Here is a 144179-nt window from a genome sequence, read left to right on the forward strand (position 1 = left end):
GCGCTAATGATGACGCGACGGTACTGATCCCCTTGGGGTGTGCATGACGTCATATTCCTTAAATAGCTTCCGTCTAATTCCGGTTGGCCGACTCACTGCTAGTAGCCTTATTAATATTACGAATACAGAAACAGTCATTCGCTTCTCTTTTCAATCGCGTAATCTTCTGTACAAGATATCTTTGCCGCGTGACTTTGTTCATGCGATGCGGGTAATCATTGCAGCATCCTTCATCGATTTCAAACATAGTGGAGTCTACATAATTGATAACTTAACCACTGCTTGAACGGCATCGCTTACGCGTCTACTTAAAATTTGCGAATCAAGTACTACTTCGGAAGTGGTGCGTATCTCTGTTGTGTCGATGGGTATTCTTTGACGGACCTTGCTGATAGAATTTTTCCCCGTACGCATCAACTGCAACTCTTGGCAAATGCTCAAGTTACGCAAGCCTAGGCCCAATCAGCGGTGTCCCAATTGTTTACGTGAGATACACAGAAACAGAGTCAATCTAAATTAGCTGCAAGCTTAGTACACTTCATACGACAAAAAGTTCATCGTACGATCAAAGGTGTACAAAGAGTCCACGCGTCGAATTGTTCCGCGCCTCAGCATCCTAGTCGATGTAATTACGAATCGACGACATTTGATATTTGCCAAGACTTTGATTCGATCGGGGGGTTAAAAATTTGGTTCGTCGGAAATGACAACGCGTGTTTGAGAGTAAAGGAAAGAACAAATTTTGGGGGAAACTAAGATTTTTCATATTAGCATGAAACATGATGAAAGAATTCAGAATACGAAGAGCTTCTGAAGGCCTGAGCATCTCAAAATAGACACAGCGTGAGCTGGACATTCCTCAACACCTCTTGCCCCCGTACCCCTCCCCTCCCCTGCCCCCCTCTGTCTGTCCATCTACTAGGTTTTCCTTCTTCCACAAGTTAAAATTCAAATCTTAATACTTGTGTAATCGAAAATGAAAAATCCTGCCCGTATCATTAGCATAATTTCTCGAAATCGTTATTTACTTGACTCAAGAATCATTCTACTGTGCAGCCATATTATCGCTTAATGATTTCGTCGCCGATTGCTTTTTATTTTCTATGTTCTGGGACAATTTCAGACACTTACCCTCTGACGCAACTCTCTCTCGGACTCCAGGTCATCTTGGAGCAGGCGAATTTTGTCCTGAAATTAAAGAACGGATACATAAAATTAATGTGCGGCATGTGGAACAAATCTGAATTGAAAACAAAACGAGGATGATTTATTATGCCATACGTTGATTTATTTGTTTATTTTGATAGTTCCAGTCTCAAAAGCCACTGCCTTAGCTTACGAAATATTGAGTCTTCGCGCGGAACAGAAGTAGGTACTGTGATTCAATAATTTTTTTATCATCACATGACGAATGAATTTAGAATTGTGGGATGAATAATCGGTAAGATTTTTCGGCGAGTAACCGTTACCGTTGTATTATTTAAAAATAATCCATTACTATTTTCGGACTCAGCTATCCGGTGGCCACCGTGGCCGTATCCATCCACTTTTGGTTTGGTCAGTTGCCATTGAGCGTCTCTTTTGGTCACTGAACTTTAATACACATGATTCGCTCTCACTCTAAAATACGAAACCTCATCATTTTCATTCACTTTTATGGGGCACAGAGTCACGGTAACGACAACCCCGTTTTTATCTTACATTGCATGACGGCGCTTCGATAGTGAGATTTTCAGTGCGATTCATGAAATTTTAATCAAATAGTGAAGATCCCATATAATTATTGCTCACAACCGAACCGGTATTTACGGTAGGCCAGTGAGCGCGGTAGCCTGGTTCCCACTGTTACGTACTCATTCATCCGCCATTTTGGTTAACCAGAATGATGAAATCTACGGCGTGGTCTTGAACAAATATCTTTCCGGTGGTCTTGAAACCACTCTAGGAAGCATCGTATAGTCCCAGTAAAGACGATCCTCGGACGTTCCACTTCCGTTTTGTTCAATCGTAGGATTTCACAATACCTTGATAATCACTCACACAAAAGTTCTCCGCAATTTGGATACACTTTGCTCATCTCAAAAAAAAAAAAAAAAATATGCGCTGTGCAACCGGCAGTCGTGGTGCTGCAGATATCGCTCATTTCCAACTCGGCCAAAAATCCGGTCCTTTCATTTTACGAATTTGTGTTCGCGTATCCACACTTAGCCGATGATCGAAGGCCTAGATCACTTGGGAAGAGAAGTCGAGAGATGTATGAAAAAAATGTGTGAACCTACCTCGAGTCTGGAGAGAGCGCTCAGGTCGGCGCTGTACTCGATGCTAACATCGGCAGAGCCTGCACCACCCGAAGACCGGTACGTGTACTTGGAACTCTTCGCTACCGCTGAGGAAGACATCTTTATTTATGGACTAGTCGATCGCTGCCGTATTATTATGCGTTCACTGAAGAAACGAAGCTTTCCTTTCCTCTTCTCTTCGTCCGCGGTTAGGCTTGTTCAATTGATGGGCGAGGAGTAAGTCTGCACGTCTGTCCCAGCCTTCGTCAGTCGCTCTGTCGTGCGTTGCGTTTCGGAGCCGACCAGCGCCCTACTCGTAGTGCGCGACCCGTCGTTCGTATGACTCGACGGCAACTCCATGGCCCCGTAAAAACTACCAGCGGCGACGCATGCGTCCTGACCGCTCCGCCCCGTTTCCAAAAACATTGCCAACGTGATCGTGGGACTGAATAATTTCATATCTGCATCAAATCTTCCACGAAACCGGACAGACCTACGGCTGTTGCACCCCCGGCTCGCCTCGGCTCCCGTTCTCCTCATCGCCACTTCTTTCCAGATCGGTCTATTTGAATCGCTGCCAGCGCACATCGCATCCCCTGCAACCTGCCTACCGATAACAGAGAAATTCTTCGACCCTGCGGCCTCTGGCTAAACTAAACCTTCATCCTTTTCAACCAATTCCCGGTATATCCATCATCAGGTTTGGTCTCTGCGTATCCAATGGCTGACCAGCCATCCACAAGATTATTCTTACGGGCGTGGGTGAAGCAGCGCCTTTCCATCGAGCTTCCGAGGGCTGCAGTTTGGTATATATACCTGAATGAAATTATGTGGAACATAATCAGGGTATCACCCTATCTTTGATAGTTCAGCCATTCGAAACATGCTAGATTCAAAACGGGGAAAAAAAAAATGGTAAGAGCGTCGTGAACAATAGCATTGGTTAGCTGTTATCTATCAGACCAGCACTGTGTAACCTGCAATTAATCTCTGAGGTGTGAATGTGATCTCAAGTTTTCTCGCAAAATGGAAAAAAACAACGAAAAAACTAGAGTAATGAAATGATGGTTTTCATTTGGATTCTTTAGCCTCCCACCGTGCCCCGCTGCTCGAGTGTCTATAAATGGTTGCTGTGAGCTGTGGCGGGCAAAGACGTGTAGCAGCCGTGCGAGAGCTCCTCTGCGTAATTTGAGATTAGCCCGAAGCCCGCAGACTTCTCGATGGTTCGCCTCTTTGGCGTCACCGCGGCCGTCGCGGACGCTCGCGCACTCTCGGCGCTCTCTCTGGTGAAGAATTCCAGATATTAAGGACCGGCCCAGAATAACCCGGGCACTGACGAAAAGTCTCACCCCTCAAACCATCCTTCTTCCTCCTGCCAACCAACAATACCAATGCCATTCATTTATCTGTCATAATTGACATCTATTCAGGGCATCACGCTCATCTCTAAAGCCTGCCCATACCGGGCGGATGGCCTTGCGCTCGAAGCTTTTCCGGCTTACCTTCTCTTGTTCGCAACGATATAAGAGCTCAGATTTGAATGGTTAAAACGTTGGGTGTTCTCTGGGTCAAACTTGATGCAAGCGTGCCAAGAATACACTAGACTACAGTAGTGGATTATTTCTAACTGGTGAACATTTTCAACGGTGTCGAACGCGTCGCGGCTTTGCACGAAGTTCACGGATCACTTATCGCCGATGATGACCAGACGATTTGCTGATCCAAAGGACACGTAGTCTTATTTTCAAATTAATTGATTCACGAAATTTTCATCTTAACCTCCCAATCTTTCCCATAATGTAATTTGAAATAACTTTCAATCACAGTACCTTTGTGACCTCATTGCACCACAAGTACTTACGGATAGTATGGGCTGCGAGTTGATTATACGGATTCACGAAATACCGGTCATTTTTCAGAATGATTAATGAGATATTAAGAATGACAATAAAATCAGACCAACGGCTGAGCAGCTTATGTTCATTGGATTTCTGCATTATGTATCTTAAACTAATCTGTCTTTCAGATGTCGAAAGTAAACGAGTTCGAACGGAGTTAATTATTTCACGTTCCGCCGAAATACTGAAACTATACAAACGAAAGTTGGCAACGTTAGAAAATGGATTCGCCGTGGTGTACAATCATTCGGATAATCATTTATTGGCGTAGGCTGTTTTCGAAAGTGAAATGACTAACGGATTGTGGATGCTTTATTGAATGACATCCCATGCCCGTTTCACATTGTAAATGGCACGTGGTTCGATAAGAAGACCACTTCCTGCAGCCCTGTCTAATAAAATTGGTGCTGACCGAGACTGGCTGACGCGTAATCGTAACAGGTGGCTTCTCGGCGTGGCTGTTAGGCCTGAGCGGGTTGACTGAATCGATCGATTTAAAATTAGAAGGGTCGAAGTACCTCGAATTCAGAATTCCTAAAATCTAATGATATGCTGCCAGTCGATGGAATAATAAACGATAAGGGCGCACCTCTAGTTGTACGAACGTTTCATCATTAGTCACACTGACTGTTTGCGGATCTGCAGTACCGGCTAATTCGATCCGTGATCGACTGACCATGAAAGTATCTATAAGTTTGGAATGTGATTCAGGGATAGCAGAAGCTTGAAATGATTGAGCAGTGGTCGACGGAGCTAAAAATAGTTAAGGTATTGTAAACAATAGCTGGCCCAGATCCGCACAGTTCTATACTCAAAATAGTTTTATCGCTGTACCGGTTTAGTAGGCTCCGTAGGGCCTAGGTTTAATGGAAATCGAAAAACAGGCTAGATGTGCGTGGCGTTTCGTATGTTATTCACGAGAATAGCACTAGTGGCCTGTCGTTTACTGTGTGCCGGGAAAAAAATATTCAGATTCTTCTGAATGCAACTGATAGTTCAGAAACGTTACCACGTATGCACGTAGGAGTGATCTCTGAGCTTGGAAGATATTTAAAGTCACATGAGCAACATCTGCAATCACATACCAATTTGTGTATCTATTGCGGATGAAAATATAACGCCATTGAGTCAGCGGCCAAAAACGAAAGAAAATACTCAAGCCAAGATTATTTTTTTACCACTGAGAAGGGGAATACGAGTCGTCCTATTTCGTAAAAGCTTATTCTCTAGGATTTTTTCCGATTTTTCTGCGAATATTCGTAACTCGGTGAGCAATAAAAATAGAACAACGTGTCCCGGTGCGCCGGCGCATTGAAATGTGTGTTGTATGAATGTAGACACGGCACTGGTGATCGCTTATCAACAAATGTTGAGCCATTGCAATTTTTGACAGATCAGCCTTGTTAAACCTTATTAAGAAGTAAAGAAAATGCAATACGACTTCTCCAGAAAATCATGACGATGAAAATGAAATGCGTCAGCCAGCGAGTTCAGTTCTGCCCATGAAAGCTTTCGATTTACTTCACAACGCAACTTAATTGTGACAGGAAAATCATAACAAGTGAACAATAGTGTATTTTTCGTCGACACCGATTCAACTGTTACATACACATCTATATAAATAGAATTAATTTTTGCGCCGTCTATCCGAGCATTAATATTCATTTACAGTATACAGTCACACGTATCTTATTCTGTCTCGATCTGACACGCCGTTCTAGGCATATGAACAATACTTGAGCATCGTTTTTTAACAATCTTGAATGTTTTTTCAGCCAATCATTTATTTAAAAAAATATTGAAAGATTTTTCCAGAGGTGATAACTTTGATAGATTTCAAATCATCAAAGATACATGAATCGAGGGTTCATTCCGAAATCTGTTCTATTACCCCGAAGAAATCTTGTCTCACAACGTCAATGAACCTGCAAACACCATTATTTAACCATTGTGAAAATACTTGTGTAAAATGTGAGATATGAAACAGAAATTTACATGGTGATCTTCCTGTACCTTGTATACTGTACTGCACTTAAATTGTCTACCGTGTTAAGATTTACAGAAATAAAATTGAAGATGAAATTCGAGTTCATATTGCAGTTTGGTTTCGTTCAACTTCCTCCATGAGGAATGGAAAAAAAAATATGCGTAAATCTCCAAGAAGCGAATTTGAATCCATAAACTGAGTAATGACAAATGAGAATGATAAATTCAATGATTAATTTATTCCAATAGTAGGTAGAATAAAATTCATATTGACCGCGCGGCACTTGTTAGTTAGAATAGTAATTTAAGTTATCGTCACTGGGTTACAGCGGCGCTACCACCGAGACCATTCAGTGGCGCCGTATTACAGAGTATTAGCGAACTTCAAAGTCTCATCCAAATAATTCTTGAGTCAGACAAAACGAAATACTGGCCTCTGCACTGTGGGCTGCATGCAATAAGGCTGAGTACTTTAGTATTCATGTGAACGCCCGATTTCGTATAACAACCGTCACGGTTTATTTCAATGGACCTCTACAGAGATCAGTACTTAAGCTAAATGACAAAAAAAAGTTTAGAATATCCAGATTAATCAATCCTGCTCCATTTTCAGCTTGTGTCACGCCGTTGCCTTTATCTTTCGGAGATAAAAATACTAAAAGCTTGAACTCGAATGAGCCAGAAGTGTTAACAGCTGAAATTAAACATAAGCTATCAAATTACGATGTATCCTTTTTAAAAAATAAATCTGACGTTAGATAGGAACAATTGTTTCAATTGTCGATGTAACGCATGTAACAAATTGTCTACAGTAGACCGAACGGTTGTCCAACGCCGGTGATGTAGAGTACCTCCATTAAATGATTTCTGTGATAATACCACCAGAGCTCATCGAACTTACCATATGAGTTGAGTTGGGTTATACTTCAGACGATTTGTAAGTAGAATTTACCACACTGCATGCGTAACTGCGAATGTGAAAGTTGAAATTGAAATCAGTCAACATCCAAAGACGTTGCTAATGGTTATGGATTTTTGTACTCAAATCTAGTCGAATCGTCGTACAAGTACACGAGTTGACTAAATTTTCATCATGGAAGATAGTAGAATAAACTGGGATAGATAAAAAATTCAACGAGAAATGTTTTCAGCATGACAAATGTTTCGTTTTATTGCAGCTTCGAAGATCAATATTCTTATCAGTAATGAGTAAACATGAATTGAAAGGTATTATTCAAATAACCATAATCATGTTCTCTTCGCCTTGAGTGCTCTACTTTGGTCCGACCATCCGTATATGTATACACGTAACAATCTATTCTTCTGATATGACTAGTAAGAATAGTGAAGAAAAACAATCAACTTGAAATTGATTATACATTTGCATAGTAACAGGTAATCTATTCGTACAACATGACTATTATAGATGATATAATGAATGAATGATGAAATCTGCCCCGACGAATCTACCCAGAGTGATATTAATCGTTGCGGTCTACTCCACAGTAGGATTTGGTGAGAATCCTTTGGTACTCACAAAATTTGATCCTAAAAGTATAATAAAAGTATTGAATAGGAAAGTTTAGAGACTTGCCGAGTCAACTTGGGAACGGTAATGATTTTTCATCCCCTATGAGAAAGAGGTCTTAATCACAAATCAGCTTATGACGTAAATGCTAATTTTGTCAGAGCAGTGTATAAATTTCAATTATCTGCCCACCCGGCGCTAACTAATCATATTACAATCCCAGCATGTCAATACTTGAGTGCGCACTTTAATGTGTTACAGTAATTCATTCGCAGACTATAGAGGATTGGATTATCTGTAGGTACTAGCGTGTACTTACGCCTTTTTGAAATCAATCTTCGCAGAGTGCACAGGTAATTCAAATCTAAACCATTACTGAGCGCCATGTTCTGCAAGGCTCTTTTGATTCTTATGTCAGCGCTCGCATTGAAGTGAAATTCATATAACCAATGGACATTTTTTTTTACTTTAGTTTTGCGCCTCTAGGAATCACTGAATTCAATTTCAATTTTTCAGCTTTGAGCCTTCTGTTGGAATAGTACGAATATCACACACGGTGACCAGGGTGACGTACTATCCTGAGTTACCGGCGTCTTTGGTTTTAGATTAACAGCCGGCCGGGCATAGTGGATGGCAGGCGGTAGCTCCTGGTACCCAAAATCCCCCCTGTTAGTCCTCGAGTACAGCTGATCAAAATATCGGATATATCCGCGAGGCCTCGTTTACACTGATTGTGAGAGCAGGTACCAGTATTCTGTGGGGGCGTACAAATCTGCTATTTCACACCAGATACGAAAAGTGAATATATAATACGTACGATATGCTGTCACGATGGATCTGAATCAAACACGGTAACCGATGAACACCTTCGGAATCCGCAGTCAAAGGTCTAATTTTAACAGCTTACGTTCGTACGGCGGATAGACTTTATACTTTGGAGAAGTTTTGCCAGACTCGGCGTCAAACTGACAGTGAATTTACTTATCAATTCACAGATCCCAGCTGACCGGCGGTGATTGAGGCAACGACCGGCCGGTGTGAGGTTCGCCTGAGCCAGAGGCGCAGAGAAGAAGAAGAAGAAGAAGAAGAAGAAGAAGAAGAAAGAGATTATAGCCAGTCTTAAAATAGGGCTGGCGTGAAGAGTGCGGAGTTGAGCGGTGCAGAGGGCCGGGCACAAGCTCGGACACAGCAGGGAAGTCGTGTACGTCTCTGCTCGCGAGTCTGCATCGTCGAGGCACTAACGTTTAGCTCGCGCTTGTCTCGCGGGCGACTAGCGCACGAATCGCGCGAGGAGTCGCCGACTCCTGGGATCCGTGCGCAGCGAGTTAAACTACTTGAGAACCGACAGCGGCGCGAAGCTGCGTGCTGGTCCCGTGTAACGAGTTTTAAATCTTTTATCGAGCGGCGTGGAGTTGGGATCTTAGCTGACAAGCGAACTGATCCAATCACGCATTTCGCGTCAGTGTGTGTTCGCGTCAAAGAGTTAACAAGTGTTGGTTCCGGGTCAAGTTTTACTTGCCTGCAATTAATTTCCGACCGCGAGGATCAGCTCGAGGATTCCTGTGCCTAAGGATCCGGACCGGAAATGTCCTCTTACAAGAGTTACGTAAGTTTTCTGTTGCAGTTGCGAGGTAGAAGCGTGAGCATGAATGAATTTTGAATTTCGCCTTCTATCCGAAACCCTATGTCGGTCAGCCTTCGTTGTTCCACTGAATACGAAATATATGCATATCCCGTATCTCGCTCCTGCTGTAATGTATGATAAACTTAATCAGTAGTGCCTTCGCTAAGTTGTTTCGCTGAGCATGCACTAGTCAACACAGAAGACGGTGTTGCCGGTTTGGTGTAGTCTCTACCGGATGTCAAGGTGGCGACAGGATTTTACCTCCTCACTATCGACGCGACCACGTGAAATTTCGTGAATTTTTACCAGCCAATTTGTGAAAATAAAGAACGAGTCGAATCGGTATACTGAAAAAGTGAGGTCGGCGAGTGAGAAATATTCATCAGCGAGAAGAGGTCCGAAGTCGTCAACGCCGTTACGCGCGTCATCTCCATGCTTCAAATAACTAAGTCGTTCGACAAATATCGTTTACACGCTAATTCCGTGTTTGCTGGTATGTGTATAGTGCCGGTCGATAAACTTAATGGAGTCAATTTGCATTGCATAATTGCACAAGCTCCGATCAGCCTCGCATTCGCTGGGGACCGGCGCGATGGCAAATGCCACGTGCCGGACGAAAAACAAACCTCTGCAACACCCTGGGCCTCCGGTGTCGCGTTCCGATCCCCCCGCAGACACCCGTAACTATAGAAATTGTCGTCGTCGCGCGAATTCGGTCCCGGAGTCAATTGCATTTTGTTTATAATTATTGTGGAGAGAGATTATATTTTATTCTATTAAATTGGAACTAAAGACACTTCATCGTGGTATTAATTATTGGTAAGCGCACGTTGGGAACCTGACCATGGAAAGCTGCGTATCCTCGCGGACGACTGACGCAACACAAACTCGATAGGCTGATGCCCATAACGAGCATATACTCTGGGCACGAAAATTTCAAATGATCGCGATATCGAATATGCAGGATCTGAATCATCGCCGATGACGGAAAGTTTTTGCTTTCCATGAACCGTTCCGATTTTACCACCAATAGATTCCGGGTGCGCGTGAAGGCGCGAATGTATTCGAGTAAACGCCAGGTTTGCATGCGTCTGACAAAATTAACCGGGGTTTTCCGCAGTCGTAATGCGGAACGATCTTGGAACGATTCGCAAGCAGCGAGCCATCAAAATTCATAAACGCTTCGAAATATTATCATATCTAGCATCGAACAAGGGTAGCCTATTCAGGGAATAATCTCTGTTTAATCAACGGGCGTCCAGCCTCCTACCCTTACACGTTTTCTGTATCGAACCTCTCGACGTGAGGCACAAAAAAAGGAAATACTTGAACAAGGAAATAAAAATTTTTCAGTAAGTGTGTCGCTGCAGAATTAAGCTGCTCTCGCGCATATACGTGCAAAGAAGGAAGTTGAATGGACACGTGCGCCGGCCGGACACTTCGGACACGCAAACCTCTCTATACGGAATACGGATACAGTTACGCGTCATTTCTTGAGGCTCGTGTGTACGATGGCTGGAATAATAAATTGGTGTACGAACCGAGCCGAGCTCTCGAATACAACCGTGGTTATACTCGGTCTACTCTTACGCGCCGGAAGTGGCAAGTAGGTGTTATTCTCGATTTTCTGTCATCGGCTCCACCTCGTTTTCTCATAGTAGAGACCCCCATCTCTGTCACTCTCGAACGAGACGAAGGGTCTTCCTCGATTTTTCGGGAGGGCGGCGTCACGGTGTCTGTTTAAATATAGCCCGTGGCTGCCTAACTCCCGCCGGCGTATCTACTATACGCACTCGAGTCCGCCTGCCCAGCGAATGACCCGAGACTTTCAGAAAGCATCCCTAGACGCCTGAAAACCATTGAAAAAATACTCGAGGAATGTCAAAGTTATTGCTTCTTCTTTTTTATTCATCCGCATTTTTATTTTTCTCCTATCGTTTATTTTTCTTTACCTTTTTTATGCAAACGGTTGCAAGAGCACCTCGTACTTGCGAAAACAGTTCCGCGTAGCACTTTTATATCTCATCGCTGCGTATTAAATATTCGGTCTGTATCCTGCTCATCCATCCACCCTTTCGCCCATATCATCGATACTTATACAAGAAAAGTGTTTGTTCTTTGACTCGGTAATATCCAAAGATGACACTGTTCGCTCAGTCGACGGCAGAATTTGAAATAGATAAGGCTCAAAGTACGCGCTCGCCGCATTTCATGATTAAAGTGATGATAAATTCAGTTCAAAGAACTGTTGAATTCCGACTCAAATTTCCTCGAGGGAACTTTGAACGCTGTCTTCTGTTACTTTCTTTGAAATCTGAGACGACCACCCCACGTAGTGCAGTCGTTATCGATTGCTCTACTAAAGATCTACCAGCTATTGCTGTTGCCTTGACGTCGTTTCTTGCTTACCGTTTTAATTATTGTATCAGGTTCTCGTCAAGTGTGCGCTGCAGCTTGCGTTTCCGGTGCCTTTACCAAGCCGAGCATTTTTTTTCTATCCCGCGTAGGCTATATGCTCGTACCCCAACTACGCTGAGGCGAGTATAAAGAGGAGCATACATGTAATCGTTACTGACCGCATTTTACGTGATTCTATTTCATTTCTCTCTTTCGATCTCTGCATGACTCTATGATCACAAACTGAAGCGTAATGTAACGCGTGTATACGAAGGAATCATCATGACCTCAGAATTTATATGTAAAACGAAATCGAGGAAATGTAGGTCTTGATGGAAAGAGAGACGTCATTTTAGTCAACGTTTCGACCCTTGGTGTTGGCCCTCCTCAGGCATGTATTTATTTATAGTCTACACAGCAAGAAGCAAGAAATTTCAACGAATAAATAAATAAATATATGTCCTGAGGAGGTCCGACGCCAAGGGTCAAAAAGTTGACATAAATGATGTCAGTTTTTTTTTTTTTTATCAAGACTTACATTTCCTAGATTTCCTCCTACATATATACCTATGCAGTATGTATTTAATGAGAGCAGCTGTGGCCCTTTGTCGATAGCTTGGGTTGTTTTATCTTTAAATACTCTGGCGATGCCGCAAAGAAGGAATTCTCTGTATTTCTGTGTGGAAGTAACAGTGGATTCTCTTTTCCAATGCCTTGCGGTTTGATCGAGTACATCCGGCCCGCTGGAAAACAGAATTCCCCGCTCTTGCGTAATTTTGCGAGATACCTCTTCGCGATACTCGAATCTATTAATATATCATCATGACGTATTGTTCGGTAGGTAGCGGTTGTCTGTGTTGACAAGTGTTCGTCAGGTGGTATCCCTCGTGCCGATAATAGAGGATAAAAGAGAGCAGATAGCGTCTTGCAGGCAGGAGGAGATAGTGCGGTCCAATTGGTTCGAATTAAACTCAATCTGACAGGGCTGCGAGATCTCAGTCCATCGCGTCGGTGAACCAAGCCAATAATTGATATACCGATGGTCAAACATTCGTCACTCGGTGTTGTACGTCACAACTCCACGGCACCAACATTTTAATTATTCGAACTGCAAGGAACATGCAGCAATGGGTTATGACGATATGAGGAATTCGAAATAGGTAGGCGAACGCGATTTTTCACGATCAGCGATCTTTGCTAGCGTTGCCAACTTTTTTCCTATCAATGTTTCTTGCCCGATAAATCTTTCGTCGATTCCTGCGTTCATTTGATGTGAAATATTTGGATACTTCAGACCTCACCTAGTCTTTTTCATTGGTTCTAGCGTAATAATTCTTTTGTCCCACGCGTCGGACGACCGGATTAGTGACAGAGAAGGTCTTGTAAGTGACGTAGTTATAGCGGCCTACAGGTACACAGTATGAGAGAAATCACGTACAGGAAACTATTTAAAACTAACTATAAATTAGTATCTGGAACGGTCGTGTAGGGGTTTCGAACAGAACAGTCCGAATGCCGGTGATGATCTATTTTATTTATAACAAGAAATCGCATTGTCGGATTTATAGAACGGTGAAACGTTGATTCGATCTGACGGTTTGCCAAACTCTTGGATTCAGCCTATGTGGTTGCAATTTAATGCCGTTTATTATGTTTCTGATGAATATTAATATTTCACTGGCGAAACGGCGAATCGTCAATTTTTTCATCCGTGATATAATAATAGTCAGCCTCTCGACCCTGTACTTGTACCTTTTTTAACTAATAGCATGCCATGAACAAAGGTATCACCCCGAGTCCTCTTCTATTTCTCAGTGAGCTGAAAATATGTTCGATTCTATTCCATCGTCTTAACGTCGCGCCACCGCGGCTTCTTACGCGTGTCATTTTGCAAATGTATATGGATGTGACGTGACTTGGTGCGAAATGTTTATTAGATGCTGTGGAAAGGCACGAGGGAATTCAATTTGTTTATCTTATATGCTCCTCAGAGGCAGATTTGACGAGGCATATTTATTTTATATTTTTAATTTCGTTTCTACTGAATATAGTGGTACTCGTATCTTACATGTTTCTTTCTCTGTATTGTACTCGATGTTTATTCGGTATTACCTGCTTTTATTACTATTAATTTGCCTGAAGGCCTGATAGGACCAAGGCATAATAAAATCCGTCATCTATATATCTGTCTCTCCCTCTCATCGCGTCTCTCCATCCCCTATGACACAAGCGTGGCCTCGAGCGAGATCTACAGTGCGTTTACAACTATTTGTAAGGATCCATCGTGGTTTTCCAATTTTCGAAAAAGCTGAGGTTGTTCAGCCAACGGCGAGCATCCGTCTCAGAAATCAAATAGACGATGGAAGTCAATCATTGATATGGGATCGAAGTCTGCCTACCGTGGCATCAATCCCACGCATAAATATCATCGTTGGCAATAAGGCTTTCTATTCCTGGTCACTCTCACAGCATACGGCAATATATAGCTGACGATGAGAACTGCAGGGGTTCTCGGCCCACCGCGCATGTTGAACCGCGTTGGCCGCTGGCGCAGCTCCAATACGTAAAACGTAGAATAACACCGGTCAACTTCGTCTCCGAAATAATAAACGGAAATAAATTTGATTACGCTTTTCCACGTTTCATGTCTTTCTTCGTTAGAGGTTTTCTTGCCTTATTGAAATCTGACTTTTTGTTCTTCCGTGTCGAGACACGCTATGATAACGCCGCACTTGCATCTTGCAAACAGCGGCCAGGATACTGCATTGTGGAGCTCGTGCATCCTGGCTACACTTCAGGGGTCAGTGATAGGTGCGTGAAGGTGATTGTTTGATTGCGTAAATAAAGTGCAAGCATAATAATGTCAGGGATGTCTTTTTAGGTAATTAGTCATCATACTCGATGCAATGTCCGTCCACCAGGCGGCTGCACCGCGGTCATTCGAGATAAATTTTAATGACGTAGTTCATCCGCATGGTGTAAGGCTAAACATGGTTGTCACTCTTCAATTATACGCCTCTTGGTTCTCGTCGTGTCAAAAGAGAGACGCGCGGTAGCATCTCGCCTACATCCTCATCACAGAATTGGTCCCCTGTGTGTGCGAGGACTCAGATTTAATCTCGCCTTATAATCTCTCGACGGAACGCACTGGAGGCAAACTCATCGCATTTTGGATCTCCATCGCCCAAATCTTGTTATTATTTACAGTAGTTAAAAAAAATCTGAATCACATTCTTGCCTGGTTCAAACTCTTTTGTTATCCAGTTTTAGATGAATTGTGCTTTACTTGCCTGACGGATGATCTCTTATTGCCAGTTGAAGTTATAGTAAAGTTTTCTTTCAATTTTTCTAAAGGCTTCTTCACCATAAATCCATAAATCATTGGCTTGATTTTGTCTTTGCAATATTGTGAACTATACAAAAATAAAAATGCTCCACGTATCAGCAAACAAAAAATATTCTGTCGAAGATCGCCGATGAAGTCATTAAACTTCATCTCAGTTAGAATCTATGAACAGTTTTGATTACTGCAGCAGTTGTGTACTTACCTACTACACGTCGGAACGTCAAACGTGATTTTTATTATAGAGTCCAATGAGTAAGAATGTTTTTCGCTGGGTAGATATTTCAAATGCAAGCAAAGTTGCCAACGATACTCTTATGAATTTCAATCGACTTATGAACACGACGAGAGTACCAGGAATCCTTACACCGTTGAGTCGGCACACAATTACTAGCACTTCCTGTTTATAATATGAACTTTGACCCAACGCTGACCACTACATCTTTCGCGCGTGATGCCTACAACGATTTTCCTAAATTACAACCTAAACTTGGAAGATTCTAATCACTTTCAGACTTTATAATCTTATGTGTGCGAAAGGTGATTTGAAACTTTGCCAGTTTTTTATTTAACAGTGTCGAGCAGCTATTTTTATGGTTGGCATTATAGCAATATTAAAAGCCTCGCAGGATCGGTAACTTTCAATGTCTATCATAGTTATACATGCATATATGATGCGGACCGGAGAATTGTCAGGTATAATATACTGCCAGGCGGTGCGCAATACCAAATGGCGGTGTGAAAGATTTGGTCCGGTCATACCGCGGCTGATAAATCTCGCCTCTTTGTGATTTTATCGCCAGTTAATATTTCCATTAATTGCTATAGCCAATCGTGTTCCCTTATTCGTTTCAATTCCCTCTAAATGGTTGTGGCAGGAATCGAATGGCGAGTAGTTGTGCGACGAACGATTTTTACCCGATTTTTTACAACCCTGTCACATTTTTCGAAAATATAAAACGTATCCAATTGTTGATATTCTCTAAGTTGACGGAGAAAGTAGGTAGTAGTCAATTTTGGAAGCCACAGAGGTAAAACATACCGCGTTACGAGAATTTCCAAAACTAAGAAACGACGAAGCTATCTAATTTCGTGGATGTACATGCATTCGTATTTAAAAAGCTTCCGCGCGCCAAGAAGTCACTTTTCCAAAACAACCAAGCAGCAATTCCATCCGCTCGTTGAAGCCTTGCCTTGTGCTACACAGGCGGCAGCTGGGATTGATAGGGAACCAGTGCGCGGAGAGTCATTTGTATACCCGGTGGCTCGGTAAGCTCTAAATGCAGCGGAAGCCGTTGGCTCCGACACAAATACGATTTCGTTCGAATGCGATGCCGGGTGTCAAGATGCCAAGATACCCGTGGCTACCGGGCTTATACTTTACTTCCTAGTCGACGGCTCGTCGGGGAATCATTTATGCTACGCCTGTATAGTTATAGGGTCAGCGATGGCTACGGGGAAATTGCGAAGCATGAATACACGCCGAGTACCGAGTGTATGGAATAATCTTGAAAACTGTCATCCTGATCCTTAAACTTTGGGACTTTGTCGAGAGTTTGCCAGAATGAAACGTAACTCCGAGAAGGGATGCATTGTTCAACGTCTCCATCCACGAAGGCCTTTCTCCCCTGTTCTTTAGGTACCTACCTATACAAGTGCCGTGTTAACTGACACCGATTTACGTGGCGATAAATTGTTCATTGAGTTGAACGCGTGTTAACTTACTTATTATCAGCCTGCTCGTGGGCGAACGCAAGCGCAAGACTTGATTGACGGTGGACTATACTTGTCTTTAGTAGGTTAGCTGGGTATTTAGGGAACCAGCGTTTCCGAACTCGCAATAGAAATTGAGGAGGTAAGAACTCGAGTCGTTGTCCTGGCTGTCGCGAGGGTTGGCCGCTGTCGAACGCCACGCCGGCGAGATCCAATCCTCGCCGACGACGCGACTCGCTACACGGAGTGAAACGAATTCCGAGACAGTAATAGCGGTGACTCGATTCAAGTTATCACTTCCGGTCTCTTCTTCAACTTCCGGGAGGGGAACCACCTTGGTGGTCTCGTTGCTCCAGCCCTGCCAGCTCGAGATATCTGTTGAATTTAATTGAATTTTAATATTGCGGACACGTCCCCGGTAGGTACTCAAGACGGGGCTGGAATAGCTCCTGCGAACACTCCAGCTGCTGATAAATTATAGTTTCAATATCTCCTCTGGCCAAATATATGATGGCAAAACCACGTACGGAAAGTTTCGAAACTATCGGTGCAATAAGTACACGCGGAGAGTATCATAAAATGCTCTCTCAATTAACCTCTATGTAGTAGGTATAGTTCTTCGGTGAATATTTTCAAGTAACATAATAATATCAAAGTATGCGAAGAAAGTTTAGGCATTAAAAATTAATAAAGATGTATGTTGATTTTCACAGGAAGACATTATAATGTCTCGCAAGTAACACAGAAGAATTGACTGATTCATTTTCATGATAATAATCGGCATTATATGGACAGCCAGTAATTATTGAATGACGACGGATACCAACTCGATCGAATCACCCGCTAGAAGCGAAGAGAAACCGAAAGGTTGTTACACTCAGCCAGGTCGAGGCACTATTTCAAGCGGCGGGCAATTTGCCAAACTTATGTTAATTAAAAGAATCATAATTTCTTTTCCCATACTCCGTGGATATGCATATAGGCTATCTGATTTTTATTACCTCGACCGTGACGCGGTCCCTGCTCCCTCCCCCTGTATCGATGTACATTCGTATGTTTCATTTAAATACTTAATCGAGATGCAGCATACACTGGAATGCCTTTTAATGTTAAGCCAAGCCATTAACTCTTTATTTCAATATAATTCAATTAACCACTATTTGCATTAATTGTGTATCGAATATTTTGATGGATTTTGGGGTGATCAATCACGGGGAAATATGCTTACCAGTATTAAGAGTTCGAAATTCGTATGTGACTGACTTTTTTATTCGATGACTCTAGGTGCCGTGGAGCAAGCGTGAGCGAGAGAATTCATACAGTTCAACGAAATCCGATTCGTCAACGCAACAGGTTCGTTTTCCAAGCCAGGCAACAAAAACAATTTATTTCGAACAATTTTTATTCAATGTTCATATGATTAACCCTAACGGGGTGCGCTTAGCAGAATGATGCGAGCGGCTACAAGTCGAGGACTAATTCAGCTTTGGGTGCAAACACTTTCGGCCGTGGTACTTCGACAGCGAGTCAACTACCGAGCTATAGAACGTCCTATTCAACCGTCAGTCCAGCAAATTCTAATCGAGCAACGTCCAAAGAACGTACCTTTCCAAGCTACGGGTCGAGCTACACGAAAAGGGAGAAAGACAAGCAGGAGGAGAGACCGACCTACAAATATGCTGGTTAGTCAACTATGATAACCAAATTTGAGGACATGGGTAATGCTCACTACCAATCGTTACCGTCCAACTACCGCGTGTTTTTTATTTACCTACTTATTTTCTTTTTGTTCACCACTTTCAAGGTCGATGGTCTTGTTACGGCATTTCAATCAATATTGATCTCACCCAGATCGCAGAGCTACTCTACATTCTGATTGTTTTTTTCAGCCGGCCCTAAGGACTCGGACAAGAACCGTCTACACGCTGAACGAGCCGCCGTAAAGGAGGAGGCGAGATCGAAGAGCCCACTGTCCGGGAGCAGGAGTTCCCTTCTGGAAAAGTACTCAAACCTCCGTGAACCCAGCGTCAAGTCTTCAGACAGGCCGACCTCGGTTCTAGATAAATACACGCGCGGTGCTTCCAGGGAAAGAAGTCGGGAGCCCGACGCTATTCCACGTTTCGTCTCCAGCACCTACCCTGGTACAATGGGGGGTAAAACTTACACCGGTGATCATCGCCCCGCCGATAAAAAAGAGCGTGCTGAACACCCTCCGATATCGTACAGAGGAATCCGAGCCCCTTCGGGAAGATCGTCCCGCGAACCGAGTCCTGAGATCGCGGGGAGCAAGGGGAGCTGCTACTCCAGAGTTTACTCGAGGGCACCTTCTTACGGCAGGACTGTTTCCGGGTCCCTGCGTGAGTTTTGGAATCAACGAAATTTTGTTTTAGTGAAAATGTTACAGCTCAGCAAATTAATTTTTCCGTCTTTCCAGACGCCTCAGAATCTGTGTCGAATCCGGCTACCTCATCCAGGTACAGCGCGGCGGGCACTCGGTTTGGTTTGACGCCTCGAAGCAGTTCGGATCACGTTCCAACAGCCATCAGCTACTCCGGTTCGGACAGATTCCGAGCTTCAAGTAGTAAACGGTCAATGACTCCACTGAAGGATGACGTAGTTTCATGTGTACCAACGTCGCGTGGAGAAGGGCCTGTGCGGAACGATGTTTCTTCGCGAAAGACCGAGGCCAACCTGAAGACGTGCGAGAAATCTGACACTGCCAACAGTCAGTCTTATAACGATCGAGCGGGTGATGAGGAGGAGGCGCAGGAAGAGGAGGAGGAGGAGGAGGAGGAGGAGGAGGAGGACGAAGAGGAAGAGGAAGAAGAGGAGGAGGAGGAAGAGACAGAGGCGGAGGAAGTTGAAACTGTGACGGTTGTAACACGAGGAACGTCGCCTTCGTCATCAGCCGCATCGTCTTACGTTCGAACTCGAAGAGCTGACACTGCCAAAATGATAGAGAAAGAGATAACCAGGCCGAAGCGGCGGCCCGAGATGAAGGACGAAGAGATGCAGTCCGACCGGATGGACGATACGGCGAGATTTTCACGGTATGGAGGGGGCAGAGTTACGGTGACCCCGTGGACCTCGTACCTGGGGAAGTATTCGCCAAATTCGTCAAACTCCTCCGGCTACACGTCACGAAGTTACGGCACCGGGAGTGCGTCGTCTTCTCTACCCTCCAGGATCGGTGGATTCGGATTTTCGAGGTCAGCCGACGGTCGAGTCGCGTCGCCAAGTGTCGGCCAAGAGGCTCAAAAAGTGCCAAATGATTCTAGTGCCAAAGTACAAAGTAGCGAACAGCGCCCTAGCAGTATTACCAAGCCCTCGTCTCCGCACGGGCCTAGTCACTTTAATTCTACAACAAACGTTGCGAGGACCACCGTGTCCGTTCCCAGTTGCGAAGAATCCTCCGCAAAGGCGGACGGGCTTAGCTCTGGTTTGCAGAGTGGTCAAAAACCCGACTCACTCTACGAAGACGAGAGCTGTTCGGTATCAAAGAGTTCCATACCAAAAATCGAAGCAACAAACCAAAGAACAAGTTCGCCGCCAAAGATTGAGACTCTTTCCGGGTCGAAAACAGAATGTAAATTGGACAAGTCGTCGTCGAGTTGTGATTTTTCACCATTAAAGGGTGAGAACGCAAATAACCGGCACAGATCGACCCCAAAATTGGACAGCGTCCGTTCTGGCTACGACGAGTCACTCCAAAGGCGTGAAGGTACGCCGGGAAAGAAAGAAAGTTCCCAGTCTCGCAGAGACTCGCTATCAAAATCAGAAAGCGGTTCTTCACACAGCGGTAGACAGTTATCGGGGAACAGTTCCGGAAAAAATGTTTCTCGACAAATATCCCGGACCGATTCCTCCGACAGTGCTGCCAACGTGCTAAACGGAAGATCCAAATCTTCGTCGGCTAGTTCAATGACGAGCCTGAGTGCGAAAATAAGAACGACACCCCCGCCGCCTTCGGGGAAGTCTAGCTCGGGAAGTACGCGTCAGAGTACTCCGGTGGACGGAGGAGCTCGGGGAAAACCACCGGTCCCGAAAAGCGACAGCGGGGGAACTGCGAAGACGTCCGCAAAGTATATCAACAAAGATTTCCGTAAATCAGCGTTGAACATGGAAAGTGGAGAAATGTCACGTTCCAAACTCGAACGCAAACGTCTGAAAAAACGTCGAAGTGCGTCGATAAGTTCTCAGGACTCGCAGTCCGAGCCGAATTCAGAGTCGATACATCAGGTCGCCTCATCGGGCTCCTCAACATCGGTTAAATCGAACCAGTCCGGTTCCAAACTGAAGCTACCGTCGACCGTGTCGAAGGGGTTGATTCCGAGAGTTGGTACCCCACCGCAACGTGGCAGCCCCGTAACTTCCAGTCACGAAGTAAAGAGCAACAGAAGCTTTTCGAAGTCACCATCGAACAGAAGGAAGAATCAGTCACGAAGCGCAACTTCCAGCTCGGAAAGTATCACCTCCTCCAGCTCGTCAAGCAGCGAAGAGGAAGACGCGGAGCAGCGCTCCAATTCCCGGCGAAGACGGAGAAGAGCCTCAAGCTCTCCCGTCGATAAGCGATGCAGAAGCAGCGTAGGTTCGTCGCGAACTAGCATGCTGGCGTCTTCGGCCGACGAGCTATCCTTGACCACAGACAGACCGCCACGTCCGCCGGCGAGTCCAAAGTCCCGCAGCGAGGTTTCGGTGAAGACGGAAGAGGCGAAGTCGTTTCTGATGAGGGCACTTGCCCCTGTAACTAATTTGTTCAAGGTGAAGCACTCCGATTCCGGGGAGCTGAAGGCAGGCTGGCCGGCCAATTCGACCTCGGATGTTAACGAAGCATCGAAAAAGATCGGAAGTCACGGTATATCCCTTTCCAAGTCCATCACTCAGTCGTTGTCAAAGAGTCTCAGCTTCACGAACTCGGAGAAGACCGAGAAGAAGCGGAAGGCCCACAAACTAACGCATCAGGTTTCCGGGGAAAAGGCATGGTGGATGGAACCTAGTTCGGACAACGTGCCCGAGGGTATTGAAAAGATGAGCGTTCACAGTGATGATATTAGCCAAGACACAACTGCCAGCAACGTACTTTCCGACGACGGTAAGTCAGTCGTTTATTCGAAGGAAATCATTTCATTTACGTCACGTCTCGTTTTATTCTGCACCCGACAGGTAACTTCAAACTGAAGATCTGGCGGCAAGATTCGAGTGACAAAGCGTGCTGGCTGGACGCGAACGAAAATATCCCGGATGACCTTGGAAAAGAGTCGTCGCCAAACTCTCGAGGTAGCACCAAATCCGAGCGGCGTAATCGAATAAAACACCAACAGTCGGGGGAGCGTGCATGGTGGATGAACGAGGACCCGGAGAGTGTTCCCGAGGGTGTCGAGGTGATACTCCCGGCCCGTCGAACGCCGCCGCCGCGGAGCAACGAGAATTCGAATAATTTCAACCAGAAAGAGACGAGCAAAATAAGACACATCGACTCCGGGGAAAGAGCCTGGTGGATGGACAGCTCGGTGAATGTGCCAGAGGGAGTTGAAACGATACGCGTAGATACTTCGATCAGCGCTTCTGACTCCTCGGAATCCCTCGAAAACGTCGAGGTTGGCCCCGTGCCACCACCGGAAGTGCAACTTAAGAGAAGTCTGTCTAGGTTTCCAATTGAATTTCCACCGCCTCCACCCGACGAACCACTCGGGGATCGCGCCAGCCCCGAAGGGGTGAGTTCCTCGCCATTTAAATTACCCGCCTCGTTTCGCACATTATATCGGTATACTCGAGCCTCGAGGACTTTGTAGTTTGAGTGAGAAGTTGGTACTTTCTCAGGCATAAATTATTTCACGATCTGGCGCGTAATATCGATTTCATCTATTATATTCAGAGGACGTGGGGGTAAATGACACACGCGAGTTGGATTATTGGGTATTTTAATTATTTGAAGGCCTATACATACATAGTTTATATTCTTAATTATTATATCTTTGGATTTACAACATATTTGTGAAACATTTATAAACTATTATACATTTATACAGATAGACGAAAATCATTCTCACGTCACAGGTTTGTCCACGCGTAGGCGATTAAAGAAATAGACGTGATCGTCCGAAGACGAGACGATTTAATTATCAAAATCAATTATCACACTCCCAATCAGTTCTAATTCCGCTTGCAGGTCGAAAATCCTCCAGATCCGCCGGACAGTTACGGTGGGCGGAATTCTCCGTACGACAACGTGAAACCTGGGGTTGAATCGCCCATCAGGAGATCGCCGCCCAGAAAGCGGCCGTCAACACTGCCGCTGTTCATCGGCAACCACACCAACATCGACGACCTACTCGGTGTCACCGGAATTCCTCGACATAGCCCGTTGACCTCCCGGATCCACATGAAGGAGTGCACCCAAGGTGGGATTATTGCTCGACGATTGCTGCCAGAAAGTACCAGCCAACAAGATTGGCCTTTGATATTCTTCGTATTGTAATTACATTGCTAACTAAAATAAATCAATGGCCGTCTTGCCACGATGATGATGGGGGTGCTGCAACGGCCACCAATAGCGCCGACAACGAAATGCTCACGATCAGTTGGGACATTCGTTCTGTGTTTAGTGTTTGGAGGTTGCGTTCGAAAGGGGGCAGGAATGGCGTGAAGTCATTGCTCAGATTTTTTTGAGAGACAAAGCCTGATACTAACAGTTTAAATTTCCGATCCGAGAAAATTACTGCGATTACGGTTGTACACGATAGGTGGATTCCTGCCCACTGAATTGCTTCCAGGCCCCGAATGTTATTTACGAAGTCATTGCCCTCCAGCCACGAATGATCCAAATTTGAAACCCTAAAGTAAAGATTGATGACCTGAAACTGTTACATGGTTTCAGAATCTTCCGAGGAGAGCTCCGAGTGTGAGGAAATAGACGCGGATCAGGTCATTATTCACGATAGCACTCCGCAGATCCCGGTCATACGTCGAAGAAATAGGTAAGCTTTTCGCATTTCTGTGCTACTTCTCATTTTCAATATGCTTTTGAAGTCTTTTGCTTCAATACTTATAATATTATTGTTTTTTCAGGGACTTGGACAGACCTCAACCGGATGGCTACATTCCGGTGAGTATTTGACAAATTTTATGCGCATATTTGTTAATTGGTCGCTTTATTATGCTCCGCTTACGTGCCTTAACTGCGAAGCTTATCGAGTACGTATTGTTTATCACTACGCCATCTTGGGCCACCTTTGTATTACATAATGTTTCAGTTGTTTCTAGTACTATAAACCTATTCAAGTATTGAATCTTTCACTAAAACATCCCCTGCATATTATATTAAACGGAGCTCTTTCATAATCAATTGTTTAGAAAACAATGTTAACAGTGATCAAAACTGGTTTAACGATTTGGTACTATTTGTAGCGCCGCTCTCATTTACATGCAATTGTTATTAGCCACGAATGGATCAAAGGGTGGCCAGAGACGGTACTAAGGTGTGAAAAAAAACCGTGCATTCATCCTGTAATGAAGAATTATTTGCTGTCGGAAAATTCGTTGATTTGCTAGCCCGATATTATTGTACGTCGATATGGATAACTTTTTTGCATCTACTTGAAAGCAAGTAAATTTATGGACAAAATTAAAGGTTGAAAATTTGACAACGACTAAATATCATGGTGGGATCAGCCGTCCCAAGGTATATAAGGGGTGTGAACACAACTACGCGAGGTGCAGTAACGAAATCTCATGGGAATACGTGACTCTGGCGTGGCAGGGGTGCCGCATTCCGTCTCTCCTTTCGTAATTGTGTGGTAAAAACGTAATCAGTCGACTCGGCACGTATTTTCGTAATACGTAACTACACAATTACGAGGCACGTGCATCTACGTTGTGCTGACGATGAGGGTAGAACGCGCAATACGTTGCCACGATACGCCTGAGTACTAGGTTGCCTGCTTTACAGTTACGTAAGGTTATAGGTATACCTGGGTATGCCAACCCATCTACCACTGCACGAATTGTAAGTGCACTGGGGACACATTCAACCCCCGATGTATGCCCGGCGTCCTTGGCGTTGGTGACGTTAGCTTGAAATTGCGTGATATTCGTACTCTGAAATATTTTTCAGCTCGGCGTCCGAATTGTAGACACCCTCCACTTAACGTGGTACGCTGCTTTCATCCCAGGAAAAAATTAATTTCACCCTAGTATCTGGAATAATGGATTTATGACAATCGCGATTGTCGCCCTGCGACTAGGTACATACAACTTATTAATAAATGAGTATTCGTATTTTCTCATCATCCGTTTACCTCCAAATTCGTTTTTCACAGATTCATTTCTTCACTTTGAGATTGAATTTTAGCTTGGATTGAAAAGGCAATTTGTTTCACTACGTAGATAAAACTATCATTCTCAAGAATAACATCCAGGCGAGAATTTTCATACGCGCATGTCTATTTTTGGAAAAAAATTTATGACCTACATGCTAAGTTTATTTTACAAATTGCAGAGGTTCTTTAAAATCACGATATTACTCCGGTTTCCTTTCAAGTTTCTGGTGAGAATCTATGATATATTTACGGTTGGTATAAATCTGTGTAACTGACACTTGAAACATCATAGATAGACTAGACTGGTGATATCGCACAAATTTACCTGAATAGCCCATCCGTCCACACTTCTTTATTCGCATCGTTACTTCAGTATCTAATTAACCGAGATAAAAACCTCTAAGTATGTACGCCCGGCGAGAGAAATCATGTCAGGTTCAGCGAGAACGTATACGTTTCATGGCCTCCGAGGAAAATAATTTTGTTAGCAAGTTTAAGTTGAGGTCGAGAAGGCCGGAGAGGTTTGAGAAATCACGAGGTTTTGATTAGTTATAATAAAACCGTTTCATAAATCGTCCCGTTTCGGAATCAGTAATGGTTATTTTCTCTTCGCGGAACGCCACGGTTAAAAGGTGAAAGGTGAAACTGTACGACGCCGAGCGATATTCCTTCATCACGCGGCTTAACGCGATTAGTTGATTGTACAAGCTCTTGGATGACGGTAGAAAGTCACGTATCAAAAAGTAAGGCACCGTGTGCAACAAAGTCCGCAAAAATTTGCAACTCGGTATCGCCGGGTCTGTAGTTTTCGATTTTGAAAGCGACGTCCGCGCGGGCGGCAAGACTCGTTAGTCGACGGCGCCTCCGTCTGGCGGCGCAGCACGAGGCGTCGACAGGTGTCCAAAGTGTGGCTCAGTGTCGCGGCGGCCGCGCGCGAGGACCGAAGTAGGCATGCCGCAAGCCGCTTGTTGCTCCATACGTCGTCGCGTGTTTTCATCCTTGCTTACCGTCCTCGTCGACGAGGGCGACGAGAGCCAAGCAGTAAGCCGGGATTCAAAGTCCTTGTTCTCGTTGTGGGAACCGGAGTGTCAGGCTCGTGGAAATATCGCTTTCATATCTGAATAGCGGAATCGATCTTGTAGATATCGGGTAAACATTGCTAATAATTCCAAATACAAACTCCCATGTTTGACAATTTATCGCGGATGTTGTTCCATCTCGATCGGTGGTCACTGATGACGCGTATCAGCCGGTGAACAACGATTGTTACATTCGCTAGACCGGCTGGTTTGCGTATCGGTGGGCGTTGCGGGATCCCGATCAACGCTGCGATAGATTGTCGTATTTCTTGAGTTATTTCCGATTTTTTCTTCAATCAGCGCAAACGACCAACGTTTAAGTCTATTTTTGAATCACGTGCGGTATTTACATTGTGTCCGATCAGTTTGGTCTCGAGATGAAACGTTCCAACACATGTGAAAGATTTGCCGCAGGTTTTTAAGTCGTTTTTATTTGTTTACCCTGCTGATTCGCGGCAGCTTCACAGCTCCGCTACGTGATTAACCATCGTGAGATCGATTCTATCTCATCCGCGAACTCGACGTTAGGGAGTGTTGTGTTTGAAATCACTCCAGACTGATCTCTCCCGTCCATACAACACAGATTCCAAACCGTATGAGAGGGCAATTCGGCTAAGCTTCGCGCGACAATTACAACCCGGAGGACGCGTTGCTCAACTACTCGGCGCTTCAATTAAGAAAGAAACGTTACGCCGAGCCGGTTTCGAGGATAAAAGGACTTAGACTTGTGTAGAAGAAGAAACGACAAAAACAAAGAAAAAAAACAAAAGAAGAAGGAGAGATGTCATAGAAATAATAGACACTGTGTGAGGTGAAGCGGTTGTTTCTCGTTGCGTTTTCGCCCCAGCACAATTGCTCACGCTCGCGCTCTCAGCCGAGATCAACAAGTGAGATCGACCGTAGGGGTGCCGTTCGATCAAGGGCTCGTCGGTCGAGGCGGTGGTCGCATGATTTTCCTGATAGAGACTGCGTCGAACAACAGGAGGAGGTGAAAAATGCTCTCGCTGACGTGCCGGGTCCAGTACCTGAACGACGTCGACCCGTTCGCCTACGCCAGTTCCTACCCCGAGCCCCCCCGACCCCCGGTCCACACTTTCAGCGCGACCTTGCCTCTCATCAACCAGCTAGCCGCGGTCCATCGTCTCCTTCGGGCCCCGCACAGGGTAAGTTTGCCCCTCTCTGCCCCTTGCCCCACCAACCACCGCCAAATCTGACTGCGAAATCTCGTAGGAAACTTGCCAACGTGTCGATGAAAAAGAAAAAGAAACTCCTAAACGAGGAGTGATCTCATTCTCACAGTAGTGCCGGTGTTTTCTGTCTTTGTCATATATTTTATTGCACCACGCCGCAACCCTGATGGTTGTTATTTCCCTCGTACGATCAGCTTTCAGCTCGGTCGACCGCACAGTATAATTCGATGTTACGAGGGTCGGGGTCAGGCTCAAGGTCAAAGTCAGGGACAAGGCTGAGCACTTGCAGGTGTTCCTTATCGCGATCGAAGGTGGCGAGCAGAGCTCGAGCCAAGCCGAGAGATCGAAGGGAATAAAGAGAGATTCGGGATCCTGCCCACGGATCGAAGTATGCTCCCGGATCTGGCGAGATGAAAGAGCCAGGTTCGGGATGTGGAATGTGACGTAGTATGTATTTCGTTCGTTACCGACGACCCATACTTGTACCTTCACCGTGCTGGAGTTAGTAACGTTATCGTAACGATTTATGCTGAGGATACACCGTTACTTGGCGATTTTAGAATTATTTGGTATTCAGTAAACCGTAATAAAACGAAAGATATATTCATACTTTGGAATCTTCGTTCCTTCGAAGTCGTTGTAAAAATAAGAAAGTAGCAATTTTTTCCCAACTTTTCGTTTCTGTAACAACGTTACTATATTTATAACTTTAATCTCGTGTACCTTCGCCGTCGCTGTGATCCACGAATCGTTGCAAAAATGTTCACGTTTCTTATAGAATATATTTGGGGTAAGAAACAAAAATCCGAATTGTCACATGGACGTGATACGCAGTATAATTGGATACCTATAATACAGATTTATACGCACGCGATTCAATAATGAGTCGTAGCCGAGAAACAAATGTTCTACAGAAACGTGTGATGTGAAAAAAATACGGTATTTGGTGAAACGTAGAATTGACACAAAAAACGTTTACTACAAAGAGTTGTATGCTCTTTGTTACCGAATAATAGACTCCAGAGTCCGCCGTCTCCCCCAGATATCATGTAATTCGTACATTCCTAAACATTTTCATCAACGTCACGCCTCCGATGCGCAATTACATGACCTAAGTAACATCCAATACTAATTATAACAATACGTATTTCACCTCGGCGTCTGCGTTTTCGAGGCAATTCCGTATTCCGTGTAATTATTTAATATTTCATTCCACCTGACTTCTATCTACCGTGCATTTCACTGTAACTCGCATGCACACTTGTACATACACGTACGTATACACTATACCATACCTGTAATGCGGCAGAGATTCGCAGCAAAACGTGCCTAAGGTACACAGACCCCGAGCTTAAACTCTCGAAAATTATGCTTTCGGCTGGGCTGGAGACCTGATCGTTGCAGCTTGACCCAATTTTGCATTTCCACCCAGTATAGGTATGTACGTGCCGTGCGAATAGCGACGGGCGTTTAGCCGAACGTTTTCACGCTCGTAGCTCTGAGTTGCCGAGCCGGAAGGTCAATTTGCGTTCAATTTGAAACTGCGCTGTGTGCACGCGGTCGAGTGAAGTTACGAGTTCGAGTTACAAGCGGTGTGTAGGAACCAAGGACGGAGCGTGTGAGTGCATCGGGGACCTTCTCGAAACACGTCTCTCGTCGAGAGGAGGAACGGCTATAATATTCTCCGAGAGCTTTATTTCGTTCGATAATAGCACGTCGTGGACGATCAGCGATCGAATGGTATCATTAGCCGGCACTCATTTGAGCGAAATCAGCAGGCTACCAGCTTCTCGCGAGATGTTCATACCGTGGGTAATAAATTTTCTTGAATTATCAACGGTCGAACCGAATCACTGTCAGAGAACTGTTATTAGCCTGATGATGCTATATATGTCGTAAAAATACAGGGTATTTGCGTACATATCTATACAACGTCCAGACGTGAACTTTTATAATCGCTGTAAATGCGAGACATGCCCCCACCCCTTGCATGATTAATTAAAGTTTAAGTTTTATCCCGCCCTCCATAACCATTTCAGGACGAAGCCTCGTCGTCTCTCGAGCGTCCGTCTGTCGCTCCGTATCTCGTGTCTAAATGCCGAAGCGAAAATCATCACCGCATTTGAATATTTATAATCATATAACGCATTGATGCGTAAAGTGTGCTTTAACGTCAGGCCCTAACACGGGAATCCGTGGACGTCACCGGGAGGTTTAGAATATGTCTGAAAATCCCGGTATCGGTTTAACGTACAAAAATTTTCTATTTTTCGGTGAAATTTACGAGGCAGGTGAATGTCGAATATTAATGGAATAATTTCAAAGGCTGCTCGATCCAGGCGAGAGCACAGCCGGACTTTGAACGCTAGTCGTTCCGGCAAAATTGATTACGTTTAGATAGTACGGCAAACATCCCGCCCCTTGCGCATATAATCGACGACTGTAGAATGTTCTCAACGCGTAGTAACTACGGTAGAACGATTGGTGTCTACCCACCGGCAGCCCATCGCTAAAACGCTGTTCGCCGTTCCAATCATTTCACTCGAAGAAGATAATCCTGAAGGACATATGTGACTCTCATTGCAGCGACCCGTTATTTTTTATGTGTTGTAGCATGCATAGTTGAGAAACTCTCCGGGACTCTGTAGAGATTAATAAGAAACAAAGTGACACGTCGACACAGCCTGAACATTTTCTGACTGTCTCGAGTCTTTGACCACAAAGTTTGATTCTTAACAATAATACCTCTATTGCTTCTCACAGTAAATGAAAGTAGGCAGCATAGGCAACACGCGTGGCTTGCGCCAAGTCTTCTTCAACGCGGTTTGGTCAAGTCAGCTGATGTTCAGGTCAGCAAAGATGCTCGCCACGCTCTTACGACGGATATTTTTTGTGTACACATATTCAATGTGTTAGCACCCTGTGTCTGCGGTCGGAGTTGGGACACCATGGCGTCGGTAGAATTGCGTAGAAATAACTCGTTTTAGTTAGTCTTTTGCGGCCTCTTTGGAGGAATGGTGGCCTGCGGTGAGTAGTCAGTTTTCTTGGTCCTTTTGTTCCTTACAATCAGTGATTTATTGTGTTCGCGAGGTAAACTCGTAACGAATTACTTGCAACACCGTCTCAAGTGGGTATCTGTTAAACTTCAACCTTGCGGAGAGAAAATTTTTGCGCAGACTGGTGCGCATGTGCATGATTTCCTATTTTTTTCACTCCACTCTGCTGCGATTATCTACGATAAAACTGCAACTTCACGTCAATCTCGGCAAGGTTTTAATTTTTTCTCTATTTCTTGTTGCTAATAGCCACCGATTTTCCTCCCTGCTTTCTCGCTCAGCCATTTTCACCGGCCATGAACGGCTTCACTCTTTCGTACGGCTCCTCGCCCTCCACCGGGTGGCTGGTTCTTTGTCCGTGGAGAGGCCGGAGTCAACTTGCTCAGGATGAAAACCCACCTTCGCGGCACGGCCGCTACGCGTCGCCTTCCCTTCTCCTCTTCCTCCTCTTCCTCCTCCACCTCTGGTCGACCCTTCGCCAGAGCCGGTACAAGTCGCTTTGTTGCATTCCGCCTCGAATGCAACGTCGACCCGGCGGCTCGGCTACAATCGCGTAGGAAGGTTGTTCGTTGGCTGGTAGGTGGGTATAGGTTATAGGTATAGCTATAGCTATAAGGGTATGGGAATAAGGTAGGCGGGTTCGCTCAGGCTTCGGCGAGTGCTCAGCTGGCTGTCTGCTCGTTGCAGCCGTCAGACCACGACAAACAATTCATAATTACCGGATGCCTATAGTGCGAGCGTGCAGTCCTGATTTTCAGAAGATCTGAAGCCAAATTTTTCTATACCACACGACCGGGTAACACGATGTTCTTTGCCATTTTCCACTGCGTGAAGATCTTTCTCTCGTTTATATACCTGCAGGTTCCTACAGTTCCTAATCTGAAACGTTTTTATTTCAACGAGTATTGCTATGTGTACTCGCGTTTTATGATACCTAGCCGGACGTATTTTTTCACTATAAATGAGGAGAAATTTAATCCGAACGTTGTTTGAACCCACTATTACAAAAATAGACACTCAGGGTATGCGTGTACATTGTACGCATATGACATATCAATACGATACGTACCTGCGTTATTGCATGTATGAAGGTCTAATACATACGATAATGCACGCCTACGTTGAGCAGCGCGAGACCAAGCCGATAAAGATGGACCACGATTAGTTTTTTCAATCAACGAGATATTCGTCGTCGACGGACGTCTATCAGAACTGGTTTATTAGTTTTCGCTTTCTTTACAACAGCTCTGACGCCAGTTAAGTTCGGTCTTCGTGATGCAGCTGATAATTGAGACGAGGAGAGGAGGAATAAGATGAGGGTAAAGCTCGCTTCTCCGGTCGATCGTGAACATGCGCACGTCCATAGGACTCATCGATTATATATCCTGAAGTTTTATGTATCCAAATTCTTAGCTCGTGATTATAATTTTCGAATTCTTGCGTCTACTTTTCAGACCCATTCGAGTTCATACGGTAATTTTGTCCGTGCGCCATTAGCAACTTGAGCGTGAAATTTCCCCACGATACCGCGCGACGGTTGTTGTTTGTCTCTCAAATTCAGTGGGTCATGTGACAAAATTTCCAAGCAAAATAAGAATCTATCCTCGTAAATACAACACATCCGTTTACCGACAAGTCTGTGCACGGATTGATTATATTGTAACTAAAAAAAAATCAGGTATACGGTACATTCGATTGAAATTTATATAAAATACATTCAAAAAAATCATTTTGAAGAACGACTCTTGCATAGATTTTATTGGACAGACTATAATGGTATTTTAAATTTGTAGCGAAGGTGTTAAAAATCGATAGCTCGATATTTTGGTCATCTGATGAATAACTTTATGCAAAGATCGAAACAGGTTCGGGGCGCCTGCACCGTTCGAATATTGCAAATTATAGCACCGGGTACGTTCAGCTGGGGGCCTGGGGCCGCGTTAATATTCATGATCTTTGGTGAACGAGCATACAACGTACATGTAGGTATACATATACGTAAACATATACCTATGCGTACGTACTTATTGATGTATAGGTGTACAAGAAAGGCTGGCAGGTTCAACGGCCCCGTCCCACGGTCACGGACAAAGTTCATTTCCGGTAGCATCATCTCGAACGATCCGACATGGAGCTGTTCCAGCGTAATCGGGATGGACCCCGCGATTATCGATACGGTGCTGCGAACGCCGCGAACTAAGAAGTTGTGTTCAAGACGCGCCGAAATATAAACGGGACTCAATACTGACGACGAGTCTCATCACCAAGCTTGTGTTTACTGCATTGATTATTGCGATGCTGATTCAGCGGCTTGACGTACCGTCACAACATTTTACTTCAACCTTCCATGATAAAATCTAAGTATCATTCATATCTTTTTTTTATGAGCTTCGAAACGGTGGTGTAAATTTCTCTGGTCTGACGACGACGTCTCGCAACAACAATCAGCATTATCTTTTACTCTTTCGTATCGTCGTTAAATCGTATAGAAATGAAGAGTAGAACGTGTTCGCCTACGTTGGTTACGTACAACGTACTTTATACCTATATATACCCGGGCATGTACAATATATACCATTTCTAATACAAAAACTCTAGCGAACACTTGGCTTAGAAATTCTGGAAATACTTTTTCCCCCAACTTTGATCCTGAGAAAAAAGTTTCGTCAAAATTTGGGGGAACAGTTTCAGTTTCTCCGTGCGCGTCTCCATCTGTCTACGATTCTTGACACTTGAATTGAGTCGGTCACATCATTATGTGGTGGAAATAACATGTAATATTTTCAAATCGATTTCATCGTTGCAGAATAAGCAATCGAACGTTCAAAAATAAGAAGTTTGCACCTGTGCAGAAAGTTATCGTAGCTAACGGCCGTTAGTTTATCTATTCATCTGCTAATACCCTCGTCTAACAAGCACTTGGAAATGAAAGCAAAGAATCAAAGTGGCATGTTGAATCACATATCCGACGACTTGTGTGGAGATTCATTATGTTCCAAGGGTTACAGGTGTAGACGTATGCATATTTGTCGAGTTTGGCGTCCGTCGGTTCCTAAAAAAAGTCAATAACATTTTGGCTGCCACACGATGATGACTGACGTCATGTGTTCACAATAGAGTCTCGACGATGCTTCGGATTCGTATCTGGCTCTGCGAAATCGACGATTGCGACTCGTAAATTTACCGCGACTTGACCTCGCTTGATCAGGCGATCTAGACCTGCTGTGAGGAGGAGGAGAAGGAGGAGAAGAAGAAAAAAAGCTGATTGGCAATAAAAAGAAAAAAAAAAAACCAAGACGAGAAGAAAATGGTAAAGCCCCGGTTATGTTACTGTTTTTGCTCGTCTTGCGGAAGTTCTCTTGGCGGCGATTTGATATAACAACCTAATCAATAGTTGACATAAATCACTTACGATACAATTGTAGAGGAGTTGTTTCAACGTCGAAACTTCCTTCATAATGCGCTCTGCACCGGTTATGCGTATCGAATAAGAGCGAATTTGGTTTAATAGCGAACTCGATTGTGTAGGATCTACTCTATATAGGTATATGTTGTATGTGTGAATAGAAACGAGCAAGCACGAAAATTGTCCACCTGCAAATACTGAGGGTATATTATACATGTATATTGTACGTTTTCAACTTTTGATAGCATTGTCGCAGTAAATCATTACCACATGTTTGCGAAGAGCTATTCATAGTCGACAATGGAAGGTGTAAATTTAGAGACCCGATTCTCACTGACAAGGAAGATATCCTAGGTCGATTTCTCCGATTTCATTTCTTTTGTAATGTGTTATAGTAGATAAAAAACTAATCGATAGTATTTTTTTCATCTGCCATTGAACACTTTAGGGGGTGAACCCACACTTGAAAGTGGTAGTTTCACCCATAAGAACATAATATTTTTTAACCAATACAACTAGAAAATTTTTCTCATAATGAGAAATAAAAAATGTAATTTTGTCAATATAAGAATAAAAAAACTGCCAAATCGTCCCTAGACATTCGTCCCCTAGACTGCCTTACTTTGGAGAGTGATTTAAACCTCTTAAAGTGTTTAATGGCAGATAAAAAAAACACGCGTCACTTAGTTTCTAGTCTACTATAATATATTACAAAAGAAATCAAAACGAAGAGATCGACCTGGTATACCTTCTTTGTGTGAGGTCCGGAGTAAATTGGTAGCAGACGCCGTGGTGTGGTGAAATAATAGCTTTTAAATAAAATCCCATAAACACTCGCGCACCCATCCTGAACGACATACGTCTTGCGGAAGAAACCTTGTACAAGGAAGTTTCGCCCCTGCTGTACAACGGGGGGCGGGGGGTTAACGGAACCGTATTGTATGTATATGTAACATCACAACATCGCCTCGCACCTCTTCTTCGAGTTTCTCATATATTTGAACGGATATCATCCTCGGGTCGGAGCCCAGATATACAAGGAATCGGCGAGAGGGAAGTTGGATGTCATCACCTGTAATGGCTCTGGACTTTGGTGGGTGTCGATAGTCGGCAACAATATCACACGTCGTGGCCTCAGTCAGATAGAAAGCTATATCCTTTCGTGATATCGGGGAGAAAAGGGATCGCTCGCGTATCCGGCCGAGATTCTGGAAGCGTTACTTGAATCCACCGTGAACATTTGTTGTTAAATATATATGGATCCCTCATCACTCTCTCTACCTTTTCAATGCCAGAGCTGGGGATCCAGAGTTCGCATGTAAGCGTGTTGATCGATACTCTTTTCTTCTTCGCCGATCCTCTCACGATCGGTAGTAAAACCTGATACGATGCAAGTTTATAATGTAGTTGTTGAAATTGTTGCAGAGAGTGTTCGGGTGATTGGAACGTGGCAATCGGTAGTTTATTGATGTACTTACATACATATGTTACAAGTGGGATTGAAAAGGCATTGATTACAAATAATTTTTTTCAGTCGCTTCAATGCCGAATTCTTCACAGATACATTTTAAACAAATGTAACGGCACGCGCATATATATTCTATGTCTACACGCAAAGCGGAGCACTTGAAAGCTACTTTTCAAATACGAAAACACGTGGTCGCTTATGATTGTTTTTTTTTTGTAAAAGAGCTTTTTATGCAGCACTGTGCGTCGTGGTCGTTGGGTGAATAGACGCGGAAGTCTTTGACAACAATTTTGGACGATGTTGATGCATCGAGGACAACGTGTCCACTGTGCTCTGTGTTGCAACGCTTTGGGCGGATGGGCGTATCTGCGGCGGGTGTCCGTTCATGTTCAAAAATGTTTTCTTTTTACAGTCGTTAATTTTTCACATCATTCATGCTTTTGCCTTCTGGTTGTTGACTGCTTCGCGATATGAACGCGGTATATAATGCATATGATATTCGTCAACTCGCGCTGCGTAAGCGAGCAGCAGATCGTAACTGAGCATGTACTACGAGTGGAATTTCACATGGGAACGTTAAAAACTTCACCTGGAATGGCTCTTAGAGTAATCCGACTTCAAAATGTTAGGAGAATAAAAAATATTCAAAGACCCCGAAAGGAGCTTGTGTCGCAATACTTGTAACCAGACTTGTTTCATGCCGTAGTATTTCACGATACGCTCGTGCCTTCTGCGTGTACATTGATGTTCAGAGAGTCGCAAAATCGCGGGTGGAGTCATTCGTATTGGTCCAGGGCTAATCGTGAAATGTTAAATGGCCGCAGCGACAGCTTTGGCAGGGCGGTTAGCCGGACTTGTATATACCTACGGGATGCTGCGAGTTAATCCGCGTGGTTCATTTCATTCCAACTAATTGACCGCGATAGAGATCTCGGCTAGGGGGAAGTACGAACATCCGTTTCTCTTTTACTCCGATTGTTTCTTTTCTGACTTGGCTTGTATTCCCTGAGTTACTTTTTGCAGCTCAGTTTAGGTGCCTACCTGTTATGGTCTGTTCTCTATCATTCAGAAACATGTGCGGTTGCATAACCAATGTAGAATTAAACAAAAAAGGTTACAGGCTCGACAGATTCCATGAGGCTAAAATTGGTAACGCTAACGTGAAGAAAGATCAGGTGATAAAGTCATAAATATGCAATTTTAGAATGACTTTCAAGGATTTGGTTTTTCAAAATAAGAGTATGTTTTGCTTATCATGGTTTACTAAATTTCATAAATTCCTAAAGGTGCAGAGTAAGGATTTTTCTTGAACATGCATCGTTACAATAACGTTCTCAACTTTATTCTCATTAGATTCCAACAGTTACAGTCAAGATGTTATCGTGATAATAATAATAATTACCTATCTGATTCGCATACGACTAATCGTGAATGATTATCTCTGCGAATTCTATGTATGACTCTACACGGGCTAGTGATTCCAAGTCATTCCGTATTCCAAGGAAACCTCCAAGGTATTGCGATGAAAGGAATGAGTGACTCCCACGATGTTGTAAGATTTGTACTATGAAATTTCAATCGCTGCGCTTAAGAATTTATTGAAGTATCAGAATCTATGTATATACATATGGATGTGTGTGCGTACTTAATTGCCCAAGGTTAATTGCTTCTCATAAGATATCATACTCGTTGGAAGCAAGAATTAATAATATGTAAATTATGCAACGGCGAGGTGCGATTAGTTCGGGGAAGAGGTGTAAGGCGTTTAGCCGAATAACCGCTCCCATCGAAAAAGTGAACGAAAATTTTGAGTATCCCGATATTACCTGTGAGTTTCGCTTTCTACCACATGATTAGATACCTGGACGTTAAGGAAACACCTATGAACAAACCCGTGAAATGGCAGTTGCGGGTGGCGCTGGATATTCACAGAAAGTAACGCGCACTCTTCTCTCTATTGTGTAAAGTTTAGGTATGAATACGTAAAACGCGAAATGCGGTTCACTCATTAAACTTGTGTTTGAATATTTTTCAACCAAGAGCCAGACGACGCGTTGCCACATGCTATATAGCGTAGTGCTCGAGAATTTCTGGATATCCGGTATATGTAACTTTATCGGGAAGATTTTTTGGTTGAAAATGTGTAACATTACTTAATTGCAGGTGGACGCTGGTGGATCAGAGTATTGAACAGTTCTGCGATTTCTTTCTATCGAATACCGTCGAAAAGCACAATTCGATCATTATTCATGGTCCGTGCGACACCGTTTCATGCTTGATTAAAATTATCTTCCAAAAAATGTACCGTGTGGAATATATATTTTCTACAATCTTACGATTAGTATGTACAGAGTATTGTAGGTATGTTGTTTGCTAATGGCCTAACTACAAAAAAAAAGAGAAATCTAAAAAAAAAAATAACAATGCACAGATTCTAACATGTAAAATCTTTGCAGACGTTATCCAAACCGACTTCTATGTGACGAATTTTTACACCTCGGTGCGAAAAATGGTGTAATCAGCACCTCTGTTGTGAATATTTTAAGAAATGAACTCCGTTCGTGGTAATTTTCGGTGAATGATAAAATTTGAAAGTTTCTCCTCGCAATTTTATCAGTAGCTGGCTGCTAAAATAGATATCTTGTATCTAATCAAGGTATATCGTATTGTATACTTTGATCGCGTAAGTCACATGATTATTCAGCAATCTTTAACAAAATTTCGCACATCTATACCCGCGTTGTATATTTTTGGGAAGCGTTGTTCGTACTGAAACTAAGACTTTATAATTGGCGTTCTGTATAACGTACGTACTGTAGGACGTGGAAACAGGTTTGAGGCGCTGGGCGCGATGAGGTTAGACTGTTCATATAATACCAAGATATGCACGGATTACGAAAGTGAACGATTTAACTCTCACTATAATAATTGTGTATATCTCGACAGGAGAAAAAGTCCCCTTAGAAAATAGACGTACTGTCGATTGCAGCAGCTTAAGCTGATCAGCATATATCGCCGCCTTCCCTAGGCAGGTATACCTGTATCGTCTCGTCGCGACTCGTGCTGCGTATTTAAAAGTTTCAAATCTGCGTAACTGAACCTAACATATCGTTGCAGTATGTAGCTACAGAAGTGAACTCCGCCATTAATTTTTTCTCCATAGGCATACGTGTACACGATATACATGTAGGTATGTGAAGCTAATATCCTTGTCGACAGGCTTGTACAAAGTAATAAGGAAATGCTCGTATCTGTGCCGAAGCTGTTTGTGATAGCTACAAACATAGTTCGCATGCAATCGGACGGAGAACTTCCAACCATAGCAAAATTATTCATTTAATGTGCGTTGATGGTAATTCTCCTTTGCCAGCCGTAAGTTTGATGATAAATGTAACTGGTTTTTAGTAAGTAGTATCGTCCCGTATTGGCCACGGGTCTGTATCTCATTATCTCTTCGGGCCTTCGAAAGAAACGGTCCATCCAGTCTTTTTATATTTTACAGGTGAGCGAGCAGGTTGTAAAGTAAGCTGTATAAAGTTTAGCTCTTTTCTATGGTTGGAAAATATTTCAGTGTGATCCTTGAAATCCCATCACGTATCCAATTTTCCGGGGATCAGGCAAGATTCAACCTTTGAAATCACGAAATTGAAACAGAAGCACTATTCGCTGGGAGAGAGATCGAACTTGTGCTTCTTCTTCACAGCCCAAAGAATCCCAAACAAGAAACGAGAATTCCCCGGCCAAAGTATCGTCGCGGGACGGCGTCTTTTCTCTCGAGTTTTCGGTAGCTATGGGGATACCGATCGACGAAACTCGTAGACCTCTAGCGACTAAACAATTTACACGAAAGTGTCAAGTTCCAGCGTTTTGCGTCGCAGATACAGGATTGTGCCTCAATTTCTTACCTCCTCAACCACCCCCGCCAACAAGCCGCGATCCTCCTCTGCGAATTCTTTAAATTTCGTGAACCGGCGCGAATGGGATTACAGCATATCGATAGACCGACAGAAGCTGCAGACTATCCCGCGATGTTTGTGCCAGATTTTTTGTCCACAGCGCGTATATTTGCTCCCGTACGATAATACGTTACGTCACCCCGACGTTTGTGGTTATTGTTAGTTTCTGCATATCGGCAATCATCCATTGCGCAAGCAGGATTGTAAAATCAGACTTCATCTGCCGTTACCAGTAGACGCCACTATTTTTAAAATCGCTAACATATCTACGGGCATCGATAGTTTTTCTCTTCCGTGTTTGCTACAACCTTGATCGAGCGTGTTTTTCGGATCTGAGGAAATGGTAGCGCTAACAATCCAAGCGCTAGACACAATGCACGCTGATCATCGGGGTGCTGAAGACTTCTGTCGCGGGATCTTCGCGGTATTTGACTCCCTCCCATATCAGCTTCCCTTTGTTCTCCATGCATCCACTTTTATCGATTTCTATCTACCACACTCGACGATATTTGCACTGATGACAACCGTGTCTCTACAACGGCGGGAGAATAGACCCAACGTATACGTAGAAACATCCTCAAAGCAAAGCGACCATAGTTGAGGTAATCGAGAATCTATAGCGTTGCATTCATCACGGTTCTCTCTTTCGTTTCGATTTATCTTTTATGTGGTCTTCCTCCCTTTTACGTAGCGAGGTCCGCCGGCCACGGTGTAATGTAAGGCATAACGGGGCAATTGGGTGCGAAGGAGGATAAGAGTCCCACAGATGCAAGTTCGAAGCGGCCGGGAAGATTTGGGTCAGCCTGTTCTAGTTCACGGCTTTCTCATCGAATATAGAGCGAGCGAGCGAGCAAGAGAGCTGCCGTAGGGTGCGAGAGCGGGTCAATTTATTTGCCAACAAAGAGATGCAAACTGCGGTTCATCGCTTTTGAAACAGCATTGACTTTCTGTGATCCTTCGCGGGTTCGAGTATAAAATAATTAAAAACTGAATGTCGCGGTTGGAGTTGCATATTAGTAATTTTAACAATACTTATATATTTACAATAAGGAAAAAACATAAACGGTTAGTTCTAACGAGCTCACAAACAAGTTCTTTCAAATAACGGCAGAACTCTTGTAACGTGCGGCAGGATCAGATAATGCGATTCGGTTGATAATTCACTTATATCATGAACGACACTTTAATGGGAAATGAACCGTTATAACGACGTAAACCGAGCATCCCAAACATCCATCCGATGTTCCCAAGATCGTTCGAAACGGTCATCTGTTTCGAGTAGAAGCTGCAGCATGGTGCGTGCACGTGTAAAATTTCTAACGGCCCTGGCTGTATGAGCCCTTATAATCGCAACGTTGACAAACTGTGACCCCCATAGTTCATGCAACATCGAGGGGCTGCATAATCCTCCACCGTACGCACAGTTGGGTCAAATTGCATTTGATCGACTACTGCATCGGGGAGATTAGGTTGAATCGGCTAAGGTTACGTGATGTTCAATACGCAGCTTTACTTAACTGTTTATGCAGGCACACGAGCCTACCACAGTTCACTCCTCGCTCTCAGTTCTTTGTTTTTCGTTCTTTACACTCCTTATGGTTATCTTCTTATACGTATTTGTTTCATTCTTACCGACATGATGCGCACGAACGGCGTGTCGCCCGGGGATCTACCATTTCCGTAGATATCGACTTGTACATACTACCACGAGACTGTAATCGCCTTAGTTTGTAACACGATATAATACGTACAATGTAAAAGTACATACGCACTTTGATAATCCCGCGACTGTGGGAAAGCTTTCTTACATCGCTCCAATTTTCGGGTGTTCTGTGACATATCAACGTCGCCTTGTTTTTGCATTTTTATCAAGTACAGGATTTCGAAATATTTATCGAGGGTGACCAACCAAAAGGTTGTTCCATTCTTATCAATGATTTTATTGCGAAGAAACGCTCTTGGCCAAGAATCATATCCTTGAAATAAACATATCAAGAGGAGAAGTATTTATATTTTTACAGAAAATAAGCGCTACATGATAAGTATGAAAACCTTAAACCTATATGCTTACATACACACAAGTTTTTTGTGTGATAAATGTTTCTATTTGCAAAGGCTGAGACCCGTTACCCTGACGATATGAGTAATATGGATATGTTGTAAAAGTAATACCTTTGGTTGTATCGGTTTTTATTGAATAGCATTAGTGGGACTCAGGCAACCCTCGTTCACGTGCACGTGCAGGTGTGGTGCAGGGGGTAACTGTTATGCACACTGCGAAAGCATATACGAGTAACAAATAACAGGGGCTTCGGTGTCACTCTGTCAATCTGACCTTCCGAAGCCGAGGGGTGATATCTGTCCGGCGATTCCGCAACGAATTGATGGGGTTTTTTCTTGTGAAATATTTAAATTCCACGTGTCTGTCTTAATGTCTATTTTTTTAGGCAAACGTCCGAATATTCGATTGCCTTGGAAAAAATATTCTATTCAGACAGAGTTGTGAAAAAAGAGTGATGCATCGATTTAATATCGGATAGATCGTTTAATTTTTCGATTGAAATGTGCCAGCTGGAAACATAAATTGCATAATATAGCAGGATATACATATACATTCAGCGTCACGAGCAATCACACTTGGATTGGGTTTCTATCCGAATTCTGGAAAGCCTGTTATTGTTTAGTAAGACAATTTATTCAAGCAGACTACTATAACTGCCGGAAGCGATAATTATTCCTTCGCGAATGGGTATCTGTTTAGAATCGTTCAGCTCCTACGTAGGCAGATGCATTCACGCCGAGCAAGTGTTATTCGATTCTTCGCCAATCCCGAGGCTATACTTATTATAGGCTTGTAGCGATAGCGGTGAGTGCGTAGGCGAGTGTCGAGAACGAGGCTTAGAGGATCGCTTTATATCGTACTTCCGTGCTGGGAATGTGGCTGAAATGCATGCCAAGGCACGTACATGGGTATCTACCTGCAGCGCGAACCCCAGGCTGACAAGAAACCATACGAGCGAGGAACGATACGCTCCAAGCCAAACCTCGGGGCTAACCCTGACCCGCGGCAATTCGACCTAGCATCCATGTAAACCCAGCGATCGCTCAACGAGGAACTTACGAGGAATGAGCAGTGACCAACGATGTACCACCGTCCGTCTTTGCAGGTTCAACGACTGACTCTCACCACTTTGCACATCCCGTGGTTCACGTTCTCTGGTGAATTCATGCTCTACCGTTCCGCGAACGGCCCACCTATACCCCGAGGTATGCACGCATCGTGACGGTCTGGACAAGTTGTCTTTCGATAACTTGCAGCATGGCACCACCGCGTACGTGATGCCTGTTTACACTCTGCGCAACAGATAGAGCCGCCGACGTAGAAGTGAAATATGAAAATAATTTGAAACCGGTTTGCGTGATTCCTTGTATTATGTGTGGCTCTACTTTGGACGCCGCATCTATAAGCATGACAGGTGCCGTTTGACGAATTCTCACGAACACGTATGGTTATAAGTCGTTGAAACACTGTAGACGAATGCTGCGGTAAATCACCTGCCGTTTTTCAAAGCCACGTTACTTTTTGCATCAGCTAACAACGCTGCAAACGAAGTCCAAGTGTCGATTTCTTTTGGCCAAAGTCGATACCCTGAGAGTTTGAGGCTTGATGTCAGGCGTGTGAACTCTGACATTCGCCGCCCGTAATCGGGAGGATTGAAACTGGTTATTGTCAATTGTGGATAGATAGTGCACGAGTGGACTGACTCTTGATGCCGCGGCCGCGATACGCGGTGTGCCTATATAACTGGTCCGTCGCGAGGAGGCAGCGTAATATCTACCGTGAGAGATCGGAGGGAACGGAGTATGGTCTATCCGACGATCTGTGCATACGTTGAACGAAGCCATTGTTTAGCCCAAAGGTAAGGCAACGCTTCCCCCTCCGTCAGGATCGACTTCGGCTCGACTTACCTGGCTAAAGTCGAAGGTACGGGGAACCGTGCATGCGGCGGCTACACGCCTACCCATACCGTTCGCTCTACTCGCGTTATTATACACCGTCACCTCTGCACCGTATCGTTGGTGTGCCATACACCTACGGGCACTGGTTGCATTTGAGCAATGGCTCCGAGGCTTGCAGCCAAAGTGAATAGCGTGTCGAAGTGGAGAGCTGGCACGTGGTACTTATGACACAGAAGTTTTGACGCTGGGCGTTGATGATGATTATGTTTTTGACGACTGTTGGAACCGATCGTGGGACGTTCGCAGTCCGTTTGAATTATGAACTTATGCCGTTAATATTCTACACCTCGTCCTCTGCCGCGGATGCCGGCTTCGACTTCGACTGCGACGAAGAAACGGACATTACGTAAGTCTGGACCGCGGTGAGCCGGCTCCATAATACCCAGGCTACCCACACCTAGCCGTACACGTCGGCCGCACTCTCCTCCTCGACGGGCGGTTCTTCCGTTCCAGCTGACTGCCGCCTACGCAGAAAGAAAAAGCGACGCGAGTGACTTATTCAAGACAATGGATACGATATCCTCCCAAGACGACGGGGTGAAGGCAGTTTGAAGGAGCGAACTGATATTTTACCGACTTTCGCTTTGGTTTTATTGAATAGTCCAGTATGCGTAGCTGAAAAAACTATGCGCTCGTACGGGATCTGTGAAAATAATTGCCACCGGTAGTCGTTCTAGTAATGGGGAGTAAATTTTGTGTCAAGAATATCGATCTGGATCGACGATAGGCGATGTGGTTAATCCTAAGTACCATGTTATAATGCTTTCGACACGAGGTCTACGATCGTAATTGTCAAGGGAAATACAAGGTAAAGCTGTTGAACTGGTCTAGACCGAATAGATGAAACGGACTTGTAGAGAAAGAACCGAGAACGGAGAACGGACTAACGACTCTGGCCTCCTTTACTACCGCGTCTGCCGCACTCGCGGCGATGACTCACCTGCGAGAAGTCGAGGAGGAACCGTTTTTACTTACTCCGTTCCCCTGCGTCGTCGTCGTCAGTCTCGACGCCATCCGATGTAATCTTTCGAACCTATCCGACTTGTCGAGCGAAGCGAGTGAAAGTTGAATATGTACAAGAGGCGACTATAGTCCACGTCCAGGGGTGAACATTTTCCAAACGGGTCAAACTCCACGCGATTGTTTTTCTGCGACGACGGACGTGTCGCGTCGTTGTGAAACGTGCAGCCCATCCGACGATCGTGAGGAAACGATTTGGTATCAAAGGTCTTGGCAATTCTTTCGGTTCACTGCTGCCAATCGTCGAGCCATTCACGGTTTCGGCATGTTACTCCGCGTAGACCTACCGACGCCATACCTACATATTGGTGCATTTGTCGTCAGTGGCAGGTACCGCCATTGCCCTGCTGCAGAAACCCTGATCACCGTTCAGTTAACTTGATTGGCTGGATAATGCTCACAGTTGTACATAAAATGAGGCTGAATTTTATCGTTTCTTCGCACGTTTGCCTGCGCAATTTCTTTGCAGACATACATACACGGTACACACGCCATGCCGGAAACCGTGTTCTGCGATTAACATAGATAGTCACTTTCTTCATGTAGTCGTGCATATTTTCAGATGAACCTTAATTCAACCGGTTTGTCTCGCCTGTTTTCCGGCTGCTTGAATATTAGTTATCTTCATGCGTTATACCTCAAAGTAAAAATTTCTGTACCTGATACTAACAATTTGGAAATACGCGCCTAGTTCCGGCTATTACTTGTCTTGATTCGGGTCACCAAGTGATTTTGCAAGTTAAGATTCTACGTAAGTACTGAAATTCTCGTAATATGAAGAGCAAGCAGTGGTGGTGGCACGTTATCTAATTCTGAGCGTGGATTCTATTCGTTATCTTATCAATTGAGACTTTGAAGCCGCTTTTAAAATTCGCGTTGTAATTGGAATTCATTCTCTATTTCTGCAGTGATAAAGTCGAATTGATTGAATCGTAAAGATTTAATGCGTTGTATATGGGACGATTTTCCCCTGTGCATATTTATGATTCTTCATCATGATTTTCTATTTTTCGATAGAGCATCCGTCGCATTCACCGCGAGTGAGAAACTGAGTAAAAACTGGTCGAAATTTAACAGTTTTCAAAGAAAGTTGTCAGTCCAGCTCTCCGGCCGCTATGCAAGGCCATTTCTACACATGTTATGTTTGTTTTTATAACCCCGCGACATGCATGTGTAGTTTTCAGCAGAGTTTCGCTTCTTCGGTTGGGCGGTCGACAGCGTAGAGAGTCTTTCCTGCTATAGTTGGGTTTTAGATGTTTTCCGTTAATTCTCCTGTCTGTAGCAATGCCAAAATCGAAGCGCTGCTGATTAGAATCGATATTTTATCAGTCGAGATAACTAGAATTTCCTTTTTCAAGACTTGCGCGTGTCTCTCTGCCATAGATACGAGCCGTTGGGGTTATTAAAAAAGACGGAGCTAAATAGGAAATGAAAAAGTTTTTTCCATTCCACTTGCTTTGCGTTTAACGTCCTGGGTATAACGGAACAAATAAGGTGAGCCAACACTGCGTTTGTTTAAGGGCGAAGATTGCCGACGACGATAAAATATTTTCGCACTCGGCGGCGAGAGCGAACCTCAAAGCTTTCTGGCAAACACGTTCTGCATTTATTCACCGCTTGGATTGTGGCGGCCACATCGATTCTGTGTTACGAGGGTGAATCAAATACAAACGAGATATTTTTTATTTGTTTGTTCAAAGAAATTACGGTGCAGAACTCCGGGATTGGTGGTACGAAGTTGGGCATACGTTCGGCAACGAAGATGCGTATTAGCTCCATCGTACCTGCCTTGCAGCACTACGAAGAACCTAAAAAAATTCTAACCTTCGCAGATGTAAAGAAACGTTAATTTTCTCTTTCCTGTTATCCTCATAAACGCGGCTGGGTTCCGGGTAATACCTTCGAGGTCGTATACGAACAGCCCTCCAGGGACAAACACTTCACCAAAGGATGCCCCTAACAAGCCGAGAGCTCGCACGAAGGCGAACCTTTCAAGTGTACCCACCGCCAGGTTTCCTGGTGTTTGAAACCTTTTTCTGCATCACCTCAGTTTCAGCTCATTCTCCTCTTTGTACATGCCTATACCGATACCACCCACGCTTTTCGAAACCAAATTTCGGTGTTCACCGCGAGGCAGGCCTGAAAGGGCCATCAGAGTGTTCGCGTCTTGATGTACCCAATAGTGTGCCGGATGGATTCTTCTCCTCGCATCACATTACCGGACTCGGTCCACTGTACCTCGTCCGTTAGTTCCGTGAACCCACGAGGTTTGACGCGGGGCACAGCTGTGGAGTTGCATCTTTCAGTGGTTGGCAGGTGTTCAACTGCAGCAACGGGAAACCCTCGAAGGAGGCAAAGAAGCCTTAGAGAGATATTCAGCAACTCGTAGAGGGGATGTAGTCGGATACCTTACGTCCTTACCCCTATACAGCCTCGTCGCCGTGCGAATCGTCCCTCTTACCTTTTACCTCTCTCTTCCCCTTCGCCTCTTTCACCTCTCTCGTTTTTGACCTCTCATAGACTGCGCAATTCTCGCGCAACAATACCCGTAGACATGGCGCACGTATTATGCATAGGCATATATATAGTCTGGGCATCTGACTGCCAGGAATACATATACGTGCGAGCTGTAAAATGGGTTTATTTATCGGGTGAAATTCTCTTGCTCGTGAGTGTCAGCCCTCCAGGGTCGTATATTTTATAGCTTCACCCAACTTGGTGTTACTTTTCGCACTCACCGTCCTTTCCCCCGTATTGTTATGTTTTTTTTTTCTTCTTTTTCCCATAACAAAGGAAGTTAGAGATTACACTAGAATCTACTTGTGTTTCTGCTTGGAACATGACTGTTAGATTATGTCGATTTTGATCTGAAAAATTATTGCCTTCCACGTTAAACAAGACTATGATGTCAGGTTCGAAAAATGGGAATAAAAATTTTCTTTATCAGGGGTGAGTAGCGAAAAAATTTTACCTAGAAAAATAAGAGTGAGTGTCGATTCCCCCATTTTCCGTGTGGCTGGTAGCGAGATACGTAATAATAGGATGAAACGGTTGAATCTGTGAGAGAATCTTGCAGGTCGGTCGGTTAGGGTGGCGCGCATGCGCGGCAGCGTGCGCTAAACTATTTTGAACCACGAATTTTTCGAAATATGGGTCACCACTGGTGTTTGCGCTCGTGCTGGATCGGCTTACTCACTTACCTCTTTGCTTACGTTTTCGTCCATCTCTATTCGTTCGTTCATTTCCCCGTTCTTTTTTCGTTTTGTTTGATCGAATACATCACGTCCTCGGCCGCGGTCCCTGCAGCTCGTCTGCTCCGTTATAACGTCTTAGCCATTTCCGTCTGAGCATTTACCACACCGAGCTATATTATCGTTGCGTATTAATGCTACGGTACATTCTACCTTCATTCATAATCAAGTATTTTTGTTTCATATATTGCGAGAGTAGGTACAGAAAACATTGTGCCTCGTGCTGGAAGTCGCTTGAATTGAAGTCGCGCAAATTGAATGTATATTTCTAACGGGTGGACAGGTATTCTCTTGAACGGTAACTTGATACCACACGAACTGCGCGGCGGGGCACGTTCCGTTGAAGTAACGATTTAATACGAAATTTGATAACTAATGTGATTGATGTATTGAAGAGAATGGGAGAAAATGGTTTGCGAAACCATTAGAAGAGGAAAACAGCTGAAAGCTGTTCAAAATCAATTGAAGAAGCCTATCTATCTGATTATAAGTGAATTACGCATAAGGCAGCCATTTTAACCGTAGCCTCTTCAAAGCATTCATGTTTCATGGAAATTTCATGAAAATCCTCATCGATTCTGTTCTAGAATTAACCTACTCAAACAAAATTTGTGTATTTGGCCGCAGATTGTATAATGCAGACAATGTATTTATAGATATATTGAAATTCGGTGCATAGGTACAAGCCTAAGTGAATACTACGTATTAATTTGGAGTTTTGACAGCCAATACGAATATGTATTTGAGGGTTTTCCAAATTTCAAATTTCTGAAACGAAATTCTCAATACAACAGGTACTGCGAGTCCCGATCGTGGTCGTCTTTCTTCATAACATCGAGCTTTCAACTGATTCGTCTCAATTATTTTTGGTATCTTCTCATTCTCCCGTTTCCCATTCACGTGAATCTTTCACCCGAGAATAGACATAGCAATGATCAGTGCTCTCTCTTTTTCCTGTTATAGCTTGACGATACGGCTCTCCAGTTATACAAGGACGGTGACTACGGTGCCTACCTGGACCTGGAAGCTTCCATCACCGAGCAGCAAGAGGAATTCGAAGGTTTTCAGACCAAGTGAGTATCGGCAAGCTCCTCTTTTTCCCTCCCTCGAATCTATCGGTTTCGTTTCTCGTCCATCTCTTTTCTTTTTCCCCCCACATCTCCCTGACATGTACTTTTTATTTTATTTGAAAATCACCTTCAGTACTGCCGTGGCAACATCTTCCTTGACTTTTACGTGCATTTCGAGGGTCTACTCTCATCCAGCCTATTTTCGTAATCCAGCGTTGGCAAATTTAGATAGAACGTGAAACTTTACCCACTTCGGTAACACGCCCCTCGGCGCTAGCGTGATACATATGCTTGTGTCACGTGAAACCCAAACCATGTAAACTAGGCCAGTGGCAACTTTCTTGCCTTTTTGTCTCCTCCGTTTCTTTTGTCGAACGTTCCATATAGCTGGAGGTTGAAGGTTGCGGATTCATTTTGGTTGCGGATTTGCACGAGTACATTTGTCTATGCACAAGATTTTTTTCACGGCAGAAGCAGATTGTATAAAATCGTCGACGTCAGAATCTGAGCTCATGCCAGACGATGCATATGCATCAGCATGTACTGACAGCACACCAATTTGGGAAGAATGGCTTGTTACGCCGGTGCAATATCCATTGGAAACAACTTGTAGACCAAGGAGGGATATATAGATAACGTTTATTTGTGTACACTTTGTTTATCTGTGTACATTAAGAATAAATTGAAGCGAGAGAAAGAGAAAGAGAGAGGGAGAGAGAGAGAACGGAATAATATTGACCGATATTGACCGCTCTTTCTAAAACAATAACTCGGCGCGCCAAGAACGATGTAACGCTCTCGGGGGTTCAACAACCAGGCACAATAAGTTAAACTCACAACGTAAAAGTCCGTAAAGTATAAATATAATACATACATGCCAGGTATACATGTAATACTTTTGGAAATTATGGCAGGATCGGTGATCAGCTTTCCGTGTCTCGTGACATTGCATCGCACAGATCAGAGTACCTGAAACTGAAAATGTATTACACATTTCAGACATTAATCCTGGAAAGCATTATAGCTATGCTGGTATATACATATTTGCCGTGCTGTTGTGCGAATTCCTAGGATTTACGATTAAATTATACAGTTGTAGTAGTAGGGAGATGTGTGGAAATGCATTTCCTGCACGTAAATCGCATTTCTTGTCTTAAGATATTTGAAAAATTAGAAGAAGAGAGTAAAAGACATAAGGGGTGTAGAAAGACTTCGTAGGTGTATGTAAGGGGAGAGCAGAAAATGGGGCAAGAATTACGGTGCTGGGTGAATTCCCGGGCGGCGAGTGGTGCAATTTTCCAAGTATATTTTTAACGTCAGCTTTGTGTCTTCTATAGCGTTGGTTTACTCGTGGTATTACTCTGTTATTCTTGGCAAAGTGTCGAAAGCCTGCACTATCCTCGTATTCATTTCCCAAAACAAGGATCGCGGACATGCAAGCATCGACGGATACCGAGGTAACGGCACATTTTCTCTATACCTCTCCGTAGTAGCTACAGCTATGCCTGCGACGATACGATACACCTATGCATATCGTAGATGTTTTCATTCAGAGTCGCACCGAACGCGGAAGTAGCTGGGAGATTTTCATCCGGATGTGTTGTGAAGTTTTTGACACATTGAATGTGTAGCTAGTTCGCCGACTCTTTATCGTGACTCGCACGCAGTTTATCATCGGGAATTCGGGTTTTTTTTCTAATAGGTTTTCTGAGATTCATTTTCAGGAGAACTGCAACCCATGCAGGTGGCGAACAGGGTGTGTCGTAAATAAAAGCCAGATTCATCAATGCGTATCACGCTTAGAAATGACTCAGACCTGAAATCAATGCTCTCCAAAGATACAAAGTTTCGTAGGTACTTTTTCTTTCTTCGCCACGTTATTGAGGTAGCGAAGTCGACAACGAAAAATGCAGTCAACAATTAGTCGTTCTGTCACGTCCGAATTACTCACGTCCAGGTGGTGTCATAAGGGGGGAGGGGGGGGGGGGGGGGCTTCAGTATGCGCCGCAGATTTACTTGCATAGTTGAATGCATCTACTCTGCATAGGTACACTCATTTTAAATAACAATCAACAACGACGTTGAAGACAGGCAGTGGACAACGTCGGCGGAGACGCGTTGCGGATGAGAAAGTCGCCGAGCTGACTCAGAAGCGTGAATGGCGATGGAGGAAGGATATATTTACAATATACCGTGTGCCAGCAGACTCCCTGGTGACACGGAAATAGATTTCGTAACCTGGTTTCCCCGCATTATTCTAAGAAATTCAGTCAATAAGGACTTTTAAACTTTTATCTTGCCATTTCGATCCTAATTATGCACTTAACACAAGCACAGATTCTCAGCGCCATCCGCTGAGACATCTGATCCGCATGTGGTGTTGTAATTAATATGACTGATCGTAATAGATGTATAAATTACACATATTATATGTATACGTACATTCGATGCGCTGCATTCTGACTCTACCGGTCCTCTAATTAGTACATATTTCACTTGTCTGTTATGCCCGACATTTCGTCAGAGTGTATATCAGCAGACGGAAGAGTAATCGCAAAATACGGAAATTATCATTTGACCTAAAATTGGCAATCGGTTTTCCAAAATTCCGATCAAAAATCCAATCTCAATGACTGTTGGTTAATCAGCAAAGTGATGGGCAGCGTCCCTGAATCTACAATAACTTGGCGAGTAAGCTTTGCACGAATGAGGTAATGTTTATCGTCATTGCCCATTCAATTAAAACGTGTAAGTCGTACGACGGTGAAAGAAGAGTTGGAAAATGACAATCGACGTAAGAAAGAGTAGTCGCGCATTGCTTCTGTTAGGAGCCGATAGAATGGCACACTTAATGAGAACTCGCTTGAAACTATCAACTTAAATAAGCCAATGTGGAGAAGGGAATGAAATAAGTAGGAGAGAAAAGTTGTTGAAACTTTTGGTCTGCTCTCCAAACTCTCGGCTTGTTGTTGGAGCCTCCTTCTGAGCCTTTCCAGTTGTGTCAACGACGAATGCGCGTTTCTCCGCTCTGTCCTCTTCAACCGTTTTCCTCCCTTTAAGTGTTACACAAGTTTTGTGACCCGTTTCATAGTGTCTCACTTATTCTATGTTACCTCTTCTACTTTCTTTCCGTACGGGTTTCCTTTCTCTGCATATTCTGATCCTTTTTACAAAATTTCATTACCGTACGGTCACTACTCGAGTAGCCAACGATGCTCCAATAAAAATTGCCCCTCTGAGCTCCCGCTATTTCCCGTCCCTCCTCACCGCCCTGCCTTATTCTTCAGCTTAAATCGTTTTTTCGTTCGCTTTTACATGCCTCGGTCTGTACTCATACCGTAATAATACTCGTCTGCGCTCATGACACGCGTAACGACATGCGTGACCGATCGATCGAGTAGCTGGCATAATCCATAATCATTATAGTCGGATATCATATACGTGATGCGTACGACGATTTTTTTTTTTTTTTTTTTTTTATACGAAAATAAATCTACGAGATAACCATGGTACCCGAATCGGGTTAAAGTTTTGCCAGTAGCAGATATGTATTAATTTCGGGAATAAAATATGGCATTAGTTTAAAAATATTTGCATCATGCCACGTAGTTTGAGACGTTGCCATAGCAACAAGGAACCAACTTAGTAGCATAATAAATGCCGCGGAGAAATCAGAACGTATTCAAAAACAAACCTGAATTAATTCAACGCACAGTTGTTATCATACTTATGTTGAAGAGAGAATTAAAAAATTTCAATCCAGCTTGAATACCTGTCCTGTTCATTCCTGGAATTGAAGGTACTGTTACAGCCTGTCTCTATCCACGAGAAATGTTATTATGGGTGAGCCCCGGTCGATTTCGACGTTGTCATATATATTTTGAATTATCCAAGTCCACGTATCTAAATCTTGTATCAAAAAATCCATAAGAACTTCTCCAAGCACCTAGTTTTAATCTTGTACCAGTGTCGTTACCGGGATGTTCATCCCTATACCGGTCCAGTGCTGCTGCAGGCGGCTTGTAGTCACATCGTACATCGGAAAATGGTAAATTCAACGGACTTAGGACCGACTGACCTACATTATCTATTCGACGACGTCGGGTACCCCACGCTCTGCAAATTGTTGTACAACAAATTCTACTTAGGTGGAATATGCCGCGTATGAGGGGGGTGGCCACGAAGGCTTATTGTTAGGCTTGTATTACAATAAGGAGATATCTTTGCGAAGCTCGGATGCCCCTGAAAATTTAATTATACTAGGTAGTTATTTCCTTCGCCCATGTACTTTCTCCCCTTACTATTAGTTTCCGTGTGTAAGTAAGCAAGTAAGTAAGCACTAACGAACGATCCGCGGAACGCTGCTGGAGCCGAGAGAATGGAGAGCCGATTCACCGTTAAATAGGTTATCCTCGCGGTGAATCCTGAATCCGCGCAACTCGAGGCCTTATAATCACGGTAGATCCCCTTTATATTTATGCACTGGGTGTCCCATAATTTATCGTCGACTTCTTCCGCGCTAAACGGGCGGCTCTCTCGCAGGCGAGACACGGCTGCGGGGGAGTCGCGGTGCTTGATGAACCGGTTCGCTCGGTCGCATGTGCCCGCCGCTATCAGTATGCGACGAGTACCTTCCGCGGGTACTGTATAATTCCTTGCCAAAACTCTCGTCGTTGTATGGGTGGAAAAGAGGACAATGTTTGCCAGGGTGGTCACAGGTCTGGAAAATCTGGAAAAAACCTGGAATTGTCAGGGGATTTTTAATTTGGTTATGGAAAAAACTGAAAATATCAGTTTTTTATCATAGGAATTGGAAATAATTTGTTGAGATAACAAGTTTACTTTTTTTCGTCGAGAAAACAAATTTGCTTAAACTGAATTTTTGTACATTATATTTTTTTTTCAATTTTCATAGAATTCTAACCGAATATAAAGTTATCCTGCTGAACGATTGAGGTTTTGGTAACTTACTGAAACTGGGAAAAGGTCAAGGAAAACTTGGCTTTAGGTCCTCGAACACTTGGAAATGTCATGGAATTTTTCTCCCATAAATTTGTGGCCACCCTGCCCTGGTCTGCAAACCTTTTGTTTTTATTCTTTATGGCAGAATCTTTGCTGTCCATTATTACTTGATAGAAAATAGTAGGTGCCATTTATCCACGTATGCATGAAACGAATATCAAACTATTTTCGCACCTTCTCGAAACCGTTCAACTTTTTACCGAAGTATCCTAATCGGTAATGTAAGTCGGGACACTCTGTATAGGGTTTTCGGGTGATCGTGACGTTTCTCAATATTGACAGAAGATTCGGCCGTGGCATACCGTGTATTCAGAATTTTTATACTACTTGTATGCAAAAAGTTCCAACAACTTTTTCCGCTCAGTAATACATAATGCTGTTCTTACCGTGAACCGTAAGGTTACCTTGGAGAGAGGAAAGATTCGCTACCTTGGATGATTTCGCGGAGCGATGAGTTCATCGTGTATATTAGTGCATGTTAGTTTAGCGCGTAAACATCTCTGCAAACTGTAACCACAGCGGCACACGTGTTTGCACAGACCGTGTTTTTAGAGTAAAACAATCGACAAAACGACTTTCTGTGTATTCTGAAAAATTTCCGCCATTTTACTATCCAAGTTTCTAGTCCATTCTTGAAAATTATTGCGATTCGTTGTTGTAGTCGTAGAACTGGCCGTTGCTTATAATATTTTCAGGAATACTTATAATTATTTGAACGAAGGATTATCATTCTCAGCTTGACGCACGCGACTATCAGACCTTGAGTTTATTCATCATTACGGTGATTCTCAATTTATTCGAATCTGGAACTTTCCGAAACGATAGGCTTTCGCAGCAGTTCTGAAGGCTGACCAAAAAAATTGCGCTTCTTTTCTCATATGACGTAAACGTACACAAGTACGTTTACCGGATACTTGTCGTAGAAACAATTCTGGAGAACATCAGACTTCGACATTTAACAATAAGTAACAATTGCTCGAGTTTGCCTGCAGCAAGGATCGGATCAAAAGCTTTTTTTGAAATTTTTTTCTAGCCTTATCCCAATGTACCTATCTGTTAAAAAATTGCATTAATCAGCGTTTCAACAATTTTAATTACTGGCTCCGGAAGCAGGGGTAGTTCAGCCTCCGACAATTTCCAAAACTTTATTTTAGAGTTACAAATAATGCTGGCGAACGCGTCGATAAGTGAACTGGCGTCAGCTTTAAAGCTGTACAGACACTCTCCAGAATCCAGATCAGTGCCTATTTATCACAAATCCACATTATACGGTATGTCTACACCTATTTTAAAGTCCTCGATTTCCCGTATACTGTACAACATTTATTTTCTCAGTTCCTAACACGTTGGGTTAATAATGAAATCAAAAAATCAAATCCAATTAGTAAATACAAATGGTTTGCTACCGCACATCGCTCTTCTGGCCAGGCGCAGTTATTTTACTGTGATAAATTCGTCACATGTTTAGTAGCCTTACGATCATCCTTAAAATTTTGTAGTTACTCAATACTACTGTTAGAAATATCCTAGAACTTTGGAATCAACACGCAAATTTATACAAGTTCGATGGAGTTAGGAAACGTTTATAAATGCTTGTAACGGATAAATACTGACTAAATATAATATTTCGTATTGTGAATTATATTGATCGTTATTTCACTTGGTCAAGCATTCGGAAAAGTGGATATGGCGCAGAAACCACAAGTGAAAAACGGAGATGATCGGGCATACATATACAGGTGCACTTCGGCGATATCTGTGCTTCTTACAACCGGTTCGATCCACATGCGCGGTGTGGATTCCCCTTTTCTCCCTCCACATCTCTGTCTCCGGCAGCGCCCCTTCCTTAACCCCCTCCTCCTCTTCTCCCTCGCGGCTTGATCGTTTGCCGCTTCTTCTCTGCTTCCTCCTCCAGCTCTTCTTACACTTCTTCTCTCTCGCTGGCCTCTGCAGAGCGTGTATTATACGAGGAATACCTGTATTCTTCTCTTATGCGTATCATCCTCTAGTCGCCATTTAATATCCTTTTCGACGTCGGACAGAAAAGTCAGATCAAATTGTGAGAATATATGTTGGAATCCCCAATAATACGTTGTATCGCCCTCGATGTTGTTTAACAAGATTTTCAACGTACCGTGTTGTTATTGACACGCTGTCTTTGACAAATAAGGCCATCAGTTTCCCGCAACCGGTAAAAAATTTATTTAGTTGAAAATAATAAGATTTGAAGAGCGGAAAAATATGGCTCTGAGAAGCTTTCAGTTCCGAATTATTATTTGAGTACGGTTGCAGTCCACAGCTCATCGTTGAACAGTTTTCATTGCATGGGGAGAATCGATAATCCGAAATGCAACTGACGAAGAACGAGTGAAGAAGGAAACCCTGGGAAGTGGCCACCCGATGACGCAGCTTCTTCATTAGCCTTTTATGAACGTTACCGTTTCACCTACCGACCTCAGCCTATCGGCCCGCAGCAATATCGGAAACTGTGATCAAGAGACGAAGGATAAACAGCCATCTGCAGTGTAAAATTTAAAAGACACGTTTGTATAACATCGTGACGCACCGCTTGCCTGAGTTAGGCCTTTCGATTTCGTTGGAATGTTTTCATGTTCTCACACTGATGGAAGCAAGCTTTGATGAATTGTTTGACCAAAAAGGTCAACGGCCGTGAAGAACGTGCTCTGGCGGAACTGAGCGTGAAGGTGTCTTTATATTTGTTTCTTCATCTCCGCAGGCCACGTCACTCTAGCATCCTCAGCTGTTCTGTCAAACGTCATGGCCGAAGAGGAGCAGCTTTAAGATTTCCCATATAACACGATTATCCGCATATCGTCCGATACATTTTGAGTATCGTATGAGGTTTCCCAATAGTTTGTACATGTAACGCGGTGAAAAGCTGCGGCCTCTTCAACACCGACCGCTAGCCGATGGAACCGCGTCTTTTACGGTCCGTGACCAAGACAATTCCAGTACGCGTTCCCACGACACCACGACTAACCCGCCTTCTCTTTGATTACAATACCAACTTCCTCGCACAGTTACCACCGTAGAAATATTGTAGTCAGATAGAGCGATTCGTCCTCCGGCGTCTCTTTGCAGCAGCGTTCGAGGAGTTTTGATTCCAGACTTGAGGATGGACGCTAGACTTTGCCTCGAGACGCGCCCCGTGTTGTCGAACCCGTAATCGATCGCATACACGGCCGTACGTACCCTAGTAATAGGAGGAGCGAACCCCTCGATACCTGTTCCTTTTCTTTACTCGGGGTCACATCAGACAAATGGTAGCCTTTTTTTAATAACGATTTATCGATAGCTGTAGCTCATCTTGCATGCAGTTATGGCAAAATACCACTTGCAAAAAGGACGACGTATAAGAAATGATACAATTTGAAAAAGTTGGTGTTTTCTAGGTTCGTCGAACAGACGAGTTAAAACATGGATTTTATATACTTTTTCACCTGTTTCTGTTCGATATTCTTTTCAAACTTACGTAATTTCCTTGGGGTAAATCAGCGTCGGGCGGGAAATTGAGACGATTTACCCCAATATATACTCTCAAGTAAGTTTCACGAAAACGAGGAAGGAAGAAATGCAACGTCTGAATTCGCTTTGTCGGTATACATTTTTCGCAATTCAACTCTGCAGCCGTAGGGAGGCAAGAAGCGGTCGAGCTGGTTACAGTGGCTTCGTTGGTATAATTGGCCTTCCATTTTGCCAGTCACTGAGATCGTTTCAACCCGATCCACCTGAACAGGATAAAAGAAGTTAGATGAGCAAACAGACAGCAGCGGTATTTCATTACCTGAATATTCGTCCAGGCCCGCTATCCGAGACCATGCAGCAAATAAAGGTGGTCCCGTGTTATCGCTCATCTCTCTTCTCCGCGTTTACGCGTTTCAGATCCGTCAGTAGGATACGGTTCGCGGACTTTCTCTATTCAAACATACCAAAATTTTTGCACGCTGTTTGTCGTAGAGTGAGACGGTTAGATTGCGCTAGTGGATCTGTCCATCCATCCAGCATAGCCATCAACGTGCAGATCTGGCTTGTGTTATATGCACCTGCAAACTGCAGAATTTACTCCGTGTGTGTCAGATGGTTGACTGCAAGAGGGAGAAAAAAAGTGGAAGTGGGACACCGACGGCCTGAATACTGGGGGCAATCGTGTAGTAGACCCTGGCTCTTGGCTTTCGACGACTCGGGAATCGTCAAGCTTCGCAGTAGGTAGTCACACGATTCGCGTGCGCCGGTGATGCGTCAAATGGAAGAAACGATGCGCACCAGTCTGTAAATTGAGCCATAAGTTTGATAAAAATCGGAATATAATGGTGCCAGATCGTTTCGCGTGATACCTGCTGAGTATTTTTTGGTCACTGTACACTCTACCGCCATGCACCAGGAAGCTGTGAGGCATAAGTAGTGCAATAGGTGTCACGATTGTTAGTGCAAAAAAGAAAAGAAGAAAAAAATAACTATTCTCGCAAATCTTTTACCTTGGAGTGATGACAATTATGATCTGTAGTAGGCAAATTGCTTGGACGAGACCTTTGATGCGGAAATGCGTCGGAGAGGTATGCTACGTCTGCAGGTAACTAAAATCCAGGCTGTATAAAATTTTTTTAGTCCTGACCTGTGTCTTTATTTGTAACGTATTGCTACAGTCTACAGTTCGGGTTTGCATTCATGTATAATTTCTCCATGTGATAATTGCGTGCCAATTCTCGGAGCGTACTGGCGAGCCATCAGAAACGTGATTCTGTGGATCTTCCCATTTGTGTTTTGATGTGTTCCATAGTCCGAAGTTGAATTGCATTTTTCTGAAGACAGAAAATTTCACGATCGTCAGATTATATGAGGCTCAAAATGATGTACGGGTTCGTAAATTCCAAGGGTTCAGTGAACACGAGAAGAGAAAAAAAATTGGATTTATTGGATAATTGAACTTGCGTAGAGAGGCTGTCTCTGCATGGAAATTACAAGGTTCGCTCGGCACCATGAATTACGATGTCAACGAAATGACGTTACTCTCGTTACTTGATCACTTGTTCATTTATATCCGAAGGACATAGTTTCTGCTCGTCGCATCAAATTCTGACACCTGGAGCCGGTGTTTGTAATAAATAGTTGCCGTGTGTTGTTGTACGGTTTGACCGATGAAGAAAGGCTAAGCGAAGAAGGACAGGCTGCTCGTTGTCTGCATGGCTACCGTGCACGTATCCTGTGATCTTAGGATATCAATCATTTGCTTTCTAATGCTGTATCGCCGGGTAATACTGCCGGATAAACTGTTTGGACATTGGCCTGCGTGGTGTAAACGATACAGTGGCACGGCATTAGGTGAGATTCCGTAAAGAGGCTTAGGCGTGAGGCATGTAATGTCACGACCAGTGCGCAGTGTCAGTAAATATTGCAGAATTTCGGAATCATGCAGCTACGACTTAAAAAGTAATAGCAGGCTCGAAAGAAGGTTGGAACACCCGACAACTGTCCTCCCGGGGGAGTTCTTCGTGCCATTTTAAGTGTAAACGTGCAGGTAAAATTTGGCGGTATGCAGGGAAACATCCCGAAATTCCTGGCTTGAACAACTGGGAATGAATAAACTGCAGCTTGTATCTTATTCCAGGGATCGCGTGGTGGTACCGAATAAAATAAAAGGCAACACGAAGCATGCTGAGGCAAGGACTGTAGGAAGGGAAAGGAGAGGGAAAAAGCAGTCGAGCTCGTCTCGGCCCGAGATATAGAAGAACACGGAATACGAGACAGAGATATAGAGATCGAGCTGAAATAAGTCTGGCTACGCGCTTGAACTGCAAATTCGGCGTGGCGTATAGAGTATTTTAGTTATTCCTCCCTTCACAAACTCGTATCCGAGGGTCTGACGGCCTTCGGCATCCCAGATTCTCGGGGGACTCCTCCTAGGCATTTCGTGTCACAAAACTGTGAAATTTTCGTTCTTGTTATCGCTCAATTTATAACAGGAGCGCAAGACACTGCATTGATGGTGTATGTATGCAATAGTATCCATGTCTACAACCATGGGTACCTGGGTATCGGCATTTGGATGCTCGGTTTGCGGTAGTCCACCTGCCTCGTTGGCGATGTAGTTTGGACTGGAATTTTCGTTGTGTTTCTAATGAGCAAGGTCGGGAGGAAAGTGAGCGAGTTATTTGATAATTTGAAAATATCAGCCTAAAAGGCAACAGAAGTTAATGAGGTGTGACTGTTTGACACATATCTACTTCGGATACCACAAATACACTGTGGATCGGTGCAGGGGGTAAATATTTAGATAATTCGCCGTAAGAGTCATACAGAATCAAGAGAATACCGCAGCTTCCGTTTTCTAACGATCGCTCACGTATCATTTCAATATCACTGGCGTCAGTTTTTTAATCTACTCGTGCACTCAAAAAATTCACGTATTAATGAATTGTGTAGTTTTTCTCTCGTCCATCTCTCGGCCAATTTCGAAACGGTGCGTCAGATTCAGAATACTACGTGAAATTGGACGGTTTTTTTTTTATTTCCGGTTAAAAAAGTATAGGCCTGGTTTAAGAAAAGTTAATCAAGTCGGGCAATAGGCCAAGTTATTAGGATTTCACAGTATTCCGAGAAGATGAAGCTCGGTGCTTATCAATTAGATTTATAGGTACCATAGGCTGAAAATGTTTGCCGTGCAAATAAAGTATACACATACCGCATACCTGTAGCGTGTTAGAGTGGATGCGGTCGTGATAGATCGGAGAAATGAATGAACCAGTGAATAGACAACGTATGAATGGATGGATAACTCAGCTTGCAGCAAGGGTGCGAGCGTGCATCTTCATTTCTGCGGATTGTCAGACTTCACATCGTGTGGCGAAATTATTCTGCATGATTCGTGACCTCTGCAGTTTTAATTCCTTGCTCGACTAAATCTTAGTGGATATACAATATACAATATCCGTAAACTGGTAGATGTGACGCGTGGCAAAGCCTGCTATTTTAGATTGATTGTTCAAATGGCAAGCCAAGCCGCCTGACCATTATAATTGAGTACGTGAGGCAATGGAGTTGAACGAAGTAAAATGTTACAAATTGTATCTCTTCATTTATGATTCTTTGGAAAAGGCACGCTATTCCGAAACTGGGTCAACTCTAGACGCGAATTACTTCAGCTTTATGAAAGAAAGATACACGTTCGTCTTGATATATCCAGTTTCCACTGGTATTAATAGCAGGAAAAATAAGTGTGTAAAATGAGTTTCCTCACGTTTCAGAAATTAAAAAAGATCTACCTAATTCTAGACAGCTTTTGGTCCAGCTTCCTGATCGATCAACTCTTCGTGCTTTGATTGAATACAATAGTAAGAGTTCAGGATCTGTGAAGCCTACCTTATATGAGATTATACTTGAAAGGCCGTAAAAGCCCCTTCCTGCATAAAATTGCGACTTGGTGCGTGGTAAAATTTACTTTACGAAAAGATTACAACTAACAATGAGATCCAGGATTCAGGCAGATATATCTGCGAAAAAGGCAAAAAGTCGGAAGTTAATTTGGCATACTATCTTATTTCCTTTTGGATTACGTGTGATGCTCCGAATAGCATCATCATAGTACGGTGTAGAGGTTTTTGTCGGTTCCTAAAATAAAATAAATTGGATAAAGTCCAGAATGAATCATCAACTATAATTTGTTTCCACAGGGTGAGTTGAGTTTATCTCAAGATCAATATTCCTTGGTAACTATTTCATACTAGCCGGTTTGTGGGCCGTGACCTGTCTTTCGAGGTTGCAGTTAGTAACATTATCGTAACGAAATATTGTAGAGAAAATTATTATTTTCTTAATTTCACAATGATTCTTAAGGAACTAAGATTTCGAAATATGAGTGTGTTTTGTTTTATCACGGTTTACTGAATTTCAGACAAATCCAAAATCGCGAACTCTCGGTATTTGCTTAGCATGCATCATTACAATAACCTCACTAACTTCAATATGATTCTATCTTCATATTACAGCCATGAGATACTTCAACACAGTGGCACATCGTGTAACACCACTCGTTCGTTTCTTTCGCTTCTTTCTTCATCTTTCTCAATTAATTTATTCCACGATAAGCGTGGCAATCCACTCTCACGCAACGAATTGACCACACCGATCATTCTTTTCTACTATATATACCTGAATAGTCCTTCCGCCGCCCTCTTGAGGTATTATTTCACTCGCTGGTCAGGTTCCCATCCTGCAACTGTTTGTTTTTCGCCTATTCGCCAGTAGTGGTAGGCAAAACGGAAAATCTCTCTGGGCATTTTCTAGGTATAGTACGTTTGCATACGAGGTTAAATCAGGTTCAGGACCTCCTCGCTTCCCCCATTCAACTGAACTTAACTTGAACTAATTAACGTGGCGTAACCTGGCCGGATGTACTTGATGCTAGTTCAGAGGAGGACGATACGCTTCTTGACCGTGTAAAAAGATGCACATCGATAGATAGTTGGCCAGGCGACAGCTGTGGCATTAGGAGTTGTACGTATTCAATCCTATGAACCACGTTTATCCATTGATCTCATTTCGAGCATGGAGAGCTTGAAAGTGAACAAGTCACGAGGTTCATAATCAGCGTGTACCAGAATACCTCAGGTTCCCATAACTGCTTCAGGTTCACCATAGGCCGAGTGGTCCGATAGCGAATGAACGTAGGTGAAACTGTAATCGGTTATTGGAACGACAAATAGCTCTTCGCTGCACACTGTAAAAATAACTTGGTAAGTTTCTCTTTCGTAATCAGTGTAATTATGGAATATTTTCAGAAGCGTCTACCCTTAGGCTTGGCAAATCAAAATAGTGTGCGGACTGTTTCACAACCTCGAGCTATATTGTGTCACGTGATTTCGTATAAAAACTCAAATTAAAAATTGGATTGACCAGTGGTATCGAGGGCATCGTTGGTTAGTACAAGGCCACGCGTAAACCCAAGTGATTCTTAAACGGTTTTAATTCTTAATAAATTTACTCCGCTAGTCGGTATCGCTGAGAAGCCGGACGAAACTGCGCGTTTGAATTAACGGAGTGTCAAGGGATTCGCGTGTAGCCATGGCTACTGATTCTACCATAGAAACGACATGCTTAACACTGCGTGGTCGTAGCTGTCGCGAGTAGAGTGTGTGTATAGTCTCTCTTAGAATGCAGTGAGCGTACCCGGAGCTTTGATCTCCCACCATTTCTATTGTGGCGATCGCCGCGGCTCGCGAGTTGCTTCGAAAGAAGAAGCTCTCGACCGAGCCAAACGCGATATACTCTGCAGTTGGCGTTTAGTTCTCGGACGTAGTGGGTGGTAATGACACGATTAGTGTATCGGAATCTTTCCTTTTTTTCGTCCTTTTTCTCCGTACGACGATCGGTATTCGAATGGTTGACATTGTATTCGGCTTTCTCGGTGAACTTTACGTGACTCGGTTCTTTCGCCAGGATACGTACGGAATATTTTTCATACAGTGAAAGTGCTATGAGACTGGATCGTACCATGCCACCATATTGGTAATTTTATTCTATTCATGTTTTTTGGAATGACAATATGTTCGTAAAATTTTAAACACTTTTGATCAATGATTGAAATCCCGTTTGCGTAATACAAAATATCAGATTACGTAAACTATTCATATATTTAAGTGTTAGAAGGTCTCCTGTAGTAAAACTTTTCCATCACCCCTCAAAAAACAAGGTATCGGCAGGCTATACTTTTTCAACTCTGTTTCGGAAGAGTAAATTTTACTTATAGTTGTATTTTATTCTTCAACCGAAGAAGGATACTCATATGTTACGTTTTATGCTCTTATTGCTGATGAATCACACACTGAGAGGCTGACTTGGCCCGAGAAAAACACAGAATTTGACAAGAACGAGATAGAAATAGAGATACAAGTGAGTTGCACACCGCTACCGATTTACCTGCTTTGCCCCCGCAATTGCGTCAAGCTAGCTGAGCTGAGATCCCAACTTACAACTTGGCTCGTGTCCTGGTCGTAGAAGATCATCAAATATCTTGGTCTTACTTATTTCATATAGTTGTCGTAATACCATCCTTGGCCTTCGACGCCAAACTAGATGGATGCACGGATGTCTTAATACCACCGTAGACTAAGGATTTAATTTCTTTCATTACAGTAAAATTGGAGTTGTACTAATTAATATTGAGAGAATGGAAAAAATCTTTTCTTTTTAAAAATGAGTGAGTAAAAATGCCGTTTCCAGTCCATTGACAAGGTTCATTTCAGACGCTGGACCGTGCTCTGGGATACACTTGATATGAGTGTGCGGTCGCTCAATTTAGACCAGAATCTAGTATCTGACATAGCAAGACACCACAAGGCTCTTGGCGTTAACACGATGCACAATTAGAGAGGTTAATTCTTAAGTGATTTATGACTCGAGGGAAATGTACTTAATAACTATTGTTCGCTTCTCCCGTATGTTGTGCGATCATTCTTATTTATACAAATATCATTTGTTTCCCAACACTTGCTAGGGAATTTCAATCTTCAAACCCTGTGGAGGGTGCGTAAAGTGCGTCATTTATGAACAGTACGGTAAAACGATGTTGGCAAGTTATCTAACCCTAATTTTACGCGCTGTTTGTGGTACACAGAAATGTGTGGTGTACAGAAATGTCGCATATATTTCGGTGGAAGGTGATAAGAGAATGCGTTCGTTTTTTCCTATTTTAAACGGGACAGTCTACGTCGCGTATTTGTAGGTGTAGGTACTTACAACAAGCGCGTTGAATTCCGATCAATTCCATAATGAGAAACAGTCCACTGCAAGCTATTGGTGAAACAAGGATAAGTTGAAATATTTGTTGTGAGCACGAAATTTTTGTTCTCTTTCAACGCAGCTTGTTTTTGGTCCAGGTTACGGTTCACCGCTGGAAGAAAGAGAATGATGAATTCGCAAAAGTAGCGAAACGGCCTCGTTTTCTAGAATCTTCCAGCTATTGGGTTACCTGCAATTTTGACAACATGGTACGTCCACACTCGCGATTTATTCCGAGATTAAGTGTGTCGCCGAAAAATCACAAGTACCATGTCACTTTTTATCTACCAGTTCAAGTACCTGAGGGAAGATTTTACAATGCCACTCATTCATTCCCGATCCCCTGATACCGTTTTCAATGAACATTATCGTAATTCGTAGACGTTTGAAGGCGGCAAATAAAATTTGAAATAATGTCTCGTTATTTCAGCTGCGCGGAATAAGTCGTGACGATGTGATTTCTCGACTGGCACATCGAGTCGCGTAATGATTTCGTCGAGGCACCTCTACCTATCCGATTACCTCTGGCAGTCTCGGCAATTACGGTGGTATCCTTGACGATGTTCACGGAAGCGTACACCCTCGGCGAACGCCGATCACTCACGCGTAGCCTTCTCTCCTCGTCGTTAATTTACCCCCAGGGTTGGGTGCGAAATAATAGCGCACCACGTCTAGACTCGAAAGACAGACGTAGCGAAGGTGCAGGTTCACCCATACACGGCTTCTTCTCGCGTCTACTGCAACCCCGCGAGCCAACGCCAACCATGTTCATTTAAACTTGCTAATTATCGTAGCCAGTAACGTTCGAGTCTTGAGTCTATGATACCTACGTCTTACCTGTTTTTGTCTGCCTATAATTTCTCGGGACGAATCGATTGTTGTAACGCAGCCAGCTTAACTGATTCTTTATCGCTGAACCGAGGTGGCAGCTCGGATGATCAAGTGCCTTTCCTCCGAACCACCGTATAGCGATAGGTTCCGTTCGCTAACGATAAAAGTAGTCATGTTGTCAATCGTCGTACTGAGAAGGATTGTGAAATTTCACATCGTGCGCTGTCTTGAATGTGAAAGAAATCAGGCTGGCAACGACTTTGCTGCAATGTTAGAATCTGCCCCTAACAGACAACACTTTCGCAATCCATCACACGAGTAGCGTAAGATCTCATCGAAGTTGGTAGAAAAATTTGTCTCAGCAACTTTTTGCATCATTCTTTACCGACATTTTCTTGTTTTTTTACTCACTCGGTTGTTTGCCTAGCTTGGCTTCGCTCTACCCCGATTTTAATGTAATTGCATGGCCGTTCTTCGCTCGCTCGCCAATTAGTAGACAGGAATGAACTGCTGGAATTATCATCTTTCATCCAGGAAGATGAAAAATCGGTCCTATTCGTGTTTAACGAAAAACTTCCCCCGAAGATCATGCCCCATATATAATCTACGATGTAGTAGACAAATTAAAGTAACGCGAAACGAAAACCGACGAGCTACAAGTAGGTGGAGAGGAGTTGTCGTTTTTCAAATTTTCCCCCTCATAATTCACGAACCATTAAGCGAGAGCAGTATTTTGCTGGATCGTAAATTCCCCCGGAAACATCTAAGAAATGTATTTCCCTGGTCAGGCAGTCATACAAACGTTTTTGGTCGAGGTGTACTCGTATGACTTTTCATTTGCGAAACAACAATTGCAACGAAGATGGTAAACTTGGATGCGTATCAGTGTAACGGATGTGCTTTCTCGGTAGTAATAACACCGAATAACACCGCTACATAAGTAACCATGAATTCAGTGAAGGAGCACGATGATAGTAGACGTGTATAATGAGTACACAATAGGGAACACCGATACGTAAATTCGATAGAAAAAATCAAAAAAGAAGGAGATATTATTATAATAACATATTTTATAAAATGTTCTCTCAATCAGATCGCGATTTACTTCATGACCATCGATCCGATCATGTGTAACGCTACGTGAGTTTAACAAAAAATCATGGTTATTCTGATAGGGCGTGGACTCACCACCAAATTACAAGACAAAGCGATTATTATTTACGGGTTCAAGCCAGTTCACGTATTTCATACTTGGACGTGAATATCAGACAGTAAGAAAGTAGTACGTTGGTAGATGAATGACATGCACCCCTCCCCGGTAACAACAGGAAGCTACTCATCACACGTGGCTCATCTATTTTCCCACTTTTACGTCGGTTTTGTTCTTTTTTTTTTAACCCTTTGTCTTTCGGCGTAAGTTTCTCACAGAGTTCGTGAGAACGTTCACATCAGACTTGAACTTGAACCACTCTGTAACTCTCTAACCCGGTATCATCAAGTCCGTTCTAGACCGCAGTTGTGCGATTCAAATCAATAAGTATAGCACAATTAGGTGACAGTGATTACTCAGTCGCTGGGTGAAATTGTTTCCACGTGTTTGTTCAACAAATAAATTTAGATTTCAATCGGCAACTATATTTGCTCAGAGTATGACATTGAATACAGAATTTACAGCGGTAAAGTAGAGTAAACGATTTCAGTAACCTCACGAAAAAAACCTCACCTCGGATAGAATGTCCGACCCCCTAACATTTTTCTCATGGGAATTTACCATTGTCTATGAGTTTGGGTTTTTACCGTGAGTGTAGCAGTGCTCATAATCTGTTCATATTTTTTCTAATCGTTTTTATCCCATTTTTTTGTTTCAGTCGCAAGAATTCTATCGTTCTGAGGACACAGCTGTCCGTACGAGTACACACGATAATTGGTAAGTTTTCCACCATTCTCATATCGTAAATGGGGTGAGTGACTGCTGCGTAATTGATATACCTGTACTTACGCATGTATGATCTTGAAAACTGTATGCTTCCATTAACGACAACGACCTGATCGCTGCATGGACGCAGCCAGTCAGCCATGCCTTTTATCAAATAATTATGAAATATCTCGATGAAACTGTACCCTCTGCAATCTCGGTGAACCGGGGAGATGATTTATTCGATTCGCCAGTCGTTTGCTTCTGGGCGATGAAAAATATCTGTCCATCAATTGCGTACCCACGGCGAGGCGGCGAGGCGGCGTTCGTCTTGATTCTTGGGCTTCGTGTCAGGGCGACAGAGCCACGGTGCCGTCGTTTGACTGAGATATTGCTGGTGAATTGAATCGACTTTTAGATCAGCCAGAGAACTTGCTGGCAGTCACTCCGATGGAGACGAGGGAAGGGGATACAGATCCGCATCTTCGATCCACGATTCGCCGACCGCTCTCACGCCCGTATCCTCGACGACCTTATCCCTCTGCAAATCTCGCGTCGGCGCCCTCTTATTTCATATTTCCCGATCAACGACGTCGATGTTGACATTGACGTTAATTCAGTTTACCGACCCTTTCAAAATCGTCATACGTACACTCGCCTCCCTCCTTTCTAACAAATATCTTACTCGTACACTCGTATAGAAGAGCTTTTTGTCCTTTGAAGGCACCGAATCAAACTGACTTATATATATTTGTGAGAGTTATTTAGTTGAATACGTTTTATTGAATCAGCGAATCGGTAAGGTGAGTGTGTATCCGCACTCTTCCACTGGATGGTACGAATAAGTGAAGTTACTCCTACAGATATGGGTGTCGGAAATGAGAATTTGTTTTAGTTTCCATTTAATGTTGAACATTTCATCATCCGTTGTCCGACTACGCGCAACGAATTTGATCATTGCAGAGCAATCTTACCTTTGGGTGTTTCAATGAAATATCTACAATAGCCAGGGTAACGGGACCTTGATAGCGCATCTAGATGTACGCATTTGCGTGGGATTCACTTATACCAAGCCTGAACCGTTGCCATTGACCGTTTCGCAGCTTCGTTTGTTCATGAGTTTCAATTCACCTATTTTCATACTTTAGCATCGTGCAGTTCATGATGAGGATGATTAAGTCGCTAATTGACGGATTTTACTGGGTGTAAAAAGAGCATAGCGGGAAAGAAAAAAACAGAGTCGCGGCTAAAAGGGCAGCCTGTAACTGCATAATGTGAGAAACGAAAAATGGTACGGCACACAAATCCGAATGGCGTTCTCGACGAGATGCATCGCACTACCGCACCATATACTGTACGGGACTCGGCCGATCCGAAGGAGGTTTCGGTGACGTGGAACACGATCCACCTGCCTCAACGGCTTCGTTCGTTGACCCTGCGCCTGCAGGTCTGGTGCGTAGGTACTAAAGTTCGGTGAGAGAAGAGGGTCCAAGAGAGATGGAAGGGGAGCGAAAGAGAGGGTGGCGAAGGGGCATGACGGAAAAAAGTTTAGTACAACTCGAAGTCTGGGGCATTTTATTACGTTCTTCAACGGTTCGAAGCCCGTCGCCGCCGCATCGTTCACCCCGTTACAGCCCTCCGTCGATTGATCGATGCACCTTATACCGGTCTTTCTCATTACATTCGGACGTGCCTCATTCATTTCTCCAGAATGGCCATCCATAGTATTCCATAGTTATCGAATTTCGGGTGACATCACGGTGTTAACTCTCTTATATGTACAGGATCGTCTGCGTACCACGTATGGTTGAAAATTCGTCGTTATACTTGTTCCGTACGGAGGCAGACGCGCCGCTGTAACGGGATAAACGAAGAATCTTATAATTTGGTTAATTCCAACATCGGTTTCGTCCTCATAAAACTGCGCCGTATTCCTTCGACCGATGAAACGAAGGAGGATAGGCGTGTTGGTACCCGCGTAGAGCGTGGCCGACGTGTGAAATGTGAGGAAACAAGTATTTCTTCTGAAAATGAAAGGTGGATTGATAGGGAGCAGCAATAGAGTGTAGCTGAACTTCAAAGTCACCGTGTACACGCACCTTGACTCCTGTGAGACCCGGGCACTTGATGAACTCGCGAGCTCCCGCGTGGGAGGAGGCTTGCATGGGGGGGGGGGGGGGGGGTGTAACCGGTCTCATGCGGAGGATCCGCTATTCTTAGAATCGGGCCCTCAAGCCGGACCCTAATTACCTCTACCTGGAACCCTATGCACCAACATGTATTATGCATTCGAAGATTGCGTGATATTCCCCGATTATGCTGTGGTGGGAAATTTTTCGCACGGTTCTCTTTTGCTGAAACAAGAACAAGTCAGACTCCGTTTTGAACAACTAATGACGATATAAGTGCCTGCCAAATCACTCGTTTACACAGGATTAAGCTCGTACAACGCGTTGAAACCAACCAACTCAGATGGGTATAAGTTTCAGTGTCATGAAAAATTTCTGGTATCTTATCTTGAAACAATCTCATCAGCTGTCGATAAAAAGTAATGAATTTTATTACATTTATACGGACCTTGCCAAAGGTGAAGACGTATTCGATACTTTGAAAGCGGAGACGCGGTTTCCGAATAGAATCGAAGGTATCCACTACCGCGGGGACCGGTTGTTTTCGGGTGAACGACTTTGACGCTTGAACTCTCTGTCTGATTCGAACAAAACTGGCTTTTCAACTCACGCGTCGCCAAAACTTATTTTCATGACTGTACTTACTGCAGCCGGCAAAGAAACGAAAATCTCAGAGAAGAGAAGATCGTCGTTACCGGAAGGGGTTATTTCATATCGCCGTAAAATGGCACATCCTCTATCCCCAAGGTCATAGTCAAATTACTTTAGGCATAACGACTTTCTAATTCTGCATCCGTCGCATCGTCATAGCTATATTTTAGATTATCGAGCAAACCATTTGCATCTTTATGAGCTACGATTTGTGGAACAGTAACTTCCAAAAATGAGGATATAGTGAAAGGTAGAAAGGTTATTGCAAGGTGACCGCTGGATTGCGTCGACCGTTGTTTAGATTATCAATGTTATAATTCTTTATTAATTAGATGAAAGGATTTTTTTTTAACACTTGCTTGGAAGTGTGTAAATGTGACAGGTTGGATACGGCGTTGATAATTGGGGGGCCTTGTAACATCAGCCTCAGAATTTGCCAAGTTTAATTGGGCTGTACGTTACATACAGACTCTACTCGTGCGTTAATTAATAATTGACGAAAAATGAGAAATTGAAAATGGAACGTGAATCGAATAAAATTATGGATACTTGTACTATATAAATATTTTATTATGTATAATGTATGCATGTACACATTAAGGTCCAAAGAAAATCTTACCGAGATCTCTAGCAAGTTTGAGCAATGGAGGACAACCCGGTCAAGGTTTTTCTCAGTAATCGGATGAAAGTACCAGAGAGGAGGGCTGCTTGAAGACTATTCCCATGTAACTCAACTACAAAAGGTCCACCCCAATTACCTCCGAATGTAACGTGTTCTCGTGCACCCCGTTAACTCTTCGCCCGGACCGTTAACTTAGTTATTTTAATTGGGGGCTGCAATGCAAACTGTTACAACGATAAGAATTCTAAAGAATTTATGCATTTAATACCGGTAGCGATACAGCAAATCGTATACGTATGTATTTCCGTTAACGTTTGGGTAAAAAAGTGCCGACGCAAGGTTTTGAAAGAATGATGCAAAGGTACAACCGAAGGAGGTGGGAAGGAGCAAGTTTGCTCAAAAACATCATTCCTGGACTGTAACAAATTTTTCGTTGTCAATGTTAACCAAGAGTGTCCAATTAATAAAATCTTCAGACAAACCGCAGTGTCTTGTGATCTTTGTAACGCTGTTATGTAGTTTGGTGAATTTCGATGAACTGTGGCCTCTTTTGTCCCGATGACAGCGCAATGCACTCGAAAAAATTCGCCATTCTGTGAAAGAAAAACCACTGACGGTCGGATGTTCTCTGGTTGTTTCAGAAAAATTGCTCAACAGCGAAGGCAGAGAGCTAAGGCGGGCCTTGTTCTCTCTAAAGCAGATCTTCCAGGTAAGCTCAACCTCTCCACCTGAATTCTAGTTAATTATATTATCATATATCCAGTTTTGCATAACTTCAGAGCTGGGCTTTACGTCAAGTAGTGATAATGTCTGCCTTCCGTAACAATCAGTACAATTCAGTTTGATATACCGTTACAGGAAGACAAAGATCTTGTACACGAGTTTGTACAAAATGACGGACTGGCCTGCCTCATCAAGGTCGGAAATGAAGCTGACCAAAACTACCAGAATTACATACTTCGCGGTAAGTGTATTCTCATGCTGAATTTTCTAGTATTTATGCACATGCAATAATTTCATTCAATCGGCATTACGTCAATACCGACATCATTATACTGTGGAAGACTCCTTCAAACCTGATAACTAAGGCGCGCAAGAGTCGGACATGAATGATGCTGATCGTGGTCGTGTGCAAGTAGCTCGAGCCTCTGTGTAAAATCCAAAGCATCTCGTGTATGAATTCACGAAAGCGTAATGTAACAACGACTCCGTGCTCATTGCACCACCAATGATTCAAGTAATTTTTTTCATGCGCTCTTTATTCATTTTCTTGCTCTTCTTTCCTTTCTTTCATTTCACAGTAACTATCTTATTTTTCATTCTGAATGTAGTTATTGACTTCCACGTCTCGTATCTTTGCTGGCAACAAATTATGATATGGGATGCGTCGTTGCATCCGGGAATGATGCGAAGTAGGTCAAGGCAGCTAATGTAGGGCTTAGTTTAATGTTAAGAGTGTAACGAGGGTTTATGTGAAATTTTTGGAAACAGTTCATCTATCACAGCTACCAAAACATAATAGTTGCAACAACAACAATAATAGTAATCATAAGTACAAATCTTTGCGCAATACCGTGTAGCGAGTACTTCCCGTGAAGTGATGTCTTTCCAAATTCTGAGCACGATATTATTTTTTGTCTCTCCGAACGGTAGAAATAATATCGTTTGTATAGGTTCAACGTGAAAACGTGAAATACCTCCAGTTGACTGACAATGAAAGAAGATCATCTCTTGGGGGAGGGAGTGAAAAGACAGTTGGTTAGATGAGGTAGGGTAGAGGTTTGTGAAGAAATCGTTTTCACTCGTTCGAGTGGTTGTGGGTAAATCCGCGGAAAACTGGAATTGGGCAGGTTGAATTATCTCGAGTGGTTCGCTGCTCATCGTCCCTTACTGCACAGCAATCCGTGAACGACTGCCCAAAGAAATTCCATTCCGTTTTACCAGAAAGTGGGCAAGGTCAGGAACTTAACGTTCCATGAAATTCGTTTACAGTTCGGTAGGTTGTATCTGTAATTGTCCGAAATTATTCGTTGCGGAAGCAAATGTTCCGAGGCCTGGCTCTCGGGTAGAACTGCACCGTTTAATAAGATCAGACCCGCGCCCCAATGTCTTCAACAAAATGTGAAAAAACGAGTAAGGGAAAAAGGCTTGCACCCGTTCTCCCTTTATCTCTTAAAAAGCATATATCCTCCCTCGCTCTGCAACAACATCGTGCTTGTTTGAAAGTCATACCTTGGTAATTGCAGAAGATCAAGTCGATCGCCGTAGCACTGTTCCGATGATTTGCATTTGAAAACCGACCGACCGGATCCGCTAGGGTCGCCCTTGGAATACGGGCAAAGGCTTGAACTGGTATAATTAATTGGAATTCGATAGTCCGTATCTAATTCAATAGCGGCGTTAGCTTTTGTCATTACGAAAACCGTCCGTCACTACTCGCATTATAATAGGCATATACCACTAATTGGCTTCGAAGAGATAAGCACCAAATGACACGACATCGGTGCTTCAATATTGATTTCATAACGTGTCTGCCGAGCCGCGACGACCTCTGAAGCATGGACCTCTTCAATCTATGCATCATAAACGAAACGTCCGAATATTTTTATTGCTTTGGGTCTCCGCATTATGTCTGAGAATACATTTTCCTTTTATGTTTTATCGTGTATCCCGTACGCGAGCAGCCCTCGGTCAGGTGATGCTGTACGTCGACGGAATGAACGGAGTTATGGAACACGGACAGACGGTCCAGTGGCTTTACACGCTTATCGCGAGTCGTTTCCGCCTGGTGGTGAAAACAGCTCTGAAACTTCTCCTGGTATTCGTGGAATACGTCGAGACGAACAGTCTTCTCTTGGTAAGGGCGGTGAGATCTGTCGATACATCCAGGGGCATGATACCGTGGACGAACATCATGAAGCTCCTCAAGGATTACGACGCCGCCGATACCGAGCTACTGATATACGCGACATCCCTCGTCAACAAGTGTCTGAACGGAATACCCGACCAGGACACCTACTACGATCAGGTCGATTGTTTCGAGGAGCAGGGGATCGAGGGCATCATTCAGAGGTACATGTCCAAACAGGGCACCGACCTAGATCTCCTCAGGCAGTTTCAGATATACGAGGCTGTACTGCATCACGAGGACGGCGATGACAGGGGCACGCCCATACGTCAGCTCGACGACAATATCAGGTCAGATATCGCTTCTTCTTATACGCAATATACACGCGGCTATAAAACACACGATATAGGCGCGATGGGGAATTCGTTTCGTGACTCGTGAAACCATTAGTTGCTGCTCGTCGTTTGATTGCCAGTTATTAATTTCTTGTCGTATGATTTCAGGAAAACTCTTCGAAACCGGAAGTCACTCGTGGATTCGCACGAACGACGAAAGTCACGGAGGCACTCGACCGGCACTTCCCCACTCTCGATGTCCTTGAATGCTCGCCTAAGTCCGCGGCTTAATCACACTTTAGGTCTCAGCTCCCTCAGCAGCACCCTAAATTCAACTTTGCCGGATGACGGCGACGAGTCGAGTAGCTCGCAGAGTTCTCAAGGCCTAGGAGACGTTCAGCTGAACGGCAGCTACAAGGAAAACAAGGGTAAGGGAGCACGTCGTCCCATGCCCTGCAGCCCCCAACAATATTCCTCTGACGCTAATTCAATTTCACCTGCCCCCCATACACTCATACCTTATATGTGTGTGTATATTATGTGGCTATACTGTACCTATACATAGGTACGTACACTTGGCTTTGATTATTTTGTTTTCTTCGCAGAATGCGAGGGTAGCAAATATTAATTGTGCATTTTTAGCCGTTCATTGGAGCAATGTCGTTTTGGAGGTGTGAGAAAATTTCACTCTGAACAATACCTGTCGATGCCTCTCGGTCTCAATATGATTTGTAGTTTTAACACTTACATTTTCGACTTTTTCAGTGTTTTTCTGATCAATTTGTGCGAATAAGCTCTATCTTTTTATTCTCATATGATCCAATTTATTGCTAATGGTTGAAACATTTCTCTTACCAATTTCTGGTATGTGATAACAGTGCCATAAATTCACCATTGCGCGAATCGTTGCGTGAATGAATTTGAACTTCACCGCCCACTGCCATTAGAATTTCCGCTACGTAGCTTCGAAATCAGAATTATACACTCCAGTCTCATCTTGCTATGCAGACGAAACTCAAGTATCGCGCTTATCTGAACTTAAACCTAACACATACCGTACAATTTTGTCGTGGCTACGTTTGTTTCTTCATTGCCTTCCTTGGAACAATTTGTGAAACAATTAACGTAGATGGGAGAAATTTCATGAGGGTTTGGGGAGGTAAGTCCTTAAGAGGGTGTACAGCCAGTCTTTACCGAGCGCGTTAAATGTCAGTTATTTTTACCATTATCGAAGCCTACGCAGCATTGACGTAAAAACGCCGCAATTAGCGCAACTCTACGTGCAATGTTGAATAAAGGCATCCAAATACTTATTTGTTCCAAACAAGGATAAGACCAGGAAATGTATACCAACAGTAAGTGTAATTCAATTACAAGTACATATTTCTTGACATTATTGTTGCCTGAAATTCATCATTTTTTGGATGGTTGTACTCGGTGTTGTATGTAGAATCACACTCATTACGGCATCCTCACAGCAGTGATGTGTATAGGCTTTGATAATAATGAAAATAACTAACATTTAACGTGGCCGCTAAAGACTGACTATAGCATCGTCTAAAGCCACTCAAGGAAACTTTGTGCTATGATTAACGTGCAGAGCCCTCTTCACCAAATCCTCTTGGTACAAAGCTTCAGATAAAAATAAAACCTTATAATTCCCAGTATTAAATATCAAAACTAAAATTCGTCGTCCGCGCTGGGAGTAATTTTCAAAAAGCTTTTGTTTGAGTGTATTTGACCTTACAGTCGACGTCGGTGTTACTCCGGCACTGCGACGACGTCGAGAGCGTGCGGAGAGGCAACGCAGCTTCATCAGAGAACAGCAGGAGGCGACTGCAAACATGAGGGCGTCCATCGGCCACTCGGATGATCAGGAGAGTAAGTCTCAACGATTCTTAGATCAGATTATGCGATAAAGGCGCGCAGCAACGTAGCAGTGCCTTTTAATCACTACATTGTATTTACTGACGCACTTCAAAAAAGATTTGTACCCGATAACTGAGGAGACACTAGTTACGCTGGTTCCCAGCTTTGATTGAGCCGATATTCCGGGAAAATTAAAAAAATATTTATAGGCATTTTGCGAAACTATGCGAAGATAAGAAAGTTGTTGAAGCGACTAATATTTCGCTGAGCCAAACGTAACAATAATTCATGAAGGAATGAAGATTTTTCAATTGTAAAAAGTTTCACTTTATGGAGAAATAAACGACATGAAGGAATTCAATATTTTTTGTTGTCGATCAGTAAAATGCGTTTTTTGAGACGAAACATGTTCGGTATATTCAAAAAGTCCTTCGTCTGAGTATAGTGCTACGAATTCATCAGGAAGGTTAGTCGTATTTTTTGCAATGAAAATACATTGATGTACAGTTTTTCCAATTGCACACTACAGACTGATCCATTATCATGCGAAAAAATTGGACGATTACCCTACACCAACAGCTAGTATTTTCCGAATTGATTATTGTTCGGTTTCACGTTAAAAGGTTCTTTTCCAACCAACGGTCATCGCTACGCGAATGGATCGCCATACGACGGAAATACCGATTCGTCATCGAACAAACTATCTCGTGGCGGCAGTAGAAAAGACTTGACTCCCCTGATGAACGCGGCCAATAAGCTTGATTCCGAAGAGAAAAAACCGTGGTACGGTAAGAGCCCGGACGAAGGCGTCGAGTGCGACGAGGGAAATCACACTGATGACGACGAGGACCGGGATCGGCGAGTAGTTCTGCAGGTCAAAAGAGAAGGAACGGTCAAAGACCTTACCCAGAAGTTGGCTGCCCAAAACCTCATTCCAACTAGCCCGGTCGAGGACAAAGTCTCGAGGTAACTGGATCGTTTTACAGAGGTTTCTTCGCCCACCGTTTGGTCGAATCCGATTCGGTTGCACCTCACCGTCACCTGCTATTGCATTTTCAGGATAGGCGACATGAGCGGCTTAATATCGAAGGCCAAGGAGGGCTTAGCGAAATCAAAGTCCAAAGCTGACGTGCTGAAATCACCCACCGGAGATAATATTCCAAAGATCACCGAGATCAAAAAGTCCGAGAACGAGTTGCATTGGGAAGAACTGGCAAGCAAGCTGTCTCGACCTTTAGCCTTGTGCGATCTTGATTTCACCGATCTCAACTCCGAGGACGAGGTTGACGTTCTGAGCCCCGTTAGCGTGGTCAATGGCGTTCCGCCCCCGCCGCCTCCCATGGCTCCTTCTTCTATGCCGGGACGAGCTCCACCTCCGCCACCTCCTGGCGTCCGACTACCGCCTCCACCCCTCCCCAACACGTCGCTTCCTCTATTCGGGGTGAATTTAAAGTCCCAGAGGTCATCTCCGAACGGGGACTCGGCTGGCTCGCCGAGAAGTCCGGTCCTCGCTAATAAGAAAAGCAAGAAAACGGTCAAACTGTTTTGGAAGGAAGTTAGGGACGATCCAATCATACTTTCGAGGTTGGATAAGAATAAAATGATATGGGATGAGCTTTCTCCCGTACTCGTCGACACTCAGAAGCTGGAGCATCTCTTCGAAAGCCGGGCAAAGGACTTGATCACAAAGGTGGGGATAATCATGATACATTTTTTTAATGTTAATTAGTTACGTAATAACCGTGTACGAGAGCCAAGACTGACAATTACTGTAGTATTACATCGTCGAAAATTTTAGTGACCTCGTAGCGGGCGAAGCAGGTACCATGTGTACTATTCGGTCGAAGGCATGGAATGCACGGAAGTGAGTGGTTGGATCGTACCTTTTTTTATTTATAACAAGGTTTTTTAACTTCAGTTATGACGTTCGCGGTAGGCGTAAAAAGCCGAGCCCTTACCTGCATGGTTCAAGCTCTCCAACATGCGCTGAAAGGAGTTTCATTGAAATCTTTTCTAAAAAAAAATCGCTGATTTATATGCTTGAAAACTTGATATTTGTGTGTTAGTTAAATCGTTCGAAAGGTTCATTCAGAACTAAGAACAAATCACATTGAAAACTTATTACGGTATAAAATTTTTTTGTTCGAATTTGCACGCTGTCGTTTCACTCAATCAAAAAGAATAATTCATACCAAATTGCCCGAGTATTACCATATTAGAAACTGGAATTCAGAATTTGGGGTTTGATGCGACGCCACGTTGTTAAGTTTGCAGCATTCCTCCGTTGAAGGAAAAAATGTAACCTCAACGTACAGTAACCAAGTAGTCGAGTGTATCCTGAGTATCAATGGACTTAGCTTCAATATGGTTCATACCTATACTCGTAGAGTCACGACATTTCATTTCGTAAATTGCAACTTTGGAAACGCGAGGCAGGTATGCAATACATGAACTAGAACGCTTCAATTCCACTCTGAACTACCTATGAGCCAAATCCTACTGCAGCGAACTCACGACTGTATAATGTAGTTCCATTTGCTTTGCAAATCGCTCTAATCTTGCTATTTCCGAAACATTTTGACCACGCGTCCCTGTCGCGTACCTTGGTACTCTCGCGGTATTCGCTGTTGCAGGCTTTTATAGGAATTAGGCGGAATTTGAATATGTACAAGTCCCCGGGTCACGCTGCTCACGTCAGACCTTGATACTGCGAGAGAAGCAAATAACGAAATCGTCTGTTCATACATATAGGTATTGTCTTTGTCCGGACGCATGTTAGTATTGCTAATTATGACCCGTTTGTCATTTATCGTGTTACTGCATTTTATAGAATTTCAACTTAATCATGAACTGTGCAGAAATTCGGGATTGTTTTTTCGTTTATGGGGGTCACAGATAATCAAAAACCAGGGCTAATATCGATGAGGAATTTACTGTATGAATAACTGCGTCCATGTTCAACCACAACACTTCGTAACAAGTATTCAGGATTATTACAATTAAAAATTGGAAACTGATCGTATCAGAAAGTTATTACCAGTACGAGAATGATGCTAATGGTAGTCTTGAATGGTAACATTGACGATGACGACAAGTAGGTACGGATGAATGTGATTATAATGATGATGTAGATGATGATGGTGGAGGAGATGGTGATGGTGATGGTGGTAGTGGTGGTGGTGGTGGTGATGGTAGTGGTGGTTTACTACGAACCAAAACCCACGCAAAAATAATGAAAAAATTAAACAATATATATGAAAATAAACTAACTAATCTTGTTCTTGTATTCTTTGCAATCTTGTTGGTGCGCGCACGATACAAATTGGCATGCTGGAATTTGACAGGAGGTGAGTCCTAATTCCTTAACTTGACTTTCAAACTTCTTTTAACTACGATGCTTTTTAACACGCAATACCGTTGTCGTCGTGCATCGATTTCATTAGAAGCTATCAGCGATTCAATCAAATGTAGAAATAATTTTATAATTTACATTCGAGTTTTGTTCATTCCGATTAAATTTTAAAATTTAATGAAATGGGAGCTAAGATACTTGGAAGAAAAATTGAAAGAAAATTCAATTTCTGGAAATAAATGTCACAGTCACAACAATGATCTTTACTATATGCAAATATTTAATTCAGAGTAACTTTGAAAATATTTGGCTCATCTTTGTTCGTGGCCAGTATTTTGCGTTTACTGATCTCTTACGGGCTAGAAATGCAGTTCAATTATCCTGCGTTACGTTCTTATGCTATCGGCTATTGAGAAAAATGATTCGTTTCTAATAAAATCGCCCACACGAACGACTGGACCCGAGGATTTGGCTGACATGTTTTATGGTTATTTGGGGCTTCACGGTGTATACTTATGCCTACTAAATCATCAGTCGCAGATTACTCACTTACATAGTTGTCTCTTCTTAGCAGTTCTGCAATCTCATACTTTTTCGTTTTGCCTAATGTGGTTACCTGAAACGCAGTCGTGCGGTTTCATTGCTAAGATAATATAGTAACGAAGGGGTACAGTCTAAGTGTTACATGGGTAAATTGACAGTATAGTATGTGAAAATAACTACCTTCAACTGTAGTATCTCAACAATAAGCAGCCCGTATAACTGAAAGGTGTAAGGTTGTAAAGTTGTACTAAAATTATGCCAATTTTCGCATCACGTAACAATTTAGGTGAATTTTGAATCGACATGAAAACATTTTTCAGCGTTTCACATTAATGTAAGGTTTTCTCTTACTCCTGTAATTGTTTATACGTATGTAGCTATAAAAAATTTTCCAATGTTAGCTATGGTTTCTTTGCGCGTTTTCATTTGTTGAATTGAGAATGTTAACAAGATTGGATTGTCCATTTCGTTTTTGGGACTATACGTGCGTTTGGATGTCAAGATAGTACAGTAAGTTGGCGTCACACACTGACATGTGTGACATTTTGACACTCGTGAGCAGGAACAAACAATGTCTATCAATGCATAAATGCAGTGAAATTATGATCAATTCACGTTTATTATTAAACACTAGACATTCATTGTCATTACTTCTGAACGCAACTCGAGATCGAATTACCTTCGCTTAGATGAAATATAACATAGGTTTTTGCAATATTAACTGTCGCATAGGCCTATAAACAGTGCATCATGTTGCACTTGTACAGGAATTTTCCAAGATTTTCGTAATATTTGGCAAAGCTATAGCCAGAGATATCCCTGACACCCGCACATCCGGTTTCCTATTGTGATCCCACTTATGCGGCCCAGTTTACACATATTTTTTTTCGTTCTACTGCTAGGACATTTTAGTTGCACAGAAAGAATTCTTGACTAGAAGATTATTAGTATTTGGAGTTGTAACAATAAATCCTCTTGGAGTAAAAATTTGTCATCGGAAAGGAGTCCATCCAACGATAACTGGAATCATTGTTCTGTTTCAAATTTTCGCAGATTTGAACCACCTTACTCATATCCTAGCCGGTATTCAAGTGCGCGCGCGAGATTCGTATAGTATTCTTTCTTACTTACATCCGAAATTTTTGATCATCAATTTTTATCGTCCTTAGCCCCCCCCCCCACCCTCCTGCGCGCCCATCCCCTTCCTCCAAAGCCAGCCGAGGTAGATTTATAATTTAGCCACTGTTTTTATCGAGTAATGAACGAATGAGAAGTCTCACAGGAGAGAGTGGAAAATGAGGAAGAAAAAGAGATAGAGGCATCTCAGCTTTCAATTAAAAACAGACACGTGGGTGCTTTGCTTCTTCTGACCGAAACACTTTCTCAGCAGTGTTTGTTACTAACGTTAGTGTAATCCAACGAACAGAAACAGCAAGAAATGAACAAGAACAAGGAAATCATCGTTCTGGACCACAAACGATCCAATGCAATAAATATCGGAATGACGAAGCTGCCACCGCCGAGATCCATCAAGACCGCAATTTTGAAGATGGACGCTACAATCATGAACAGGGAGGGAATTGAGGTGAGGGGAATGAAATTAGACATCGTATCACAAGGGCACTATATTTTCACATCGAGATGGTAAAAAGTTACGAAATACCCGACAATTTTTATTTCCTTTATGTTTATCTTCGTAGAAACTATTGACAATGTTGCCAACCGAGGAAGAAAGATCGAGGATTCAAGAAGCCCAAGCTGCGAATCCAGACCTCCCTCTGGGCTCTGCCGAACAATTCCTTTTGACACTGGCCTCTATCTCCGAACTTCCGGCGCGATTGAAATTGTGGGCTTTCAAACTCGATTTCGAAAACTCCGAGAAGGTGGGTAAAATGGCGAAACACAATTTTCTCGATCGCGTGTGCACGGATTCTTCAACGATGTCCCTACGCGGTCCTCTGTTATGGGTAGACGCGGTCGTGACTGTTGAAATTCCTATATCGATCGATCTTTAATTGAATGATGGCAAGATAACTGAATTATATACCCGATGCATCGCGTGCGCCTTTTCATACGTCGTAGGCACGTCAATGTTGAGATGAATGTTAGTCGTAGGTTCGTGGTTACAGGAAATAGCGGATCCCTTGATGGACCTGAAGCAAGGAATGGAGACCTTGAAAGTGAACAAGACATTTCGTGGAATACTGAGCACGCTTCTCTCGATCGGGATATTCCTAAATGGAAACGAGGTACATGTATTGAAAGATTGCAAAATAATGTCTGGTTAATTCCTCAGCTGTGACGGTAACCACATGGAGCATTTCTCCTACTCTACTTGATAATCTTTTGTGGATCACAGAAAGCCTTTGATCTGATTTTCGGGTAATCCCATTTCAGGTAAAAGGATTTCAACTCGAGTACCTGGCCAAAGTACCTGAAGTCAAAGACACTGTACACAAACACTCTTTGCTACATCATCTCTGTCACATGGTAATGGAAAAGTTTCCTGATTCGACCGACTTGTACTCCGAGGTAAAATACTTGCACATTGGCCCTTATTTTTGTATCTCAAGATTGGCAGCCAATCTAACGCGTCTCTCATTCTCCTTCATCGAAACCACTATATCACGATAGATCGGTGCCGTGACGAGAGCATCGAAAATAGACTTCGACGAACTCTCCAGTAACATAGGAAAGTTGGAAAACGAGTGCAAAGCATCCTGGGATCACCTAAAACTGATTGCCAAACACGATGGTTCGACCATGATGAAAGTGAAGTGAGTACCATGAACTTGCCTGTCATTTTTCACCCTTTACTTTTCTGTCAGTTAGAAGTGTTCTTTCGACGTCGATTATTCCTACGTTCTGCAAACGGATACGTGATAGTGCCTCATTAAATATTTTGTGGCAGGTCTATTTCTGATAGAGTTTGCAGGACTTTATATCCACAAATAAGAAATTACAGAAAAACGGCATTCCTGTAGGAAGATTTACCAATAAGTCTGAAAGCTTTTCTCTGTGAAAGTTAGTTCTTGATCAACCAATTTGCCATTCATTACTCTGGCCGTATCTCCCCAAGTGCTTTGATGTCCTTTACTATAATATTTATTATTTATGTAACGTCTTTAAGGCTTCCGCGGTTTGATTCCGAATACGACTTGGCTTCCAGTATGGAGGCGCGTTTGAATACGGTAAACATGGTAGTTTACGAAACGTCGGCAACAAATCGGTTCCGAACGCGGCTCTATTCCGGGAGTCAAGTTTTATTATTTGTAAATATGTATTATGCATACTCGTATGCATCATACGGCTCAGGAAACTCCCCAAGATGATCCAGTAAATATCGTAGTACAGGAGAGATCAAGTTTTATTTCGTTCGCCACCGCATTTCAACCGCTGCAGTATTATTTTCATTCATTCCAGGATGTCTGACTTCCTGTCTGATTGTGCCGAGCGTATAATCGTTCTCGGCATCGTACACAGGCGAATAATAAATCGATTTCACAAGTTCATACTTTGGCTGGGTATACCTCTCCACCGTCTCCAAGACACGAAGCCAAACGAGTTTTGTAGAATAATATCCGAATTTGCCCTCGAATTTCGAACTACGAGGGAGAGGGTAATACAGCAGCTGGAGAAGAAGGCCAATCACCGGGAGAGAAATAAAACGAGAGGAAAGATGATAACAGAGGTAAGGCAAGGGACAATAGATAGGGAGCGTGCCTGTTGGTCACAGATCAAAGTGTTGGGTCACCCAAAACTCATTTCTCTTCTTTGAGTCAAGCGCATGATCTGAACTGGTAAGCAAAGCCTCGCCTGCGGGGGTTATCTGCTTTGTTTCAGGTTGGCAAATTTCGAACAAAAGAAGACAGGGAAGACGCGGAGCTAAGACAGGTCCTGGGATGCGATATCTCAAATGTCGAAACAATTCACGGAACTCTGCCGTGGAGGAGACAGCGGAAGGAAGGTACGTTTACGTAGGATCAAATGATAAATTAAAGGAGTCGTCGAGGTGAATACACAGCCGTTTATACACACGGAACACACCCCGCACTGCTTTAACGATTGATCCGAACCGGGGTTTGAGAAGTACCTACTTGGCGTAAAAACGAGTTACGCTGCTAACTTCGCTTCGTGATCCTCGAGCCCGAGGCAGGAAATGATCTTTTCCAGGCATTATTGCCAAGCGGAGTGTCTAGTAGACTTAACGATGCGAAAATTGGCACTTAGAAAATTTTGTTTTAGTCGAGAATGCGTTGCGTGACTTGAACAATTCTTTTGAGTGTTTGCATTTTATAAAGGAGGAACGTAAAGAATTCCGCCCTTGATAAAAAAGACATGCTTCGTGAAAGAAAAAATAATCTAAAGTCAATTTTTAAATTTCCAACAAACTAAATAAAGCTATTGGCAACTGTAAACACGATCATATAGCCTTGCACGAGGTAGAGCATCACCTAATGAAACAGTAATAGAATTCTTCGTTCTACTCCATACACACTCGTCGTCGCTTACACTTATGTAAGCTGAAACTTATTGTCCAACCACCTGTGCCAACGGATTGACACTTGTTACACACAGGTAAATTCCCTGAATCAACGAAAAATGTCCCCGTGCAACAGTAAATGAATCGTTCCCATCTATGCGTTCGATGACTCAATCACAACGATTCTTAATCGAGGGATAACGGATTTTTCGTCAAAGCAAAGATATACGTATGTATATATACCCTGAAAATTGCTTATTCGATTTGATGAACCCGACAATGAAATAAGTCGGTATCCACTATTCTTTAGAGATGTAGCCATATTGATAAGCAACCCTTCTCAGCCGGCAGAAGCGCGTGACTGTCTAAGCACTTTGGAGGATGAGCTGTTGATTTTTTGAAAAGCGTTCGAATGACTTTGAATATTTTTGGACTTAAAACGAATGCTGACTATGTACTTACACGTGTGGCACTAGATAAATCCCACTGGCTGAAATAAATGTCTGCGGCCTGTTTTCCAAAACGACAAACGCGACCGTAACGCAAGATTTAAGGTACCTTCCCCTCTGGTATACGGGAGTATCATTTCTTTTGTGATGCCCACGACGATATCGTAAACGAACGCAAAATATGAAATACAGAGGGACCTCCGCTGGTTTATAACGTGCGACGTATCAGGCTGTAACGGTCGGGCCATTTCCGGAGGTATGGAGCTTCTATCCCAGAGCTTTCCAGGAACGCACGGAAAATGAGGAATAACAGGGGGGTGAGCTTAGTTGTAAAGCTGCCGTGGCCTCCAGGCTTGAGAAAACTCCCGTATTTCACGGATAGCGTCGAAGTATATCGAAATGCACCATCGGCGTGTAGTAAGAAATTTTACCCTGGAATGTGACGCCTCGACTGGCTATTTAATGATTCAAACCACGCCTTGGGTTGAATTCTGGTTTTTCAGGTCGCACAGTCCTGGGTCCCCTCCTGAGGGACGAATCCACGAATGGCAATCTGACCGACGGAGACGACGAACTTCTCGAGTCCCTCGTCAAAACTGCAACAAAGTCTCCGGCCACGAGGACAACACCGCGAGAACGAAAGCGGACACGCCACGCCGATCGTAAGTCCCGTAAGTGTGATCCTCGCACCCCGCATCTGCACATTACAATCCGCAACACCCTGCATCCCGCGCACGAGTTCTTCCATTCACCGATCTTAGGTCAGATTTTTATTAAGGACACATCGATAGAAATACCATTTTTTTCCCCATCTGATGAAGAAAACCGTGATGGAAAATAATTTGACACACTGTCATTGGGTATTACTCTGCTGTCTAATTTACCGCATGTTTGCCTTATGCTCTGAGTTTCCCATTACAACTTATTCCAGTAGCTTGAGTCGTGACGTCAATTATTTCGCCATAATTGTACACAATACGTGACATTAGAATCATCGGGATCTGAGTCGACGGGTTATCGGAAACCGATACGTCTTTATTGTCAGTCCTGACTCCTTTTCTGATCCGAAGTCATATCGTATTCCGCAGTAGTGCCTCTGAACTGATCAGACAAATCGTATAAACGCCATTTGTACGCTTCTCGGGGTTCGCTTCTCGCAGGAGCGCATTAAGTGCACACACACGACCTATCAACAAGGAAACTACCAAATTCACCGATAGTTCGGGCTGCAGATACAGGTATTTGCTGCCTTTAGCCCTTGACGACACGCGAATTTTCTTCACTTCCAATTTCAGTTGCATTTTTTTACTACTGTCCTCGAGGAGTTTTGAGATGTCCACGTTTCTAGGTGTTTCCAAATTTTGATTGCTTTTCAGCAGTACTTTGAGAGATTTTACGACGTGTATTTTTGGCAGTATGTGCAGACTTACGCGTAATCAAGGACCCTCTGGTTGATATCATCTCAGACTATTCGTGTGTTGCAACAGAATCGGTGGCGAAAAATTTACTCCCGCAACAGTACCTTTTTCTCCGTTAGCTCTCGTACCTACACGATACTCGTTGAGAGATTTTGGTCTTCTGGCCTGTTTACTTTTCAAACATCAATGGACTCACCTTCAACAGACTGAGCATACGACAGTTGTTTTATAAACACCAGCTAGAACAGTACATACAAAATTAAGTAGGGACTGGGAAATTCTTCCGTGTTATCAACAGGTACAAAGTTATCAACCTCTGACAGACGAGAATCAAATCATCAATCCTATAGGGAGTCTTGATGACAAAATTTTGTGCAATGAATCATAGCCACAACAGGAAAAAAAAATGTTAAATCCTTGAATGTGAAGCCCTCATGCTATCGAACGTAGAATGTATGTACACGGTTACAGACACTTGGATTGATTCTGATTTCTTCGATATTGCTAGTAATTTTACGACCCATAGCTTTGGATGAGCATCGCTGGTACTGCCAGCTGCGCGCCTGAGGCCAAACAGCGAACGGAAAAAACCTGAGGTGCGCGGCCGGCAGTGCCAGCGATGCTCATCCAAAACCGTGGTACGTAAAATATCGGGATATCCAAGGGGTCAGAGTCAATCTAACGATAAGTGTCTGTACGCCACGGTTATAATTTGCAACATGCTCACTGAGCTGCTGGGGTCTTGACCAATTCGAAGGTAGGTGGAGATTGCAGTTTGAAGTTGGATGACGCTGACAACGACTAGAGGTATTGGAAACAAGTGCTGTGCAGGCAGCTACGATATTTGGAAGAGCTGATCCCTGCTGCCCCGGGTGGACCACAGTAGCGCATGTCCCTGCGGCTGCTTCAATTAACCGAGCTAACATCCTCCAAAACATTTACTAACGTATTTTAATATTCCAGTAGTGTGAACGTGAACCCTTGTTGACCCTACTAGGTATACCGTTTTAGCAAGAATTTATTGCAATTTTATTCAAGCGATCACGTGTATTTAGGTTATGATTACCGTTTTGAAGTTACTAATATTTCTTAGGGTAAATGAAGTAGAATTCATTGTACCTGGTCGGAAGAGTTGAGAATTGAGTTGACTATTTTTTTTAAATTTTGTGCTGAGCTTTATGTTGATACGCAGCTTCTAAAGTCTACAGTTTTCAACAGTACCGATCGGATGCCTATTTCTAATTTTCTGTAGTGTGTAAAAATTATCTGTAATTGGTGCGTAAGCTGCATGGCTAGAGTAAATCTCATCTTGGATCTGGAGGAATAAAGGACTCCGATAAATCTATTCCTGCAGCGATGCTCTCACTATTGAGGGTAGACTGTACACAGGGGGCGCTGGGATGGCCCGATGATGCCCAGGAGACCCAACATACTATACTATCCATATACTGTGCCGTTGTGGGTGAAAGGCGTATGTGTATAATAGGCACCGATCGATATAGTAATGCTGCAGGTGGTGGTTTAAGGTTCTCAAGGGCTTCATTTCTCTTTTGTCCTAACAGTGAAGCGATCTCGAACCCGGGAGAACAACACAACGCCGGAAGGTTATCAGCCGTGAAGAACTATTCATGTCGTCTGCCACAAGGTCTATAGGTTTACGATCCTTAGCATGATGTTTTCTCCCCGTTTCATAACATTGTGTGTCTTTGCTTGATGCGATTGTCACTTCGCTGAATACCACCCAGATATATTATAATCTGCCATCTAAATCGCTGAAATGAAAAAATGCTGCACGTGAGCTGCATTAGGAAAAGCCGTGCCAAGAGAGACCGTCACAATTGACATGTTTGTTCTTTTCTACTGGGGTCACGTGTGCGCTATAAAAGCACTGCACAATTACGACAAAATGTAACTCCGACATATCTGTCTGCATTAAATATCACTAAATATATTTTCCCTTCATGCCAGTAGTGACAGTCTCTCTCGGCACTTATTTTCTTACAGTAGAACATAATCCAGTAATATTATAGTTCAGTGGTCTTAATTCGCCTGCAAGCTTTTGCTTACTTTTTGGGACTATATTCAAGCAACTTCTTTCCGATCTGGAGAGGCATGCTGCATTAATAAATAATGAATTTTCATACGGTGTATGCGTTAGGAACTAATCATAAAGCTCTATTGGAGATACGAAAGTTCAAGAGCTAAACCATAACCGCTGAGAGTAAAATAATTTTTCTTGTATTATTGATGACGCTTGCGAGCTGAGTCGAGGACAACCCCACAGATGCCCGTGTTTTTTCAGACTTCGTCTAATTATTCAAAACTGCTTGATTAACCAAGCAACCTCTATGTTGCAACAGAACTGAAAATACCACACCTTGAATAATTAATCAGCGATACTTGGTTTAGAAAATGTCTGCATTCTACAATATTCACGGATTCATTATGCGCTGATTGAGTAGGTTTTAGTTTTGACAGAGGAGTGCATACCCTCATTAAAAATAGTTACGGGAAAAGATTTTCCAACTGTTTTTATTTATAGCTACTTGCCACCGGGAAAACTGTATCTACGAGTACGCGTTCGCAACGGAGGAAACTGGAATGCTAATTAGGGGCGATAATTGCGGCAACAGATTTTGATTGGCCAGATGAATCTAATTAATTACAATTATAAGGAAATCATCTCGTGGGCCTAGTTAGCCGAATGGCAATACCTTCCAAGCAAATTAAAAAGTCCGACGACATTCGCGCTGCGAATGCAAATGAAGAAGTCTAAGTCGGGTGAAAAATTAATATGCACACGAGGGAATCTTCTGTTTCCTATCTTCATGCCTTTTAATTACTACAGTCCGTTTTGGGATTGTCCAATCTACTGGACTTCGTATGGAAAAAAAAAATCGTTACACCGTTGACATCATCTTGAAATATCAGCAATAGTTACTATGTGGGATTGCACTAATGAAGTTAAATCGATTGATTCACCTGTCACTAGCAACATGGTCTTGCATGCGCATGTCTGCATATGTGCATTACATTTGGATATTTAGAAACTTGACAATTTTTCTTCTAGTTTTTCATACGCTTAAAACAGCCCCTAAAATCCATTTTTTTAACATCGTCCTTCATATCTAAAAGTGTCTTTTGTTTTGAATGTATTTTAATAATGTAGGAATACTCACCTTCAGAATATTTCGATTTTTTGTTTTGTGATTTGTGTTGACTTGATTCTGACCAATGATACATTTGCATAATATTCTTATAGTAAAAAGAATGATCAGGACGTTTGGCAAGGGTTTTGCATAACAATTTCGTAAAATAAACCGGAATTATATCGTATGAATTACACGACTCAGGTACTACTTCTAACGCAGGCTGAATCTCTTCCACACAATTAGCGTAATCGCGGCGTTGAACCTGCTCTGCATCATCTATGGGTAATCCAATGGCCCCTTGATCGTATTTTTTATACTTTACCAGTATTCCGCAAAATTCTTTTTAACAGCAATCCCATAAGGGTGAATTTAAAAACAACGTATTCGACTCAATTTCCCTCTGGGTGTGCTAGCTCTGTATTAGAAATCACATCAGGTTTGGAAAGAGGCACGGTTGCCACATCAACGAGAGAGAATCGTCTACCGTTTGGGTACCGATGATGCACCCTGGGTTTTAATTGTTCTTTATTCTTCGTTTTCCTATTAGTGGGTGGGTATCTCAACGAGTGCGTGACTATTTCTGAGAAGGCACTGCAGTTGAATGCTTGCTACACAAAGCTTGCGGTATGAGCCCGTGTGCAGAATAAAGCAGCTGGTATGCCGACGTTTCGTGGATCGTACGTTTCACACGAAAAATCGATCGACTCAATCCTTGCACAAGGAATATCTGCCTTTAATATGTGTAAAAATTTTTATGGCAATGTTTATATGGAAGTCCGGCATCTGTTACAGTGCGTAGAACATTGAAGAATGGTCTCTCCGAAGAAGAGAAGAAGCACATCGCCGCATACATCAAGGGCTATTGACTGTGATACATGGGAATCGCGCGAGCCGAAGAAATCTCGGAGTTTTTGACGGAAGTTGGAAGAAGACTGCGCCATACTGTCTGTACTGGCGAGGGCTTGAGCAACTTCTGCGTTTTTAATCGACGCGCGTTTTTGAGATTTATGTTAGTCTTATCTCGTAAACTCCTTCTACTTTTTTTTAGGATTATAATGGATCCTAAACCTTCCTATTATGAATATCTTGCCAAACTTGCGACAGTCAAATATTGGCTGAAGCATTATTAAGTAAATTTATTACATACAAAGACGAAACTTGATGATTTCGGTCCAAAGTATATATGCATTATACGTTACGAGTAAAGTCGTAGTATGATAGAAATTTTGGGTACTTTGCTCGCCTTAAGAAATTATTACATTGTGTATCTAAGGCAGAAAAAGGGCGATTTCGAGTATGATATTTGCCTTCCGAACGAAGCGAGGGTGGTGATCACAAGAGTGGAATCGTCTTCCGCCCATCATGTGCATAATTTTTTTTATCGTAATCCCTTTGAAAATTCGCCTTTTCGCGCATAATAACCGGGTGCAAGAAATTGCTATTCTCATGTACATTTTTCAAGCCAGCCGACATGAAAACTTGCACCCATTAGGAGTGTGCATGAAAAAGGGAATTTTGTGCCGGGTTCACGTACCCAAAAATGCGGTTTCTCAAAGGGGTTGTACAAGAAAGTAATTCACGTAGGTATCTATCTATCTACCTATTTACCTACCTGCCTACCTGTCCAGCTATCTATCTATCCCTCTATCCCTCTATCCGTCTATTTGTCTACCTACCTACCTACCTACCTATCTATCTATTTGTCCAACTATGCATCGACATATCTATCAATCTCGATCAGTCTTGATCCATTTGTATACTTGCCTATATTCGTATGGAATTTGGGCAGGTACAATTCTCACATTGAAAATACGTGCAGTGTACTGCAAGTTGCGGCTGCTAGTCACGCCGAAACCCTGTCAGCGTTCCCTCACATCCAATGCTCACGAACAGATTTTGGAAAAAAATTACTACCGCATCGACTACTTTGGGGATTGGCGCATGTTTGTTATTTGTTACTACAAATTTTGTGACTGAAAGTCTTCTTCGTGAAAAACAGAATTTTCGATCTAGTAACTGGTATTACTGCAATAATTTCAGCAGAAAACTACGTCATCTTTCATTTTTCCAGAGTTTTCGTAAATCCAACAGTAATATTCTTCCGTATGTGTATACCCGTCATATTTTATTCATTATCATCATCATCCGCTGGTCCAGAGTGAACTGAAAGAGACGATGAATTCCTGTCAGTTGATACTACGAATCAACGAGCGATATGCCATTGTTGAAGTCTGTGTGTTATCCCCGTGCTTCTATCTTACAAGAATCAGAACCGAGGTATTGCAGATCAGGTTTTTCCCACCCGAGAAAGCAACTACACAGATTTCTTACGGTCCAAGTTAGAAAATAGTTTAGTCAAGTACGTATCCTTATATTTTCAGCGTACAACGTAACTCACAATCAGCTAATTTGAAGTAAAGATAAGCAACGTTGCATTATTGTCTGGTTGGATAATTGTGTATACAATCGTATTGTACTCTAGTACAACACGAAACGTTGTAGTCATCCTTTCAATTTCTATTTTGAACGGCGAACTTGGACGTGTTTAAACATGCTTCGATGCGAAAATTCGGCTAACCGGCAAATACAATGATTGTAATTAATTTCTTTACCCGCTGTATCAGTCCACTTGGAATTCTCCACGACGCAGCAAGCTTCCTCTGGCATTATATCATGAGTTACGTAGAATACAAAAATCTGTCAATAATTATATTATAAAGGCGGGGGTTTTGGTTTAGAGTTGTAAAGAAAACGTGGTGATAAGATTAGCTTGTGATTCGCGAATTGTGCCTCTCTTATTTGTGATCTGGATGTAACCATGCCAGATATATATTTATAATGCCGAACTCTTTCCATAATCTGAACATTAAATGTAATCACAACGAATGGAGTTTTCTATTAAAATATAAAAACTGCTAGAAGTTCGCTAAATTGGGATTGGAAAGCAACGTAGGTAGTCAAATTTTTTTTCTATACCATATTTACAATACTATACACTATATTATATATGTAATAAACGAATATAATTTAATGTTCAAGTGTCATTTAATCGCGCGTGAAAACCCAATTGCATGTGGAATTTTCTTCGATGTTACAAAATCGATGATGTAGATCTGCCCCCTCGATGAAAAGTATCCTCCCCCCTCGTATTCCCTCATTAAATTGGGAGGAAAGAATAAAAGTCTAAACATCCATTTAACAAAGTGTGTTTGTGACACAGTTTATTAATATTAACCTTCCTCCATCTTTAACAACGTACAATATTCAATAATGAAAACATTGCTTAATAATAATAATAATAATGAAAATAATAGCAATGACGATAAAAATTAATAGTCATAACATTAATAAGAAATGATAGTAACAATGATACACATTCGTGCGATATATTTTGGGAAGCTTGAGAATTGGGGGCAGCAAGACGTTGGATCTTTTTTTTTTTTTTTTGCAACATCAATAAGGTGGAGGTAAGTACATAATGTCACACACGATCGTAGAAATAAGAACTATTATTATGTAAAAAACTCCCTTCCGAATTATTATACTCCTCATCTGTACACATCAAATAATTGCATATCTATCGATCGCCGAACCGCGTTATCGCAACGCAAGTAGGATATGTTCTAGGCATACTAAATATTGAATATCGGCACGGGTATAAATTGTCTTGCGTAGTAAAAACTGCCGTTTCATTTATTTTACAATTTTCCTTTCCTCTCGCTCTCTGTAATTCTCATTGGAATGTTGGGACGTACCTACACTGTTCCGTATTTGTCCACCATTGTGACATAGATGTAATTGTGAAATTGTTGAACCTTCGCATCAGCGAGTTTTATTACGAATGTGCGAAAAAATGTAGATGGCATTAGGGTGGAGTTTTTTTTTTCCCCATCGTATTCACATCCAGCTTGACAAATATTCGTCAAGACAAGTGAATTGCCACTAAACGTGGTAACGAGAGCTTTGCTACGTCCCGGCGCTGTAAGAATTTTGTCGTACTTTGAGCGAGAATATGTACATAATAGGTATTATTATAGCGTCTTGTGACCGCGTTTGGTGTTAGGAGCCATGCTCGTGTCCGTTCCGTTGTCGGGAGTAAGTTTCGGGATGACGCCAAGTGGAAAGACGAGCTGCAGAAGCTTCGCATTACTCCGGTGGTCAGTGTGACGTGATTAATTTTGTTAATTACGGGCTTCAAAGCTCGTCGTGCTTCGGACCGCTGAATTCGTCGTGGGAGATGAAACCGTTCTTGTCGCTATCCTCGTGCTGGAATATCTCCTCGACGAGTTTGTCGTGGTCGGCGAGCATTTTCGTTACTTCATCGCTCTCGCTGGCGCTGCCTTGCTCCGCCTCAATCATTTGCTTCCTCAGATACTCGCTGACCTGAAAGAATAGTATCGCAAAGGCATAGTCAGATATGTACTCATCGACTATAATAAAGAATCGTTTAAGCTAACATTGAGAACATGACCGACTTGGTGACCAGTGGACCCTAAACAACCGGGGTGAAAAATGTTACGTAATGCAACTCCGTTCAGGTGTACGATCACGTGTACATACAAATTTTGATTAGGCTGCTCGTCAAACCTAAGTTTTTGTAAGTCAAACTCTCCTCATGCATACAAAAAGTATAATTTTGAAACTCAGGCAGAAACTGTCTGATAAAAGTTATACAAATCCACCTGAGTAGTAAGGGTTGATATGGAAACATGTGCGGCATAAAAGTTGGTACCGTTAATGAGCCTTAGTTTTTCTTTAATTTCAGCTTATTACTTACCACACATGACTGTAACAAATTTTTGAACTTGAAAAATACTCAAGGAAGTGTTCAGGTTCACGAATAAGAAATGGAAATGAACCTGGATTGAATTTTATCTTTCTGATATGAATGTAATAACGGTAGGATTTGGTACTGTAATTTTCGGCGGTTGTGCAGACGCGCTTTAGTTGGTCCTAAGCAACATTATCCAAGTCGAGTGATACTGTCGTTCGAAAAAAGTGAAGTTTCTCCGCCATCAGGTTAAAAAATTTCATATAAATACAGCAGCCAACACCGGAGTCCCCAAAATAATGGGAAATGATCTTGCCATTGTTCTCACCTCCTCGCGGGACAGTTGGTTGTCTTTGTTGGCATCGATTTCTTTGAAGACGTTAGTCGTTGGCGGTGAATCGCTGATGTCGATAAGCTCAACGTCAAATAATAGCACTGCACCTGGAGTGAGAGAAAAACAAAATAATGATATCAGATACACCGTTCGATTCACCAAGTTATTCCAATAAGTTTTTACACCGATCATGCATCATCTTTGATCCTTGGTACCAGTCAATTAATTATGTATAGACGTTTGCAGAATTCCAACCCAGTGGTAAATAGGAATTCGGTTAGCGCGGAGTTACTTTCGCTCCAAAGTTATGATATACGATCGTTTTGGATAACTGCCGAAAATTGTAGTCTCGCGTGTATCAAATAGATGCCAAACAATTAAATCCCTAAGCTATACATGTCAAAGAACAAATCGCACGAAGATATCGTTAATAATGTTCATGAGTTCCGCTCACGTTGACAAACGCCGGTGAATTATGATCGTTAGTTATTGCCCATAGTAATAAACATCATTCATAATTTGGGAAGCTACACAAAGATATACCTATCCTGATAATGCAGTCTATAAATCGAAATCGATCACCGCGTCTTTTGGGCTGCTTGCGTCGATGGCACCATATCATCACCGATGTAGCCATCAAGAATCAGCACCGTACGAAATTCACTGTCCCAGACAGGTAATCGCCGGCGTACCAAAAGTGTATGCGCTGGCATTTTCAATATTTATTCGAAACTTGAATTATTTAGCTGAATTATGGACACGAGTTTATCAGGTCCGTCTAGTGCGTTTTATGGCGTGTTACATGACACAGGGTCAAAAGCCTGGACCATGCTGAGAAGATTCGGAGAAGGCTCACCTCCAGGGATAACGTTCCCAGCTCCTCGGTCACCGTATCCCATCTCTGGCGGGATCGTCAGCTTCCTCTTTTCGCCGACGCACATATTCTCGAGTCCTTGATCCCAGCCTTTGATCACCTGGCCAACCCCCAGCTGGAAGGTGAAGGGTTGATCTCTGTCCAAGCTAAAACAAGTAAGGAAAACGCCTAGAGTTAGAAAAATAGTTCAAGTTCGTCAAAAAATTTTCATTCAAATATCTATCCGCGTAACGACAGGCATGACCGGTATAAAAATTTATTGACCTAAAATATTTTACGTATTCTTGAGTGGCTGGATTCCGACGAGCTGTCAAATGTACGCAAAATATTGCAGCTAGACAATTTTGCCGTTATGCCGACTGAAAACGTTACTGTCGAGCTCAGAACACATTTCATGCCGACTGAAATTCCGACTGACAAATTAAATCCTTGCCTGCAGACCACGAGGCTCTCTAAATATCAGCGTTACGTTAATTCAGGCCTGGAACTCTGACGACGTTCAAGCGTCAGATACTCGAATTAGCCGTTTGCAAGCTTCGTCGATTCGTCGTCGGCTCAGAGCTCTCGGCGTCGAGAGCAATCCTTGGCGCGTCGGATGTGACCTCATTCAGTATCGTTTGACGGTCGGAGTCTCAGGCGGCGCAGGCTCGAGACGAACGGCTACTTTACGTATACACTATGCGTGCGTGCCTACATATAACGACGTTTGAAACGGATGTATGTACTCGGAAGTATTTCACTTCAGCAGCATCGAATTTAAAATTTTTGCAAAACTCCAGGTCGCGATGCTTTGCTAAATGCCTTCTGTTGAGACATGCATGCTGAAAGAAAATTAGACGCGCAGAATATTACGAGAAGAAAATTGTCTCCGAGCGAATCATTTTTAACTGAATTGAAGATGGGCAAAAGTATTTACTAGCTCTATCCTCAAAATTCTCCGAATTTGTGATAATATTTTATTTATTTTCTAAGTGTGACTTAAGAGATTACGATAAAAATTAAAAATGCATTTTCCGTGCTGAATATGCGGGAAGTAGGAATAAACATTCGTTTAGATATCTGGTTAAGATTGAAAGTAGCTGCAAGACTGTAAAGTCTGAAAATCTGGAATTTCGAGTGAGCGAATTGGTGGAGCTATGGCTGCAGGGTCCGCGCGCCCTTTAATCATGTCACGTATTCTTGTCCTGTCTGTATACAATTCCTATGGCCCTCTAGCAAGCCTTGAAAGCAAAGTATACAGGCGTCATCCCTTTTTACGAGGAGGAAAGTCAATATCGGGAACGAGGAGCGGGATCGCGATGTGGACAGCTAAGTCTCTTATGCTTTGTTTCTTGGCGACAAGTCGCGGGACACGTGTCTCCTAGGTTTCACAAATGTAACGGACGAATCGCGTGTGTATACTGACACATAGTGATGGATAAAGGATTCGTTACGGCGAAGATTATGACTAAACAAGTCGTAATATTTTACTGCAAATATATCATTCGATGCAGAAAATTACCGGAACAATAATAGGTAATTTTGCTCGTTCGGGAAAAGCTTCGCCTATTTGGAATAGGTGAAAAGCACACAAAGAAAATAATTCTCAAATAGCCTTGGATCTACGATATAACTCGGCTCCTTCGGCGAAGATATTCGACATCGACTATTGCGTATTAATGCCACTTGTTGTAATACAAGTGAAAGGATAAAGCGAAAGCAGTAAACCTTTCCAGAGCCCTCGATGGTAAACTAACTCTCGAGTTCACGTGTGTGTACGAAGTAGCGGTTCGGGCACTCTTCGTTCGCCTGCTATGGCAGTATCAATTAAGATGCGATACTGTGGTACGGTAAGGCTATTCAATTATTCAATCAACGGGGTGTTTTATGGCTGCCCGGGGGTTCTTAAGTTGGGCCTCTCCAGCTATTGGTCCGGAGTTCATGTTTACTTAAAGCACTCCATCGTCCGAATTTCGAAAACAGCGGCAGAACTGCAGGCGAAGGCCTTCGTAAATCGTACAGCGATGGTCTTGTATCGTTTGTAGGTAATATTTGCGAGCCAGCGTGTACCGTTTTAACCAACGACGACCGGAAATTATTTCGCGGCTCTATCGAGTGGCAGAACGCGTTTTAAGGTTTTATCCCTGCCTTCTTTCCCAGGAGGCAAAGACAATTGCTGCGGGACAAGTCTCGCGAGGGCGTAAAAAATTAAAAAACTGACTCCACTGGAGTAGAATCTACAGGGGTAGGAACCGGTATAGGTATCCGTATATTTTGCATGTATATTCATGTACTCGGGTGTCGGCCTGACTCCGTACTTATGTACGTGCCTTTATATACACATACAATATACATAAATATACACGGGGAAAGGCTGCGCCGGACTCCCTGGAATGGGATTTAGGGCAGGCGGGGGATACGGCAATGGTGGAGGAGACGCTGGTTCCTACAAAGACGGTAGGAGTGGGCGGGTGAAACTTTTGTGTCATAGGGAGATTTTAAATATTCAAGAGATACCGGTGGGAGAGAAGGTTGAATATAGGCGGGCGCTGATGTGGGTCCTGGACTTGTATTTGTCCCACGGGAATACGGTGGTAGGCTGTCTTGCAATAGTTACAAGAACTTTCATACTTTCGCGATTCTAGCATATAAGCAGATGAAACTCTCCTTCGATCTTCAATCCCTGTCGCAAGAACGAACTTTTCGCTCGCTTCCCCTTGCCGCGCCTTCCAGATGATTTCGCAAAAGGTTGTGTACGCGAGACTTCCGCTTTATCGTGGTCCTAGGCAGGTCTCGTTATATTCAATATAATGTTTTTTCTCAATGCCAAATATATAGTCGACCTAAATTTCCAATCTTGTTCGGCCCGAGTTGAAACAGATCCTTGTGGAATTTCGTTAATAATCGTACAACAACAAGAAGCAACATTGACTTTGAACGTTTCATCGCATCGCACGTTCTCATATACGGTCTAGAGACAAACGTGTTACGTCGTAATTCCTCGTTCAAAAATTTTGAACCAATCGGTCTTCGCCACGAGCTTGGCGCGACGAACGAACTTATCTCTTGGGACCAAGTCAATAGTGTTTCGGTGAACCTGGAGCGGGAGAGTGAGGTTTGTGAAGTGTTATCGCGGTGATAACGAGTTTCCTCACTTCAGTCGTATGAATTGGCAATTACAAATTGAACAACCTTCTTGATACCGGTGCCTTTTATTCTTCGAAACGTTTGAGAGGGTCGGATTTTTCACGTGCTTCTGTGCAGGACCTTGGAGTTTTGTTTGAGCGAATTTCGAAGGGGTGTGCAGTGATAATAAGACAGTTGGTGGTACAACCTTGTTATACCTATCGATAGTCAAAGGTGTGCTCTGAAATTTTGTTCATAAAGACTTTGACCATCAAGAATCACTTGAGCCTACGCTGCGGTTTGGATTCGTCCTCGATAGCCACCAAGGTATGCGGAACATTTCTCAAATTTATCTTCAAATTTATAATAAACTTTCCTATTAGACAATTCGGTTTTCACGTACATACCGGTCTTGTTCCATTCGAGCTTACTTCCCTGGATGATCGACAATGCATATCTATTTTCTCAAGAAAAGTGATACGCATAGTAATTTGTATAAATTGATAAGAGATAGATGGGATTAGGATAGAAAGCCTTTCTCCTAGGAATGTCTCAATCCGTCCCCTGCCGAACACAGAAAATATTAACATTTCAAAGAACTCCGCGTTATTTAAATTTATTCCTGGAAATACTCCGTACCCTGTGCGCACTTTTCGGCTACCTAACCTCTTTACATAACTGTATCCGAATCCACGTAAAGATACTGACATATATATAATGTATATGTAAATGTATCAATATCCGCATAATATGAAATTTTTGTATAAGCACGCCACACGTGCACCGAGCAAGCGACTGATCATTTCCCAGTGACTGAAATTTTGTATTTTTGTGGCACAGAATATTTTCTCAGTGCTCTTTCGCAAAATATTGAAAGTGGAAAATGGGCTTGAACATTTCTATCAAAACTTTCTCAACCTTAAAAATCCTTCAGGCAATAATATCTGGGCATAGCTTGATATTTGATTGCTGGTTAATACAACAAGAGTTGGCTGATATTGGTTGTAATGCGCGACGCGGCTCAGCTGAAACTATAGCGACATCGATATGGAATGGTTGTAGGTATAAACCGCATTAGTGGTCCTACCTGAAGTTCGCATTTTGCTCGCGTTTATTTCGCCTATGAGCAACTGACACAAATTGAACCATGTCAAAGAGAAAATTCACCGTGCCAGTAGCGGTACAGGCCATAGAGGATCATGTAATGGTTACCGTTGGTCATTTGATGGTACGGCTCAGCCGTTTACGTCCCGTCCGCTAATTCATGTGTGGATTAGGTAATATGGCGAGTTAAAGAGGGTACCGACAGTCCTCAGGGGGTGAGGGAGACGAGCGGCCAGGCGAAAAGTATCACAGGAAAGTACTTGACCGGCCTCAACATGACCGTTCCTGCAATTGGAGTACGTACCTGCGCGGTGTCAAACATTCTGTTTAAATAAAACATGGAGTCCCCGTATCGGGGGGCAAGTGTACATTTCCGTGCCTGGGAGAGCTGTTACCCAGATCCCAGTGGAGTAATATCTTCCAGGTAATTCATATAAAAAACATGCGCCTCTTTCCAACCTATTCCGCGGATCGCCACCCTTTTCATTGCGATACCGGAGCCCAGCAGTACCTTTCAGCTTTGTGTACGGCCTTCTCCACCCCGCACAACTATAGCGCGTGAAATAGGGCAAAGGGTAGGCTCACTGCCTTTTCACAGCGTCTTTGATACGCGCCCGTACAATACCGAGGATCCTGACGGTAAACAGTCGTGTACGTGGTCTAGTTTTCTCTCCTCCCGTTTTCGACAAGGGATCCAACGTCCAAGTTTCACGCGAGAGGGCCGTTCAACGTGCCTCAATCTTATTGCGCACTTGGCTAAGAACCCGTCCGTGGAACACTGGATAGCGCATGGTATAGGGTACACGGCTCTTAGACTTACAGACTTAGACTAATTAATTTATGGACTCCGTCCTTATCTTCTGCGGGAGGAGTTTCTCCCGGCATGCATGCACATATATACCTGCCGCTGCTTTCTCACTTGAACCGGCACTACGAACCTCGAAATGGATGCTGCCTTCGTCTACGGTATACGTGCAACCATGCAGAAACGTATACACACCTATGCAGGGGTATATACAGTGAATTGCGAACGAACCTTTGGCCATTTAGATTTTCTTCTTTTTTTTTCACAATTTGTGACTTACGCAACTTTTCGCACAGCATACGATACGCTCATCCTAATATCAGGGAGCGAGATGGGGCGCTGATTGAGGGAGAAATAGGAGATTCGCAATACATAAACCAGACTAACAGGAGTTGTTGTGCTACATTTTTATTAGATAATTAGTAATCAATCAGAGTATAAGTCGAGATTGAATGCCAAATGACAATCCACTTTTGTAAAATTCTGGAGTGCATCGTGGTAGTCTACAGAATAGTCCCTATCCCCTCATTTATAGTGAAGTTTTCTTGAATCACGTCATAAGATATGAGGAGCATTTTATAACGGCAGCTTCGCAGTTTGCGTCTTCTGAACCCGTGAATCTGTTGGATTCATTTTCAACAGCATATCTCATAAGCTATAGTTTTGTACTAATCGCGAGTCACGAGATACTGACCTTCTATATGTAGAATAGATACCGACCTTACACCGTGTGTGCGGACCAGCTTCAAACTAGAATGAGTGAATACAGGCAAAGAAAATTTACCGGGGTGATTCTCGTTTTCCTTTGACATTGCTACCTATTGTTGGTAAAAAGTCAAAAAACACTATAATGAAACTGCTTAAAGGAGGTTTTACAGGTGGGAGAAGGTGACGCTCCGGCCAGAACTTGGGGCACCATACCGCCTCGCCCGGATTTCCCAAGTGAGGCGTATGTTACGCTACAAGCCAGCATGAAATATGCAACGCTATCTGGTCGGAACGCCGGTGCTCAGAACCCCTTTCCCTCCTCGGATCTGCCCGTACAACCTGCACCGCCTCTGTAGCCTGTGTAGATTATTTCATAAGGTATATTTGTACGGCAAGCAAATGCACGAAAGCCACTTCTCGGGATCACGAGAGCGATTTTCAAATTTCTACCACCCGCAAATCTCATTGCTTCGATTCCGTAACAGAACTGACGCAAGCTGACTCGAGAGGACGACCATCGGAGTGTCGACTTGTTTTGAAAGAAATCACCCCCCCCCCCCCCCCCCCCCCCATAAAATTTTGGAAGCTGAAGAGAATCTCACATCCAGATTTTGAGCTATAAATTTCAGTACCATATAATTACTGCAAGCCGGAAAGATGGAAATGGCAATTGCAATAGACGGTGTACGAGTAAAAGATGAAGGTAGGACGGTGAAACCTTTGAATAATTATGAACAACGAGATGAGTTCTATTTTACTTCCGGTTTCCCTATTTCCTTGTTCAGTCTATTACGGATACTTGTATAATGGAAGAGCAGAGAGACCGCCATTAGTATGATTACATATTGAGGTGCGGTTGCTGGGAGAATTAACGTCGACCCAAGCCGTTATTTTTACTAACCATTATGCCGATTATGCGCTGTCTTCCATTCATGATCTAATTCAGTTAGTTGCCCACCGAGTTACTAGCTTTCCACATCTGCAGCAGTGCATGAAAGCTGAACGTTGAACAGAGAGTGAGAAAATTCGATCCAGCAGAGGTTGCGGCTCTTACACTATAACAAGTATGCGTTTTGTACGTTGTCTGAAGCGAATATACAGAATGTAATCTTCTACCGAATACGGACATTGACTCAAACTAGTACTAAAATCTCAATAACTAGTATCGAGACGCGTGAGGCAGAAGTGAAATTCGCAAGAAGCTATAACGAGAACTTAGTTGACTGTATATGTATATTATCCTGACGAGCAACAAGTTACGACGTCAACAGCTACGGAAGCTTCAATATCTGGTCAGTCAGCAGCTCTCTTGCAAAAATCGCGAGGCCTGCGTCAGCTGTAAGTATGAGAAACATGATTCAAAGATCCGTTAAATTCCAAGCACGTTTCTCTCTAACGGGAGTGTGAATACAGTTGAATACGCAAAAATGTTGAAATACCCATGTACCTCGGAAAATTAGAAATTATTTTCTACAAGTATTGATCGATGTGATTCTAAAAGAATTCTAAAAATTTTAATCTCGGTTGATGTTTTGACCTGGTTACAATTCTCTACAAAAACATGTATTTTCCATTATTGTTAGTATATTCGTCAATGACTTACAAAATTTCAAGGAGGAAAAAAGTTTTTCCCATGCTATTCTGGTAAGATACCTCGATAACAAAGTGGACTATCTTAGAGTTGATATAGAAAACTCAAATTACCAGATAATTTTTTTTTATCAACTTGAAAGCGCTTAAGCCCCTCGGAGCATAAAAGTTCAAAAACAACCGTATTAAGCACCACGCTAATATACATACAAGATCTTGAGATAGTAGACAGTGCATGAAATATACAGCTAATATATTTTGAGGCGCGACACAGGCAAGTGGGAAGATTTGAGGTAGAGACTGACAGGTAAACACTACACGCAAGTGTCAGTACGTATGCGAGGACGACTCTAAATAGCAAGGGAAATAAGACGGCAATAACGTAGGAGACAATACTTCATTGAACACGACTTTGCTACTTTACCGAAATAGTGTCTCTTACATTAGTTTTTGATACACTATACTACAAATATATGAACTAGATCGAAATCGGATGAGTTAACTTTCATAGGGTTCCTTAGGAATGAAAGTAAGGCGTGGCCTTACATTCGAATAGGTAGAAATGCCTTTAAGCGTGAAGATCATTCGTTTTACAGGATTTCTGAGTGCTTACCGCAAGTTTTAGAAAGATGAGGCAGTAGCGGTATAATTATCCGGACTAAGGAATGCTGAGCGAAAGCAAGAGGTTTGTTGGTGACGTGCTGTCTGAGTTAGAAGGGTGCCCTTGATTTAATTCAATTTCTGTACGCGAGCCTGATATAAATGACTTTCGATCGACGAGGATGATCTGCATTTCAGAAAATCGTTGTAGATTTAATAACAAGAAAGAACGTTTCATGATGGCAGTCGGATCACTTAACAGGACTGTGGAAAGACATACAAAGACTCGTGATTTTCATAACCCTCAGATTAATGTCGCAGCCTTCGGCAAAATGCTAAGGAAAACCTCAAGTTTTGACATTCTGTACATAACAACGCTGACTATCAGATTGTTACAACCGTCAACAACCCTCACTTCTAAATGAATGATTTTATCTGCTTGCCTTAAGTTTCACGTGAGTTCTAACTTTATCTCTCACGATGGTTTCCGGATTGTCATTTCATTTTTCAACCGGGAATATTTTTAATAATGGTATAGACGACAAGATTTCTGCAACTCTATGAAAAATGCGGAAGCTTCTTGCCCATTCACTTTGAATGAGAAGAGTTAGTCAACTGAGGCTTAGCCTTCGGTTTCAAGAATCCCAAAACCCCAATTTCGGCGTGAATTTGTACCTTCAACTTTTTTCTTACGGGGATTTAGCGTTATGTATGAGTCAGGGATACGAATTTACCCATGCGGGTATACTCATAGACGTATCAAGCGACTTGTTATTGCATCCTTCGAAAACTCGCACTTTTTTTTATTGGCTTTCACGGAATAGCTTCGAGCTGTTGTTATTTGGTATCATGTTGAACAGGCAGCTGACGATGAATTATGATGGTTTCCGTGATCGATGGTCTGGGTACCACGGTATTTTCAATGTCTCCTTTTCTCTGTCCACTTCCCGCCCTCTTCTCCGTGCGACACGCACCCCAACTGGAAGTACGAGCCATCTTCTAAATTTTTGGAGACGACCATCTGTTAGTTGCTGTATTTATGCCGTCATGTTTGCATGGAAAAGTAGAGTGGGTACAGTAATCTTCAACCCAGCCATCAGCTGCTTCTTCTTTTCATAAAGGTTAGACAAAACGTTGCCACGACTACTTGATGACAGTTTCCACCTCAGCTACAGGTAACTAAGCACTGGGAGTATTAGACGAAACTGAAAAGATCGTTTCGATTAGCTCACTCACCGAATTATAAATGAAACTCGAATGCGTAGCCCTCGAAGTATAGTTCTTGCCGTGTACATATTACGTCATCGCCGTTCAACCATTGGATCAATCCAGCAAAGTCAATCCCTTTGTGGGTGCCTGCTACGTTTAAAGACCTTTTCTTTTCTCAGAAATCATGTTTCATTAGAATTTTCCCCCCTCAGCATTTTGCATCTGCCGCGGGGTATCAATCGGAAGAAAGCCATCAAATCGTTCATGAGTCGATTTATCGATAGGTCCGGACCGGTATTTTATTTTGGTACCATGGTAGCGAGTGCCCGCCCTAGCAAAGTAGATCGATGAACTTCTACCCATATTTATTCTCTAACAGAGAGTTAACCATCTGACGACAATGCTCATCAAGTTTTGGGTTAATTTCCAATTGTACTGTACCGACATCCGTTCTGTAAACATGGTGCAGATTGCAATAAAATGGAATGCAATTGTTTGATGGTTTCTCAAATAATTACGTGTCCTGAATTACGCTGCTCTACAGGCTTGCTTTCAGGCCAGGACACGAATCGGGCCACAAAACGACAGTTGTTTTCTTTTAATTAAAGCTACAGCCCAAAAACGACGACGGTTCAGCGTACATCTCAAACCACGATTATCCTGACCACACGAAGTATTGAAGCGTGTCAACGTCAACCTCTTCGGAGGTTCAGGATTGTATATCGGAAAGAATGAGTCATGGTCGTTGAAAATGATTCGGTATTTGCAGTGCATAACTTGACATCGCAGGAATACTTGCACGTGGCCGTCGGTAATACTTCCGCGTGTTACTCGGCTATCGTTGCTTATTGGAATACAGATGAAGTGGACCAAGCCCACCCAAACCAAGGAAACGTGTAAGGTGAAAGCTGTAGGAATGCGGATGCAGGGGGGAACAGCCTAGTTTTGCCGTTGGAAGCGGTATACGACCTACATGCTTCGAGACTACGGAAGGCCCCAATTCTGCAGTCTCAGATCCCAGCTAATTACGAAATTTGCGCATGCCCACCCATTTAATCTCTAGATAATCAGTAAGTACAAAAAATCAACTCTTAGGTGAGAAAATTTGCTCGTTTCATTAGTTGATTCACCACTGATTGAAATATTGAAATAACCTTGAACAGACGTAATATTGTATAGCGATGATGAGGAAGGTTTGAAAATAAAGGCACGATACCGGCGACTTAAATCCTGGCTCCATGTCACCAACTGCTAGGTAAAGGACATTTCATATTAACACAGGAATGAACCTAGCTAATTTCGTCACGCTAGCGAACTTGACTCAGTATTATTATCATCTGCGCAAATAATATTCTGAATACCATACGGAGAAGAAATAGATGGAACAAGTGAACTCTGCTACTACACCCAAAGTTCCTTCCAAGACATCGACGACTCACTTTGAATTATCAAATCGAGGGCTTATATCGATAGCATACTCTAAGGGAAAGTCCTGGAGTCCTGTTGAGTCCGCTCTCGCGGGATACTCTTACTGAAGCAGTGTTTGCGATGTGGTGAATAAACAGAGTCTCGCCTACGTCCGAGCTTATTTTATATAAGAAGCATCAACTTCTACACATCAAATCAAAGAAAACATTTTCTCGAATACATTTGATGGGATTTATACGAGAAGGAAGGGAATAAATGGTGGATGCTGGTATAATGTGGATCATTATTCTATCATCACTTTGATCCGTAAGCACTGAGCGATTACATCAATTTACAAATGTATTTAATGCCTCCGGAAATGACATAATCTAAGTTTTGATGCGTGCGTGGTATAGTTGAATGAACATTTGAAAACACCACTCAAATAAAGTTCATCAAAAGGTAGTGTATTGAATTCGAAGTAAGCGTCACCAACGTATATCCATAAATTAGACGACGGTCAGCATTATAATTGAATGTTTCTTTGTGGTCTGGCAACTTATTTTGAAATGTATATCTTTGTAAGAGGTAGTTGGTGTTACCGAAATAGAACATGTACGGTTATGGATAAATAAGTTGGAGCGATCTGTTTTCAGTTATCGAATACTTATTTGTACTGTAACACATGAGTAGGAACGGCTGCGAGTGCTTCTCATTAAGAGTATCCTTGTAGGCAGGCAGGAAACACAGTCAGTAGAGTAACCCATTTTTGTCCCGCGGGAAAAACAACATCTACCATTCATCTCTGTAAACATGGATTCCCCCAGCGGTTGCCTCCGACGTGCAGCCACGAACATCTCGAATGGCATTCCGCTTCACTAGTGCTAATGAAATCCAGTCGCATTGCTCGGCAAAGGTTCACTAACTGAAACCGTTCTACTACTCTTTCACTTTTCAAAGGCGAAACTCTCTTTTCTGTTCAATACATATAATGAGTTGGTATCACTAACACACGTTCTACTGGGACACTGGAATTATAGCACCCATAATTATAGTGAATAGCGCAGTAGCAAACTGAGCAGCGATAAACTGAAGTTTAGCAATCTGTAAATATGGTGCACAAAACTTATACCCATGCGAACTACCTAACAGAGTACAACGTTTTTGGAGTGTGTACCAATTTAATCATAACCGATATTATACTACCCATGCTATACGTTGTATGTTATATTCCATGGAGGAATTAATCTTTCGTTTCTCTTCTGTGTATTTCTGGGGAGTTGTACATCCTAATGCTAGAACTATTGTTACCATTTTTTGTGGTAGCGTTAAATTTTCCGTCGGGGTAAGTACGCATTGGCTGTTACAGCTTATCCCTGTGATTTTGAGAACGGAAGTTCTATCAAGTATTTTTTTCTCAGTAAATAAGTGAATTGAAATCTGATATTTCATCCAACTTTTTTCAGTAAAGTCCTCAGACGTGAGTGTCTGAAAAAGTGTTAGTTTATGAAAATATGAAGATGCAAAAATTGTATTTGTGATAGGTTTGACTGAATTGATCAGTACTGATGCAATCCAATGATTGTAAAGATAGTGCTTCGAAAAAAAACTGATGAAAAATGTGGAGGATAATGACCTTCCACGGTGGGATCAAAGGACATGGAATCCTCTCTACACACGCGTGCATGTTATCGTAGTTGTACAAACGTACCTATACAGAGAGATCGATGGTATTGCGTATAATCTGGCCGAAACCTCACAACCGGGAGTTAGGTGATGTAATTCAAATTTCAATTAACAGACTTTGCACCACCAAGGAATGGTCAGTGGTGGTGCCGTCCGACCGATAAGGGTGGTTACTTCCACTACCTCTAGTCGCGGTAGCTTTGCTGCTGGCTACGCTATTTCTAGCCTCCTCTACCACCCTCTCCCATGACAAATACGATAACGCTATCGACTCCCTTCCATGCGTATAGCCATAGTCCTGGCTTGGTTAAGCGTTGATTATTTGAGGTCGCACCCCATCACCGTTACTTTCTACCCTAAAAATTTATTTTTTGGTAACTTTAGAACTAAGTATGAAACAGATACAACCAAAAACGTTAATAATAAGGACAGGGTTAATAACTGGTACACTTATCTTATGTAGTTTACGTTAATCTATCCGATACATTTTTCTTGTCCAAAAACACCAAATAATGACGCAAAATATTCGTATTGGTTGGATATTCACAAAGTAATCAACAGATATTTGAAAATTCCGTTGATATCGAGACGGCGACATGTGTGGCGAGTTCAATTATAAAACGATGAATCTGAAATGCAGGCAATGCCAGTGATGGTGTCAATAAATGATATTTATTAATCTTCAGTTTTCGTCACTTTCTCAACAGTTGTTGTAATTTTTCCACAATGAGTTGTATCGGTGAATGTTAGATTCGATGAATTTGCACCCTGATTAGCAAATACGTACAAGTTGATTTTGAAACAAAAGTGGTGTCCGAAGCACTTATTTTCAGCTTGGTATTGCAATCCAAAACCATGGCATTTCTAGCGCTGTCTGTTACTCGTTTCAATTGTGATGCTAACCTAAATCCGTGCCCTAGACATGACTTTCGTTCCAGAAGCAATTTACACATGCGTATCCACAGCTCTCTGCGGGTGTTTGTATACGCCAGTGAATACAACATCTAGATCCTCAGAAATAGCGAATTCACAAATTGAAAGGAGGTCACGCAAATTTATCTTAATTTATGCGTCAACTGGCAAAAAGAGAAAACAGCGCAACGGTTGATTATATTTTCATTTGTACCGTGTCTTCCTAACCGTTTCGGGAGAACAGTTTGCACGAGGGGAAAGCTGGCAGCCGGATACTCGAAGGTTTCCGCGTAGGGCGATGACCGACATTGATATCTTCTCCCGTTTATTTCATTCTATGCATATTTTCACAGGCTGGTTATAACATAGTGTCCAAGTATTAATCGTTATGGCGAGATAATTATTTATTCTCCAATTATCATTGACTGTATTCAACCAAAGAGTACGAATTAGCGAACCCCAGGACAGCAACACGTTTATATTATTTATTAATTTACTTGTTTGTGCGCGACCAATGAAATCGACTATCTCCTCTAATCTGATCAGAATGATTTATTTCCAAAGCCGCTACCACTCAGCTTGTGTCTGTTACAAACGATACGGTACTTTCTGTTACCACTCCAATTATCGGACGTGCTTGAGCTTTTGTTTGGAATATTGAATACCGTCAAGAGAATTGGGAGCACAGATATCACCGTGTTATAATTTCAGGTGAAAATTGTTTAACACATCTTTCTCGTAAATTGGGCAAAATACTCCAAAGATAGTTGTGCAGTTCAACTTTTGCACGGTCTTCAATGCAATATAATTTCTGATGGTCCATCCATCTTCTATAACCGCAAGCCAACCTTCGTCCGTCAACTTTCCGAATGAACTTGAATCTGTTTCTATAATTTATTAAGCTGAGTAGACTACTGAATATAGCTCAGTACCTACATAATTCAATCAACCCTCATTGCCCGTAAGATTTAGCAAATAATGCAATTAATAACACGTCTCAGACTCGAATTAATTTTGATTTATCAGTGAATAACTGCCCCTACACTCTTGCGAAAGCAAAATAAATATGACTGTCAGTTATTTCGTCAACACCCTACGATCAATTGAGGAGATTGGGGAATAGTGTTATCATTGTATGATGTAGCATCTGTTATCGGTTAGCGGACGACCCTCCCGATAAGGCTGCATAGAAACTACAGTTATTCGTACAGTATGTCTGAATAAACTTGACTAATTGCAAACGAAGGGCTTCTTTCTTTTACTACTATCGTAACGAAAAGTCAGAATAGCTGTAGTCGTGGCACGTTGCTGCAAAGCTGTGACTCTAATCGTAAAATTAATTGGACGCATCGTAATGATTCACTAATGATCTATCACGGCGAAGTATATATTCCGAAATGCTTTTACTTTGAATAAGTGATCGTTTTTAAATGTTGATGTATATTGCAACAAAATCAAAGGTTCCGATCTTTCGTCCCACTAGTAGGTAAGCTATTTGATGTACGCTTATCATTGTCAGAGAAGATTGATTTTGACCATGTACCGCATGGTCGGGTTTTCTGATTCTCACAAACTCCATCAGGCCGGCTGGAATGGAGAAATCAAGGCAAACAACATTTGTCTGATTATTACGAAAGTCGCAATAAACCAGACCCGTAACGTGCATAATTAATGCTAACATTGGTACTACTAGCATCAAGATATTGGTTTCCTGATTTGCAAGTGTGATGAATATTGAATATTATGGCTTATACCTGTGACAAAATTTGGCACGGTTCTTTCAGCACACCAGTTACTTCCATCAATCTTGAAATTGACTTCAAGAGAACGAGTGAGAAACACTGTACGTTCCTGGAGTCATTCTTTTGAAAAATGCAAATACGAAAAGAGGAACTCCATTGAATCTCAGTTAACGGAAGATGAATCGGAGATTGAGGTGTGACATGAGAAATTTAAACGACTGACCTTGAGTCAAACTTGGTACCATCCTTGAGCGTTCCGGTGTAGTGCATCGTCAGCTGGTCTCCTTTCTTCGACTTGACGGTGCATACTTCCGGCATGTATACCGTATCCACTTTGAAGGCATCAGGTGCGGCTTCGACCGAGAAGGTGGAAAAATACGCGAGCACGCAACACGTCGCCAAGGCGAGAATCGGGGACGTCGAACAGGCCATGTCTGTGCGATGTCGGGCGCTGATGGCAACTGAGCTGCAAGCGAAGCGCTTCGACGCGCTGGGCCACGTCGTGCGGCGTCAAGCGGCGTCGAGGAGCGTCGGAGGGGGCGTCTGCCGTCGGTAGGGAGGGGTGCGGGGGTGGAGGGGGACAGAACCGGCGGCGGAGTAAGTGGCGTGGCCGACCGAGCAACCGGCTGCCTGCCACATTGCGCCGTTCTATTGGTTCCCTCTGAGTAAACGTAGCAACTTACGCATCACGTGTACGCGCCTACGGAGCTCTGTAGATTCAATCTGGTTCTCTCCCGTTGATTTTCTTGTTTTTTAATCAAATGACATCATTCTGCTTGAGCTCCAGCTTGGTATAGATTTTTGGGTGATTTGATCGATTTGAAAGAGTTCTATCATTGCCGAACAGTCCCATCGACGACGGTCGCTGCTTTGAATTTCACAAGACGAGCTCAAGCAAACCTAATGTAACATTAAATGTTCTGATACTTCATTGGTTTGACTGTAATGTCGGTCAATTATAGATAAATTTTGTCTCACGCTCTGTCAGCATTAATATCGCCGAATCCGTTTTAATATAAATAGACTGAAACTTGGAGTTGCATGTCGGTTTTCGAATGGTAAAGAGCGAGCATTTCTTAAAGAGACTCCAAAACGGTATTCATTTTCGGCACCACGTCAGGGTTTCATTGGTGGTTGCAGATTGCAGAAGTCACTGTATACGGTTAAACTTGCAGTAAAGTAGAGATACACTAATCGATGGGTACTCGGTTATCGCCACCGTGGTAGGTTGCAGGTTCTCGCTCCGCTAGCAGATTGATCGGAGTAATGAGTCATACGTATAAGCATATTCAGGCTCCGGGAAATAACGTGATTGCCAAAAAGGAGTCGATCGACAAGCGAACAAACCTTGAATGCACAAATAATGAGAAGATTGACTTGAAGTGATTAGTAATTTATTGATGCAGATTTCTCAGGCAGCTCGAGAAATCGACAGTTGAAATTTTTCGCTCTTATGATTCGTGTCTTGTTTGGTCTGTCCACTTCATCGAAGGATACGTCAGTAGGATTGACACGTTGAATATTCCAGTGATTAGTACAGATAAAATTAGAACAGCTGTGACAGGTCGAGTAATCTTAACTCGTAGGTAAACTTCAGAATATCAAGTGGGTATCTGCACAGCTTCCGGCAATTCTTATTCTGCTTCAATTTACCTTTACAGTAGATGCATGGCTAACAAGCAGAAATCAAGCTCTCACACACTTTCCAAGTCAGCCCAGATTCTTTGAAATGAAAACAGGATTTTTTTGGGTCGGACATAAAATATATTTCGTATACTTACGAATACATAGAGTATGCGAGTGATATATCTTTTGATAAATTGCTGCACTATCCAGCATGGCTTTTAGCAACTACCATTAAAATTTTAGGTAACTCGTGCGACACCCGAATCATAATGCAAAGTAAAGTAGGGAAGAAACGATATTTATGTGATATGTAGATAACGTCTCTGGCCCAATATGCATTATGTTTGTCAGTTGACTCAAGTTCCGCAAATTAGTCGAAGAGACCGTTATCGAAACAAAGAGATGGCAAGTTATACGAATTTCGTATCAATTTTGCCGAAGGTAGATGACAATAAACTTTTGATCAAGCGACGTGGTACTTCTCGATCCTTTTGCCTCCGAATTCATTCAATATGCTACAGGTATCCACGTCTGGCTAATAAAATGGCTCAGGTTAGATCTGAAGTGTGGCACATCATGTATCACAAATCACATTACAGTGTGAGTGTGTCTTTAAAATTTAGCCTTTTATCAATATTTTATGAAAAAAGTAACAAGAGTTGATGCTTGCAATTCAATAACGTATAATATTTATATTGCAGCCTCATTGCCCGACAGTGATAAGGTAGCATGAACAAAAGGTTGATGTTAAGGGATCACCTTCCATATGTTTCGACTGCACTCCAATGATATATAACAGAACACATGGAATTTCTGAAACAAAGATTTGTCGCTGGCAACGTGACATTACCTGAAAATTCGGACCGCTTTCTTTCCTCCTATCCTCAGTACCGACCTCGTCATTCCTACACGCTTCTAAAATTACAACCATACGTAGGAAAGTTTGACGTTCCACTCACTCGTGAACAAGGTGACATAAGGAAAGCTATTTACCAGTGACGCGGCCATGTTTCAACGAACATCCACGGCTTCGACCTCGCTCGAAGCCCTCTAGACCCATACACGAGACGTGGATACACGTACAAACAAGGGAACCCTTGCGCCACTGAACACTCGTCACTTTATCGTTCGCGTTTGTCACGCCTCATCACCCCGCGTAAAAAACCAGTGCTATTCTATCCTAGCAAGCTTCGTCTTATCTCGGAATCACAGTACAACTTCAAGCTGGCTTTCACCCAAATTTCTCTCGGGTATTAGTAATTTCCCAATACGTACTTTCGGGAGCATTCCACGAAGTGTCGATTCTCGATTACGACCAAATTCTAACAGAATAAGACACAACACTAGCCGCAAGTGATTTTGATAAAAACGTGGTTATCGCGACATAATGAACTGTATACATGAGTACAATGTCGGATCAGATATTTACATGGGCATGAGGACTTGAGCCAAGGTTCAAAGTAGATATATATCTAAGAATCTGAATTTTCAAGATCTCAAATTTGCACCGAAGTGACGAAATATTCGGTTCACAACAACCTCAAAAGATCAATCATCTGCAACGCAATAGATATACTGGTTAATCTGACTTTCCAGGGATCTGCATTTTATCAGGTATATTCAATTCCAAGAATGCGAATATGGTAATAACTGAAATGAACATACGGCATTGCCTCTATTATTGATATTCATATTCTCTCTACGGGTTCTGATAATGGGATGTTATTCGGAGTGACTAAATTTTTGACAAAACCGCATTGTTAGAGACAATGATCAAAAATCAAGAAGTACTTGATCTAAGCCTGCCAATAATTTTACAACATTTAAGGGAGTGTAAAATTCTTGTTTAGGAATTTGAATTTTTTTTTTTAGTTATTGCCGGAATGACATTCTTATTGACGAAGAAAATTAGTTCAATTTCTGTTTCAGACTAATATAAATATCGGAATCGTTTGATCCGCCTCAACGCTTTTTTTCCGCCGTATTCAGAGACGAATAACTTTCGCAATTTTATTTTTCATAAATTTTTTCTCGTAAGCTGTTGAATAAATAATCACAATACAGTGAAAAATGGACGGCAAGAGTTCTTTTTTTTTTTTAATCAGCCCGAAAAACCGCCCGAAATTCAAGCCTCTAGACTATAGGTAGAATACCCTCTCAAGATCTGCGTGTACCTCTTCCACGTGCATGTCTAATAATTTTTGTGACCAGGCTGCGGATGGTAAGTAATTATCCGTTTAATTCTCTGGTAGGCGTTCCGTTTGCACTTGACTTTCTCTACTCCACATCACGAATCTCTCGAATAAATTATTTCTCGATAAATCACGTGAGCTGTGCAGCTGCAAATGAATTTGTACATCAAGCCATTCGAACGAGAGTTTGGTCAAAGATGATACATGACACAGAACAGGATTGGCCTCGATCATTATCCTCGAATACCAGGATCAACATTCTGTTTCTATTCTGACCCAGAAAGGCGTTCCGGCTTTCGGACTAAGAACGGATGTGAATCCTCATGGATTAAAATATCTCTGTCCGTTAATACCTCATTCTCTTTATTTCAGTACCATAGTTTTTTTTTCCTAGGATTCACTTTCTAATAGCACGATGTACGCACGGTTACGCACCTATCCACTCGTACTGCACGCGTGCATTCCACCTTCGTTCATCCGGGTATAGCATACAGCATACAGCACACTGGTATAGGAGCATATTTTGTGGACTCGTGAGCACTACTTTCACAGCATTGGCGCACCAGGCAGGCAGGCAGCAGTGGCAATTTTCTTCTGAATCAGGGGCACCCGTGTGCGACCTGTGCGTCTCCACTGCAGTACTCGAATCCTTGGAGAAAGATAACGGTACTGGTTCACGCCGGGCACAGGTAGACTCTTCGCGAGGTTGTTGCTCTTTCACGAAGCCGGAGACATGTGTCTGGTAAGCAGCATAGCCAGGGTTACAGGGAATACATACTTAACTTTGAAAATCATACGTTACTAACGTTACGTGGTGCAGCTTTCACCTAGCTGCAAAACAAGGCTTGCATCAAAGCTTAAGGCGTGTTTGTTACTTGAGCGTTGTTACTTGAATCCTTCTCACCGCTGTACGATTTGATACGAGGTACCGCTTCACCTTGGTTAATATTATTCAATGCAATTACCTCCTTTGATTCAGCTGAATATTCGACGATCAAATGAAAGGTGTTCTAAATTGTGATGTCGGAAGAATTGGATAGTGCGATTTTGAATAAATGGTGCAGGCTCAGTTGGGAATGCGTTGAAATTTACGTGAGCCTCTGGGTGATATTAAATTTGATCTTGAACTCCACGCAAAATTAATTGATCATTTCAGCGGTTCAGGTTAGTATGTGTTTAATATAAGATTTCGCAAGCAGAGCTGATGCTGGCTGTTCGCTCTGTTTTAACCCGGGTGTACGTGATTCAATTAAAACCAGTCTTGTGTTCTTAGCATAGATCGTTCGTATTTGAGTAAACGGGAATGGTGATGAGCATGGTTCTAACAGTGAATCTCTCATCTGTGAGGTATGACAGAGGCTCCGAAACCTGCGATCTGCTTCAGTACGGGGGCTGCGAAAGCTCGAACGAAGTGGGAGGTGGCCAATTTTCTTCAGACAATATTTATCCTACAGAGGGGAGGATGGTGAAAGATTTCTCCTCCATCATATCGCTGGGACGGTATAACACAAATTTATAAATGGAAAGGGTTCAACGATGATCCAGGATGACAGTGCAGTATACGGGTGAAAGTATAATATACGACACCACTGGTACTTAATATAGGTTTGAAATTTTTATGCTTCTATTTACACATCTATGCAGAATGTCGAACAGGGATGAGTGGGATTTTGGAATATTATAGCTATAGTCCACCTGACAATATGAAAAGTGTACTTAATTTCGTTATGACCTAGTCATTTCCGTCGCGTTGTAGGGAACGGTGGATTTCCAAAATGGTCTTATTCATACATATCATCGTCATGCTCGATGAAACTATTGTCTGCAAATCGGGATTATAGATACTCTGTGATCCAATTGTTGGCAAATTTAGAATCACGGTTATGAGCTATCTGCTCAATGGTCGGTACGCTATCTTGCTAAACACTTTGACAACTGATTTGGCCGAATATTCTTCACCGCCGTTTGACGACTTTAAAACTTTTTCTCCGTTGTCCATTCATTTTCAAGCGACTCTCTTGGTGGTGCGATAGATCCAGTGAGAACAGAAACTCGAAATTTTACATGCGAAACACGCCATCGCGGGCTGCCCTGAGCATCGGATCGTAGTAGAGAGTTTGCCGTCTCACTTTCTCACATAATTCTTACCTCGTGCTTTTTTCACTCATGTCAGTACTTTCACAGAGGTCAATCGATTTGAAATTAGAATCCCACCATGATCTAACTCATCCATCCTGCACCTGCATTCCCTTTTGTTTATTTGTAATACGACGAAAAAGAAACTGTGTAGAGAAATTCAAGAACGATGGACGGTAACTTGCGCATTCCGAATTATACTAAGAGTTTCATACGACGTTTCTCTCTCGTAAGACCCGAATTTCTTATGGCGAAGATTTGGAGCATATTAGACGAAATGTGGGAACCCCGTGTGGGAAATAATCCTATAATCTTCGAGTGGAAAGGGAATCCTCGGTAGAAAGTTTCAGACCCAGGTATAATATAATGGGTGATACGAAGTGTACTAAGCGGTATAAATATTGTTAGGTTAATTCAATATTAAATTTCTAAACCTCGAGTCATCGACGGTGATATTTACACGCTGCAGCATAAGGCTCCGACAAACATCTGGCTGAAATGAAATTTCTGTGACACATCGTCCACTTGCATGTGCACCGCAAGGGCTGTATAACCACATTGTGCGAACCTTACAGCACGAGACAAGACAGAGCTCGCTACACGGCGGTAGCACAAACGCGTTTCGAGCCGCTTGAGTGCATTTGCAATATTAACATTTTCTTAGCAATGAGTCCCTGGCCGGTGATTTCGGAAAATCTGATGAGAGGAGAAGGTAGATGCCCCCGGCGTAAAGTGCCACGGTTTGAGTACTCGCGTGAACTTTATGTATTACGCTTTATAATGACGTGAAAGTTTTAATGCACGGTGAACCATAAACTGCAGATGCGAGGGCTCGGAGAAGTTGCGATAAGGCCAACACCACTACGCTCGAAAGAATTATTTCACAGGCCTGGCTACTACTCATTGTCAGCTGTTAAGCAGCTACCTACCTCTGCAGCTCTGCGTACTCCGGTTGTATCAAATCTGCGTATGAATGCGCGGGTGGGAAATTGAGAACGAGGAAGCAGCGAAAGAATTTTCGGTTCGTTCTCTGACAATAAGCAATCAACTGGAGTTTATCGAAGTAGCCTTATCAGAGATAAGTAGTAGTATGTTTAATTTATAGAAAATTGTGCATCTATGTTTGGAGAGATAGATATTGCTGACGAATCATCGTCGTAGGATCTGCGAATTGGCGAGACAGACGAGAGCGAGTGAATCGGGATGATGGTTACAACAATGATACGATTTACTTTGTTCGATAGAGCGTTACGATCTGTATCGCGAGAGATTCATACAATAACTGAGGCTTTACAAATCGAGAGAATACCTAGATGATACACATTTACGATTTTGGGGCAATAAACAATAGATGAAATGAACAGCTGATGTGTTTCGAGACGCGACACAGGCAAGCGATAGGATTTTAAGTAGAGATAGACAGGTAAGCGTTGTAAGCGAGTGTGCGCACGTATGTGAGGACAATAATTACAGGAAAGATGAGACTTGGTAAATAGGACATTAATTGAAATAACGACCACACATCTATAACTGTCTAGAAACGCTTCATGGACTTCGCGGAATCGATCGTGCCAAATCCGTAGAAGTTTATACTGCTGGAAGGTAATTGAACAATATTTCTTTGTGATCTTATTTTTTTGCGGGTTATACCGAGTGAAAAATGTATTTCTTGCAGGTACAGAATTTGTCCGAACTAAAGTACATCTAAAAGTCATATGATTCAATAATTTTGTTGTAAAGCTGTTATGAGATAATGAGATGGTACTTGTAAAAATCGATTTGTTTCAGCGTTGATACTATTGTCACTCTAATTGGAATATGTACAAACCGCAACTGATAAATAATTGATAAATTACTGAGCTTCCCTATTAAATGAGGGTAATTTGACCAATAGTCTAGTACTAAGAAAAGATGTTGCCGAAAATCTAAAGGTACATAATATGTACCGTATTGCAGCTGTAATGAAAGTGGAGTGGTGATGGAAATAGTTGTACTATATCTGTTGCTAACGTCGACTGATTAATCCTAGATTGAAGGCTGGTGAATTGAAGACGTCGAATTCTGGGTTGATTGAAAATGTCCCATACCAATGGTGCGACGCTATTTCAGGAATTTCACATTTGGATGATTTGGTTTTCGGGTTATAGTAATGTTTTCCAGTCTGCGAGCGGAGATCGGCGAGTATCCCGTTATCGAGCTTATGGTTAAGGGTAGAACCGTTAAGCTTTATTTGAGGATGAACGGTGACGTGTTGGAGTAGCGTCCGGGCTCAATTGGATTTTCATCCAACGACTTGAGCGTTGCTACGAGCGTATTGCCCTTCATAGAAATTGCGATGCAGTTTCTACGATGCTGCAGCGAATAATCTTTCTTGAAATCTAATCGCAGTAGGCAGACGATACCGTGATCGGTGAAAAATGAATATTTGTAATTTGTGCAGCAGGTCTTCTTCCTTATACGAAGGAAAATAAAATCATTTTCCAAAATGAATATTTCTACGAATGGATTTCACGGTGCTCACATCCGTCATTCGAGATTCCTAATCAGATGAAAATCAAAATTTACTGGAAAGGGACTTCATATCCTTCGGTTATTAACAAGGAGAGGGAACATGTTGATAAAGAAGTAATAATATTTAAAGAGTAAAAGAAATGTGCACATTAATTGAGTAATTTTTTTACTCTCTAAACTGACTTTATAAAATATTATTGAGGTAATCTTGAAATAATGTGTGCCTATCACATTACAGTATCAATAAAAATAACATATCGTATAACACTTTCATCTTCCTTTGGTGAACATCGTTTTAGTTATTCAATTATCTCCACCCCGAGGGCTTGTAACAATATTAATATGGTGTAACATTTGTGTGAATTATTTCCGTCAAATCCTCAAGTCTTTATGGTGTAATCTTTTTACGCAATTTCAACTAGAGATCACCGATATTTGTAATGACTCACAGAAATACTTTCTCAGCTCTGTGTAATAAAATTTGTTTCAAGACTTTTCTACAGAGGTCAATCTGCAGCGTGAGTTGGAGTACCTTTCCTTGATGTTGGATAAGGATAAGTCATGAAAATTTATCACTAACTGGGGGAATAATCAAAAAGTAAGAATAAACGAAGATCGCCTCTAAGATAAAATTTGCTCAATTGAAGGTTTCGTCGAGAGAAGCAGATTCCAAAGTCGTGTGCAGGATTCAAGCTTCCAAACTTTATGTAAATACCGTTAAACCCCTTCGATAGGACAGGAAAATGCGAGATGAGCCGAGTAAACCCGCTACGGCTCCAAACGGGGAATCTTGAATAATATCACTGTTCAATTCTCGTGACAATGTGGCAATACAAGATTATTGATATTCATATGTGTGTGAAGGACAATCCCAGCAATATTATTCTGCTAGTGATCTTCGCCACTCTCCATTCTTATGCGCTATTGCGAAGTGAAGTTACTATTTTATTTTATTTGCCATCGAGATAAATCTGGCTTCGGAAAAAAATTCTCTTTGACTTGAAAATACGTTTTCTAACTCACACCATCGTTTTCTACTATTGTCCAGCATCTACAAATGTTGTATCCTGAATTCCGAGAAAATGACTTCAGTAAATTGGGTGAAGGTTGGCTGAAAATCAGGTATTAAGGTGGAAATGATGCATGAAAGAAATCCCATGCTTCTACAGCTTCCGGGTCGTCAATGGCGTATTTTTCAACTTTTAAATATCTATTTTGTGGAGCTTAAAGTAATGAGGAATGGTTTGACCAGCAGTTGACATTTAGTGATAGATCAAGTATTCGGTAGAGACGTGATACGAAAGTATTACAACTTTCGACATAATGTATCCGAAATTTAGTTTTTCGATCGTGATACATACAACACAATTTTTTTGAACGTATCTAGACTTCTATTTATAAAATGGTAATAGCCTGAGCTTCAAAATCGAAATGACAGGTAAATATGATTGAATTTCGTGAAACGTACGCAGTAATATCCTTGCAAGAAAATGGAAACCTTGAGCTCAGAGAAAAGTCGGGCGTTTTTTGAGTTCAAGTAAACGTTAAATTACGTGTTTCGAGTGAAAGAACATTGACACATACGCTCGCTAGACACCTGGAGTATACTTCCCATCGGAGTTGGTTAATAAAAAGCAGTTTTATCGAGTTAGCACTCTATGATTGACCTATTTTCAATTTCGTTTCCACTAAAAAAAAAAAAAAAAATGAAATGGACAGGATCCTACAATTTCTTTATATTCTTCACCATGTCCTGCCCCGTCTCCAGTAGATAATTATTTATAGTAATATTTTCTCGCACTTTAGAAACGACTTTCAATGGAAAAAACTGAACGTAAATGAAGTGATCAATCGTTGTGACTGACCACTAAATTGATATTCATGACGACCGTCATCAGTATTGAGGTCACATCGTTCGTAAACAACGACGGAAGATGTTCGCGTGAAAGTGAACATTCAGAGAGCAACAAATGAAAGTTTAGCACGCGCCAACGTAGCCTGCCTGCCTGTTTTCGCAGAGAGAAAGGGTGCTTGTACTATCGATGACGCAGATGAGTTTCAAACGTTATGGGGCGGTATGCTGATTGTGAGTACGTATGGTTTCACAATTCAATGGTATACTCATCCTTGCCTATTCGTCGATAAAATATGTATAATGACGTGTAAGTATCGGTTTGATACTTACATGTCATTTACTAAATTTAAATCAATCAAAATTCACTGATTCCCAGTTACAAGTATGCTACTGGAAAAAACGCAGTGCATATACTATTATGATTCAGTGACCTTTCACTGACATTTTCTGATTTCCAGCGTATATACACTGATTTTTCGCCGTGGTATTCTTATGATTGATTCATATTTAGAGAGTGAATAGCTTTCGAATCACAATAGTGTGAAAGTCATGCTGGTCATAGGTGATTTCAGAACTTTTAAGCGTACAAACGTTCCACCAAGTTTGGACAATAAATCAATCGAAAGAACCACAATCCCTGCCTTATTAACCTAAATTTATCGGTGAATTATTTTCCGAGGCAGCTTAGTAAGTCACCACTCGTAATTGCAACATATAAGTGTAATTAAGTTTGATGCATCATCGAATGCGATAATGTAGCTCATATTCAATTATCGTATGTCTACCTGCCTGCCTCTTTGACCATTCATTGCCAGTTACCCCTGGCACGGATCCTAGAGTTTGAGGCCTAATTCAAATTATAATTTCAGTCATACCCATGATTGGATATTATTCGTGTGCTTGATATTTCTTGCCTGCATATTATCGGAAAACTGCTGACCTTTTTTTTCACAGACAATAATTATGCGTAGTTGCACTGTTGTGTCGGATCGCCATGGGCTTCAATTGCTAGAATATTTTAAGGTTCTCTCTGCAAAGAATTATTATTTGGGTATAAAGGATTCGCTAATGAGAAATCTGACCAGCTTATCACGAACAAAGTAGCCGCTCTAAATCGTCGATTCGCTAACCTTAACACTCATGATCTAGCTTTCTGAAATCAGGACAAGCGACCAAATTTTTTTCCACGAATAGAAAGCATTTTTCTCCGTTTGTGCAATTTTACTGCGGAGAAAAGTAACTGACGATCCGTTGTTCCGTTAAACCAAATCCTTTACGTTGTATTGAGCGAAAAAAAATGGTCCTCAAGAGTATCTGTATCATTCGATAGATGACGAAGAGGAGGATTCTGCCCTCAACGTGTGATATAGCCGAGGTTACACCCCCGTCCAACCAAAATCAACTAACGGCAAAGCACGCCAGAATTCTCATAAAATTTTATCACCTCGATAAAAGTGGACGATTTCTCGTAAATCCTTACGTCTAATGCCCTACCGTTCTTCGTCTCTTTCCTCAATGCTCTACATATTATATTTAAAGAACTCACCATCATCTATCGGTGAGATTCCTAGTTTCGTACCATTAATAAATGGTCATGGCTTCTGTTTTCCATTTTTCTCGACTCATATCGTACAACACTGCAAGCGAACCGCATTCAAGGCCGTTGCATGTGCATTGATTTCACCTATAAATTCACGTAAATTTAATATCTGACAGCCCAACAGTAAACACTATAATTTATAACGATAGGTTTAAAAATGGCTTAGGGATGTTCTACTGGGTATTCGAAATCCCCGAAAAGATAATAAAAGTAATCAGAGGCAGGGAAAATCTACTGTCGTCTGGACGGGGCAATGCGGAATCTATATATTATATGTGCGACGATTTCGACCCGGATTCCGTGAGTCAATGTGGGGGTTAAGCACACACAGACATGTTAGGAAGTAGTCATTTTCAAATTGGACTAGCTGGTAACTCTCAGGAGGCAGATTCAATATTCCCTGATTGTTAGGTAACATCCCCCGGTCTTCTTGATTCAACTTACCCACACTCTTTCGACCCGAGCAAATTCGATGGCCTCACCGAGTTCTGGATCATAAACGTCGTGGTATTCAACGATGATTGCATCCAAAGTGAACTTCTCATATTCGGGTCACGTTCAAATCTTGTAATACACAGATAGGTGAAACGGCTCCCAGTCGAAAAGTCTCCCAATAATTCTATTCCTGTACAAAACTCAAGATTTTTTACGCTCATTTAATCAGAGGTAGCTTATTAGTGTTCATAATGGCCTTCGGTAAACTACAAATCAGGCTGTGAGAATGTAGTAGAGCGTAATATCACGGAGATGATACCCAATTAGGTACGTAGAAGCTGACGCAGAAAAACAAAAACGTATAAAAGGTCAACGATAATGAAAACTCGGCGTCAAGAAGATGCAGCGATGAAATACAATTCGACACAATTGATTATAAAAACGGCTTATCGATACGTCTTTCGAAGCACCTGCATTGGTTATATATTTGTCTTGTCCATTTGTGGTACTCGGAAAATATTTTTTTTGTTATTTATGGTGACGTTAGTGAGAAAATCGGGTTTCTGGAAACAGACGAACATACTTATGTGCGGCACGATGGAATACAAATGGCAGCAGTGGGATACAAATATTTAATGCTCGAACGCGGGAGACACAAAGTTATTGACGTACCACGTATTACGTATATGTGATATGATTTTTGTAGAAAGACTTAAAATAAAGTCAACCATTTTGACTCAAGGCATTCACCGAAAATAAGTAATCAGTCAGTGCAGGAGAAACATTGAGTACGAATCCCAGAATGTAATGAATTCGCTAGAGTTTTTTTTTTTTTTGCTCAAAGAAGTTGCGCGCATCTATACACGCGGAGATATCGGGTAGCATGTGTATCGTCTTAGATGTTTCACGCAGAGAGGGTTTTACTTATGCATTAGTTCATCACGGAAACGACTGGTGCTAAGGCGGTTTCACCTGCGCCACCTGGGCTCTCGCACTCCTGCCAGGCCAAGTACCTTTAAGAATTTACGATCAACAATATCACAGTCGGACTCCTCTCGAAAGGGAGTGGCTGAGATCGATCGAATTTTTGTCGTCAAAGATCGAAATCCGGAAATCTTCAAGCACTAGCTGTAGATATGATTTGCGTATCTATGCGTCCGTTACTAACGAATACACGCAGAGAGAAAACGTGTGCTTGATTCTGAATCTGTGCTCAGACTATGGATATCGTCCGGTTAGTTTGACTTGTAACTGACATAATTAATGTGCTTTATGTAGCTTTGAAAGTTGTCACCAAGAGCTCAGTTTTGGGAACTGGGAGATCCTCTACACTCACCCTAGTTGATTCACGCCACGCTCCACAAATATTTCATTTCATCCGAAACGCACTGAGCGATTCGATACTAATCCGAGATAAACTTGATGATATTGTTCTATGCTTCATTATTATACACTTTGCTCTTTTTCGTTTCTCTATGAAACAGTGATATACCATTCGATTGAAAATTTTCTTGATAAAAATATGAAATCTGGAAAAAATTATGGGGCCCAAGTCTCCAGCGCAAACAACCCCCAAAAATAAAGCCGAATAAGGCTTACGTCGTTCATGCGCCGAAACGACAAGCCATGGTGTGAACAAAGTCTGCAGTTACACCTGGGCAAAGTGTTATGCAGTTTTCCTTGCCTTTCGTGCAAATTGCAAACGCATAATGACTGTTGTACTGTGCCTCACCCCCATACGCTGCATAGGCTTTGATTAGCTTCTTGGGGATACACCCTTCTGGGTGTGGCAGCGCAGCAGTGATCGTCGTCGTCGTCGGTGTTTCTATTATTATTATTCTTATTGTTATTGTTATTGTTATTATCGCTGATGAGAATGACGAATATTATCTGGTATCAAGGAAAACCATTCCTGTCGAACACGAAAAGGGAAAACTTGTTTGACGAATTTGGAAACATGTTCTTATCTCAACTAGTCGGTTAGAAACTTGGTCTTAGCGTTTGTACCATTTCATGGATCGTTGCACTGGATCTGCGACTCAATTTTCTGCATCGAATAAGGTCGGGTTTCGACCCCAGTCACCACTTGAAACCTGGGCTTGCTTGGCAAAGGTCAGTAGGGAGGGTAGTGAGAACGGAGAGGCTCGTAAAGTGTGGTGAACGCCCAGGCCCCATAAAGATTCAAAGATTGAGGAAAGCATACCCGGTGGACTGATGCCAGGGATAGTTCGATTGGAGCTCAAGCTGATCCCTGTTTCCTCGTGGTGGATACAAGCATACCCGTAGATTTACAGCCTCACTGCCCAAAGGGATGCTCTTGACTCCAACTCTTCTATTGATCTGTTTAATACTCTCTTCTGATGTAAAATACCCCGCTAGTCGTAGCCAATAAATTTTCAAGTCCCAATTTTTGCAGAATCTTCTAGTCCGTGAAAAATCAGCATCTGAGTGTAATTATTCAACATCAGAATTTCGATTAATCGTTGAACCATTGAATCGGATCAAGCCATCATTTTTATATCCGGCAACGTCTTGATAAGAATTAAGTGACGTTAACGATTTCAGTGAGCCAGTATTTAATAATATACCAAGTATGCCTGACTTTGAAGAAAGACAACCAATAAACTTCGGTGCAATAATGCAGAGATACGTACAGTTTTATAAAACGCCGGGGTGTTTCATCTGGATATGTATGCTGTGTGATCACGTTTGTATTCCAAGTCACCTGAATTTATCTTTTAAAGATAATTTCGAACCGATTCAATTTTTCGAATCAAAATAAAGCGAAGCCAAGAAGCGAAGAAAGTACTGCCTTACATCGCAAAGTTTCACTTTCTCATTTATTAATTGTACCGAAATCACATCAGTTACCACAAATGGAAAGAATTTTGCCTGTATGTTGCTAACAGCCACCCATCTAGCGTTACAGAGTACATAACATCAAGTTTACGCAGTGGTTAATGTTGAGAAAATTCCTGTAAAATGTACTCAACAAGATGCGAAGTATGATCTTTGACCTTACTGGAAAGCAAACTTTCACACCACGCAGGTACAACTGAATAAAACGCGCAACGCACGGATGCGTGAATATATACGGTCGATCTGAATTGAAGGTGTGCCTTCACTTCACTGAATAATAACGCATCGGAAGTCGACTGTGGCGTAACTGGAAACGATTGAACAGAAGCTGGCTGATCCATCGGAAGCTGATCTAATTCGCCTTCATCCGTGGTACGCGCAACGTGAATTGTAAAAAATACGTGACCAGCTGACAAATTGACTTTCAACGTGCGCAACAATCTTCGAATTTTCTACGTAAAAGTGCTGTGTAATGATTTCGTGCGACTACTTACGGACGTAAAGATATTTTTCATCCGACTCCCCTTGAAAAAACGTATTTTCGTGCATGTGAAGCAGGCTCACAATTGCGGTTTTCATGCGCAGTTGCAAGTGGGCATTCGCTTGCCTTACCGGATTTTACAGAAGCTTTACCAAGCGCAAAATTGTATATCCGCTTGCTCGCGAAGTGCTATGAAAACGGTGATTTCATCATTTCATTTCATTTTCTCCACGTGCGCGAAAACCGAACTTCCGGATGGACTAGACGAGGAAAAAATGGTGTCCATCACGAGTGCCCTCTTCCCACCCTTGATACCCAACGTACTATTCCACTCGGTTCTGTATTGCATTACTCATCGTTTGGTCTAGTTGTGAATATTCGCTGCTTACAGGAATGTGAGAGCAGTGTTTTTTTATCCAATAAGGTCCATGCCAGTAGAACCTTATTTAAACTGTGGAAAAGCTGTCACTCCTCGTTAGAAGATCACCCGAGCGTTCACCCTTACGATTTTACGAAGTCACATTTGAGAGTGAGAACTATCCACAGCAGAGCCACCGACCCGGGGATGTGACGCGTAGAGGCCAAATCGCCAGGGACTAAATTTTCACCTCTACGAATTCAGCATCGTTATTGGGAGCGAAGCTTCCCGAAAAAATGTCAATCACGGCGATATACAGAGGCACTGCCGTCAAAAATCAAGACGGTGTTTTTACCGTACAGCCTTCGAAGGTTCTTATTATTAATGGTCCAAGGTAGGTGTATTTCAACTTTCACGCCACTGGCGATCAAGCCAACGTTATTCTTGATTAATCTGAAGAGGTAGATATCAGAGCAGCAAGTTTACCGAGTTTCGTCATTTTATGGTAAGCCTTTCTGCCAAGGCACCCAAGTCTGCAAAATAAAAACTAACAAGAAGCGGAAAAATATACAGCATCGAATAATTGAGTCTCTAATTTAGACGGAGATTCGAGAATGGTAAAGAAAGTCATCACCATGTTAGAAGACATTTTTATTCTATATTACAACCTTATATATTCTATTACACATATAACCTTTCTGACTTACGAGTTAACGGCTATTCAGGTTCGGTAAGGAGATAAAAAAATTTCAATATGACTGTACAGCGGAAAAGCAAACTAAACGCCGCAGTAGCCGACAACAGTGTCAAAAATCTGAGTACTCTATTAGGATTATTAAGAAAGGGTTTATGACTCATAAGAAAATACAGGATTCATGGAGCCCCTATTAACAATCATAAAATACAGAAGTGCAGCACGCACTATACATATAAGCTATGTGGGATATATACGATTATAGCGTATGGATAATATATACATATATATATTAACATATTGGCCTAAGTAGGAAACTGGGCAGCCCCACCCACTCAGGAACTACGCTACTACTACTATGAATAATGTTACGTACTCCGGACGTGAACATTTTTATCGCAGGGAATTCCATAACTCAAAACATAGAAAATTTCTGGCAAAAATCTCTTGTCTGGTATCAGGAAAAAAAAATTCTGGCTGATGGACACATTGAAGTGAGAAAAATCAGATTTTTCAAAATCTTTTTCAAATAAAATTAATCAATTGACAGCAATGTCGGATCGATTTCCAAACACCGTGACATTCACGTGCTTGATATATATCTTGTCTGCTGTTTCTTTACGATGTCAGATTTTCGCCGTGCCATTATTTTTTATGTTTAAGACGTCCTATCCCCGTCCCCTTCGCCTTGAACCCCCTGGTCATCAAGCAGAGTGACCAAAGCGAGAAATTCTACACTCGGAGATAGGTTTTTTCATTCTCTAAACTGCCAAGGCTCGAACCTCGAACCCGATCGAAACTCTTTGCGGTTTCATAGACTCCATCCGTCGTAAATATTTAATGACGGAGGATCTGAGCAATGCGTTCCCCGGGACCCCCGGTGCCACCGCCTCGGCAGCCTTTCCATCCTGCATCTCCTCCGCGGTCCGCCCCTCGCCGCTCGTGGAGAGTAAAAAGTTAACCTATCCCGAGGGAGCGGTGCCTCGAACCAATATATTTTCGGTAAAATGGAGAATCTTAAATCCAGGCTCTTCAGGGGTGGTTCATGGCACAGACAGGGATTGGCAGTTCCTTTGAAGTCCAAATAGCTTCTGGCCAAGAATTTATTGGCGTTTTGATGAAAATATCGCCAACTCTTGGTCAAGCTGTTGGCCTTTGGACGTAAATTTTGAAGGAAGCCTCTATGCTCTGGTAGACGTTTCGGTGCCCACGTGATCGTCAATGATCGACTTGACTTTTCACCGCCTATCCATCCATTGCACTATCCGTCATACCCGTGCAAGAGGAAACTTTCAAGTCTTGTTATTCCTTCTTCCGTAAATTCTGTCAATCAATTATGCGGCTTTGCCATCCGTTTGTACAGCCTCTCTAGTCGAATTTTTCAAACACCACTCATACTCGGCACTACACCTACAAGTGGGCACGTAATTTCCGTGAAACCTACACGAACCAGCGACGGGAGCCTTTTTCCACCACTCGAGAGGAGGAGCAGAAAGAGGAAACCAAGAGGAATAAAAAATAAAGTAATAATAAAAGTGAAGAACAGACCAACTTTACGTTTCTCATGCGAATATACCCGAGAGCATTTCAGGACAAATTTTAATTCAACATTTCGTGAAATTGCTACCATTGCGACTTGCCGAAAGTTCCTGACTTTAGCTCCCAGCCGCTGCAGCTCTGAGGGTGCGTACACACACGTCGTATGTAACATATACGTATGCGAGAACGTACGTGTGAGAAGTTGGAACCACTCAAAATGATAATACAAAAGTTCAAAAGCTTACTCTGCCCGAGTCCTTACGACTGTAACGCAAGCTCATGTATCGCCACCATCTTGGTTGAAGAAATAAATATATGGGACATTCCGTGTAAAATCGATCTGATCAACATTCCGATTCTCTTGAAGCAAGTTAAAAATATGCGGGATCTATGTGTTACTTGGTAAGAGTGTGTGTGGATTTTTATAGGTTTTCATACGATGAAGTTTAGACGTTAGCATGCCGGTGAAATTTGTGCAGGAATCGATGAGTTTGACGAAAAAAATTTCGAGGAATACGAAAATGAAACTGTTTTTGCGCCCAACTTTGTTGCACGATGCAGCTATTTTCGAGTTATACTCGAAGGTTATCAATTTATTCATGTGGGTCACTGGCTGCTAACCACCGCTAGCATCTTAATGTCTTCAGAGAAAAATATTTAAAAAAAACACGCACATTCTTCTTATAAACTATAAGAAAAATAGTTCACAATGTTGTAGCCACTTTTTAAAGGGTCGGAGATTTGTTCGGATCGATTTTACCTGGAATGCCCCATATGTACGTGCTTTTATTGTATTTCGAATAATTAGTATACGAATACGTATACAATACACATGCATCTAGCGCAAGCTGTATATCGTTGCAAATGTACAGACATCAAACCATTTGACCTTAGCTTACGTCGGAGCAAAATGTACTTCCAGCTTCTGCGACGCCTTTACATAGTTTTTTGAGGTGCCCGTGTCATGTAGCCAACGAATTTTTCATGAAATTTATATTCAGTTTAAGGATGAAACCCTGACACTTTTTTCCATCAAATTGACGTGATGAACTTATTGGTCTTATTACCAGTTGGATTCCAAATTGGTGTCCGTGGAGACGGACATTCACGTTCAACGTCGAAGCTTGAATCAATATCGCGAAAGTGGATCGTGAGCAAGTAAGCAAGCAATTGCGCTGCAAGTAAGTAAGTGATAGAAGCTGCGATCGGGCTTACCGGATTAATAAAAAATCCAAGAACGAGACACCAGGGCGTATTCGAGCCGCGCTCTTCGGCCCCAAGGGCTGCGTCCATCCGGCCATCTCTCCGGCCGGTCCAGCTGGTTATAGGTTTATTCTCCGCGAGAATATTCTGCGACCGAGAAGATTCTGTATCACCTTGACTCGATGTGACAGAGAGTTCCGCGTATCGTGCCGCCTGGAAATAAATATTAGATTCCGTAGTACGTGTTCTTGGCTGAGACAGTCGAGCGAATTGCGCATTAATATTATATTTGTAGGAATCGCGCTCCGTTCGCCTACCGTTATATACACTCCGGTGAATAATTTTCGGTTTGGACCGGTCAATCTTAGGGTTTCCTTTTCGCTACACGGGGTTTTTCACCATCCCGGATGTTTCGAGAGAGGCATGGCTAATTCCGGTTACTATCAGTTTCCGCTTTAGTACGAAAATAAATCGCCGCACTGTAACCACCGGGACATTATTCCTTGTTGCTAATACACGTACTGTGGAATACATGAACCACATGGTGGATCGACAGTCATTGCGTTCAGCCTAGAAATCCCGCGAATTTAGTCACATCCTTGAAATACAATGAAGAATCAGAGGGCTGCGGTCGCCTCTTTGCCAAAGTGTTTGCAGTTACGATCGATAGGCAGACAGCGGGGTTGTGATGTAGTTAAATCACACGTTTTCATAGATAAATAATTCATTAAATTATATCAACGAATCCTCGCTGCCTGTGTTACAACTCCAAGACGCACTCCCACAAATCCTTCTGGCAAAGTTCGGAATTTGTAGGTAGGCACAATTATGCAAATTTATGGAATTCACCGTTTTACTTCTCCCCCTCTCACTTCTCCCGGAACTTCCTCTTGTACTCTTCTCCCGCACCTTTATTTTCTCGCGCACCGCTGTCAATTGTGTATTACTTTAGTCTGTTAAATATTTCTACGAGCCATTCTCTCGCATATGTGTTTCTTTCCCGTAGAGTTTTTATTTTATTTTATTATATTTTCTATTTTACGCTCGCTCTTATAAAACTCTATGCTTAGGCATATTAGTGTGCTGAGAGCTGCTCAACCTAGTCTCACATAAATAATATTATTCCTGGTGACCAGCATGCCCTACAATGTGTTTCGAATAGACTCGCTCTCGGCTCCCTCTCGCTCTGTCATTCTCAACTTCCTCTTTCGACGTATAGAATATAAACGTGATTCTTTTAGATTATTTTATCATCAATACTGGAAGAGTCCGGAAACGTTAAGCAATTTTTCCTATATAGTCTCTTAAATTATTTCTCAAATCGTTGTTGCAGAAAGTACAAGTGCCTTTTAATCAAATACGCGTTCTTATTGAAAATATTGAAGTTTAAATAAAGCAAGTTTTCATCATGTAATTCACGCTTGTTCAATACAGGTATTCAAATGTTGCCGAGAGGTATGAATAATTAGGTATATTGAGAAACGACGAAGCATCAATGTGCAGGATTCGCGAATTAAGTGACGATGACCTGAAGCGAGGGTGAAAGATAGGTATTGATTTCGTTGTGGAATCAGAAATTTGCGCCCACATCTCCAGCTCAACTGAAATACCGATTCAGAACTGTCCATCTACCCATGACCCTGTCCCGCAATGGGCGCCACGATGGGCGTTGAGTGACGGATTCACATCCCTAACGTCGCTCGTTCCGCGATCCGTCACTTTAGGCAACGGTTGAAATACCACGTGCGACATGTTTTTTGCAGGCGAAAAGGGTCGAGGGTGTTAGAGTTGTCCGCTCCGTTCGTGGGAAAGATCCCCGGTATTGCACTATAAAACACCTTTCACCCCACGATTTACAACAGGTGCCGCTGAGGTATGCGTTAATACAGCTCCTTATGATAAATAGACTCCAAAGTACATCCACCTACAACGCAGAGCCTGTGCAGTCCCGAATGCGCTGACGATGAGTCCCTAGAGGTACATTCGCCGCAATTGGAAACAAGCAGCTTGAAACATTTAATTCACGGCTTATTATTAGACGCGGCACACGTTTCTCAACTACCGCGGTGATGCTCCGTTTTTGCTAGATTCATCTTCGTGCCTTGTTTAGCGACAGTTTCCTTTACTTTCTCCCACTGTATACCTTAACGTACGTAAGTGTGAGTCCTACGTTCTACGCATTCGTTTATTCGTCGAGAGAGTGGTTCTAGCGAGAGCACATTTGCCAAATTTGAAAGCTTGTCTGACAAGAAATTTTATTCCGTGAAAAGTAGAGTGGATGAACTCATAGTCATACTGTTCGAGGATGAACTAACGATGAGATTATCTATACTTGTCCTCATCTTTGCATCAATACTTATACTTATAGATGATTGTTTTCGAATTTTATGCTTCATTACAAACAGTGCAGACGTGCTAGCATAATTCACGAATAATCCTAAAGGGTCAGGTCATTATATGTTGGGCGGTAATTCGCATCTTGGTAAACAATAACCATTTTGGGCCTAAAGGAGGGTAATTTTATACCTTAAATGTCGAAGGACTAAGCTAACTCTAAAGGTGTTGTGAAAACGAGCTCAAGCCTTTAGATACCAAATATGGGTCACCCACGGACCTATGAACTTCGAACGCTATGTAGAAATTCTTATATAATAAAACAGTAGATTGGCGTTCTAGGGAGCAATTTAAATACATTTCGGATGAAAAAATATTTTTCCATATCTACATTATTTTATAATTCGGTCCCCAAAAGGTTGAGCATTCGCGGCCAGAAATTAGTAGCAAGACCCAAAATCCTTGAAGATCTCGCAAGTCTCTCAACTACAATAAGAAATTATGTGATGGACCTTGTAGGCCTAGCTCACCCCTTAGGGGAAAGGGAAAAGGAGAGAGGAGAGGGTGAAAATATGGTTGGCTGTCCTTGCCTGGCAACTCCTCTACTCCCAAACAACACTAACCGTGATCGACCACCGTTACAAACTTTCGGATACGAAGAAATTAATTTCTACAAAGTTTCGATTGATTGCAGGTTGTTCAAGCTCTCTCTCTTTCTCTCGCTATGTACTTACACTGACTTCACTGTCTTTTTTCTACCAGAAAGCATTATAGTGAAATGTACTCTTTCTATATTCTATTCTAATCTTATACTTTTTTTCCAAAGACAAAACTTATACACACTTTTTCCGCCTCGCATCTTTTCAAAAGAATAAAAAAGTTTAGACGTCACCTCATCCGCGAATCAGACTGTATTTTACTTTCATATTTATGCTAATCTCAGAAAAGATAAGCGTAAAAAATATGGTAGCTATCCTTTTGAATTACGACAGGTATCTGTAGGTGAGTATACGTATGCTCAAGGTGTATTAGAATCCTTTTAACCGGGCATAAATAAACGTACGCAGACGGTAATCTCTCCAGGATTACTTTGCCACGGGGAGAACGAGAGGAAAGTATTCTTTGCGTTTTCATCCTTGCAGAAATCGTTACGAAGTGGACGATCTCAAGCCATTCTACAATGCTTTTGCCTGCACCTTCACGTAATACTCGGTGTAAAGACCGTGTTCAAAAGTTTGTTCGGAGTGAGAAGACTGTAGATTGTTATTAAATTTCATCGTTCCGTCGACCTGCAAACGTTTCGTAGGTGTCAGCTAGTTTGATCAGTTTATGTATCAGTCATTAGATGATAAGATTTCCTGTGCCACTGTTCTGCAGCTTATACTCCACAGAAATTGGACAAGGTGTATTAATTATGCAGATATTCAAAGAGCCTAGATGCCTCTGATATGAAATACGATGCACATGATAATTATTGATCATCGAATGAATTCAGTCGACCATTGGCTCAAGAGCAGGTGGTTTCCCCCTATTATTGCAAGGCTTTATTTGAGCATCTATCACGATGCAACATTCTTAATCTAGCAATCTGGGATCAAATTTCATGATTTGTAGGCTATTTGTACATTTCATTCCATGTTTTGAGTAACTATAACTTGTGCAAAATTTCAGCTTCGACATTCTGAAGGCCTTCGAATAGAATATTATTTAATTCTGTTTCAAACGTACCAATAATTGAACGAATAAAAAACAAATGTCATGTTGATGTGACCGTGTTTGGATTTTCCGAAAGAACTGTCAGTTTTTGCATGGGGGTGAATTGCATCCCTGAAAAACCAACTTTTTAACGACAAACCCGTGTATTTTCTCGGTTCCAAACTACAAAAATTACTTTTTATTTTTCTTCTTTTCTTTCTGTAAAACTGCGTAAAACAGAATTTTATTTAGTGGGGTCTGAAAAGGATAACCATCGAATAAATTTGATATTTTTTCTTAGTGATATCTTTTGGATTCAGTATATCTGCAACTCGAAAACTTCATTCAAGTCAACGTATGTTTAACCCTGTAGTAATAATAGATGATATAAATTTTAGTAGTTTCTCAGATGAGAATTTCTTTGTACGTGTTTTTCACCCAATTCATGGTTTTATAAGATTCGTTATTAGAAAACCTACCATCGTAGATACTACCAACCTTTTCACGTTAAATTGGAAACGGTTTCAGAAGAATTAGTGGATTCGAAAAAAAGGGAAATAATGTGGCAAATTCATTTGATTGTCATCCTTTCCGCATTTCATTGTATAAAATTCAGTTTTACTGGAAAAAGACATTTTCAAGAGGAAAAAGCAAAATAATTTTTCGTTCTGTGGATCGTGGAAGTACACGGTTTTTTCCTAAAAAAATTGGTTTTCCAAGGGCATGAACTACCCTAATTGAAATAATGATTTTTTTTCGAAAAGTTCGGGCCCTTCTGCCTTGAATACGTTTTTCTGTTCTTTCGTACATGTCACCAATAGTTTACAGATGATCACATCGAATAGATCATCACATAGAATAGACTGAAAAATTGAATTTTGATTTCGAATGGTTCGGTAAAAATTGCAGGCGAAAATGGCCATCTACTTTTGCATTTACTCCTGGAACCCGTACAAGTTTTATTGGCTTCCAGTGCGCCGGGTCTATTCCTTGATATTTGAAACAGAAACGGTTCCAGAAAATTCCTTTGCCATGGGGTTGGCGTGCAAGGACTCCAGAGACGTTTCACGGTGAGCTACGTCAAAGCAAACGGTGCATTTACCGTCTCGTTAGCTACAATCGGCACGAGCTCCTACCATTTTATCTTATTCGTCGTGAGTAAAGCATGCGCCAGGTCGAGTGGCAGTGTGAACATTGGCAGCCGTCGGTCAGGTGCAGACGGCATGGTGTACCATGTGTCGCCCAGGCACCGTTTTCAAGTCGCCATTCACCAGCGCTTGAACAATCTTACGCGAGATGCCGACGCCTGTACCGTCGTCGGTCCTTCTTATTCGTCGGCGGAATGCGCGGACGTCTATCCGCGCAGCCCCCATTGACCACTGAAATATTTTCTGGCCAATGATAACCCCGAGCAGTTCAGTACTGGCGCACAAGCATCAGTCCATCACGTACGTTCCACCACGAAAATCACTCCGGTTTTCAAAGGTTTTTAAACAGCAGCGGTGGTCTCTTCGTTAAGCTGCAGTTGTTTCTCGGTTCTTCGGGTGTGCATCAATCCCCGGTAAAAGTTCGTAATCCATCGCCAAGGTAAGTAAATATTTAACCAAATGAATACGTGTTAACCATCCGCTATTATGTACATGCATATATATGTATATGTGACGATCCAAATTGACCATTTGTTACTGCAACGCACGAGGCAACATCCGGTGTCTGGCTCCAAGGCTGAAATAATTAATGTCCATAATACATCTTTGGCTAGAAGCATCAGCTTGTTTTAAACTCGTCATGGCAATGGTAGCCCAGCGGGGCAGGGTGGGGAGGGTGGGGGTGTAAGGGGGTAGAGAGTAGAGGGTCGCTCAACTAGCCTGAATATTACGTTCCCTTGAAAAATCAATACTTGAATAGCGGGGTTGTTCCGAATTACCTCCAGTAAAGAGTACGGAAACAAAATCGATTTGTCACTTCCTCGTGGCTCAATAGATTCACAAACTGACATATCGATTCACGCAATTGACGTTTGCTGATTCTATGAAGCACTATACTAGTGAATACTAGCTGTACGATTGTGTAATTGCCGTGTAGTATACTCTTTGGAATATCATGTTCAACAACCAGCCAATGTTAAGACATGTAATACACAACTAGATCCACCAAAGTTACATGACTTTCGAAAATCAATAACTGATGGATAGTCCAGAAGGATTTTGTTTCTCAGTCCCAGCACATACAAGGACGCACGCGCATATATGCCACACACGACAATGATCAGCTCATGTTTTTCGTTTTTTCTTACGTATTGCTTATACTATAATGATTCTATGTGGGTGAAATTGAATAACCTTTTCACACCTCTACCACGTAACGTTGAGCCGGTTCGAGATTTCAACAAACAAAATGTTCTCAAATTTTAAATGACAACTCATTACGTCTCTACTTATACAAGACATTTGGTATGAAAGATTTTGATGTAATATTTCTCATTGTATCGAAGTAAGAATGACAAATATTGGCCTGCTGTTTGGCAAAACTATACTACGTACACGTATTATTACTGATTTAAATTCAAAGAAAACGATTTTCACGCTCAATACGCTACGATCTTTAAATATCACCTTATTTGAGATAAATTTTGTTTTTGATAACAAAAACATTTTCGTATCCTCTCGAGGTTTCATGATAAAACGCCAAAGTGTACATCCGTGTGTTTACTTGGTGTCAAAATACATTGATTCACTGCGTTCGTGTACGCAGGCGTGTGTGTGTGTGTGTCTGTCTGTGTGTTTGTGAGCATCGGTTCATGGTATGCAAGCTAGATTCTCAGCATATACGTAAGTCGCAGGAAATGACGTTGCCCGCCGTTCTTGTGGGTGTGAGGGGGTTCGACAAATGAGAAACTTAAGATTGATATCACTTGCAAAGCAGGTGTAAGACGTGAAACTACGCTTCACCCTAGCATTGTCACAGAGTGCAGGAATACTTTTGTATGCATGTACATTTGGCATTGCATTTATAACTCACGATCAGCTCAGTTCCATTGGAATATTAATCCTGGTGATTGATGTCTCATTTCAGTACTTCTGATTATTAGAAGAAAACAAGCGCGATAATCTTTTAGCCAAAACAGAAGATGTGTGGCATTAATTTTAGTTTTTTCACGTTCTGAAACAGAGCAGGCTCCAAACAAATGCCCGTTATGATATAGAGAACTTACACTCACACAATTTTCCTATTGGAATGCATAACCACCGCATGATTTTCGATGTCTTGAGTTTATCGCATGCTATGTTTTATACACTCGTGCATCCCATCCCTTTCCCCATGTTGAGAACAGGCTGACAGTCGCTGCCAATGACGTATGGTTTGGTTTGACTGCATTAATTTCTCGAATTTTGAATTTCTATCAAAACCACGATTAATTCCTGTATTGTTAGAACCGGGTAGCAGGTGAATCAGCCCATAGATAAAAGGAATGTGTAGATCGTAACGAAATTTCAGAACAATATCAGAACCATCAAGTCAATGCCTTGTGAGTACGGCCCCTCATAGACCGCACCGAAATTTGCCAGGAATTTCCCGGTAACGTTGCACCAAACGATTGCGGAAATCCTCTGATGTATTATTCTTCACCAACAAGACGGTACTATCAGTTTATTCCAGTATTTTATTAAATCACCAATCATCCTTTCAATCCAATAAGTCTATGTTTCGGTCAGTAAAATCACGATGAATTGATCATTGAAAGGAGGGGGTCACGGTAACAACGATTCTGCATGGCAAACCATTGTTGTTGGCAGCGTACTTTCGGCCTTGTGCGTCGACTCTGTCACCTGTCCCGTTTTGATTTTGATTATTGTTTTGTCTGGTTTGTTTGCCTTGTTGACGTACGAATTGGCATACTCGCTTTGGGCACGCCTTCGCAGCAGTCTGCACGCGGCCTATTCGGGAAACTCTTCGGCAACCCTCCCGTCACTGGACAATACCTCTGGGCCCGTCGGCAGCGGTCCTCAGGGAGAGTCTCTGCCCGATTGCCATGCCGGCAGGTACAGGCGCTTCGTACAGGTCGTTAGGAGACCTGGGCGAAGACGTCTACAAAAGCACAACCGTTGTGGACCAAACACAGAGCACCGGCCAGAGCGTTCTTGAGAGTGTCAAAAAGGCGTTCAGTTTTGCCTCGCCCAAGGTCGAGATAAGGAAAAAGGATCCCCTTATCGAAGATCATAGGGAGTGCGTATCGATCGTATCCAGGTAAGTCGATCGCCGTTTAATGAAGTGATGGGAAAATGTATATAATGTATCATATGTATACATTTAAAACAATGGCAGTGGGATTTTGGCTTTAGGCTTTGGGAATAGGTGCCAAAGGGGTATACGTGATTTTTGTTTGCTGCTTAATTCGTTATTTCATGCTGATATTAACCTCCGCAGAGTTGACCGTCGCTCGTTGCTTTTCTAACCCAGCGTATCGAGTCACGCATAGAAACCTCTGCCGAGGGTGGTGACGATTGCACTGTTGCCACTTCTCGGTGAAACCATATAAAGTTTCTTGAATATCCATCAGGATACACGTACGTATGGCGTTCAGCTGGTCGATTGAGGCTGCTGCCGACGAGTCTTCGAAGGATCGCTAGGTATACCAAATGTGTATACTTTGTTGCATGCGTAAATACATACGTGGATGAGTGTACGTTTCAACAACCATCCTAAGGATCTAGTACCTTCAGGGGAGGGGGGGCACAGCTCCAGCCTTCTGCAGCACTGTTAGTACCGGGTCTGTTTCTCTCGTAATGCTTATAGTTGGCCAAACCCGATATTATCCCGGGTAGAGACTCCAACTTTGCTCAGTTCTCTACCTATCTCATCGTCAGAAAATCGATATAGGGACGATCAAGTTGATGTAGTTAGAATAATACTCCGACTCTCGGCTCGTAAGTACAAAGATAAACTAGCGAACTGGCGACCGGTGGCTCCAGCCTGTATTGATCAGACCGCGCGGTAAGACGGACGCTAGCTGATTGTGAGCGGAAGTCCGAATCGCAAGCAAAGTAAGTCTTACACCACTTATGTGACAAAACTTGTAGATCGATATTGTACACCCAATCACTGATTCTTGTGCTTATCATCAGAGACGCTTTGCTGCTGTGTGTCACGTGTAAATATGTTGCACATCTTTTTTCGTCGCAGATTCTTATTTTATCCTCTCTCGCCCAAAACACCCGAATGTAAAGGAACTTGGAAAATTCATCCTAAGTCGTATTTCGGATGAATGACGTCACTGCTGAAGATTTTGGCGCAGCCTAGGATGGCTAAGCTCTTTTTCTTCTTCCCGCTTTTACCGCTTCAACAGCGATCTCTTGCGAATTTTCCCAGATAAGTGTGACTTACCGGGGCTCCGTAGAACTCTAGGAATCGATCCTGAAATGTGGAACAGGTCACCCAGCACGAGGCGACTGTGTGCTATGGAACCTAATATTTTAATCAATGAATCCGGGCTGCGCCAAAAGCTCTCCAATAGCTGTTGCAATGTGTGACGCTGAACTGCGTACACAATTGCTAAACGGTTAACGTATGCTTGCCAATGATTAACAGTAGTTAACAAGCCTTGTCGTATCGGCGGAATACGTAAGCCTATAGGGCCAGTCGTGTGATTATTCGCCGCCATGTTTGTTTTAGGGACAGAAACAAGATGCCCGCCGCAGCAAGTGCCGAAGAGTCAGCTCTGCTGGGGTAAGTTTCGATCTGAATCTCATATTTATCTTTACGATCCATATCACTAGCATAACGTAGAGTTGCGATTCTACTCCCCGTTATTGTATTGTTATAAATTTTTTTTATGTAACAGTTGTACTTGGATTATTAATTGTTTCGCATGCACCCGTCGCAAAAATTTAGATGTCCAGTGTATACTGCTAAATTTAGTAGAGTTCAGCGATAAATACAACGGTGGACAATTCGATGACATTGCAAAAGAATGCCACCTTTCCCTCAAAGAGTGATTCACCATCCGCAATAAAATGCTGCACAAGCGGCGTTATGTACCACCTAATCGTTTCTCCGTGATAATTTCGTTGCATTTTGGGGCTAGGTATTCCGTGAAGGAAGTTTCTCACGAAGTACCGCGAAAACCTTGCACGCCGTGCGCGTATTGGGTAATTTTTCAACCGGCAACTTTTATGGGTTGGGTTTATCAGCTGTGCTAGAATACGATGAAATCAATCTAAATCTCAAACTAACTAGAAGGATGATGCTTTTCCTTGCAACCCTAATGCTGCATACGCCATTTTCATTTAGATAAAATTCGTACTCAGATTATCATTCCGGTCGTCTCCAACTGCATGGTGAGAGAGAGAGACGCTTTACATGGCTAGTGAACTATCCTGCAAGGGCAAAAAGGGGGAATTTGCAATTGAAGCCACTGTCATTGGTTTGACAAGGTTCCAGTTCCAGTTCAATCCAAATTTTCACTCACCTTGACTGCGCCAAAAATTTTACTAACCGCAATTTTCTACGCTTCGCTATTTTCATCCACTTACTATCTATAGTAATATAACATCCTCGCGCTACAGGCGCAAGATGTTGCTCTTACTCCTTTTCGGTGGTTCGATCCATTGACCACATCAGGCAGTTCCTACGGGAGAGACATGAGACAACATCACTCTAGAAAAGGCCTTGCCTTCGACAATATCAAATACATAATTACGGTGAAGTGCCAATTTAAACTTCGCATAGCATTGGCCAAGTACGTCAGGTGCTCTCCCAAACATAGAAATTTATTTTATTTAATCACTCGCTCGAAAAGAAACCTATCCTCACAAATCGTTCTGTGAGTGGGTGAGCTTTAAAGCTGATATTACTCTCAGCTTTCGCTAATAGGCATGGCTACGTTATGTATGGAGTAAACCATTCGTTAACCCTTCGAAGCAATGCTCACTTGTGTGTCGCCGTATTGATAATAATCATTCTCTGATATCGTATATTCCACGTCATTTCTTCAAGAAGCCGGTGGTGCTCTTGGTTCATTATTTAATAACACAGGATTAAGTAAGAAACGAATACTCAAAGTAAAAATCCCGGTTCTCGGAACATCGTAGGTACTGTGAACCATCAGCACCGAAATATCATAGTTACTTGTTCGAGGTTTGTTCTTCTGTCGCACCATTGTCAACTTCGTTCTATGTTATAAGTGTCCCAATTATTCTGTCGGGTCGTACTTTTCTAGTTTCAAAAAAAAGAAAACTAAACATTGAATAAAAATTTCAGTACTATTCGTGAAATCCTCATCGCGTTGTCTTCTATGAAAACAGACTCGTATGGCAATTATATCGATTTCCAATGGACACGCGAATTGCAAGTTTTTGTATTAGCAGCTTGTTCCTTCTGGAACCGCATGAGTCGCACACTGTTATCGCAGGAAGAAAATACTTGCGATGTTTCAGGAGAGGGGGTATGTAAATGTGCATTTTAGTTGCCAGAGCAGCAGGGTACTGAATACTAGATTAACTGTATAATTAGGGTAAGTTATGGACACTAAGCAGAAGTATGTAGAACGAGCTCGTATGTAATTGTCAAACGGCCAAACCCACAACCAGAGCAATGGCTTATTGCGTCGTGTTAAGTCTTACGAGAAGTAGCCACCATAGCGACACTCTGTAATTTGGTAATTTAACAGATTTAAGGTCTCGTGAAGCTACAGTTCGGGAAACCATGCCAACATGTATTCAGGTAACATTTGTAATGCGTTTAATAGATATTTCGTACCACGCTTTGTCGACCATTGAAGCATGGTAGCTGATTGATATTTAGATTGATGAAATACGCAATACAATGACATTCACCACTCTATACTATTTTTATTATTCTAATTATTCATATAATATCCGAATAATAATTAAACGAATAATAGCTGTATTGGTGTTGTCACTGCGGCAATCCGTCAATATTTTTATGGAGATCAGAGTTTTGTGGTTTTCAATGTTTGACTAAAAATTACTCCTCAGTTTCTTGTGCTGACCTCACTCAGTCGAGAAACATTTTCTGATCAAGTATCGAGTTTCTGAATATCGAGTGTTGCCTCGCGACAGTCGCGTCTGTCCACATGCATGTTGGGCACTCGAGTTGCCCCGTACCTGCAGCAAGCCCCCACCTATTACCCTTTCTTTTATTTGTGATAACCACAAACTCTGCAGATCAATGATCGGCCACTGAAACGAGGTCTAAGTCTCCAGCATGCCTTGAGCTGGACGGTAAAAATCTTGTTTGCTGAATGTTGATGGAGTACAATAATTCGTATTCTAGAATGATTTTTTATGTTCTGTTTACACTTCCGTATCGTCCACAAGTTTTCTCACATGTATAGTCAAGGACACTAGACAGTTTGAAATGGAAGAAACCCAACTCACGTACCATAGTCTACTACTAGCCATATGATCATACCCGACCCACTCTTTGAGGTGATTCGAAGGAATCAGGATTTGATCAATTGACTTATATAAGTCAAACATAATGTATTACCGTGCATTTTTTTTTTTTCATCTTGAGAACACTCATCAATTGCAAACAGTAGCTCTGATGACAGGGCCCCGTGGTGCGATTGATGTTATGTGGACTATTTCTCTCAGATATAGCCGTAATATTTAACAGTTAGCTTCAGGTGATCTTCTGTACAGTTTAAGAGCACATGAGATATTCAAAATAACACTGGGAAATATAAGAAAATGGACATATTACTACTGAACGTTAATCCGTTAATGGGAAAATTGGTACGTACAATTTTCAAGAATGGCTCCAGCCGTGTCACTTCTAAATTTTAGTTACCCCTTAGATAGGCAAACGCAAATCTTCTGACTCATTGTCACTTCAATTAGCCAATTCCGGACATTATACAACATGGCTCGATACATTGTACTTAAGTTTACCTTACGTATCCTTAACTCTTCTTCTGAGCTGATATGTTCAACTTATACGTTGTACAATTGTAGCAAATCCTCCGTGAATAGCAGATAAAAACAAAGGGTTCAACTTAATTTCATTTCTCTGTGCGACATTTACCCAGTGATTAATCCAATAATCTCTAACAGTGTGGTGAATTTGTTCTCAATTATTGAATTCCATCAAATACTGAATGTGGAGAACCTGGTTGGCACCAGTGACTCCGAGTACTACTGTGTGATGTAAGGCCATGTCAGTTACCAACGCTACGTGCGTACCTACACAAGCTGGGTGTCTACGTATTTGTGATTCTATAAGGGTATGCACTCGTCGGCGCTTCGTGTGTAACTGTAGTGAACAACGCTGCTATAAAGATGACCTATAATGCGTATACGATCGAACGACGTGATTTTCGTGGTTGTGTGAGCATTTACACAGCCTAAAGATAGGCGAACTTCCCTAGCGGATGAAGGTACGACAGGAATACATGGGAGGAAACCTTTAACCGAGAAGTCGTACTCGGCCCATCCGGGCGTGGCATTTAGATCAATACGAAACTTAAAAATGTCAAGTTGTGTAGACATTGCCCATGTATATTATATTAAATTTCATCTTTTTGGTTTATGTGTACCATTTGCAAGTCATCGTTCATCTTCTGTGTATCTAAGTTTTCCAAATCATTTATACAGGGCAAGACCCCAGAGTCAATTCTACTCATAGTTCATTTCGCATATGATACACGTTAACTTATTTGACCGTCTGATGAATTCCTCACCTTGTTTGATGTAACGCGTTTGCATCGGTATAGCTAGTATGTCAGTCCATTTCTTACACACCAGCATAAATATAGCGTGATTTTTTATGACACAGCACCATGCCTTCAGACAGTATGGACGACATTGAATTGAAAAACATCCAGCTCCAGTTCCCAGAATTGAGATATCCCACCCGGGACGAGAAGCTGGTTCGGGAGGAGCGGGTTGAAACGGACAAGGGGACGCTATTGGTTGCCATTCACGGAAATCAGGGAAAACCTGCAATTTTAACGTATCACGACTTGGGCCTTAATTGTAAGTTGCTGATATCATCCTATACCCGACTAGATTATTTTTATTACTGACCGCGAGTTAACCGTATCAGGTGGTGGATGAAAAACAAAAAAGATAACAACAATAACCGTGCAAAATTGATTTCCATTGTGAAATGCATAATTGATTTCCAGATATCTCGAGTTTCCAAGCATTTTTCAATTACATCGACATGCGTATTCTTCTGGAGAACTTTTGTGTTTACCATGTGAATGCCCCAGGACAGGAGGAAGGTGCCCCTACGTTACCGGAAAAGTAAGCAACCTTTTTATTCTTTACTCACTTCGCATCCATGTCCAGATACATATTGTGAAACATACTCTTGTTTTGAAAATAGCTCAGGATGGATTGCGAGTATGTGATTTTCGATTCCAATCTGTATAATTGTGTATCATCAACTTCGTGTGCAGATTCGTTGACACTTACCAAAAGTCGCTATACTGGATTAACTTTAACACCTTTTGTATACTTTGTCATTCTCCCGGGATTGTGTCCATACACGTTGTATAATACAATCATTTCTTCTCCATTCAGCTAGGTAATGATCCTCGTGTCCTTTTCATTTCACGTAATTTTTCTGTACATAATATACTACTATAGTTCAAGTAACCTTTCAGATTCTCACCAGAAGCCAGAATTTTCACAAAGACGCTGTTTTCCAGAATTTTCTTATACTCATACTTTTTTCAGAAAAATGCATTCCGTTTTATTTTCGGAAAGAGAGTGCATTTCAAAAGGTCGCAATCGATACTCTCTTGTTAAATCACAATTTAAAAAAAAAAA

The 144179-nt window shown here is 42.4% G+C and overlaps 4 protein-coding genes across 22 annotated transcripts in view; 2 read left to right on the top strand and 2 right to left on the bottom strand.

Moving 5' to 3' along the window:
* The window catches only part of LOC124405100 (paramyosin, long form-like), an 11257-nt gene extending 8635 nt beyond the window's left edge, over positions 1-2622 (bottom strand). The window contains exons 1-2 of the mRNA XM_046879713.1: positions 2280-2622; positions 1132-1188 (exon numbers count right to left, since the gene is read on the bottom strand). Of these exons, the coding sequence (XP_046735669.1) occupies positions 1132-1188; positions 2280-2399 (177 nt within the window). The 5' untranslated portion in view covers positions 2400-2622. The remainder of the gene's footprint in view (positions 1-1131; positions 1189-2279) is intronic.
* A 16466-nt stretch (positions 2623-19088) lies between these two features.
* On the top strand, positions 19089-92046 carry LOC124405098 (FH1/FH2 domain-containing protein 3). 8 transcript variants are annotated; one of them, XM_046879704.1, is made up of 24 exons: positions 19089-19125; positions 19203-21860; positions 21932-22482; positions 22938-23169; positions 23646-23745; positions 23837-23873; positions 48496-48605; positions 67118-67176; positions 71208-71275; positions 71425-71530; positions 73251-73764; positions 73918-74177; positions 75499-75630; positions 76242-76584; positions 76678-77308; positions 80940-81098; positions 81214-81396; positions 81643-81762; positions 81911-82045; positions 82148-82290; positions 82937-83204; positions 83357-83480; positions 84949-85116; positions 89808-92046. In XM_046879704.1, the coding sequence occupies exons 2-24, from the start codon at positions 19361-19363 to the stop codon at positions 89879-89881; spliced, it is 7017 nt and encodes a 2338-aa protein (XP_046735660.1). In that variant the 5' UTR covers positions 19089-19125; positions 19203-19360; the 3' UTR covers positions 89882-92046. The 8 variants fall into 8 exon arrangements, with proteins under 8 accessions (XP_046735660.1, XP_046735663.1, XP_046735664.1 ...); XM_046879707.1 differs by lacking the exon at positions 19089-19125 and adding an exon at positions 87426-87508 and having other exon boundaries at positions 21644-21860; positions 76678-77309; positions 80938-81098; XM_046879708.1 differs by lacking the exon at positions 19089-19125 and adding an exon at positions 87426-87508 and having other exon boundaries at positions 21644-21860; positions 84949-85107.
* An 859-nt stretch (positions 92047-92905) lies between these two features.
* Positions 92906-110339, bottom strand: LOC124405106 (FK506-binding protein 2). Of its 2 annotated transcripts, none has more exons than XM_046879724.1 (4): positions 110086-110339; positions 94977-95140; positions 94103-94227; positions 92906-93398 (listed from the first exon to the last, which is right to left on the bottom strand). In XM_046879724.1, the coding sequence occupies exons 1-4, from the start codon at positions 110292-110294 to the stop codon at positions 93210-93212; spliced, it is 687 nt and encodes a 228-aa protein (XP_046735680.1). In that variant the 5' UTR covers positions 110295-110339; the 3' UTR covers positions 92906-93209. The 2 variants fall into 2 exon arrangements, with proteins under 2 accessions (XP_046735680.1, XP_046735681.1); XM_046879725.1 differs by having other exon boundaries at positions 94115-94227; positions 110086-110337.
* Positions 110340-134794: 24455 nt separating this feature from the next.
* The window catches only part of LOC124405062 (protein NDRG3), a 19820-nt gene continuing 10435 nt past the window's right edge, over positions 134795-144179 (top strand). For 3 of the 11 annotated variants that reach the window (XR_006929061.1, XM_046879636.1, XM_046879640.1), the window contains exons 1-5: positions 134795-134967; positions 137304-137628; positions 139054-139107; positions 143179-143378; positions 143531-143651. Coding sequence is in view for 10 of the 11 variants with exons in the window: in XM_046879636.1 (XP_046735592.1) it covers positions 137414-137628; positions 139054-139107; positions 143179-143378; positions 143531-143651 (590 nt within the window). In the remaining variant the exon portion in view is untranslated. Of the gene's footprint in view, positions 134968-137303; positions 137629-137808; positions 138012-139053; positions 139108-143178; positions 143379-143530; positions 143652-144179 lie in introns of those variants that run through there. The other 8 variants (XM_046879638.1, XM_046879639.1, XM_046879641.1 and 5 more) reach the window with 8 other exon arrangements.

Source organism: Diprion similis, chromosome 4 (genome assembly GCF_021155765.1).
Source record: "Diprion similis isolate iyDipSimi1 chromosome 4, iyDipSimi1.1, whole genome shotgun sequence".
NCBI classification, from domain to species: Eukaryota; Metazoa; Arthropoda; class Insecta; order Hymenoptera; family Diprionidae; genus Diprion; species Diprion similis.

Bases quoted from the DNA above. Each gene is read 5' to 3' on its own strand.
- LOC124405098 (XM_046879704.1), top strand. From the start codon at position 19,361: ATGACTCCACTGAAGGATGACGTAGTTTCATGTGTACCAACGTCGCGT. The intron at 22,483-22,937 runs GTGAGTTCCTCG...TTCCGCTTGCAG, and splicing joins ATCGCGCCAGCCCCGAAGGG to GTCGAAAATCCTCCAGATCC. The intron at 67,177-71,207 runs GTAAGTTTTCCA...TGGTTGTTTCAG, and splicing joins ACGAGTACACACGATAATTG to AAAAATTGCTCAACAGCGAA.
- LOC124405106 (XM_046879724.1), bottom strand. From the start codon at position 110,294: ATGGCCTGTTCGACGTCCCCGATTCTCGCCTTGGCGACGTGTTGCGTG. The intron at 95,141-110,085 runs GTCAGTCGTTTA...TACTTGTTTTAG, and splicing joins GGTACCAAGTTTGACTCAAG to CTTGGACAGAGATCAACCCT. The intron at 94,228-94,976 runs GTGAGCCTTCTC...CTCTCACTCCAG, and splicing joins TGGGAACGTTATCCCTGGAG to GTGCAGTGCTATTATTTGAC.